Below are 144,179 nucleotides of genomic sequence, written 5' to 3'. Positions count from 1 at the left end.
TGTGAATGTATAGAAAAATTAAATTCTCTTTTAAAGTGCATGCCTCTTTGCAAGTAAATGTCACATTACAATAAAACTCAGACTTCAAGATTTTTTTCAGAGGAAAAACACTTAATCAGTTACAGCTCCAAACTGGCGTGTAATTAGTTGCTTTTCTAGGTCAACAAGCAGTAGTCAACTGTATATAAATGAAAATAAAAGCAAAGCATATCAATAAAACAATTCTGAAATGGCAGATCACGAGGAATGAGATGAATTTTGGGGGAAAAAAATCAGCTGGAAATTACAAATGACAGAAATACCGATATGTAATGTTGATTTAGTGTTGGTTTAGACTTTACTTAAAACTTCATTTCTGTTGAACAAACAAGTGAGTTCAGATTGGTGCATTTGGATATGTTTTAAAGCCTTCCTAACTTAATTTTATTAGAAACTCTAAACAAGTAGGGCTTTTTATTATCTAGTTTGCCGTTATCCATGCTTGCTCTCTACCTTGTTTGTGCACCCTTTCCGAAATTTTTATTGTGTTATATATACACTATGTACAATGCATTATACATACAACTCAAATCTTGTATCATTGGAAGCCATTGATTACGCTTCACCGGCTTATGACCTGTTCTTGAAGTACATAGCAATCCAATTCCCATGCCAGCCTTAGAAAATATTTGTTGATTAGTATGTGTGCAGACAACCGAGTGCCCTTCCTTGCTTTCCTGGCTTTTTATATTGCTTTTTATAAGCAATTTATTGAAGGGTAAGGATTTTTCCTGTCTTCTTTTTCCCACTGGGCAATATTGGAGCAGCTTCTCGAAGTCAGTCATTGTCACTGAAGAAGGATAACTCTGGTCACTTTATGGCACCCGAATGAGTGAAATAATAAGAGGTTTGGGGGCTTTCTTTGTGTGATTTGCTGAGTTTTTTAAGGCTGCGTTTCTGAACGAGACAGTCCCAAAGAATACTGCACTGGTAAACTGACTGTACTAAGCAAAATTATTGGGAAAACTACGGCCTAGTAGCTAAATTGGCTGGGATCTCGTTTCATTTCCTTTGTATTCCTGTAGACCTCTACCCTCAGGAACTGAGCTGTGGGTTTTACTTGGGAGAGCAGAAGGAAACGGGATGTCGTATTCTCTTGTCCTTAAGGCGTGAAGGGAGTTCATCTGCAAATTGTTTGGTTTAAAACTTTGAGTCCTGCTGCAAGACGTTTGGAAGTGGGGAAAAAGCCCTGTAGAGTGTGTCTTCCTTCCATTGCTTCCTGAGCGCCTTCATTAGCAGCCTTGTAAAATCCTGTGTGTTATCAGATTTCATTTATCTGCATTAAGGATGACCCCATCATGTTTGTCCATTGTCTGCTTGCTCATACGTTAGCTCACAGCTGTCAAACAAGTAATAGGTGGAGGTCCAGTGGGCTGGTACTTCCTGCTCACTTCCAGATGTACTGATAAAAGAGGCTTTGCTCGGCTGTCTCTCGGGGTTTGAGGGGCTCTCAGGCTAAGGCTGAAGGGTTGGGTTTCTCCCTCGCCCTATCTTAAACGCACAGAGACCCATCTCGCAACATCAACAGCGTGGAAGCAAAACTCCAAAAGCCAGAAATACAAACTTGTTTCAATACGCGTTTTCAGGCAGAGTTTCTCGTCCTTTCTTGAGTCTTAACAAAAAAATACTAATCATGCCCTCTTGTTGTTTGATGAAGCGTGTAATCAGAAGCGATATATGTAATTCTGAGTGACAAAAGCAAGACAGCTACTGCCTTAGGATATTTCGTTACTTCAAAATGTCGCCTTCTATTCTTATGCACATCCTCATGGCTGAGTAAGAAAAGTAAATTGAGCACTACCTATTCTATTCTACTCTACGAGGTTTGTCTCCTTGATAATAACATAAGGCTGAAATCTGGTGTGTTGCTTTAGAAAATTTTGTCAACACAGATGATTATTTAAGATTCAGAAATGATTTAATAGACAAAATCTGCCATTAATTACAGAGGCAACTGAATGATAATGGGAAACAAAAGATACTTTTGTATACATTGACTTGATTCAAATCCTCAACTAATTTAAAAGTTCCAGATTCAGAAAATGCTGTATCAGTTTTGACATTGAAATTGGACATATTTAGTATGATATCTGTCTAAGTAGCCTGTGCTGTAGTAGAAAATAATTTTAAAATAATCTTGGCTCTGGAATATTGTACTGGAACTTGGCAGCTCTCTCTGGCTATTGTGACGCTTGAATTGAGCAGCTCAATCCCCACTAGGGTGTTGACCAACTTTATCCATAAATAAATTGAGAAATTATAGGTAATTATAAATGCACACAGTTGGCTCTATATATCTGTAAAACTTCTACAGCGTTTGAAAGTCTATTGTCAAATTCTTTTTCTGGGAATTAGAGGGTGGGGTGTTTAGTGCTTCAAAAATAAATAAATAAGAAAGGGAAAGGGTGTGTTGTTCCTTGATCGATTCCAAGCCCAATTTGGTAAGCTGAGATTTTTATAAACTCGGATTTTTGTAATGGACTGACTGGCTGAGGATAGTTATGGGGAAATGTTAAATCCTTAATGCTTGACTGGAAATTTCCCCCAAAGATATTGATCTTCCAAGGTGTAATGTGCCTTCTACTAGATAGATGTGTATCAGTGGTAATAATATTTGGGACAGTCCCTCGTAAAATTTTCCATATAGCAGAAGTAGAAAGAGGAGAACTGCTGTTGACCTTTTCAGGGCACATCCATGACCAGCTATCTACATTTTGGAAAAGTACACAAATCAAGAAAATAAAGGGTTACTTGATGCAAAGTGATGGTTGCCATTATTGATGCTTATTGCAGCAACGAAGGCATTCTGCCCAACTCTGTCCTGGAACGTCAACGTTGTCAGTACCTCCATGTGAAATGGAGAGACTCCGTTGGGCTCGCTGGGGAGCCTGTTGCTGAAAACCATCTGAAGAGGAGAGAGAAAGCAAATGATGGCCCGGGAGGTAAAAAGGCAAGGAGGGGAGGGAGAATCTGGGGGGGTAGGCACAGATCAGAAGTAGGGGTATTGTCCAAGCCTAAAAGTGAGGAAAAATTGTCATGGAAAATAAAGTTTTTATTGAACATAAAATTGGTTTTGACTAGATATAAATTGTGAAATATTTTAAGCATTGACTTCCTTACTTGATCAAAATTTATTTTTGACTAGTAGTATTTTAGCTCAGTTAAGGATCTAGGATTTGGTCTATGGTTTAAAATAGACATAGATATATCTGGTAGTGGGATTCTTTTCTTAATAAATCTGTTGAAACAGAAGATACTGAAATTGCCTTTCTGGTGGTCAATGCCAGGGTGAATCTTTTCACATTTTTGTGCTGTAAAGACAAAACCTTATTCAAAGACAAAGGCTTTTTTTGCAGCATGTTACTTCCTTCTGAGTAGCAGAAAGTATTTAAAAAGCATGTATTGACTTAGAAAAACTTGTCTGAGATTAGCAGCCTGCTGTGCTGTTCACTTTTTTTTTTCGTTGTAGCTGAAATGTCAGATACACATACGAATGCAAGTCTGAGCTGGCAGAACAGTAGTATTCAGCACGAAATAGAAGTTTTTGGAAAACATTTGATGCATTGATTTTGTGGGTTTAGAACTAAGGAAAAGTGGTCCTCAAGACTTTCACAAACATTCTTCCTACATTTTCAGCAGTATGAGTATAAATCGAAGACGTATTTCTGCTTTTCTTTCTTTCTTTTTTTTTTTTAGATAATTTTTTAAATGACAGGTGGTCTCAGTCTACTTGACAGATAAGTATGCAGGTATCGTCCAAAATGAAACCTGTGGTAGTTTATCAGGGCAAAAGGAAACAGCTAAAAACTTACTAGGTTGTTGAACGTTCTAGATCCTCCTTGTGAAAACAGATGTTACCAAATACTAATCAGCTCCATCCCTTACGTGGCTGATGACAAATGATGAAAAATAGCTGGACCTACTCTGGACCCACTTTCCATCAAGTTTTCTTCAGGGGAAAATTAAAAACCAAATGTCCTTAAATACATCCAGTCAATTACTGATAGATATCAGATATTGCGTAGTAACTAGACTCTATGTAATGGAAAAAATAATTAAATCTTTAGAACAGAATTAAATGTATTTAAATGTGCAATGGGATTATGTTTGTAGCAGTCAGTTTCCTGTGTCCTTGTGGCACTGGTCGGTGTAACTAGACTCTGTAGCATGGAGTACTATCTAAAGAGGGTTGCTCTTTAACATTTTGTAGGGAGAATTTGAAGAAAATCTTGTGACTGTTTTAAAGATGTGGAGAAAAATACAAAATGCAAATGTTTCATTTAATTTATTCTTGTGATAAACCAGTAGTCTTTTTCATTCTGAAATCATAGAATCATAGAATGCTTAGATTTGGAAAAGACCTTAAAGATCACCCAGTTCCAACCCCCTGCCCTGGGCAGGGCCACCTCCCCCCAGCCCAGGTTGCTCCCAGCCCCGTCCAACCTGGCCTTGAACCCCTCCAGGGATGGGGCAGCCACAGCTTCTCGGGGCACCCTGCGCCAGGGGCTCACCGCCCGCACAGGAGAGAATTTCCCCCTAATATAAAATCTAAATCTCCCCTCTTTCAGTTTAAAACCATTACCCCATTTCCACTTTAGAAGTCAGATGAAGTTAGAAAATAAAGAAAGAAAAGGAGAAAAATTTTAAATGAATCAGAACAAAAATTGCAATGCAATGTTACATCTTGGATTAAGCTAAATATTTCAGGTGGATTAAAAGACACTTCTCCTCCCTGTGTCATTTAGACATATCCTTTTTAGAGCTGAAAGACGTTTTTCATTAATGTCAAACCTACCAGCCAGGAGCTGCTGGTGCTGTGATTTTGAGAGTTTTGGTAGAGAATAAAAGACTGTAATATAGTTCCATTCATTCCTCTTTGAGACATCACAGAAGATGGTTTATAAGCAGTTACTTTGCTACTTCCAAGAGCCACAATATCAGAAATGTTCAGAACAACAGACAAAATTTCTTTTAGTCTTTGCCTTTTTTAACCTTTTCTTTCCAATTACTTACAGCAGATCTGTGGGTGGATATGGGTTACCATTGCCGTGGGTTGTCATTAGTATTTCTAAAGTTTGTTTTGGTTTCTTTTATTTCCTCTTCAGCTAGAATTGTCGCCTTCCTTTACGTTTGGCAGATTACAAGCCCTGGACTAAGGCCATCTGGCTTAGTCGCAACCCAGATATGGTTGGCAAGGAAGAATCTTTTGAGCAAATGTCAAAATCTGTACCTGCTCCCCCAGCTGAGAGAGTCTGCCCGCAAGCTGGTCAAACGGCCTTACAGCAGTTCAAACCTTTTCAGTGTTATTTTCTCCTTACTTAAGGTACAGGTGTTATGGTGATTTTTATCTCCTGATTAATAAGTGGCTGAAAGTGATATTTCAGCCTTAGGTCAGTTCTCTGACAGCTCATTGCCAATAAGTGACTTAATTTGCTTTAGGAAGAAGAAGATAGAACTTATTTTACTTTAGAGCAGAGAGGCCGATCTCTTATTTGTCAGCTTAAAGATGATGGCAACAGAGTTGATGCTTGTTTATGAAAGTATCTTTAGGCACAGAGGAGTTACAGACAAAGGCTTCAGGGACCAAACCACAAGTCCAGAGCAGGGGAAGAGAAGAGATGTTTTCTGGCGGAGCTATGAAGAAAGCCAAGGACAGGTGTGAAGTACAACTGGAGTCTCCTCTCTTGGGAAGAGAGCTCCAACTGTCCTGGACTTTCATATTCAGTCTTATTGTGCAATGCCTTACAGGGTAAAATACAAGCTTTTAGTTTTTGTCAACATACGTGACACCAGGTTCTGCTTACCTAAAACGGTGCATTTGGACTGAATTCCTGAAAGAGCTTGACACATGCCTGCATAGAAGAGGGGGAGGCGTTGGATTACCTAGGTATGTCGTAACACCCTTGCTTAATGTTGGCTTCCAAATGTGAAAAGAAAAAAAAAAAATAGGAAAAAACCTGGTTCTTTTTATCTTTGCTCATGTGAGAAGGATCATGGTAGTCTAATGGGCAGTGGCAAGGCGTTACTCCTTTACTAACTGTCCTCGTGTGGAATTCTGGTGCTACGCCAACCAGCTGTCAATCCCTAACCTAATATTTAATGATGATAGCTGTCTCCAAGCTGGCTTAGGTAAAGCAACCCTGAAAAATTCACAGGCTACATCTTCTGACTAAAAAAAAAAAAGTAACCAAGAGAAACCTGTCCCCCTGTGGTTGGGACAAGACAAAGACCAGCAGCCAATTCATCTGATCTCTGCACTGCGCAATCTCACTTTGAGGGCCTCAAGACTTAGTTGACTACCACATTTTTCATTATTCTTTTTCATTTATAAAAATAAATCTGTTGCTGTATGTTAAAATGCTGCGGCGTTTCTCTAGCTAAGCCTGTGAATGCTTTTACAACCCAAGAAGACAGTAACTCACTTCAGCAGAAGCTTAATGGGCCATCAAACAGAACTTGGGCATTGTGAAATGTATGTGATATTTAGATAAAATAAGAAATAACTGAGTAAATGGCATCCTTGAGGGAATTAAGGTAAGGCCTTGGGAAGAGAGCTGTGCTCCTGTATTCATGAGGTTAGCACTAGTGTTGATTTGTGTTTGTATTGATATTTTGTTTTAATGGTTTATTGCTGCTGCTTTATTGAGTTCGTTTTCAGTAAGCTTGGTTTAAGTGTTATTCATGTAGTACTTGATTGCAATAGTACTTTTTAGGTTTTGAATTTTTTATTTTTCTTGTTTTCTATGAAACTCTCGTAAGCCCTAGAGAAACTTTTCTCAGCAGCGTTCACATGCCCAGAAGGTCAAATACACTCCCCACTGATATATTTTCAGGCTTTATTTCCAAATTAATACTTAGCTTTGCACAATAGCGCTCACGAAGTGCATGTAAAAACATGTTCTAGCAGGTACTTAGCAAGTCTTTACAGATGATCCATCTTTGAGCAATGCAGTCAAACGATTTTAAAAAAAAATGACATCAGGGAAAAAATAGGTTCTATAGTAAAGGCAGAGAAACAATAACATCTTCGGTTGCCAGCATATATTTATACTGGGTGGGCTATTGGCACGAGTAATCCTGAACTCTTTTATTAAGTGCATTTTTCCTGTAAATTCCCTGTAGCGTGTTATATTTTGGTTGATGCTGTACCTAACCTGTCTCTAAGGCAACCAGGCTTGCTTTTTAACTTCTAAGAGGGAAAATCCTAAGACACGCGTACGGATATGCTAGAAAAAGAGACATCTGTAAGGAATTTAAACACGACCCACAGAGTTTTCATTCCTATCCCTCTGTCTGATTCTCCTTGCTTATACACAGGGCCCATTCTTGTAGATCTGACTCGGACGAACATACCGGTCAGACGAGTGAAGGCTTTATCAAATGACTCAATAGAAAGGTATGCACGGGGTGGAAGGTGATATGGAGTAGTTATTTTAAATACCTACACCAGGGAACCGAAAGCTCTCAGAATTTGACGGAGATCACTAAGAGATGGAATCAAGAGAGAGCAAGTATTACCTAGAGAAAATGTAATGGTGTTACTTTGGAAAAATCTGAAAGTTCGAAGGCATCAGCAAGACCCTGGTGCTAAAATGGCTTTAGGTGAACAAGTAGTGTATTGTCATTTAAGGGGCTCTTGGAGGAACGGTCAATTTATTATGCGTAAATGAATGTTTTATAAGATTTTATTTAGAATTTTACTTTTACTTTTTACTTCTAGTTTTACTTTACTGACTTTGCTCTAGCTCCTACATGAAAAGAAAGTAAGACCTGGGACATTTGTAGTAGGCATGTGCATCAGGTACCTTCTCCAGCATTTTCTATTACAAGAGAAAATTAGGGGGAAGGGATTCATGTTTTTACCTATGCTAGTGTTTGGCGTTTTTATTTTATTCATGTCATCTTCAGAAAACTTTACTAGTCTCTGGGGTAGTGGTAAATTGGAGGACGGTAAAGGTGGTAGACTGGGTGAGTTTGTCTTGAGGCAACTTTCCTGCAGCAAGGAATGCCATCAGGGAAATATTAAACTTCTCTGTTAAACAAATCTATAAATTTCTCATAGTGAATTTGCTATTGGAACTGAGAAAATCATGTGAATAATTATAGCAAAGATTAGAAAAGCCATTGAATAATGACTGGACAAATAAAGTAGTTTTCACATATTCACAGTGAAAGCTGCTGCAGTGTGGTAATTGTATTTCAGTGCAACGCAGCCTATCCTCTTTCCTGTCCCCGACGCTCATATCTGTGAGGAACTGAAGAATAGTTTAAGCAGAGAAGTTCATTTTTTTAATTCAAGTATTTTTAATAGTACACAAGGATGGACAGTCTCTCTTTAAACTTTATTTATTCCCCTTGAAAAGTTTCGTTGAAATTCAAAGACTAGACACATCTTCTGATGCAAGAAGACTCACAGAAAGGTTTTTTTTTTATTACATTTCAAGGTTAATTTATCTTTAATGAATACAATTGAAGAAAAATTGGGGCCTTAGCTGTTCTTAAAATATGCCACTGTAATACACTACCGTTGAATATTGCCAAGTTTCGGAGCTGCCAAGTGGTCTTTGTACTCATGGCTCCATGGAAAAAAATTGATTTCATGCCATTTGATGACATATAAATAGGAAGGCCTGTTTCCTTGGAGGATATAATTTTCTTTTAACTTGAGAGAATATTTAATCATCACAATATCACAAATAACTTTAAATGTTATCTTGCACTTCACGTCTGTTTCTTTGTTTTTGCCTTCTGTCTTTTTTGATTAATATGTTCTCCAGGGCTTATTGTGTGTATGCATCCCATTTATGCACGATAAAAATTGCTGCTAGGTTTCATTTTGGTTGTACAGCTGTTTTCAGTCTTTACTTCAGTTTCCTTTGATTGATTCATTGCTTTTATTTATTTGGTACCTTGCCATAAGCCAGATCTTTCTTTAACCCATATAAAATAAAAAAAAAAAGTGCTAGTATATGATTAGGATGCGGTCTTGTTCCACCCTTTTATATCATCACATAGTCTACAGACATGTTAATTTAAATAAGGATTTCCAAATGGGTATAACTGCATTTTTTTTTGTTATCATTCCATTCCTCCTACACCTCAACAACTCCCACTTCACATTTTCAATGAAAGATATTGTCTGATGATTTATAAATTATCACCTATCAACCTCTGAGCATTTGCCCTTCTTAACCTACTTCATAGTCACTTCAGACAATTCTTTTTCTCCAAATCCTTAATTTAATTAGAATTTGGATAGTAATGTAGATGAAAGAATAATTATGTGTTTAAATATTTAATATAATTTATATCCCCTGAGCCATTTTTCCTAAGCATTACTATATTTGAAACAACATTGCTGTTCCGAACTCATGTATTTTTCAGGTTTCAAACTTAAGGATGATTTTCATCCCATTTCTCAAAATGTGTTGACTTTTTGGTGTTGTTTGGTTGTGTGTTGTTTTTTTTTTTTATTTGGGTTTTTTTCTTAGGAGAATATTCCCTCATGTTGGAATATATTCTTTTAAAAAAATGTTTGGAGACCCAAAGATTCAATACTGATGGACTGCTGAAGTCAATTAATCTCTTAACTTTTGTGTATATATATATATTTAAACAAAACTAGGCAATTTAGTTATCTTTTGCTAAGAAGCAGATGCTGCTGTTTATTTCATCCTGTGATCATTTAAATGAATCATGGTAGCACAAAGTAATATCCCAATAATATTGTCAGTGTCGCGGAGGGTATACAGTTCCCAGAGATTCATACTTTAAAAAATAATAGAAAAGCCCATAGAAATAATACTTTCATTGACAACTGCCACTCCAGATTCAAACTGGTATTTCTAAAAGTCCCACTAATAACGTGTAAGGTAAAAGTTATGGTTAAGAAATTTTGCTCCCAAGTGATACATGTCAAGTCGTGTATGTTTTCAAGCCAGAAAAATTGCTATTCCTGCTGTGAGAATGGCACTAGGAGGAAAGACAGTTGGTTTGGGATTTCTCTGACCAAATATTAACATCCATAATACAGACACTGTCATCAAAATTAGTCATCTGGGTTCGTTTATAGGCAGAAGAAAGAAACAGGCATTTCTATGGCATGACTAATCTCATCCTAAAACCGGTGGGATAAAACCCACCCTTTCAGAGCTCTCCACTGTCTCTGAAGGGATGTAGAGGTGTTTGGCTCAGGTGCAGCCAAGTGGTCATTTTACTGTTCCGCAGAGTTGGAAGAGATCACCATTCGGCGACCCATACTTACAGTGTGTAACTGAAGCCAGATGTGAGTATATCCTACTCTGCGTAAATAATACACAGTCCTATTTTGCTTCTAAGAATGAAATTTAATTAGATTTTGGGTTTGCATTTTATTGCATCTTCTTGACCTGCCAGGCTTCTTGTGCAATAAAAAAACCAAGGGCATCTCTTCACAAACTTCTGTTCCTGTCTTAAAATCTGAATTACAAGTATTGCTATTATTGTAATTCTCATTCTGTGTTCCTGCTAGGTTGTGAGGTTCAGGCTTGTTTTAGCTTGCTAATACAAACTTTGGAAACGTATAAAAAATTTACATTAAAGCATCTAACTGCTTGGTGGAATACTGTTGCTCCAGAAATTTATGATCAGTGATGAAATAAAGCAATGCAGGTAAAGCTGATTGTGATGAACGCAATTACGGTCAGGTTTGCAATTTTCCCCTTTCATATTTGCGCTGTCATTGGACTTCATTTCGCTGAGATTTAGTAAATAACATAGGCTTATTCTTGAGAAAGTTGAAGAACTTCAGCTTTGTAACTTTGTGATGAAGTAAATTCCATTGGACAGACGAGACCACATCTCCCATTCCTTCACAAGCCATCCTAGGAGCAATTTCCTTAGCGGCATTGAAAATAAGCACAGGAGCGACACACCGAACAAACCCAAGACCTCGGAGCTTCCCATGGGAAATGTTGTTCTTGTTAGGTCACGCATTCGAGCTGTCTCGTGTGCATTAAATATTTGAATCCTTTCGGCACAGAGACCCATTTACCGCAGAGGGGAAGGAGACTAGTCCCGCTATAGCCCACTCATAACATATCCTCCCAACTGATAAGCTATTTCCTGGAAAAGTGCTCTAATCGGAGGCGATTGTGCAAAGATTGGTAGTTCCTACCATTTGCAACTGGTTTTGCCCTTCTTCAAGGCACAATCCCTAATCTTCAAACCTGACCACCTTTGTCTTTAGTATTGGGTTTGAACAATGCGCAGTAACAGAGCAAAGCTCTGTGTAAAGACTGTAAGGAGAAATAGTCATTTTTGGAGCAGTATTTCTGTTCAGCAATGCGTTCACTGTATGAGACAGGAGGGGATTGGAAAGAAAGTCTCGTGCAATCATACGCATACTCCCCTTTTGCAATGGCATGGATTAGCCTAGACAACTTCAAAGGAGCATTTACATACTAGATTTCAATTTTTAGGTATATTTAAATACTACATATACAAATACGCCGTGGAATGGTTGATAAGGTTGCAGTTTTCCAGTCCTTCTGATCATTCTCTCTGACGGAGAGCAAACAAAAAACCCCACCAATACATCCATGTCAAATCTGGAAGTAGTCGGGTGGTACAACTGAACTGCGACCTCGCAAATATGTGAAAATTCCGAGGCTTGCTGAATCACTGTGTCTGTTCTTCCTTTTCAATTCTAGCACTGGTTTTCCTTCTTGATAAGTATGTAAATAAATAACCTACCTCCCCTACCCAGACCTTCCGCTGTCCTGCCTTGGATATGCATTGCAATCAGAGAAAAAGATATGAAAGGCAATTTATTATTATCGAGTATCATTATCAAATTGTGCCCGGGGTTATCTAGGATTCTCCTGTTCTGCAGGGAAAAAGCCATAATTGCTCAGTATGGGGTTTATTCCACAGTCTCACAGAACACTCAGGATAAATAGAAAGAGGGTGTCCTCTCACTTCTTGAGAAGTTTGAACATCCGGAAAGCCCACGTTTGGGTGCTTGTGAGGGCAGACAGTCCTACCGCTGGGTGTCCTTAGTTCCTGCAGACAGACTCCGCCTTCCATGCCCGAGGAAATGATGTTCACTTCCTTAAAGAGAGGGTGAGAGGAAAAAGAAGGTCTTCTAGATCCTTCCATTATGCAATGGAGTAGGTCCTGTCTTGGCGCTAGAGTGGGAATTAGTGTAATAATACGTAACACTTCCTCTGCTGATGTTCTCGTGGAGATAAAATCCATGAATTTAATGAAACTCAGACTGCAATTTTATAATACAAATTACAAGAATTATGAAAAACAACAAAATAGTGACTTGGTTTCAATTCTAAAGGCAAACACACGTGAAAAAAGAAGCAGCTTCTCTTCGGAGCAGTTCCAGAACACACTAGGTGGTGCTGTAATCCCAACAGCAAGTGCTGAATATCCTTTATTTGTGCTTTCCTACTGCCAAGGTATAACTTGTTGCAATGTGCTTTTTATAAATTTCCTAATATTTTTGAAACTTTAAATACTTCCTCTGTATTTTAAGATGCTGTTGCCGATCTTTTATTTGGTAGGAACAACTCTGCATTTAAAAACAACGCTTTTATTTTTCATGGTTTGATTTTTGGTCCAGTGAAATAGTCCAGTTGATTTTGACTCTCATTGTATTTAGGACCCAGGTTTTGGACATGGGTTGGCCTTCTGTTGTATATTTTCAGGAAAATTCTGGATATCGTGCCAAAAGACTTCAAACCATGAACATTATAATTGGTGCTTGCACCGGTACAGCCACTTTACCAACATCAGTGACAGTGAATCACACTGCACATAGTCTGGAACAGGAGAACATATCAGATTTGGCTTCCCAGTACCATCCGTGTTACAGTCGTGTAGCCTTGTAGCCCCATATATACGGTGTTGCTGTTGCTAGAAAAATGCCACGGGTCTTTGTGTCAAGCTAACGGCATGAGCCTCGGGCTTATCAGGCTCTGTCTGGACCTCGTCTCGGTCTTCCTGGAAGTTTGTTTTAGCTTGTTGAGCTGTTACGGCAATTCTGCCTAATGGCAGGATGACTCGGAATTATTTGTTCTATCTTTTGCTTAGCTTTGTGCAATTTTGTGGTATGGTGCTTACTGTTGCGTATATATTTTAATAATAGGTAATAACATCATAAAGTTATTGTATGTAGAATGAACTGTGTGTGACCCTGGAATAAAATGTAGGGTAGAGGGGATGGGGGATGACAATGGAAGCTTTTTAATTTATACTGGAGGCCCCGGCGCTATAAACCACTCCATGTGGTGGGTCACTGGTCACCACAGAAATGCAGCCTTGGGACTGGTCAAAACCGGGGTTAGGGACTGCAAAGAGAACAGAGGAGAAGCATCCGATATGTTAAAACATGCTATATATAGCAAATTTGGTTGTCATGTGGAACCGTCAACCGGTGCTACAAGCAATGTGTAGAGCATGTTAGAAAGCATATCAAAGATAGTTTCAACATCAAAGAAAGAAGAAAAAAGAAAGTTTCAAAATCACACTCCTCCTACAGAAGAGGAGAAAGCAGTCATCAGCTTCCATTGCAAACCTTTGTCCTCTAACAAAAGAAGGGTGGGATAACACCAAAAAGAAGGTGTAGATACTAGGAAGTGTGTGGACTCGATTTTAACTAGTATTTTTGAAGGTTTTTTCTATAATAATATTCTTTGCTTGATTTTTCTCTCTTTTTTTCCCCCCTGTAATAAGCAGATCTGGGCTAATAATAATTCCTTGATTTGACTGTTATGATTTGAAATTTACAGAAATGAATTGTGATTTTTAACCTGTAAGGTGTTTCTTTGGCCCACGTGAACGGTGCAAGTTGTAGCCCCGCAAACTGATGGGCAGCTCAGATTACAATCTGGCTGCAACATCGCCAGCGTTTTGGCGGCACTGGGTTTTACTTGTCCCGCTTGGGGATCATTGCATGCGCAGGGGAAAGAAGATAAAGAAAATATTTGGAAGTGGCAGGATGAGAGAATGAGGCTTCAGACGTGCTGTGTATGTTTTTGGATGACGTAATGTTTAATAACCCTTCAATGGCGCTTTCTCCCTCCTCCGTAATCCACGTGTGTGTGTTAAAGCAAACGTTAGTAGGGTACCATTGGAATACTTAATGTGGCAACTTCTCTATTCATTGTTAGCAAGAAAAGTGAAAATTGAGTACAACTTTCAAGTAAAAAAGAGTCACTGAAGGAAATTATCTTGGAAATATTACCCGTATTCCTTTTTATATGTATGGCTTAAAAAATAGCATGCACTCACAGTGGTCCTATTAAAATATCAGTAACAGCTGGAAATACTCTCCAGTCATGATGTGAATTGGCAATGGTGTGGGGAGATGTGAGAGCACTCCAGTTCAACATTTAGATTAACATTTTTAGACAGTTTGAACCCATACCCTAGAAGCAAATCAAAAGAACTACATATTTTTATTAGTTCTACACAAGTCATATATTACTTTACTGTATCAGATTTTGTTTAGGTTATTTAAATAGAGTTCTTCTCTTGTCAAGTGTCCTGCATTAAACTGTAATTACATGTTGACATCCACTGAGAAGGAAAGGTTTCATCAGATGTTTATTATCACGTCAGAAGGACTTTTCTTTGGGTAGGCAAATATTGCAGAAATGACCTCAGCTTAATTAAATATAAAAATATTGAAGAACTAATAGAACATTTTTTAAAGTACTTACCATGCTTTGAGCATTGATTATTTTTAAATTCTCTAAGTTGGTTTTAACACAGAAACTGCCAACCTCCTCATCAGGAAAATCTTTGCTCCTACTTCTGCTTTTCAGTTCTCTATCTGAAAAGTTTTTTTTTATCCAGTGTGATATCTATTACCCTTATTTCATAGATTCATAGAATCATAGAATGGTTTATGTTGGAAAGGACCTTGAAGATCATCGAGTTCCAACCCCCCTGCCATAGGCAGGGACACCTCCCACCACACCAGGTTGCCCAAGGCCACATCCAGCCTGGCCTTGAACACCTCCAGGGATGGGGCCTCAACAACCTCTCTGGGCAACCTGTGCCAGTGCCGCACCACCCTCACTGGGAAAAACTTCTTCCTCATGTTCTGTCTGAACCTGCCCTCTTCCAGTTTGAAGCCATTCCCCCTCCTCCTATCGCTACATGCCCCAGTAAAAAGTCCTTCCCCAGCTCTCCTGTAGGCCCCCTTTAGGGACTGGAAGGCCGCAAGAAGATCTCCCCGGAGCCTTCTCTTCTCCAGGCTGAACAGCCCCAACTCTCTCGGCCTCTCCTCAGAGGAGAGGGGCTCCAGCCCTCAGATCATCTCCGAGGTTCTCCACTGGACACGCTCCAGTAGGTCCATGTCCTTCTTCTGTTGGGGACTGCAGAGCTGGATGCAGTACTCCAGGTGGGGTCTCATGAGAGTGGGGCAGAGGGGCAGAATCCCCTCCTTTGACCTGCTGGCCACACTTCTTTTGGTGCAGCCCAGGATACGGTTGGCCTTCTGGGCTGCGATCGCACACTGCTGGCTCATGTTGAGCTTCTCGTCAGTCAGCACCCTCAGGTCCTTCTCCTCAGGGCTGATTTATTAAATATTTATTATTTTGTCCTCAGGGCTTATTTATTAGGGTACATTTCAGTTTGCCTTTCTAATCGCATTTTTCGCCTTATTTCTTTAACTTCTGAAAAATTTTACCTTTTTTTTTTAATCTTTTAAGTGCAAAACTATACACATTTAACTCAAAAGAGGTGTCTGCACTTAAAATTGAACCAAAGTGAAGACATGAATTCCATTTTATTCATTTTTTTCCATTCTAATTGGAAAATAATCACACACCTTTGTCTTTTCTGTATCTTCAAACTCCATATTAAAAAATAAATAAATTTCCACTCAGGTGCTCTCTCTTTTTCTGACAAATTTTGTCTCAGTTGGCCTACTTCAACTCATTTTGAAAGACTAACAGGAGTTTCAAGGCTATTAAGTTCATACAGGTTCATGAAAGTAAATCTAAGTATCATGTACGGGTGATGTTTCCCAAGCGAAATGCTGTGGTATGAGGTTAGCCAGAGAAATCCTCTGGGCTTTTGAGTTGATCCATCTGTGGGAAAAGCCTTGACTCGCTAAACACCAGAGCATCTAACCAAGACAGCCCTAACCATAGGAATCTAAGTGACCTGAGTTCCACGTTTTTTGTCAGAGTTCCAGCAATTTGTCAAGGCTTATTTTTTTTTCCATTCCACAGGTGGGGGATAAATAAAATTCTGTTTTAATAAATAAATAGAAAGCAAACGTATTTCCCGGTATAATCTCTCCTATCGGCAAAGCTGCTTCTGCTTGAAACTAAAATCTGCATCTCTGAAACAAAATGTTTACTTTCTGTGTACCACAAAAACCTAAAGTCTTTCTTTTGAATCGGTCTAAAATCTGCTTCCTTAAGTGACTGTGGTGCTTCATGAGAGTTGGGGTCACGTATCTCATGCTTTCATTACATCTGTTTGCCAGGCTCCCCCTCTAGACGATAACTTCTGTGGCTCACCATGATCATGGTGAAGATGCTTCATTATAGTGACTCAGGCAAAGGGACAATTGCCGTGGCACCAAGAGCTGTAGTCTGTTAGGTGAACTTCTTCAGCATTGTTAGTTACGAGACTTTATAAAATCCTTGTACATTCTTCCCCCCCCCCCTCCCCTTTTTGTAAAGTAGAATTTATATAAAATTCCAGATTAAAAAAAAAAGAAATCCAAAATTTCAAATTTCAGGCTAATTTCAGTAGATGAGGAGAATTAGATAACTTGTAATAATTTGAGTGAGCTGGATTGTTACATCATGTAACAAAGCATGCCAGGGTAAGGAAATGCCATTTCCCCATAGGAAATTAAAACAATGAGCACCTATTTTGAGATGAGAGAGATGCTATCAGTTTATGTAGACAAAAGATCATCGTATCTCATAATTTTATGATTACACAATAAATATAATTAAAGATGGAAAAGGATCTTGTAGATAGTACTTTCTACTGGTACATTGCTAGCAGCTTAATGAAGCAACGTTCAAAAAATCTCTGTAAGTAATTTGGAAAAGTTCATATTGCATCCTTCCTTGTTCCATAACTGTTCTCCGCAAAATGTGATTTTTGCCAAAACCTTTTTGGCCTTAGTTTCTCATCCTCTATGGACTTTTCTCTCAGTTGATGTGAGGTGAAAGTTCTTTCTGTTTGCTTAAGAAGTAAAACACATCCACACTTCTGTTCCTTTGATATCCGAAGACAGGACAAGAGTTAAGCCACTATAGGGTTTTTCTCTTATGTTTTTCCTTCAAAGCAAAGGCTGAATACAGATTGTCATAAGCACATATCCCTTCAATTCAAAGGCTAAATCTGTAAGGTCCCTCAGACTTCATCCCCTCCAGTGCGTCTCCCTTTCATATTTCTTATGATACTAATATTCTGCTGGGAAAAAAAAAATAGCTTATTAATCGATACAGTGGGGTTTGGGAAGACCTAACTTGTATAGGAGTTTGGCCAAAAATTATGAAATCCTGCCTGCCAAAGGTGATGATGTTCAGCGATTGCCAATCTTCAGGAAAAATTCCTGAATGTGCTTTTGATTAGTTCATTGGCATACGTGGAGAAAAACCTGCCAAGGGTGCAATCAGGCAAAAACCAGAGAAAGTAGGTGCTGCCTGCTTTCCCCCTCTCCTGCCTGCCCCCTCCCCTCTCCCCAGGACGAATGAGACACAAACAAAGATGACTTTTGTGACTCTAAGACATAAAATATTTTGAAAATGCTCAGGTCAGTAGAAGTTTGTATTAGTTATATTCTTCTCCAGGTAAGTAGAAGTTTATATCAGTTATATTCTTCTAATACTGGCTTTTAAAACAAATAAAAACCTCAGGACCTTATTATTTACAACTCATAATTTAACAGATCAGTTCTTAGCTTGGCTAGTAACGATCCAGTTATGCAGACGTTATTATTTCCATCTCAGAATAGTCTTTAATGACCCAACCTGCTGTTTTTTGTCAAAGTGCCCAGTGACATTATGTCTTTTCAATTTACAATTAATATAAGATAGTGGTAGGATTAAAAAACTGAATTGCAGGTTTATCTCTGAGAACAAATCTGCAGTTTTATAGAAATCTGTTGAATTTAGGTTTGGGAAACTGCGTTCAGAATCCATGCCATAACAAAATTCCTAACATTTTTGCATGCTAATCACAGATATCAAGGTGCCCTAAATACATCAGCCAGCCTTATCCTCTAGCTTGCACGCATTTTGAAGATTTGGCTTCCTCATTTTAGGTCTGTATTTTACTGAAGTTGCTGAGAAACTTGCATTAGTAATGCAGGATTGTGTTAAGTTTTAGATTTTCTATTTAAATATCTTCCATTTCCTTTAGCACTTCTCAGGTTTTGGAAAACCAGAACCATTTTGAATTCTTTAAAAAAGAGGAGAATTTGGGGGACTGTTCAAATAGTCATCATGACTGCAAAATAGCAATAGATGGTCAGGCTATGTGATATTTATTGATCCTACATCTGTAAAAACTAAAAATGAACATTCAGAAGCCCTTAGTGTAGAAGTTGTACAATGTCACTTTTGGTTTATATCAGTGAAAGCGAGAACAGGCTCAAAGGAATTTATTTCTACAGAGAACATACAATGTACAGGAAACATGCACATGGACTCATTCTGTGAACAGTTTTCCTCTTTACGTTGCCTTTCAACCTAAAAGAGCTCAGGAGTTCTAAAAGTTTCACAGAGCAATTTGTAAGAGCAGCTTAGATCTGAGTTGTGGTCAATTTGCCAAATCTTTGTTTTTGTGTCATTTTGAGTGTTCTACAGTAATTTAATTTTTAAGGTGCAATCAGAGAGACAGAATTTAAAGGCTAAGCTGTTAAACTGAATTATATTCCTGTGGGAGTGATGGGGACACCTTCACTTTATAAAGAGAAATAAGAATGCTCATCCGTATATTTGGATAAATCGTGTAATATTGCTTTGAGCAAACACAAGTCTCAAATCTTTCAAGCTCTGAAGGTCAGGGAAACCACTCACATGATCAATTTAATTCCTTCTCAAAGTATGTTAATGGGGGTGAGTGTAAAGTGGAAAGAAGCAAACAAGGAAGGCATAAATATTTGCATTTACGTCTGTCGCACTGAGCTGAAACATTCAAACTCAAGGTGAATTAAAATTCTTCTGCTTATTCATGAGGATTAAGGATGGACCTTGCACAAGTTGGCCTGTCATAGTGTAGGAGCTCTACTGATTTTTCTCTGCAATTTATTCTGTCCTGTCAAGCTCTCAAACGGCGTCACCGCATCACGAACGTGGCTCATTTTTTGAAGAGTTTTCTGGTTTGTGCAATCCCACTGCAATGATAATAGCGGTGACCATTTGCTGGTTTAAAATGTAACCCTGTTAAATATCAACCAAAGGCTCCCGCCGAAGGCTGCCGTCTTCGGCTGGTGCGTGACTTGGCTGTTTACAGAAAACCGACTGGATGTTTCCGGCTGTTTACAAAGCGGCTCCAACGGTTTACTCAGCAGTGGTCTGCTTTTGACAAACTGTGAGCGCTATTTCTGACTGATTTTTTTTCTTTTTCTGTATGTGGACTTCCATGAAAAAGGGCAACAGTTTGAGTTTATTCAGGCCCACGTTTCACTTGTGAGCTGGCGTTAGAGCTTAGCTGAGAGGACAGCCTGTGTCCTTCAGCTGGAGCTGCTTCCAGAGGAATTCTCTTCTGGGCAGATATAAAGGTTTTACTTTTGGTGGTACCTACCTCAGTTTTGGATCCCCATGAAAACTTGCACACGGGTGTTTTAGATTTACTTTTAATATTTTGCTGCTTGCTTTTAGTGGGATTTAGTATTGTTAGAAGGTCCTCAGTGAATAGGGAGATGACAGCAGCACATATTTCTTGACCACTTTCACCCCATCATCCATAAGAATCAACCAGAGTAGTTTATGTCTTTTTCTTAAATTGTTTTGATGTATAATTGTATACATTTCATGATACATTTTGTTTTTTAAAAGCAGTTCTTCGCTTGACTGTACTTTTTTTTTCCCTCTTGAGTTTATTTATCACTTCACAACTCTGTTTCTTGACACCAAAGCTGATTTCTCCTGATATATTGTCTCGTACATTCCTGCAGGGAAATTGCCGCCCCCAGTGATAAACTTGTCACAGTACAGTCCATTCCACTTACAGATTAGATCATAAACACAAGTTCTGTACCTGCTCCCGCAGGATCAAATAGAAAAAACCCGGATTGTGAGGAAAAGAACTCCTTTTCCAAAACAAATATTTTGAACGACTGAATTGCAGTGTAGGAAATAGGTAACTCTTATGTACTCCATACTATGATTTTTTTTTTTTTGCTTGTTTTCACTGGATTGAAAGCTATTCTTTATATTAATTAAGGAAATAATAAAGTGAAACTCAAAGTACACCTGCATTACTTGTAGGCTATTCCATCTCTTATTTGATTTCCTGCCGAGGAAACGAGGCTCTCTGCGGTGGAGACAATAGGCTGGAATCCATAAGACCTTTATTTAAAGAAAACTAGCAGTCGTGTTAGGTCAAAACTGTAAAAAAAACATATGCAACTTTGTTGTTGTTGTGAGCAGAGCGGTTTAGATGATTCTGGTCCTTCAATGTTCTGGTTTAAAATTTTAAAAATATTTCTATACATGTGAAGATATTTTGGAACATCTCTGTTCCCAGATAGCTATTTTGGGACGCCTTTAAATGCGTGACAAAATGTAACAAATCCATAATCTTGTTTAAAAATCTTGGTCTTTATTATCCTTATAGCGTGGATCTGAGCAATATAAGCAAATTCTTTTTACGAGATAGAAAATCATTACCATAGAAGCGTAGAATAGCTCGAGTTGGAAGGGGCCCCTAACGACCATACTCATTCTTTCAGTGTGTTTGCTGTCTCAGACTGTTTCTGTGGTGATTCTTCAAATTCTCATAGCCTCTTCTTCTTACAGGGTACACAATAGAAATTAAGTCTGAAAATACAAAGGACATTAATGGCAGACATACGCAATTTTAGTATTTGTCAGTATAGGTTGTCTCAAAATTACCAGTTGTAATTACTTTAAATCATAAGTGTTATTTCATCAAAAATATGCAATGAGCGGCACACAAAATAATAATAAAATGGATTTTCTAGTGGATTTCTAGTTATGAGGTGAAATAGTTCACTGTTGCAATGGGCATGTATTGAATGCTATTCTTCAATCATCGATCTCAAATCGGGTACTACTTGATATTAATTAATAGCTTGAATAATGGAATAAAAAGAATATATAGCATATTTGCAGATAACAATGACCTAGAAGGAAGCCATAAAGCATACAGGATGAGAGGTTAGAACGGTTTTGAAAAATGGAAGAAAATATTTCAGATGTACATGATAGGAGGAGAAGTTGTACACCTAAATGAGAAAAATCACAAAGCTGGTGGAATAGGTAGGCGAAATGCAAACCTTCATATTGGTATACGGGTAAATATGAAGAGAAGTGTTACATACGAAACATGTGGGATGATAATCTTTTTGCTTTAATCTAAGTTAGAAAAATGTAAGTATGCTTTTAGAAGACATGATTCCATGAAGACAAATGGAATGACTTCAGGTTGTTCAGAATAAAAAAGGAGAAGACTAAGTTGAATGGTTTTGAATGGTATGGAAATAAATATGGGAAAACACTACTTGAAAATAATATTTTTTTCTTGTGTGCAGATTAGATAATACAGAAATCAGTTGGCTTCAAATTGCAAGAAGGACAAATAGACAAGACAGAAAATTATCAGTGGTGAGGACAGACGAATAGATTGCTTAGAGGGTTATGGAATCTCTATTGTTTATTTAAACATTGCTTTATATTTTTAAATTTTTTCTGTTTGAGAATTATGTGACTGCGGGTGATCCACACCTTAACACGTGGGAATGTACTTGAGAGTGTCTCGAGGGCACTTATAGAATCTTTCTACTACTCTGTCCTTTTTCCTGCTTGTGTTTTCAGCCTACGTAATATATCTAATCCATCATTTTACATGTGATGTTTTGTAAGTGTAAGTTGCCAGTTTAAATGGGGGGGACAGAATCGGAGATATTTTGCTCTTTTTAGGTAGAAAAAAGCCTCAAGATATTAAAAAAAAAAAGCAGGATTATTTATCACATGGAAACGAAGCAGAATATAGCTAGATATTCTTGGGTGCTCTGAATACTACGATGTCAACAGTTCACGGAGGCTTTTGTAAACATTGGATTGTAAAAATAAAGTCAGAAGCTAAAAAGTTGTATTGAAGTGCAAAGCGATGTCAGGGAGAACAACAGACTTCAAGCTAACCATAAAATCAGTGCCTGGCAGTAGCAACAAAACTTAATTTCAAGACATTTATAGCTGCTTTGAAAGGCACTCCTGGCACGATTACATTGCCGATACCCAAACGCGGCAAGTTCGAAACATTTGAGGTTGATACTCGACGGCATAGAAGTGAGAAACCGAGCACTTCTGTGTGTTTGAAAAGAATTCCCTTAGATGGCCATGGTGCTGCATATAAGAAAATAAGCAGTCAGTTTTAAAAAAGAATAAGGCAAATTGCGACTAAGCAAAAAGAGGTGTCCTCATGTTGTGGATCAGCCGTTGTGTCTAGAATATGACGGGATACACCATTTCAGTCGTACAAGCAGTTCAATGCAGAACAGCATTGCGGGTGATGTATGCAGAGTAATTCTATAATCGGTTATTAAACTAGTATTTTCTTGGACTGGACAATAGAAGAACTGGTTATTTAGAGAAGCGACACACATCTGCTCTTAGGTTCCCAGCTGAAAATAGCTAAATTCAAGTTCATTCCCAGTGATATAAAACAGTCATTATAAACTAACAGGTACATATTCATCTGAGCAGAAAGAAGAGGGGAGAGGCAAAGAGGAGAAAAACTCCATGAGACCCAAAAAATGAAATAATACAGGAGCTCTGATTGACTTTTCAAATTTTCCTGATTGGTGTACATTGTGGGAGTTTCATGCATTTCTTTGGTTTATAATAATTAAGGTAGTTTCAGTTCAACTCACAAGAAAATGTGGATGTTTGGCTTGAGAAATTGGCGGTGTATTTAACTCCTCACTAAATCTCACTTATTGATTAAAGAGGAAGCATCCTTGATTCATCAAAACCAAACTTGCAGTCCTCAGGAGCCCAAACAACGTACATACAGTTAGTGATTTGTTTAGGTGAGACTGATTCTTGCGAATAACTTGGTGTCCTTTATAAAATTTGTAATGCAAACATGCACGCATGCATTGGAGTGGAAATGTATTTTCTTAATTAGAAAGTGAGGGGAAATAATCCAAATTTGCAAAGATGCTAGTCTAGCTCAATATAAATACTGAAGGAAGTGATGAAGTATTTGTTGTGAACGATACACGTGTGTGGAGCTGTACTACGGAGCTGGGAAAAATGACCTGAACCTACCAAAATGCTGCCCTGGGAAATCAGGTCAGTCGTTCTTCTACACTGGCTTATGCTTCGTGGCCACGTAACGCTCTGTAAAAACAGTTTCAAAGTCATACAAGATCTGAAATCCCGCTTTTGAAAGTTATGTATTTGAGCGCTTTGGAACCTAAATGTCATTGAAAATGGAAGGTAACACTCAAATTTGGGCACACGTAAAAATTACGCTGTCAGCCTAGTCCCTGAAGAACAATGGGGGGTTGACATAGCTTTCGCAAGACAATAGAAGGAAATGCCTTTAAGGGAGCTGTTGAAGAAAAGCCTTTTAAAATAGCCGCTAAGTCTTTTTTGACTCTGCCTTCAATTCTGCCACAAGGTGATGGTCTCTCAGGATGTGGCTGTTAAGGTGTTGTTGAGGGGTTTTGTACATGAATGTTCAGTAAGGCTGTGGTGGAACATCAGATAAAAGGTGTGAACTAAGAATAACAGTATTTTGCGAGGAAGCATGCAGAATTACTTCTTCATGAAGTCATAGAGGTGAAGAGGGCGATTCTACTCCATTTTCCTATGAGTCTCGCTGGGAGTCAAATAAAATCAAATATTTGCCTTGAAGTTTCATTTCAGTGGAAGTCAGCCATGGGGTGAGAGATCGGGACAGAGCAACAGATGTAGTCAGTACCTGCTCCTGCGAACTCCATTATGCTGTTGGCATGAGGCTACGCCACCTGCAGATAATTCACCCACACCGCTGACACTATCTTGGTGCCGTCCGTCACAGTGTTGCAGTGTGTAGCCGAAAACATAATTTCATTTGTAGGTGAAATGATAATTTATGTAAGTTTTGAAAAGGATCTTCGATTAAGTAAAATTACAAAATGAGTCAGCTTTTATCAGAATTGAACAGCATTTCTCATCAGTCTGCGTGTAGTCAGTATTGCCACATCCGACCTTTTGACCATGGTTTTGTAACTCCTTCATCCCCTCTACTGGGAAATAAAGAATCCCACACACAAAAAAAATGCCAAAAAAACTCTTCCCAGGAAAAAACTTTCTACAATACATGAGAAAACACTCCACTGTTCACCAAGTAGAGCTTTTTACCATAAACTCCACATTGGGCATACATGATTTTTCCCTTTCAGATGCAGACTGGAATATATGGAAGCCTTGTATGATACGGCTTTCAAGAAAAGCAGGAGTGAGGAAGGGAAGCTCTCAATAATAATCTCACTTACTGTCTTTAAGAAACAGGGCTGACAAAGGTCTCACCTTTTTTAGTCAGTAGTCTACGTACAAGCAAATATTTGAGAGATTTTTCGGGTTTAATTTCTCCTTTTTGATTAGCTATTTGAGATTTCTTTGCTCCTCCAAGAGCAGACTGCTACAAGCCAAGGAAGGGAACTTAACATATTTGTTACAGTTTAGGAAGCACATGAAGTTTCACTTACCGCAAATAAATAAGGTCCATGGAACTATGTCCTTTTTGGCCAGTCCTGCAAGGATAATAATTGCCATCTTGGACATTAAGAGGCTGGAAGAAGGTGACTCAGTAGTGGAAACTCTTTTCAGAATGTCTGCAAGCTTCATCAGGTGCATTTTATGTAGAGATTGCTCATAAGCAGGATCGCAATTTCTGTGAAACCAGCCTGTTGGGTGAGTTCATGTGTGACTATCGGTATTTTGAATAGCTCCATGGGGTGAAAATGGGAGGGGAAGTAAGATCTCTGACGGCATATGCAACATCTTTATTTTCTGGCCTGTGAAACTCTCTTCTAGACTTACTTCTAGATAATAATTCGAAAGAGTGCTTTACCTGAAAGAAATGAACGTCAAACTTTGTATAGCTTTGGTTATGATAGTAGTTTGGATGTTTAATTTCATTAACCGCGTTTTAGACCACATTCCCTATTTGCTGCTTTATCTGAAAGGATGGTGGTTCCTCCGGAAGGATGAATGTCTTCTCAGTCCCTCCTTTGAAATGTATTTTGCGAGTCGTCTTGGCTAAATGTACTGCTCCTTTTCTTGCAATGACAGCATCCTTTGAGGTAATTCTTCCTCCCCGCTCTTCTCATTTTATTCACTTTCAAAAACAAAAGGGCTGCTGCTGGGATTTTTATATTCTTCTTGGGGCTTTTCCAACATCTATCACAGTACGTATGAGGTGTGCGGAAAAGCCAAGACGGCGCATATTTTGGTGAAGCAGCAGCATACAACATAGCTCCTATTTCCCTTTTAAAATAAATTTCACTTTAAATATAAACGAAATTTTAAGGGTAAGAGTCTGCCTCAGAAGAGATTTGCTTAAATACATACATTAGCGATTTGGTTCTGTAGTTGTCTTCAGAAGACTTTTAATTAAACAAATGCTTATTAGCTTATCCTACCAGCTTAGCAGCTGTCAGAATATGTAATTTTAAAGGTCCGCACTTGGGTAGCTATCTCCTAAATAAGGAGGGGGAAGAAAAGAGGGGCAAAGATCGGTGCTTGGGCGGTTTGCCTTGCTCTGAATGGAAAGAAAAACCCAAACAAACCATAAAGTCTTAACAATCACTTTACTTTCATCATGTCTTAAAAGGTTTGTGCAAAGCCTTTCCCCTTTACGGAGCCAAGCAGGATTTGTCCCCTTTACGATGATTGCCTCGGAGCAGTTAAAATGCAGGAAAATGAGTTTAGCAGCTGGCAAAATTAGTGCAACTCCAGGGACTAATAAAAAGAAAAACTGCGATGTTGACACATCAGATAACATCCTTGGGATGTGGGACAACACCTAACCTGCGTTTTGTCTGACCCGCTCCATGCGTGCGTGGCAGCCCTTGAGTACAGTAATTAACTTGAAGAGGGACATTAGGCTGAGGTTTCAAATTGCATGTGCTACTTAAAGGGGAATAAACACTTTGCTGCCAGCCTGGGGGAGCCGAACATAATCTGAATTTGTGGAGAGCTGCATTACAGTATTGGCGCATGCGTAAATGCCCCTTACAAAATGTGTGTGCCTCTGTCATTTCTTCAGGGTGTGACTGTGTACATGTCTAATAATGGTCACTTTTATAAAATATTTAATGGGTCTATGAGTGACAAAAGCCAATAGATGTATATCTGATGTATAGCAAGAAATGGTAAGAATTACTATGTGTTCTTCAAAAATATTTCCAGATGTTAAAACAAACAATAAAAATACCAGTAGGAAAAAATAAGTATGAAAAAAAAAGAAAAATGGTGTTTTAAGAAAATGTCATTTCCAAAGTACTGGTTTAATTACCTTGAACAAAATAAGTCAAGGACTTGAATGTGCAGAAAAGGCTTGCAAGATAAAATGCAAAAGAAAAAAAAACCTGCGTCACTCATGTAGGGAAGGTCTCCAGGCTTATCTGGATGAACGGTGACCTGAGAAAGAATCTCTTCCCTCCTGCCCTACAGACAGCATGAAAGAGAGCTGTATCTTGGAGGTCAGAGAAAGTAGGAAGGGGTTAGAATTGCCAGAAGTCAAGCTGGAGCGACCTTTGCAAGGAAATTAAAACAAACAAAAGGATTCTTTAGCTGTACAAATAAGATGAGAACAAGATCCATTTGCACGAGGTAACCTGTATTGGCCCTAATTAAGAGTAGTATTTTGATTCGCTTTTAAATAGTGATACAAAAGATCTGCAAAAGCCAGATGGCTCATGGTTATGAACAAGTGGCAATGGAAATCACCTCCTTCATGGTGCTGACAAAGCTCAGAACGTGACATACTCCAAATGAATTACTGGAGGGAATTGGATGGGCGCTTTCAAGAGTTTTGACATTTCAGGTCTGGTAGCAAGTATTAAGAAAACGGGATGAGGGGTAAAGGAAAAGGGGAAAAAAAAAAAAAAGGTAGAAAACCAGAATAAGGTACAATTTAAGTTCATCAAAGATATGTCTTCCTAAGCTAATGTAACCTTCGATAACTTCTAATTCAGGTAACACAATTAGGTATTTTCTTATCTCCCTCACTAAGGCTGTTCAAGCATAAGGCGTGAGCCTTCTGTTCCGACTGCGGCCATTGTGGGTTGTGGTTTGTATTAAACACTCTTAACTCGTCGTGGGGTAGTAGGGTGTTTCATGGTTGTTTTGTGCTGGGGTAGCAAGAGTCGTCATTCTGTGGAATCCCAAGCTTCTTTTTGCTGGGTCACTTTGATTCTGGGGTGAAACCTGATGGCAGAGGGAGTTCCACTCCAGGGAACTTCCTTTTTCCTTGTATAGGGATGCTACATAAACTCCTTGGATTGTCTCTCATCAGAAGACATGCTCTATGTAAAGTTTACTACTGTAACCCGAGAGTCGTAGATGTCATCTACCTTGACTTTAGCAAGGCTTTTCACACTGTCTCCCACAACATTCTCATTAGGAAGCTGAGGAAGTATGGGCTAGATGAGGTGACAGTGAGGTGGATTGAGAGTTGGCTGTGGGACAGAACTCAGAGGGTTGTGATCAGCGGCACAGAGTCTAGTTGGAGGCCTGTAACCAGTGGTGTCCCCCAGGGGTCAATACTTGGTCCAATTTTGTTTAATATATTCATTAATGACCTGAATGAGGGGACAGAGTGTATCCTCAGCAAGTTCGCTGATGATACCAAACTGGGTGGGGTGGCTGACACCCCAGAGGGCCGTGCTGCCATCCAGTGTGACCTGGACAGACTGGAGAGCTGGGCAGAGAAGAACCTAATGAGGTTCAACAAAAGCAAGTGCAAGGTCCTGCACCTGGGGAGGAAGAACGTAAAGCACCAGTACAGGTTAGGGGCGGACCTGCTGGGAAGTAGCTCTGAGGAGAAGGATCTGGGGGTCCTGGTAGATAGTAAATTATTCATGAGTCAGCAATGTGCCCTTGTTGCCAAAAGGCCAATGGAATCCTGGGCTGCATAGGGAAGAGTGTGGCCAGTAGGTCGAGGGAGGTCATTCTCCCCCTCTACTCTGCACTGGTGAGGCCACCCAGTTCAAGAGGGACAGGAAAGTGCTGGAGCGAGTCCAGCGAAGGGCAACTAAGATGATGAAGGGCTTGGAGCATCTGCCTTATGAGGAAAGGCTGAGAGCGCTGGGACTCTTTAGCCTGGAGAAGAGAAGGCTGAGGGGAGACCTTATTATGGCGTACAAGTATCTAAAGGGTGGGTTGAAGGAGGATGGAGCCAGGCTCTTGTCAATGGTTCCCAGGGACAGGGCGAGGGGCAATGGGCACAAGTTAGAACATAGGAAGTTCCGTTCAAATACACGGAAAAACTTCTTTACGGTTCGGGTGACGGAGCACGGGCACAGGCTGCCCAGGGAGGTGGTGGAGTCCCCTTCTCCGGAGATTTTCCAGACCCACCCGGATGCAGTCCTGAGTGATGTGCTCCGGGCAATCCTGCTTTGGCAGGGGAGTTGGACTAGGTGATCTCTAGAGGTCCCTTCCAACTCTGAAAATTCCGTGATTCCGTGAACCCAATGCCTCCTGAATGTACTTCTTAGACTACTGATGGGATGCAAAATAATGGTAACCGGCTGCTGGCTTGCCTGCTGAACCCGCCTGCCTTCCAGCATTCTCATCTGTGCGACTGAAAGCTGATCTCCGGCCCTCGGAATACGGGAGCTGCACCGCTACCGCTTTTAAAACAAGAGCTAGTCCATGAGGCCCGGAGGGGGGTTAAAGGCTGTGTTATGAATGCGTTATAAACACTGGTTGTTAATGGAAAATACTGCACCGACTACACGGTGAGAAACTCTTGCTGTCCAGGGAGCTTGGAGAAAATCTACTTCCCAAAGGCAGAATTCACCTCCTGTTTCAAGTGGCATTGTGGGAAAAAGCCAACAGCTCTGAACCACTATTTCTTTTTCACAAGCAACTGGAGAGAAATTTTATTAGACTCTTTTTCCCAAGAGATATTAGCTACTGTTGGCCGACGGTATTCAAAGAAAGGAGAGGACCAAGGACTGGCCAACAAAAGTTTTCACAGCATCGTAACCGAGGGCTGGGATGCCTCCGTCTTTTTCTTTTTCTTTTTTTTTTTTTTTTTCTTTTTCTTTTTCCTCTTCCTTAGGATGGTTCATATTGCACGTCTCCTAAAAATCTTGCCTTCTCTGAAAGCACCTTTTTGCCATTTTCAGGTAGCCTGAGGGAGGCCAGTCGGTAACGAAGCAATCCCTTGGTTGGTTTGTTTGCCTTGATGCTTTCGCTAGAGAATAATCTATGCTACCGGATAGGTATACAATTACCTGCCCTGCAGTATTAAATCGAAAATAGATGGATTTTAAAATGACTGGAGCACATAATTCTGTAAACTCAGATGTTTTCCTTACTCATACATCTTAAAAGTGCATTCAGTAGCGATGAAAGGCTTATGGGTATAGCACTGCTCCTGCAAACCTCTTGCATCATCTTGACAAGTAAAAGCAACCTCTGGATGATAATTTGGCCTATTTCCATTTTTTAAAAGGATCTGTATTGACACCATAACCAGGCTAAATGTGCTGGTAGACTTAGTCAGATTCTTCTTTGTGGACATTTTCTGAACCGTGGTTTCCCCTGCCGCGCAGGCTGTACCATAATCTTCTCTCTGAAAGATATTATATTAAACCCTGTCGTAAATCTAATTGCTTTTTGACATTTTTGGGTAGGAAGAGCTTCGCGTTACACATATAATTGCTGTGAAGTTTTCAGTAGAGGAGTTTGGTTTGTCTGCATTCAAACAGATATTTGCGCTGCCTCCGGTGATTTCATACCGGGAAAGCCCTGGGGGTGCAGGAGTTTCTGTGCAGGCTGTCCTAAAATTGTGGCAACCCACATACTACCTGCACGTCCACACGGGAGCACCATATAAAGGAAAGAAACCTCCTGGATGTCACTAACAGTGCCTGTCTTCCCAGCACCACCCAAAATTACATCTCTAGCCACGGTAGAGAGATGTACTTTTTCCTCCTCAAGTAAATTGGACAGTAAATGTGGGTTTTTGGGGAGGGTTAACCCTCCCCATCGTTGATGATTCTTGTATGTCTTAGCCATAAGAATGCCCGTGGGTCCTATGGCACTCCCTGCCATGGCATTTCAGAGATGGGAAAAGATCTTACACTGCCGCCAAACCTCTCTGTGCTCTGCTGCTTAAGCCAACTTTTTCCCAAGTTCTGCAGGAGTCTGCTCCGGAGGCCGCTGTGTGCAGGGCAGGGGAGGCAGAAGGGGTACACCTGCGATGCCGTTTCGGGTGGGACTCTCCAAAGGTCTCCACCTGCGATGGAGAAACTGACTCTCATGACTTTTTAGTGGCTTCCTGTGGCATGCCCTTCCTAGTCCCTTTTATAGAGGAACATTAGATTAGGTTAGAACAGATTAGAATAGATTAGTTTAGATTAGATTAGATTAGATTAGATTAGATTAGATTAGATTAGATTAGATTACATTAGATTAGATTAGATTAGATTAGATTAGATTAGATTAGATTAGATTAGATTAGATTAGATTAGAAGTAGTTCAGCCAGCTCTGGCTAGACAAACAAATAACACCGATGCGCGGAGCAGGTGAAGCAGTGGAAGCGCTGGTGGGACTTTGCAGGGAGGGTCTGCAACGATTGGAAAACCTGTAAAGCAGGTTTGCAATGTCCTGAATTCTAGTCTGTGTCTGTACGCATGCGGCGTATATTGGTATATGGGGTGAAAAGAGTGTTATCTTTTCTCTCTGAAGTCAAACTCTCCAAAATTATCCCCGATTTTATTAAACACAGCTGCAACATACACTACATAGAATCAGAGGATCATAGAATGGTTTGGGTTGGAAGGGACCTTAAAGATTATCTTGTTCAAAGCCCCCTGCCCTGGGCAGGCTGAAAGCATGATGAACTTTTACCTTTGAGAATATTCTACCATAGTCTGTCACGTTTCTTTGTCGCTCTTCTACTGATTTATCTGGAGAACACAATTTGCAGATTTCTAACTGTGGCGATTAATTGTTGGGATATCTTTATCGAGATGTTTCTCAACATCTGAGGAATTACGTTCAAGATTGTCTTTTATTTAGGAGAAGTTACGGATAAGATGGAAGAGATGGAAGTTCTGACTCTGAGGCAAAGCCTATTGGTTGGGTGGTTTTGGTCTCTATTGTACTCACGCTTGGATTAGGTTATTTTAGTAGTCTTCTCGTAAATATGAATCAGCTCTTTCTGTGAATGCCTCTTTGCCACTGACAGATTCTTGAAAGGTGGTTATAGGTAATTCTTTCTTTAAGAAATATTTAGTTTGGATGATATCTTCAGAAACAAAAAAAAAAAGAGAGAGAAAATTGCATTGTATTAAGTGTTTTCATTCCAAATGTAATTTTCATTTCAGAAGAGAAAATTGTCTGGAGATTGTGCAAAATGCAATGATTACTGATATATGGAAGATTTTTTTTGTGTGTTTTCACACTCCTCACAGGTTTAAGGAAATGAAATTCATTCACGTTTGGCGTATCATATGCATAATCCCATAGAGTTCAAAGTCTTGTTTTACACTTCAGCACTGGGAATCGGGATTTCCCAACACAATGCAGTCACAAAAAATGAATTAGCACTGACGCACAGCTCATGACCTCCTTGGCGCCAAGGGGCTACATTTAGCCAATTTCCTGCAAGGATATAGTTCAAGGAAAGTTTCTCACCGTTGCCTAATGTAATTTGTACGATCACATCAACTTTTTCTTTTAACTTATATAGGAGTGACTTTTTTAAAAAATCCATTTTTAATGGTTACTTGAATACCATTCCCCCGTTGAAAATAAGATTTCATTCCATTGCCTTTGTATCTGCCCTGTTTGACGGTTAAGTCCCACGTTTTGTTATTTCAGCAGACTTCAAACGTGTAATAAATAAATTTCCACTGGGTTGGCACTTCCTTTTTGCTTCCTGATGTAGGGATTGATTGTTCTTTGCAAGTCTCTCGGGATTTTATGAGCTTTCTCAGAATGACTGACTTGACCACAAATTCAACCATCATAATTTTCAGAAACCGTTCACACAGAAAAGCCAATAGAGGCAATTTTTAGAACAATGGCAACGGCTGCATATTGTATGGGATCAAATGCCTTCTCAGGTGTAACAGGAGATACAAACAATGATGGAATTGGCTCAAAATATTCTTCGTCATGGGATTTGAGTCAGTTGGAGGGAAAGCTGTTAAAATGAAAAGCTGTACGAGCGAATATTCTTAGAATAAGGGTTTCTCACAAGGGGTGTCTTTATGTATGCATAAAAAGAATAACGTGGTTGCATAGACTGCAATTTGAAAGCTTAGCAAGTACTATGGAGGTGAAACAATATTAAAATACTTACTGAAACCAGCTTAGGGTAACAACATAGCAAAATTTTAGTCGTAAATCTAAATTAGCTAAATAATGTAATCGAATAGTTAAATATATCAAACAAAAAAGAAAAGATTCTGAAGCACTAAAAATGGTTAAATAAGAAAGCAAAAGTTCAGGGTTTAATTCAGGTGGCTAAAGATAGATAGATCAATAGATGGATTGATAGATAGATCGATAGATACCTGTCCAGTGGCATTTCAGATGTCCAAGTGAATCCTGGTATCCTGTGGGCCTTGCATTTATACCTGCCAGCCCTGAACTATCTGCCAGATACGCTTGGTGTCTAAAAGGGCAAGAAATACCTCTGTTTAGTCTCAGAAATCACCTTCTTATATTCTACCAACTATTCAATAGTATTAGTGTAGACATATATCAGAGATTTAATTAACTGGTCAGTAATAAATTATTGTCTCTTATTTAATGAAACAGGATGAATAAAATCAGTTCTTCTTGATAGTTCAACAGAATCACTAATGATCTGAGATTTAATTTATCCTTCTTTCTCAAGTACTTTTGGCTACAGCTAGGTATAATTTCTCTTCTGTGCCAAACTGGCACTGCCACTGGAAGGTGTCTGTGTCCAATATAGGATTTTTTTCTGACGGAAACTGTAGGGCTAACTGAAAAAAGGAAGGTTTTTATAGTGAAATACTGCTTTGAGTTTCGCTGAGATTTATGTAGAAAATAGAATCTTCCACCCTGAAGAAGCCCCAGATAGAGATATGGGATAAATGGGATAATGGCACAAATACTTTCCTAACTCTGGAGGGATTTTCTACTTAGCGTAGTCGGTAGTTGGATATTGAGTTGGTATTGAACATTACATTTTAAATTGCCTCACTAGTAGCTGATCTTTTGTGAAAAAACAATGATTAGGTGCTCAAAACCTGTTCCCTTTGGCTTTCGGACCAAGGGAGGTGAGGGGAGTGGTTTTGAGTCCCGGCCTTCCCGTTCATGCTTGCTTACAGACATCGACTATGACCATAAAACACACCGAGGTGCTGGCTGCTTTTGGCAGATGTACCCCTGGTAGGCTCCTTTCCCCAAAACATTGAAACACAAGGGAATTCGGATGCTACCAGTCACTAAAAGGAGTTATTTCATTCAATTTACTGGGAAGGGAAGCGACAAGAGAGCCTTGTGGATTTTTCCCTGGGGGTCTGTCTTCACGTGGTTCACCTGCCTAGCACTCACCACTTCTTTCCTGCCCTACATCATTGTATTTGTTAGAGATACTACAAATAAAGTATGAGGTGCAAGTTGTCCTTATAAAGCTCTGCGCTCAAGTACTGCAGTCAATTTTCATAGAGTCATAGAAAAAATTAGTCGGAGGCCCCTGGAGCTCATCTAATCTAATCCAACCCGCTCAAAGCAGCAGCAGCTCCAGGTTGCTCAGTTCCTTCTCCAGCTGAGTTTTGAAAACTTCTAATGAACTTCGTTGTGAAATGCTTTTTCCCTTTTACCTAGTCAGAGTTTCCCTTGCTGTGACTTGTGATGACTGCGTCTTGTCCTCTCCGTGGACCTGCAAGAAGAGCCTGACTCTGTCCTCTGCACAGTCACCCGCTAGGCAGTGGCAGAGAGCGGTCAGACACCCCCCTTAGCCTTCTGTGGGGAGAAGAAGCCCAGCCTCCTCAGCCTCTCCTTCTACACCTCGTGTACCACCACCACCTCAGTGGCCTGCTGCTTGCTTTCCCCCAGTTTGTCCAGGTTGTTGTTGAACTGGGGAGCCCAAAACTGGGCACAACGTGTCAAATACGCTCCTGCAGGTGCTCACCAGAGGGAAGTAATCTCTTGCCTTTGCCTTCTGGTTGTATCTCTTCACACAGCCCTTCATCATTGCTGCAAGGCCACTTCTCTGGACCATGTTCAACTTGTAGCCTGCCTGGACCTGCAGATCCTTTTGTACAAAGCTCCTTTTTAGACTGTCTGTCCTCAGCCTGTAGTGGTGCACGGGCTTTGTATTTTTGTGGGGTTTTGTGTTTGTACTTTATGAAGCTTCAGTCAATCCTTGTCCTTCAGCTTGTCGAGATCCCTCTGAAGGACAGTTCTACCCTACACTACATTGACTGCTGCCCCCAGTTTGGTGTCATTCCTGAACTTTATCAGTAATGTTCTGCTCTGTTCCATCAGCCAAGCTGTTGGTGAAAGTGTTCAAGAATATTTGCCTGAGAACTGTTGACCCCTGAGGAACGCCACTGGTAATCACCATCCACCCAGACTTCAAACTCTTAACAACCAGTCTTCAAACTTGGCAGTTGATCTGGCAAGCTGAGTTTTTTCACCTGGGTCAGCTACAAGGATGCTATGGGCCACTGTGTCAAAAATCTTGTTAAAATGAAGGTAAATGACACCCACTGCTCTCCCATTGTCACCAAAGCCAGTCATCTGATGACAGAAGAAAATCTGGTGAGTCAGGCGCACTTTGCCTTTGGTAAAGCCATTCAGGTCACCTAAGAAGCATAGACTTGTGCGTGGTTCGTAACGAGCTTTTATTTTCAGACAACATGGAAAAAAGTTTTTGTTTTGAGTCTGATAGACTGGCCTCCTGTTAGGACAATGTGGGACAGGGAAAAACGTCATTATTTATAAAACAGAGAAAGACAAGCTGACTTTACCTGATAATACCAAAAATGTCTCTAGAGTTAGTGGACTGAGTATTCTAGAGTGGAATGGTGAAAATGAATAAATTCTGTAATCTCATATAACTAAATTTTTGGCTAGCTGACTTGGATTCCCTGTCCATTTTTTTAAAATGTTTTAACCAATTAGAATGTTTCTCTGGAGCCAACTTGGCACATATCTGGGTTGGACTGTTATTGCCCTATCAGATCCTATTGCCAGATTTTTTAAGAAGTCAATGTTTGCCAATACTATGAAGCAGAAAATGAGATTGCACAGTTATTTCCTATTCCAAATATAGGCTAAAACTGGATTAACTATTTAAACACAGTAATTGTTGGAAAATATGTTTTGTAATGGTGAATGATGCATAATTAGCATTCCTAGACTGACTATTAAAAAATTTCCTGGAAAGCATTTTAAGTGATGCAGAAGTAAGTGTCAAATACGTATTAAATTTATGCTTCAAGAAAAAAAGATTTTGTATCATAAACACACAAAATTTAACAGACTGGCTTTTTATTTTTAAATAGAAGGATTATTATCATTACTTTATATATTCTATATGGATTAGAAGCTAAGTGGTCATTCTACAGGTATAGAATGCATATTGTATTTTCCATGCCAAGCAACCTAACTCCTGTTAGAAGCAGTAACAAAATAAGTCTGTAATCTCTGTTTATTAATTCCTAATTTGTATTTGAATCAGTTATTGTTGGAGTGGTCCATATGTTACCTTTGGGAGTCTTGGGTTTTAAGGTAAGCTTCCCTGCCCCTAACTGAGGGCTTCCCCAAGCAGAAAGTGGTGGCAGAGGCTGCACAAGGCTGAGGTCACCCCTGATGAAGGTTTGGACCAAGGCTGAGGTCACCCTTGGTGCAGGTCTGGACCTGCTGCTCCGGGGCACTGGAGGAGCAGTTGTGTCCTCCAGCTTCTGCATCACCTTCAGGGCTCTGGTTTTTCTCAGCTCCTTCAGGAACCTGGTGACTTACAGCTCCTGGCGATGTGAAGATTTGGGTATATGACTCATGGATTAGTGTGTTGCATTTGAAAAATTAAGATGTAGACTTCCTTTGATCAAATGTCAAAAAAATGCTGTTGGCACAGCCATTAACTTGGGAATAGGTGGTTACTTGACTGCTGTGCAAACGCTGTACGAATGAACGGAGTATAACATCACGTAACTTTCCCATGTTCCTACCACAGAAAAAAAACGTGGAGGGCTTTGATCCAAAGTAATCATGTTTCCTGTTTTCATCCACCAGTTGTACAGTTTTACCCTGTTGTGTGGGAGGACGGCTGGAATGATATATCCTGTAGAAGCAACTACCATACAAGTTTGTACTTGGGAAGTATATGAGCTCAGAAATATTTGTACAGACTGCCATTTGCTGAAAAGAACTGAAACTACTTATTAATTTGTCAATGTATCTCTATTCTACATAATCAAGATAATTCAGCCATTTTAATGAGAATTTTATGCCCAATGGCATAACTTTCAGTCTTCAGTTGTAACGAGCATGCGACTAGTACCTACAATTAAATTGGAAGTTCAGCAGAGCGCTTTTTCTCATCCAGCTGCACAAATTCAGAAATTCGCTATTAAGAGACCAGAACTGAGAGTTTGATGTCTGTCGCTCAATAACTAAGCCAAAGTGGGAGAAGCTGTATGTAGAGTAGGATGAAGATTGATACTTTCGTTATCACAGCCTTTCAAAGAGGAGGTGAGCCTAGTTAGAGGAGATGCTAAATATCCGTCCTGAAATGTAAGTATCTGAAGTTCTGAATCACAGCTCAATTTTGAGACTGTGCTGCTTTATTAGGAGAAAAACATTGTGATGCTACATTTGGGCCCTCTTTGTGACAGCTTACCCCTATGGAAGACAGAAGAAGTAACGACGAGGTTGCGTGCCATGACACTGGCTGTGGTATGATGGGCAAACAGCAATCAGCCTCAGTTTTGGGAGAGGAGAGATTATCTGGAACAGGGAATTGGCCAACGACTAAAGAGACAACGGTGGGACTTAAACCACTGTACAGTGATCGTGTATGAAATGAAGCGCTGAAGCTAAAAGGTGAGAGAAAGTTGGAGAGACTTTACATGACATTTTAGAGAAAATTAACTTCTGGTAATACCAGATAAAATAGACTTTCTTACCAAAAGCTAAGCATACAGTTCTCTTACTGGTTATATAATAGCAGGTAAATAAATACGTCTTCTCTAAATCATTCGTAATATGTACGGGGGGAAGATGATGCATCACGGGCAAAAGGGGGGACACGCTTGAAAAGGTTTGGGAATTGCTGCAGTATCAGAGCTACTGATAATCTCCAAGACCTAGTACAGGGCTCACTTCTCTGCTCCAGGTAAAGTCATCTTTAATGTAAGGAAATTATTATATTTGGAGATATTTTCTGTTCCTGGTAATCTTTTTTTTTTTTTTTTCTCCTATCTGTAATTGTAGTTTATTTAACAAAATAAGAAGCAGTCCAAAAGAAGTTTTTCCTCAGATTTCTCCTCATTTTAAAACTCAGATCTCTGATATTGTTTTACCCTATTTATCTATATGTACATATATATGTGTATATACATATATATATTTACACTCCGTTTATACATACTTATACATGTATCATATCTATAGAGATATATTACACAAGCTTCCCTAGTTATCTAAATACATATTTGGTCTCTTCTTTGGTTATCTAAATATGTAACTGTAGGAATTTATCAGGTGTCGTTCAAGATACTTGGAAGACCTGTCATATTCCATACTTTAAAGGGAACGTTAATTTTCCTTTTATTTTGTTTAAACAGTAAGAACAAAAAATATAGCATACTTTTTGGGGACCACTCAAAATAATATGATTTTTTAGCCACAGATCAAGAGAAGCATTGAGCATCTTTTTGTTTGACCTGGATGCAGGTACCTAAATTCCACTTATGAACCATTTCCCATTTAAAGCATGTCAGAAGCTAAGACCAGCTTGTGTGTGCAGATTCACTGAAATCATTGATTTTAACCAAAAGCAGTTGGAAGGGGACAAGATGGTTTTATTACTGAACTGGGCCTGTTATGCACAATTTTTCTCACTGTCTTCCCTGTTGTTCAAACCAACAATTCCCCCTTTCTCAAGAACTGGACCGTGATGTGGATTTTGTTGGATGTGGGTACCTTCTTGCAGCCAGTTGGGATTGTGTAGGAAACTAGTCAGGCGTTTGAGTTAGGCACTGAAGGTAAACTGTCTGTACGGTTTTGCAATAAAGGGAGGACTTGGCCTCTTGGTAGGGTGTGTATCGTAGACTCATAGAATCATGGAATGGTTTAGGTTGGAAAGGACCTTGAAGATCATCTCGTTCCAACCCCCTGCCATAGGCAGGGACACCTCCCACCATCCCAGGCTGCCCAAGGCCACCTCCAGCCTGGCCTTGAACACCTCCAGGGATGGGGCCTCAACAACCTCTCTGGGCAACCTGGGCCAGTGCCGCACCACCCTCACAGGGAAAAACTTCTTCCTCATGTTCAATCTGAACCTGCCCTCTTCCAGTTTAAAGCCATTCCCCTTTGGCCTATCACTACATGCCCCGGTAAAGAGTCCTTCCCCAGCTCTCCTGTAGGCCCCCTTTAGGGACTGGAAGGCCGCAATAAGATCTCCCCAGAGCCTTCTCTTCTCCAGGCTGAACAGCCCCAACTCTCTCGGCCTCTCCTCAGAGGAGAGGGGCTCCTGCCCTCGCATCATCCTCGTGGCTCTCCTCTGGACACGCTCCAGCAGGTCCATGTCCTCCTTATGTTGGGGACTGCAGAGCTGGATGCAGTACTCCAGGTGGGGTCTCACGAGAGTGGAGCAGAGGGGCAGAATCACCTCCTTTGACCTGCTGGCCACACTTCTTCTGATGCAGCCCAGGATACAATTGGCCTCCTTGGGTTTTGAGATTCCATTTGGAATGGGTGCAGGAACCAAACTGTGCCAGAAAGGAGACTGTTGCTCTGCTCTTGTGAAGATATCACTGTTCCTCACAGAAAGAGTAGCTGTGGGAAAAGAACAGAAATGCAACTTTTCAGTTGGCCAGAGGCTGTATTGCTAATGTTGTAGGGGATCAGACTATATATAAATTGTATATAATAGATGAGCTAGATATGATATTCAGTGAGACTACCTGTCTCACTAGTGCTGGCTACCAGATCTTAATAACTGGTTGTGCAGCGCTTCAAGCATTTTTAATTTCCACCAAAGTTTGCAGTGAAATAGAAGATATGTCTTGTTTGCGTCTTGTCATGGGAATTACTCTACTGTTTATGGACTGTTTAGAAAAGAGATCAGGCCAATGCTGGTCTGAAGAGGCTTATGCAAGAGCAAAAAGCCACTTCTATTGTTTTTGTTTTTCAATGCCTCTGTCATTACATTTTTTTATTTCTTTTCATTTGTTGAAAATTTATGAAATATATGAATAGTACTGGAACCATGATTTTGTTGAGTAATATGAAAATCTCGCAGTGTTCTCTGTCTTTTTTGCAGTTAAGCACCCTAGAGAATATGTGTAAGACTGTATTTTCTATGTTTTATTTTGACATAAGAGAGAGATTATATCTCTGTTAGGAATGCATAATATTTGGCAGAACCTGAAAACAAAACAGGATTAATCAGAATTCTCATTAAAGAAAAAAATAGCTTTTGCGGTACTATTTTTCCAAGTGCATTAAGGGTGTATTTGATGTTCCCATACACTGTGTGTCTCAGTAGCTGGAAGGATCCAGATGAATAACTTGCTCGGCTTATGAAAATGTTTTCTACTCAGCAGATGACAATTTAGGTCGATGATTGTTTTCTTTGGTGTAAAGACAAAATAAAACATATGCAGTGCAAGTAATAAATAGGCAAAACATAACATTCTCAAAGGGGAAAACCATACTTCCAGGGCTTTAGAGGTGGGATGGATCAGCTCTCATCAATTCCAGAATATTGTTTTTGACTTTGAAAGACAATTACATTTTTCTTCATTTCAGCTAAGATAAATTTGGACATATGAGTGCTAAATATCAATGCACGTGTGGAATTTTGAAGATAGGCAAGTAGAATGTGCTATCTGATCGCTGCAACGATGGCTTTTTACTGCAAGATAATATCAAATTAAATAGCTTTCTCATTTAGCAGATAGCTTCATCAGAAACACTGCAAATAAGGCTTTAACTAGATTCATGGACCGTATGTAGATCTCTCATATCTTAAACAAACTCAGGTTAAGTATTTTTGAAGCCCACTAAGTGAATTGCAAGCTCCTGTGACCCCAACTCTCCCCCCTTCCCCGAGAATCCTGTATTTTCTTCTTTAGTATTCAAAGTGTGTGATAAGAAGTAAAAAGATGAGAAGCAAAAAGATGAGAATGGATTTTCAATCTTTTAGTCACATAGAATCACAGAATGGTTTGGGTCAGAAAGGACCTCGAAGATCACCCAGTTCCCATCCCCCTACCCTGGGCAGGGCCACCTCCCCCCAGCCCAGGTTGCTCCCAGCCCCGTCCAACCCGGCCTTGAACACCTCCAGGGATGGGGCAGCCACAGCTTCTCGGGGCAACCTGCGCCAGGGGCTCACCACCCGCACAGGAAAGAATTTCTTCCCAATATCTCATGTCAACCTCCCCTCCTTCAGTTTGAAGCCATTCCCCCTCATCCTATCACTACCTGCCCTTGTAAAAAGTCCCTCTCCAGCCTTGTACATCTGGAGAAATGAGTTAAACATCACCTCAAAACATCCCACCAGAATGACTGGTGTCAATGATACGGTATTGCAGATAAACATTGTGTGTTTCATTCTTCCACACCAAGCACCACCACAAAATGTTCTCCTGGTTCATATGAGCATGCATAAATCTTTGTGGAAGTTATTTCAAGGAAGCTTCTTCTGTAACATTAGCAGTAGATGCGGTGCTCACCACGCGAATTGGCCAAGATGTCCACAAAAAGGCAGCTGTACCACCGAATCCGGCAGTGGTTTGTGGCTGTTTTCCTGCGGGGTGTGCAATTAGAAGCAGGACTCACGGGGAGGTCATCGGGATCCACCAAAGACAAAAAGGTGTCACTATACTAATGTCGAATCTGCTGACTCAGCCTGACTTTCGCCCCAAGTTTATACTATGAAATTACTGACAATCTTGGGGATGAACACTTGACTGACTTCACCTGTATAAATAATGCAGTATTTTGCCTTTTAGATCTCTGATTTTCCTGGATGGATTGAAGGAAAAAAAATCAGACTTTTATTACTTACATAAGAGGAATTACTACTGTCTTATTGACCTCTTTAATAGATTTTAAACCACTGAAGTTGAAGTAAAGAGGCTTTTTTGTTAAAAATGTTTTTCTTTTCTGAATTCTTTCATAAAGCATGAAGAAGATAGCTCAGGGAATAGAAATTTATTGCTTTCAATGAAGTATAAAAAGTATTAAACAATCACACCGACAGTTAGCATCGTAAACCAAGAAATGCTCTAAAAGAAGCGAATGCAGAGCAGGCAAGGCTGAAGAAGGCAGATGGGAATTTAAGTATAAACAAGTTCTGGCTGTGTCAGTTTAGCCTACAAATTAACGAAACCACAGCCAAAATACAAAAAGATGTGGAGGGCTTTTTTGTACATTGTAGAGCAATTGCAACAGACAAAAGTAAGACTTTCTTAGTCGAAGAACACGAAACTTGTCATACCCTAGATAAGGGAAGCACGGCACAAGCGAGGAAGGGGAATCAGTCACGTGAACCAGATGAAGAGGATTTATTCCCATACCTGTCAAGTCTCCAGAACTACAAACTAATAGCAAGTGACAACATCCAGGACAGTTTAGTCCTTTCTCTGTAACATCTGCCGGAGTGTTACAAGAACGTGATAGTCAATTAAATAGTACTGGAACCCGGACCTTCCATTTTTAAAATCAACAACAAGAGTTTAGAATACTATCTTCTCCATTTCTCACCCAAATTTTATTTACTTATTTCATACAAAGTATAACAACTCAAAGAGAAGGGAGGGAGAGAAACTTTTCCATGTGTTTCGGGCATAAAGATGTTGTCAGTACTTTCTGAATTTAGCCGGATTTTACTTCAGAGGGTAAATAGTGACGTCATCAGTTCATGTGCCTCGATGGAGTTCAGGCATATAGTTATGCTGCACTGTAGGCATTTGCAGAAGTGTACCTTCAGGTTAGGGAAACTTACTCTGGAATCTTGTCTCCTATGAACTGGGGACAAATGAATGAGGATTTTTAGGGTCCAAGTTTAGGATTTAGGTACCGCTCACAGTGATTACACAGTCAATGGTGGATCTAATCCCTTGGATATTTTCCCTGTCTGTGTCCTTTGGTTTTCCTCTTTACAGATTCTTCAGTGATAAATAAGGAAAATTTAAGCGCTGACGCATGACTATTCGTAAGACTGAATTAGTTTTTGGTATGGCATTTCACTGCGTTGCAAACTCCCACAGCAGGAACAATATAGTTAAGAGACCACAATTTGGTCTAAAATATCTATTTTAAAGCTTCCTGAACCTTATATAAAACAGTTTTGCTGTCAGTGGGGGTTGTTTCGAATGCAGTTAATCTTCATTATCACTTCATTAATGGTGGGATGTTTAATTTTCTCTGTATTATTTTTTTCAGTCCTTTTCCACGAGGCATGCTTTGAGCTTTGCAGTGTTGCTCGCTCTCTTGAAAAGCTGACAAGAATTCTGGTAGAGACCTGTCACTTCATTTTGTGTAAAAACAGTAATAAAAGCTGTGGATGGTGTTGTCTTGAGCTACAGAGTTCTAACAGCTATAGTTACCTATTCAGTGAAGAGTTTTCAGGTAGAATATTCGTGAGAATATGTAGTTCTTCCCTCCTCGAGCAATCCGTGTTTTAGAACAACCCGTGAAGAACAGGAGTGCTGGATGACATTTACCAGGCCTTGCTACTCTGAAGACTGATCTCAGTCTTCCAGTGATGCCATTAACATGAATAATACCATTTAAATCAGAAGAAAGACTCAGCGATGTCAGCAACAAGCCGTCTCCTGCAGATGTAATGGCTTTGACTTGCCTTTAACTGACCTCTTCTCGATGTTCTTCTTGGAGGCCAAGAGAACTATCTATTTAGTTATTTATTTAGTTTTGCTTTCCTGAGTATTGATTTTCCTTCCTGGGAGTTTGACAATCACAGAGTGGCAGGGGCTGGAAGGGACCTCTGGAGACCACCCAGTCCCACCCCCTGCCAGAGCAGGGTCACCCAGAGCAGGTTGGACAGGAACGCAACCAGGCGGGTTTTGAAGATCTCCAGAGAAGGAGACCCCACACTTCTCTGGGCAGCCTGTGCCAGGGCTCTGCCGCCCTCAAGAAGCCCCCTAATACAGACGATCTTCAGGCTAAGCTAAAAGCGGGTCCAAGAAGCTGCCCCATGTGTACGTCACAGAAGAGCCAGGACCTCAGCCGCGTCCCCGCCGTGACACCTCCCAGGGAGAGCGCGTTGGCTCAGGAACCCGCACCCAGTGTCCTGCGGGAGCCCGGCCGGTGACAGAGAGAATTGCCGAACCGGCGATGTGGAAGGTGAAGTTTTCTTAACCTGCTGGTTGTGTATGGGCTTGTTGTCCTATCGCTGTTTTAGAGTTACTAAAATAAAAATAGTTGTTTCGGAAGCATTTTTCAAAATAAACTGCAGTTAAAGAATATAAGATATACTTCCTGCGTATTTTAAAGAACAACAACAAGGAACTAACAAAGTAAAGGGAAATGTGAACCGGTCGATCTTCAGCAGCTAAAGACCTGTGATTGGAAAGATTTGTAAAATCTGAATGTTCGTAAACTTAATACAGCATAAGTCTAATGCGGTGATGTAGTGAATGAGGACATGAACCCCTAACGCTTCGATTCTCTAAAGTGTAATCTATTACTGAGTATTAACCTTTCAAGAGTAAAATCTTAATTTATTATATATATATATATATAGTTGCGGCAATATTAAAACATCTCATTGCTGCCCCGTCTGCTCTTGCAAATAAATATAGGAAAGTGCTGTCGGACAGTTTTATAGTTCCCCCACAGGGGACGCTAATATGTACTTAATATGTAGTTGAAAACTCACTCTTGTATTTTTGGAAATTACCTTTGATAAATGCTTAATCTCTACATAAAGCATATATTTGTATTTTTTTCATGAAAGTAAATTAGTACTACATCTTCTTCTAGTGGATGTAAATGCCTTGATTTAGCCTCAGAAAAATATTTCCGTGTTTGCTTTTTTAAAATTCACTTGGATTTTGCTGGAGTTTAATTCCAGATAAGCTCCCAGACAGCGTGTCTCCTCGTAAGTCTAGCTGTTTTAATTTTTTTTTTTTTTTTTTTTTTTTCTGAAAACAATACAAGTCCAAGGTATTTTAGTGCTTCGGTAAACAGGTTATTTGCTGTATTTTAAAATAAGCACCTCTTAAACGGTTTATTAAAAACCGACTGGAGGAACTGAAACCGATATAGAACCTGCCCCGACCTTAACCCACGGACCGAGGGTTTGGGGGCTCGGTAGCTCTCTGCACCCCGACCCCTGGGCACGTTCACCTTACGAGGGCAACCCGAGCTTACAGATACTGCCCGTGCTTACCAGTGGCGTTATCCTTCTGGGAAGGATGCCGTGAGCAGACCTCACCCATCTTCCGCGAGACGCAAAGCCGAGAGGGGGGTACGCCTGCGCTCGGGGAGCGCACGGACCTCCGGGGCTTTGCGGAGTGTGGGAGAAGTCTCCTCACCCGCCCCCAAGTCCCACGGTAGACTGCAGAGAGAGCACCCGGTGGAGTTAAAGTTTGTGTTTTGTACAGGGAGGGCGATATCGTGAACTCTCTTTTTTTGTTGTTTCAAGTGTAATCTGCTAGGGCGTTTTCTGCATCTGTTGTTTGTATTTGCAAGTTTGCTTTGGGAGGCTCTCAACTGAAATAATAATAATAATAATAATAATAATAATAATAATAATAACAATAATAACAATAATAATAATAACAACAACAACAACAACAATAACAACAACACCACCACCACCAATAATAATAATCTTTATATTAATTAATTATTTTTATTATTATTTATTTATTAATCTTAAAAGTATTTTGTTTAATTAATTAATTATTTAAAAATAGTTTATTATTATTATTTATTATTATTATCATAGAATCATAGAATCATAATAATAATTATTATTTATTTATCAATCTTAAAAGTATTTTATTTATTTAATTATTTTCAAATAGCTTATTATCATAGAATCATAGAATCATAGAATCATCATCATCATTATTATTATTTATTAATCTTAAAAGTGTTTTATTTATTTAATTAATTATTTTCAAATAGCTTATTATTATTAATTATTATTATTATCATAGAATCATAGAATCATCATCATTATTATTACTATTTGCTTGGTCAAGTGGGATTTACACACTCAAAATGTGTAATTTCAGACTTCTTAGCACTGGTTCTTTCATATATATATATATATATATATCGTTAAGAGTATCACCAGACAACTAAAACCAGAATAATCGCCATGTTGGCATGATTATTTAAAGTAGAGAGAGGTACCAGAGAGGAAAGCAATGCCGTTTTTAGTGCGAGAGTGGATATAAAAGGGAAATGGAAGGGTCAGAGTTAACAGTGACGTGTGAGAAAGGCTGAAAGAGAAATAGAGATATTCTTATAGGGAGACTGAGATATGGTCCAGAAATCGCAGAGAAGTAATTTAAGTCGAGGAAGGGGGCAAAGGGGAAGAGTTCAGTGACCACATACGGCTGATTAGAAATGCAGAGGATGGATGAAGAGTTTGCTGAAACTCAGCTGAAAGGTGAGCGTCTGCCAGGAACGGGCACAGTACCCTGACCCGGGACAAAGATCTGAATCTACGAGATGTTATTTTCATGACAGGGGTTTTGCTGAGAAGAAAAGGGAATAAATGGTAATATACCACTTTCAGAGATTTCCATAGCGGTTTGCCAACAAGTAGCAATGCTTATGCAGAAGAGCAAAGCACTGTGGTTTAAGCTGGGGGCTTTAGGTTTTGGGTTGTTTTTTTTTTGGTTTTTTTGTTTGTTTGTTTGTTTGTTTGTTTGTTTGTTTTTTGTTCTGGAATGTGCTATGTTTTGTAATTCAATACATTCTCAAGCTGAAGTAAGGTCCCCTGATTCATTGCTTCAGACTATAGACACAGTATACATTTTTAGAATGACAAATCACCGCGATTTTAGAAACTGTGCTATTGTACAATGGGTGACCTCTTAATGCTTGCTACTGCTCAGATTCCATTGCAACCTTTGGACGTGAAAAATCCAGATAAAATGAGTCCAGATATGCCATTCTGTAAAAATGGTTTGGTCTATCCAGAGCTTATGCTATTCTATAAAAATGGTTTGTTCTGTCCAGAGCTTTTAAGAACTCTAGTGTAATCCGGAGTCTTAAACCTGCATTAAACTGGCCTAATTTTATTAGTCCTTCATATTTATTATATTAAAAAAAATTAATACCTGGTCCATTTGCTCATCACTCAATCGGAAGGTTGTCCTGTTTTCTTCACCAGAGGTTTTATCTGAAATGGGAAAGAAAAAGAGAAAGAGAACAAAAAGGAAGCGATTAAATAAATTATCAACTATTCTTTTCCTTTTTTCGATACAGTAAAAATCTTATAATACTAAAAGTTATTACTATATCACATTGGCCAAATTACAAAAGCTCTGAAAATTCTGAGTTGATCGCCTTTAAACTTTTCTACTTGCGGGCAACCTTTTGTACCTCCAAATAATGCAAAATTAAATAACATCTAATGAACTAAATAGTCATTAAAGAATATATTCTTAAATTAAATAATATTCACAAGAATACATCCCGTTCCTCAGGACAATGTGCTGATGCGCTTACTGCCTGCATAAATTATTCCATGCCTAGCTTTTTGGCCCAAGTGTGACGGCTTGTCGCAATTCCAGAAAATCAGAGAGAAAGAGAGATGTTAGAATTCCCGGGCATCTGGCGTTGTCACCGAGGTCTGAAGATGGAAAAGGAGACTACTGAAAGCAATGCTAACACTAAGCCTCTGGGGATGATATGGCACATATGCGAGATTTCATGCTGGTCTTTCAAATAGAACTCAAGAGAACTGATTGACTGTCCCGTTCAACGGGAATTAGACAAACACGTCGGCAGAGTAACAACGCTCACGCTGGAAATAGCATCTCCTGCTGTTAATACAGGTGGAGAGGGGTTGCTCTGTGTAATTGATGGTCTCCATGCAGTAAAGTATTGAAAGACTACAGCAACTGCTGTAAACTCCTGATGAAATGCAAGCATAAGTCTGTTTACTATTAAATGTGATTTACTGCAGCTACACTCTGCCTCTCCCCGTCCCCCCCCCCCATAAATTTTGTGGAAGGTACAGGGGTTTTACACAAATAACAATATAAGCTTTTTCTTCTGAGTTAGTGCAGAATAACTTGTATATAGAATTATCACCTATATTTTTGGATCTTATTTTAAGGTGTATATTCTCTCTTTTATATATTTTGAGAATACCAAGCTAAGATTTGAAATGAAGATGAAAATTGCAAGGGGACTATAATCAAAGAACACTTAAAAACTGGAAATGGTGTGAATCTATCGGCTGCTTTATGTAATAGAAGCAAGGAAGACCTGCTATGCAGATTACGCCATCGGTCTGTATTTCTCCGCAGATAAACACTTGCTTCAATATAGGTGATTTTGTGACAGTACTGAGAGAAACAGAATCACATTTTCTGATGCAGAATGGGAAATCTGTAGCCTATGCTAATGATAATAATTGTGATATTTAGTGTGTTCGTGTGTATAATGCATTTTTTTAAAAAAAACCCACACACTATTTTCAGGTAAAGCAGAATTGGAGAGCCCGATTCCCAGGAAATGCTATCAGCTGCTTGCGTGTGTTATTCTACTCATCTGCACACCTCTGAGAACACTCCCTGTGCTCAGACATCAACCCGAGCTGTGGCGACGCGTAGAAGTCACCTCTCTGCTTCCTTTAAATCGTAGTTTCACTTCAGGATTTCCTAACTCGTGTCCAAAAGTCTCGATATGGGGCAAGTTAAGAAATGGAAAAAAAAAAATAAAAATGCATTCGAGAAAGTCATTCTTATTGAACGCTGATGTTTGGGATAAAGTTGGAGTTTCCCGTTCAGTGCTCTCATTTTCCATCCCCCTGCCCTGCCGTGCCCTCGTGGGTTTTACGATTTTGCAGTGTCGCGCGCTCAGCAGAAATCCAAATATCAGCTTAGCCAGAACGGTTTTATTAGCTCTGTTTTCCTGCACTCCATTCGGATCGTTTAGAGATGTTAAGTGGAGCATTGCTTGGTTTATTATTTTTTTTTTTTGCACAGTTTTGTAACACGCGCGTTTTATAACCTGCACAGAATTACTTGTTGGAATGCAGTTTTGCTCTGTCTCCGCTTGTGCCCTCCTCCTTTTTAACCACAAGTACATATTTTATCTGTTAGCTACTGGCTTACTTAGCCTCTGCTCCTAGTTTCAGATTTGGTTTGTCCTTCCCCCGCTGCCTCTCTTCTGCATCGGCCTTGGAGAGAAACGAAAAAGCTTATTTTGGGAGCTTCACCGACAGGTTGTTTACTCAGTCTTCATTAAAGTTTGCCTTTTAATTGATTTCTTAAGATACATTATGCTTCCATCAAGCAGCTGACATATATACGTGGATGCCCGGATCGTCAGTAATACTGAATGGTTTGACGATTAACCTCTTGGTATGAGATTGACATTGCCAGTTTAGACACTGTTGATTTGCGTAACTACTGATCCAACCCACGGGAACGGGGTGGTGTTACGCTGCCGTAACGTTGTATTTCAACGTAAAACTGTCATTCGGATTTCTACCTGCATTTGAGTGCTGAGGCAGTACAGCAATAGAGACATTCCTCGGTATTTGTATGCCTCAACTTCATCCTGCTGTCCCGTTTGGAGAAAGCAGAGCTGGCCTCTTAGGAAGACCACGGAGGACACCAGACGTGGAGCGGTATCTGGGAACTCTCAAACTGCCTCTCGTCCTGCCTACTTGTTAGACTGGCTCCACGTGGACTGAGTCATTGAAAGTAGCTTTCACTCCGTTTTAGGAACTCTGATACCTAAATATGCCAGAATCTAGAAAAGCAAACCCCCCACACCGACCCTCTAGGAAATAATCAGAAATAATACTATTTCATTAATACCTCTTTTAAGAACAGCGCTTAGAACCAGCACTTCAGACTCATGACATGGAAAATTGGTTTTGCAGATCTGCCCATCCCTGTTACAAAAATCTCGCTTTGCAGCTTTTCTTTGTTCCCCTTCTGCACCCAATAAGATTTCTATAATTTAACGACTTCCTTCCAGCTTCTGAAATATTTTAATTTTGTATAGATTGTTCTTTGCGCATTGCTCTTCCCATGCAAGTTAAAGATCTTACCTTGTTTCAGAGTTGTAGATGTTTGATTTCGCATTCTCTTTATTAAAGAGAAGTCCCGACAATTTTTTATGTCAATCCATACCAGACTGGTGGAAGTCCTTTCATGTCTCCCTGGGAATATCAATTGTATTTTTTTCCTTCAAAGTGTTTTTGCACACACAGACATTGTTGATGGAGACATCTGATTGACTATACGAAAGAGTAAAGTGCATCAAAGCATTCTGAATTATTTCGTTGTAAATTTTACACTGTAGCCTGTAATACTAAATAAAAAGCATAGCTGGCTTTTCCGCTTTCATACTAAAAACCTTCAACAGACATTATTTTATATTATTCCTTAGGAATCCTAACAAGAAATAAAATAAAAGGTGAATATATTGGAATATGAGTAGTTGCTGCAGTCCTTTTTACGTAGTCCTTATCCTTGGGCAACGTATAGGCTCTCCAATGTTTTCATTAGTTATTAATTATACTTGCTTTGCTAATTTAATTCTAGAGACAGAAATACCACTGGTCCCGAAACAGTTAGTATAACTCTGTCATTTGAAATAGACATATAACAGGTATGAGAAAATGTCTGTCGCCGTCTTTTCATAAAAGTGCGTTCTCTTAACCGCTTCCGCCCCCCTTTTAAGACCTTTGGCAATAAAGCTAAATTGCGGTTCCTTTGTACAGACAGATGATTAAACATTCTCACCATTCTATAATACAATTTCCATTTTATTTTAAACATACTTTGCATGATATAAAAATATTGATCACAGTGAGCTTTAACAATTGTTACTGCTATAAACAGAAATGCTGCACAATGGTTTTAGTGGAAATAAATTATATAGTCATTATCTCTTTAAAAAAAAAAAAAATCACGAGAAGAAAAACCTAGGCTGTTTGGTCATTGGCAGAAAATAAGTCCTTATTGAGTTCTTTACAAAACACGAACCCCAGTTATTTTCTACATTTGCTTTCCGCATCTTGAGAAAAGCACAATGCGTCTGTCTCTGAAAGCCCCACAGGGTCTCTGGTGAACATTTAATTCCAAATATTAGCAAAGTTTCCGTCGTTCCTTTGTTCTCATGGAAAAATGTACACCGAAATAGCGAGTAGTGCTCTCTTCGCTAATTCATGAGTGGTCTTTTCCAATATGTGGGTACACAGCGGCACACTTCTTCACTAAAATAAAATCCAGCATCGCAGCGTTTCGTTCGGACTGTACACGGCGGTCTGTAACAACTAAAGAAATGAAAAAAAGCGGGCATTAATGAAACATGATCATTTATATTAACCTGGAGTAGAAATCTCTGTACATTTAGACTCCAATTTCTCGACGGGATATTTAATTCCTACAAATACAGATCTTTTAACTTTTGTTGATGTTCTTGCAACTACTTTGAATTGGACCATTCTTCACAAAAGACAATGAAAGAATAAGAATAATGAATCTTTCAAGAGAAAAGATTCTATTGCGACAGACACTCATGGATATTTTTAACGCATTGCCTGGTTGCGGTCACATTCTAATCTTGAGTGGTACCTTCTTAAATTTAATTTTGAAAATGCGGTGATATTTTTCTCTACTTAAATCAGCTTGTTATGACCTACTGCGTGCTGCCAGTTTGAGGTGGCAATGCAGAACCAGGTGATGAGCAAATTTACCATTTTCTTACCCAGGACTGTTTCTCGCCTTATTCACCGCTGCAATAAGCCCGAGAGAAATTTCTCTGCCTATGTTACACTGTCACTCAGATCTGGAAAAAGAGAATGTATTTCCTTCAAGCTGCAAACTCCTATCGCCGCTCCCTGAGGCCAGTGGGGGTGTACCTACACTTCACATTACTTCTCTCCATGCAATAGATCAGAGCCTGCATCTTGTAGAATCAGAGAATCACTGAGGTTGGAAAGGACCTTTAAGATCACCAAGTCCAACCATTACCCTCCCCTGACAAAACCACTTCTAAACCATGTCCCCAAGTACCACCTCTACCCTTTTTTTTAAACACCTCCAGGGATGGTGACCCCACCCCCTCCCTGGGCAGCCTCTTCCAATGGTTAATAACCATTTCAGGGAAAAAGTGTTTCTTAATATCCAATCTAAACCTCCCCTGACATAACTCGAACCCATTTCCTCTCGTCCTATCACCTGTCACCAGGGAGAAGAGGTCGGCCCCCACCTCTCTACCCCCTCCTTTCAGGTACTTGTAGAGGGAGATAAGGTCTCCCCTCAGTCTCCTCTTCTCCAGGCTGAACACCCCCAGGGCCCTCAGTCGTTCCTCATCAGATTTGTCCTCCAGACCCCTCACCACCTTTGTAGCCCTTCTCTGGACATGCACCAACACCTCAATGTCCTTGTTGTAGTGAAGGGCCCAAAACTGAACGCAGTACTCGAGGTGGGGCCTCACCAGTGCCAAGTACAGGGGGATGATCACTGCCCCAGTCCTGCTCACCACACCATTCCTGACACAGGCCAGGATGCTGTTGGCCTTCTTGGCCACCTGGGAACACTGCTGGCTCATCTCCAGCTGGCTGTCCACCAACACCCCCAGGTCCTTTTCTGCCGGGCAGCTTTCCAGACACTCTGCCCCAAGCCCATAGTGCTGCATGGGGTTGGTGTGACCCAAGTGCAGGACTCGACACTTGGCCTTGTTGAACCTCATACCATTGGCCTCGGCCCATTGGTCCAGCCTGGCCAGATGCCTCTGCAGAGCCAACCTACCCTCAAGCAGACCAACACGCCTGCCTAGCTTAGTGTCGTCTGCGAACTTACTGACAGTGCATTCGATCCCCTCATCCAGATCGTTGATAAAGATATTAAAGAGAACCGGCCCAGCACCGAGCCCTGGGGGACACCACTTGTGACTGGACACCAACTGGATTTAACTCCATTCACCACCACTCTCTGGGCACGGCCATCCAGCCAGTTTTTTACCCAGCGAAGAGTACACCTGTCCAGGCCATGTTTATGATAAATCTTAAAGGATAAAGAACAGAAATATTCCCTACTTGATTAAAATAAGTGTAACAGACATAAAGCATTAAACCACAGGTCAAATTTACCTAAAATACAGCAGAATTTTTCTTCACAGATTACTTGACAGAAAAATAGAGGTTACACAAGATAATATCTGTGTTTGTCCCTGAACTCTTCCTTTTCCTACTTTATTTTTCTATTAAAACAAGAACTTGACCTAAAATAACCTTATAATAACAATGCTAAATACTTTCTGGTGTATAATGGAGACAAAGTACAAGTCTGCTTTTTTTTTTTCCAGACCCTGGCAATGAGTCAACAGACAAAAGTATATGTTTTGAATTTCAACACAGTATTTAAATAATGTGTGCCTGTTTATGAAACACTGATATTATGATCTATTACTATAATTCCTACTTACTTCAGTTCAAAGCTGCTACAGTACACCATAGCAAGGCAATGTCACCACGCTCTGCCTGAGGCAACTCTTGTTTTGGGCTTATGGCTACTCTTATTATTGTTGCAGATAAGTTAATATGTTGTGTGCTTGTTTTGGATACCCAAAGTTCCCACTTTGCAATAATTTGTTTATGATATGAGGTCTGGATTACAGTTACATTAATTCGAGCCAGCTAGTTCAACCAATGAACCTGGCTATGAGGAAAGCAATAAGGAATGAGGAAGACTGCAAACATGACATTTATTAACTAGTCACATCTTGTTTGGTGTTTTCAATGTCATTAATCACAGATTATTTCACCAGTGTGGCCTCTGTAATTAAGGGAGTAACAGTATTTTGTGCCACTTACTTAATATAGATATTTGAGCTCAGAGTAGCAGCTCATGGGACTCTCTCAAAGTCCTACTGACCTCTTGCCCAATAAAGTTTGGAAACAGTGGAAAAAGGCAACAAAAATCACAGTGTCACTTGAGAAAGAAAGCAAGTGAACTTTACTGGCTTGCACGTTTGCCAAAGGATCTAATACCCTGAGCAAATGGGCAACCAGCAGTAGGTTGTTCCAAGAAAAAGGCACTCCATGGAGACGCAATGGATCAAACACTGACCTCACTCGCCTTTTTGCCTCTTCCTGCCATGAAAGTCAGACTATTTCATGTACTGAACGACCGTAGAATGAAATAAGAGAAAGATGGGGGGGGGGAAGACAAAGCTAAACTCTTCCACCCACCTATGACATTGCACAAAATGAAAAGCAGCCAGGTAATCGTTGCACACGAGGTGTTGAGTTGTGCCTCCTAGTGAACTGCGAACTTCAACTCAACTTACAGTTGAGAATGCCATAAAGCATCTCTCCCACGTGAGTTTGCGTCTAGCAGCGGTCAAGGTCAGGTTACTGCAATTTTATCCTTATCAGGAACACTCCAACGGAGCAAGAAAGCCCCTCTCCTCCTCTAAAACGCTTTGCAGCGGAGGTGCCTAGTTATCTGGCCCGGCCAAAACTGACCAAAATACATTTCTGAGGTGATAGCGCAGGGTGAATAGTGGCAGAGGCATTGTAACTATATAAATGTGGTTTCCTTAGGAAACTCTGCTGAACAATAGAGCAGGTCTTTCAAAAGATTAAGGCTGAATGTTGTTTATGGAGTGTTTCCATGTGACAGATGTCTGTGTCGATGAGGCCAACCTGAGCACGCCGGAGCTAAGAGAGATGTGCAGCCAATGTACATAGCGCTGGGTGAGTCAGTGGCAACTTTCTCTTTATGGTCAGTAATTGTGATTTTTGCCACCAAATGCTCAGGTTTGAGATTTTGGAGAGTGTAACATCTGCAGAGATCAAACTGAAGTAGGAATGCTACTTTTAGTGGTGGTAACAGCATGATCACCTTAAAAGCCAATATGCTTTATGGTGTTTTGTTGTTTTATTTTCTTTTCTTTTTTTTCTTCCTGTCCTGTTCTTTGTAAATGACTTTTTATTCGTGTCCTCTGGAGCAGGGTCTGACATCAGAGGTAGAGGCATTTTAGGTAGAGTGCATAAACATGCAGGTGCCTCAAAACCAGAACCTACAAGGGCTCTCTGTCAGCACGGGGAGCTGCCGAGGACACGGCTATGGGGGTCTGCTCGTGTCGAGGTCTCCGGCACCTCGCACAGTTGCAGAGGGGCACCTCCATTTACGTGGTCTCGTAGCAGCACGGCATCTTTCTTTCAAAAGACAAACAGGACGTTGCAGGGTTTTTCTTCCTTTTACAGAAAGCTTGTGGACATGCCAGATATGCGAGAAACCTGTGCCAAGTGCTTTCTGAAAAAGGAGGAGAGATCGCATCCTCTCTTTTCCTTGACAGTGCCGCTATCTACAGGGCTATTGGTTGTGGGGCTGTAGAGTAACACCATATCCAAATCTTTCTCTTTCTCCACGCAAAGACGAACTGCTTAGGAGAGAACCAGCTAAAAGCATCCTACATCACAGTGTCGTTGGAAGTGAGAAAGGGATTCCAACTCTTTATCGCACCCAACCGCAACACTGTCTCAACTCACTCAACCACAACTCAATTTCCTCCTTCAAATATTAAGTCTTTAAATCAATGGAGGTGGCATCAGGTATCTATTATGGCATTTCTTAGCCTTTCAAATGCCTGAATTTTCCAGTTGTGAATGTTCTTTTAAAATACACACGGTTGATGTGTGTAGCACTGCTGGAAGTGCACACTGGAGTCGCGCTGAGGCTTTGTAATGTGCTTAAAGCTCATGTAATCAGGCTGCTTTTTTTTTTTCCTCTGCAAACATAAAATTGAAATACAACCCAATAATAGAGAAGAAACTATTTCTTATATTTGTATTAGCTCTTCTATTCCACTCAAAAGGCCAAACATAGGAAAACACATCATGTCAGTCATTATTAATCTTTCCCTCTGTTTTAGAGAGCTCAACACAGGTCTCATTCCTCATATTAGACTTTTTTTTTATTCAAGATGAACTAATGTATATATATCTGGCAATATATTTATTACTAATTACATGTTATATTAAAAAATATACTCTAAGGTTTACTTTTGATAAGTAAGACATTTAAACATCCCAATTTTTCTGACCAAAGACATATAAATGTCCTAATTTTCTATTTTCCATTTCCAGTGCCCAAACATTTCTGGAATTGTTATTTGTCATCGGTATAATAGAAAGATTCCCATATATTAATAAATAAGTGATCTTTCTGCTCCAAATGGCATTGCTTCTGTTTTAACAAATTCACTTTACAGGAAAACTTTCCTCAAAATATATAAAAAGCAAAAATAATATTGCTTGTTTCTCAGAACTTGAAGTCATTCACATATTTATATATAGACTGCTACCGCTATGGGTGTAGCAGTCGTGGCAGGAAAAGCCCCCGTGACAGATAAAAAATTGCAGAGGTTTTTTCCTGACCACATTCCATTTTAAATGATGAACGTGGGTGGTCAGTTTTATAGTTATATATGTCTACTTTTCACAAAAATCACCCAGAGCTATAAGACTTTTTATGCACTCATAAATCTTCAATAACAGTTCAGTGAAATGACGGATATGCAAAAATTTAGGAAGTGAAAAGGAATGATGGTATCTCCAGAACTAACCCATGAAATCTAATTAGGAATATTTGAGTTATTCCAATTGCAATAGTCAGTTCTTGGGAAAAAAAAGAGTGGGGTTTTAAGTAGCACAGAAAATGGGGAGCTTGAACTTACAGCTCATTCTCATCAAAAGAAAAAAAATCATACGAAGTAGTAGTAAGAGTACAAGAAACTAAACATGCTTTAAAATACTTCTTCTGCCTTGCAGTTTCCTCTTAGAGAGGACAGAGGTCACACAAGAGAAAAACGAATTGAAGAGTTTTGCTGCTCACTTAAGGCGACAAAGCAATCCAACAAAGCAGCTAATGACACAACCCAAAATTTTATGCCTTAAACACAATGAAAGGGCTAAAGATCGAGTTTTTACCTGCACGTCTGGTGATGGAACCTTTTTCCTTTCAAGAAGCATTTATTGGGAGACTCTATACATTCACAGATGCACTTTGCAGGGTTTAGCGGCTGATGTTTCGGACAGGTCTTTTTACATACACACTGGCACTTGTCTTCGTCAAATTCCTTGTTGGGCCCACAGGAAGCGGGGAGAAGTTTGTTTTTGCACAGGCACTGACATGATGATCTGTCTAATTCCTTGTGAGGTCCACAGCTCGAGGGCCGCACGCCTCCTTTGCAGACGCATTGGCAGGTTTCTTCATCCAGCTCTTTGTTTGGTCCGCAAATATGGAATCCTTCAGACGCATCTGAAAATACAGCAGAGAACTTGCACAATTATCAGAATTTTTTCTCTACCCATCCCCTATTTTTAAGTGAAGAAACGTTGTTGAATTCATACCTTTCAAGGTGTTTTAAGAACAAACATATGTCGAAAGACCACCATAAGCAGTACTAATATTGATAAAGAAAAAGATTCAGCTATTTACTTTTCATGTTTTTAATTTCCCCTTTAGGTAAATCAAAACACGGAACTACATTTAATCATTTAAGCAAAACTGCTTACCGGAATCTCCAAGGTGAGAAGAGAAACCGAAATCATGCTGTGCCAAACATCTGCAAATTTGATTATTCCAGATATGATTTTTTGGACAGGTCTTGTTTGCCACATGACACCTGTGGAATGAAATGTACTGTTGATTTACTACCGTAAGAACTCAAGAAAAAAAAATAATCAATTTTAGGTGCTAATTGCTTTTGTTTCCCTCCGTTACAAAACCCTTTTGAAGAGCTTCAGCTCATTCATAACCTTATTTTTAACTCCTATCAAATCTGTCACTTTTTAAGGTTCTCCCCACTACAGGAATCTTCAACCATTCGTTGAAGATACGTTGTCACATTTCAAGTTTTAGCTCCAACTTCTAGAAACTGATATTTGTACTTTCCTAATGTAGTTTGGAAACAGAGTTAACCCTTGAATGTAAGCCTCACATAGAAAATAGACCAGTATAAAAAATATTTGCGTGCCAAATACCGCATAGGTGAAAACAGGCATGATTTTCTACATTTATTTTTGCAGTACAAAAACGTTTTCACACATATAGGCATCAAAAGAGAGATGCTAATAGTTTCTGAATGATTGCTGTAGACCAAACTCTAATTTCTGAAACAAAGTCAGATTATCCTTTCCCCTTTATGTGACAGTTATGTGACATTAACCGGCTCCTTCTCATCAGCCACTCAAATCCTGGACAGCGTTCCTCAATCTAAAGATTTGGATTGCAGCAGTGATGCCTCTTCACTTTAGAAATGAAAGACAATAAACAATTTAACAATTTAATGCTCTTTACCTGTTGGAGTTTTGCAGCCAAGGTAGTGGTACCAAAGAAAGCCAAAAATCCTAACAGCAGCGGGTCTCTTGTTAAAGAGGGCCTGAACTCAACCAGCAGGTGCCCCACAGACACAATAGTTGTCTATTATTCGATCTTCCTCCCTTGCTATTTCTTTATCACCACAGGTGACACCTTCTAACAAATCATGTCTAACTTCCTGTGTCCGGGCCGTGTCATTTAGTCATGGTTTCTGTAGGACTTCTAAACCCCTCATGTGTTACGGTAGCACCATCCATTACCCAATTTAAGCCCTTGACATTCCCCTGAGCACCATTACTCGCACATTCCAAAATGTACACCACTGCCCTCCAGCACGTCCAGCGACTCTCTGCTTGTAGAGACTGCTGTGCTGGAACATCACCCTCCATCACCCTCCATCCTCCCTCTTTTCTCAAGCCGGTGTTTCCCGATTTCATTCCGCTAATGAGCTCGCTCTTGCTCCCTCACTTGGCACGTGGGTCCTTTTGCCTCCTCATGATTCTGCTTGAGAAATGCTACGGATAATTTATTGTATTCTGTTTAAAAAAAACCAACCCAACAACTCACACCTGGAGCAGCCTGGGTCTAGCCAGGAGTGTTTAAAACCAACTGCAGAAGGAAGCCAGGGTGGCAGTATGAAGAAAACACCAAGCGCACATGAACCCATGAGAAGACAATGTTGATACAAAACCCAAGTTTCCAGAACTTGAAGAGCACAATATATATTTCAGCGTCGGGGTTGGAGACACCCAGCAAAAGGAACTGGAACTGTTTGTTTACAAACTCTACTCTGGTTGCTAGTGGAGAAATGTATGGGTGGGTATGGCTGAAATTTTAAAATGACTTATTGTAACATTTTAGGAAAGTTCAGGAAGGATAGGGAAAAAACCCTCAGAGGTAAAACCACTCTGCAAAAAAAATTTATTACCTCTTTCCAAATCACTGTCAATTCAACTATAAAAAAAATAAAAATGACAAAAATCAGCATGCTAACTTTTTGCCTGTCAGTGCCAGGACTGATAATGCACAAGAGGGGGAAACATTTAATGTGTACACCATAATATCCAAACCACCTCTAAAATAACGCTTATCAGCTCTGAAGCGCCCACCTACAAACCATGGGACAAAAGGGGCATCATAGAGATTTGGATCTGAACGGCGTATATTGGAGACCCCTCTGCTCCCCCCGCCCCCAATAGCTAAACTTCTAAAATAAAGAGCGACAATTTTCTCACTCAGTTTCACGTCTCGGTGAAATTCTATATAAACAGAGAAGAGTACAACTTAAGCCACCATTAATCCAGGAGGTGTTCTGAAACGCTGGTTAGCATGAACTGACATGCCGCAGCTCCGCAAGTACGTAGAGGTAGCTACTGCTTTTTAGAAGGAAAAGAAGGAAAAAAAAGCGCGAGAACAAGTAAAGACCAAGACCTTAATTCTCAGGATGAAGTTGTGCAGAAAACGTATTTTATATAAAAAAAATACGCCTTTTTTTTTTTTTTTCTATTTTCTTGTAAAATCCATAGATTTTAAACTCAAAGAGAGTACCCGACAGGAGAGAAAGCCTGTACATAATCTGATGCAGTACTCCTCTGTCGGACCTTTGTTGAAGCACGATCCCTTACGGACAGGGCAGGCAGCTACTGGGGAGTGCTGGTCAAAGTCCAGTAGCTCTGCGCTTACTTCCCTCTAACTGCAGCAGCTGTTTCCTGGCTACAATAAACTCTTGCAATGGTCGTTACAACTGCTCGTCATCTGGAAGCACTGAGAAGCTGCCAACAGTCAGCATAATTTGACTTTATTATTGACTCCTGGGTTTTGATTTTTTAAAATCTGTTAATTATTCAGCTACTTAAGCCATTAATAGATATATTTCCTACTATTTTTCTAGTCTACTGCTTACGATCTGTGTTTTGACAGCCAAATTCAATAATTTGAATTCAAATAGAATATAATGTGTGCTTAGCTGGAGCATGTCAGAAAACATCAAGAATTTAACGGAATGAAAGCAGAGAAGATGGCCTAGCTTACATCTCTGGGCATTTTGCACTACTCGCTCATCCTATAAAAAATGTCTACAGTTAATTCCAGTTCAGCTTCTAGTCATTGGTTTTCCATAAAGCAACTGTTAGCCTGTTACATATTTTTGTCCTGCTAAACGTTTATACATCATGAAATCATCACTCAAGTTCTCTAGAACAAAGGGAAGGAGTTCTTCAAGTGTTTTAGTACCGATTGCTTTGGTGCCTGATGTCCTCTGTGACTTTTTGCATTCAAAACCACCGTAGAAATCAATACGCTAATTCTGTGGACTGTCAATTAACCCTTTATTTCCCCTTCCCATTCTCTTTTATTTTCACTTCTGGAATATGAAGATATCCAAAAAAGATTTGTACTCAAAGATTCCCTCAAAACAGCCTTTTTTTAAACACCTTTTAAAATACGAAATTACAGTTTGAGAGAAATATCGTCTACTCCTTATTTGCAAAAGTATTTTTGGACAGCTTTTATGACTACTTTTTTAAAAAAAAAAAAGTATATTTCATTGATGTTTCCTTTAAGCCTCAATTGCATTGTAACTCCTTCCATGAAACAAACCCCACGCACAACATTATTCTTCATTTTTAAACGACCCCGCCCCAGTTTATCCACTGGGTAAAAAGGTAAAGTTACTTTAGTAACACTCTCTCCACGTGAATCGATTATTAGCGCCTTTGCAAAACGCATTCTGCTACTACTAACGCGTGGAAGTTCACCGACTGGAACTGCAAAAGCTTCCAGCAATATTTTCCATCTAATTATGTAGGCTTGCTCATAATGCGAAAGGAAAGAGGATTCTCCTACTCACTGAGTTTGTGTCGCTGGCAAGGAGCGCCTGATGATGGAATGAACCTGTCTGTAGACGTCCAGCTTCGACATGCACCGGCACGACGTGTGATTGGCAAAACTGACGGTTACCGGTTTGGGGCCATGGGAGAGAGGCACCGTGATCTCAAACAGCTGTGAAAGGGAGAGCGAAGGAAAGAGAACGGGTTTGACAGATCAGGAACACTTCAAAGAAAAATAATATAAGGACATACAGAAAAAGCTATAAAGAATTTAAGTTTGGGTTTTTGTTCTCTGCCATCATTCTTTGGCAGATTCAATTATACCGCTAATTAATCATTATGTGAAAAATGAATACAATAGCTGCATTATGACAATTCACATTTTTAGCGTTAAACTCTGTTACGTGCCTGTTTGCATACTATAACATTTAAACTAACATTGTTAGAAGAGGGAAATGTACAAAGGACTCGTTTGTCTAGAGGAAATGACTTTAAATTGGCAGCCGTCTAAAAAACCTAAAACGTAACATTTGGAAAGTGCTTCAAAAAGTTGGAAAACAAGAAGCATTTGAAAAAGGGGTAAGCTACAACCTAATACCTCAGCTGCGCAGCTACAAAAGCTTGTGTAAAACAGCGAGATGTTGGACTTAGATCAAAACATTTTTGGATGAACAAGTTTTGAATTGCAGCACACGGTATCTTTGACTTTCCAGTATTCGTACCAGTGCAAAATATACGGTTACCCTAACAGAATGCATCTTGAGCGATTAAATTGTTTTGGGGCATATTAACAAATATTCACTATTAATAAAAAAATCAGGTATGTGAATGAATAAAACCCTAATTTCAGTGGGGAATGTAGCCCAGCTGGTGGAAGAGGACAACTTCAGCGATACCTTGTGGAAAAACCAAACACGTGGTAACAGACAAACAGGGAGACTCATTTCAGTACTCGATCCAGGACACGTACGTTACCAAATTAAGAAGGTTTCACTGTAAGATTTAAATCTCAATAGTCTTCTGAAAAGTTAGGACAAATACTTTAGGTCGAAATCTTAAAAACTATTTTTTGGTATTTATTTTTTAATACGATAATAGTGCACTGTTGCTTTTTAGGCGTTTAGTCACTTTTCCAAATATATTTAAGAATATTTCTGCATCTTCTAGGGACTTTACTACCTTTAAGAACATGGTCATTGGTTATTATTCCAGTTTCAGTTGATGAGACTGCATAACCAGACAGGTATAAAGGCAGCATGCAAACGTAACGAAAATGCGGGTAATTTTAAATGATGCAAAATATGAAGTACATCTACAGAACGTCCTGAAAACAGCACCTTGCACCCAAGTTTGGAAGCGAGCCTGGGTACCGGCAAGCCCACGGGTGCAGCGGGGTGGGATATATTCACCCAGTGCCTACAGGGTAAAAGAGCGCCTGTGCAGCCGACAATAAAGCTCGTACTATTGATATATCTAAATTATGCAACTTAAACCTAAACTGTAAAAAGCATCATCAACTCTTACAGATAGTATCTATTTTAGAAAACAAATTTTTACATCATTTAGTGACTGGATCTTTAAAAAAGGTTTAACACTGGGAGTGTCATCATACAAGAACTGAAATGGCAAAAGTATTATATTTGCATTTAATTCTGTTACAGAAGATTACAACGCAATTATTTTTGCTGCAAAAAGTATCGCACCCCTTATATTACTTTTAAATGTGGGTTTGTTTTTTTCCCCCCACTAGGATCTAGAAATGCAAACTGGTTTTACTGGGTTTACTTCCGTAGAAGGAAAACCAAACCAGAAAACAGTTTCCTGCATCTTCCAAATATTGATGAAAAAACCTATCCATCTAGGCAGCTACCATGGAAAGAGTTGCTCTTGTTAGAGACACTTCTAGCCAAAGCATATTAACATTTGGATTCTTGCTCCAGCTACAAGATAAATAACACTTCTTAAAATTTTGGTCTTGAGTCATCAATAAGATAAGGGCACAAGTCCATGTCTAGTTTAAAGTTTGCTATCAATAAAATGAATACCTAAACCAGTGTCTGCTTCTCTCAAACATAATTATCACCAGACATACCTCCGGGGTTTGCACTAAGTTCAACACAGACTTCTGGAAACAGACTTTATAATCAACTTTTTATTATACTTATAATCATTCTTGGCTTCCAAACCAATATTGGCTCCATTAACCCTGATCTTTTATAAAAGTTCCTTTAAATTAATCACAAAAGGCATTCGTACCAAGATGCCTCATCCAAAACCAGCAGAAATCATAACACAGAGCTATCATCTTCGTACTAATATTTTATATGAAAATAGCTTTATCTACTTATTAATTTATTCCTAAAATATCCACCTGTTTGAAGGCCATTGTAGGTTTTGTTATATCTAACTAGGAAACTGGAGAGGAGGAAGGTGGTGTTGTAGAGAAAGAGACAGAAAGGACTATGTTTATGAAAAATAGCTTCCATTTCTGAATTCAGTACACAATTGAGAAAATATATGCTGAGTTCTTTGAGTATCTGTGTTTTTTTAAATACTGACCTTTAATCAGATGACAAAACTCACCTACATAAGTCTTTTGTCTTTTTTTGAACAAGTTGAGCTTTCAAAAGGACAGCACAACTGTTGAGACCTCTGAAAATCGTGACAGTTAAGAGTCTACAGATGCGAAAGCCTTTGCTATATTAAATATCTTGTAAGAATACTGATTCTTAAAAGATGTATATGAATTCAGGGGCAGAAGAAAGAGTGTGGACTTAATTACAATACTACACATGTAAAGAGAATCTTCTGTTTTCTCTGCTCTCTTAGGACAGCATGAACTCGCTTTTCCCAAGCTGAAGTAAAAACCCACTATAGGTAGAGCTGAAACTGGGGAGAAGCACGATTCTTTGCATGGAGCAAACTGCAGCTGACTAGAAAAAAGGGCACGTTCTCTTCTTCCTCTCTTCTTGGAGCAGATCGGTTGGCCGCGCTGCCGAGCGCGGCAGACTCCGGACCGCTGGAGATGGCAGCGTAGGACTATTGCTGCAACTCCAAACCCCCTGAAAGAGGTCCCCATCAGCCCAACTGTCCTCCTGCTCCGCTTCAGGAGTGCTCTGAGAGAAGTTCCACTGAAACGCCTGAGACATACCAATTGTGAGCGGAAACGATGGCGAACACTAATTACCTTAATCTCCATCTATCCTTCCATTTAAACTGCAAAAGGTATCAGTTTAGAAGTGAATATTTGAACAACTCTTCCCATCGACACTTCAGTGGTGCAATGCAAAAACAGCCCAGTTGAACAGCGTAAAGGTAGACTGGCTTCCTTCACCTCCAGTTTGTTCAACTAAATTCTCTTAAGAGCGATGTATTTTACATCACCCTCTGGTAGGTACCGTTTATACATAAAGTAAAAAAACCACAAAGCCAGCTATTTATGTTAGGGATTATATTACATTACGTTGTATTATATTAAGTATCACATTTCTAGTCCTCACTTTTGGAAAGTGCTTAAAATGATACATGAACTAGCATTTTGAAAAAGAATATAAACCAGATCTTTTTTCCTTAATGGAAATGATGCAAGTGGAATACTGGGGTTGGAATTATCCATTTATTCTTCCTACGCTTTTCATTTGCCTGCACATGCTATTAGGATACCGTATTCTGATGCAGACTGAAAAAGGAGCTATTTATTATTCTTTTCTGAGAATGAAACTACCTCAATAAGAGATTTCACAAGAAATAAATTATTGAAAAGTAGTCCGTTCCAGAAAATGTACTTAATATTCAGAATAATCCTGTTTCAATAATCCCTGGCATTTTGAAATAAGATCTGTTCTCAAGAAGAGCTACATTCCGCTCTCAGCAGTGGTAGCAGCACCTCTAAATCCGCTGAAGCTATTTAAGCGTAAGTGAATAAACTCTCAATATACATAAGCTGGGTTTGAATTACCATCCTAAGAAATCATGTTAAGTTAGGTAAGATCTGACCTTCTGGAATGCTTTCTGATTTTCTTAGTATCTCTAATTTATTTCTTGCTCATCTTCATCCAACAGAACAATGAGCTCAACATCTGTTGTCACTACAGGGCATGTTTGGCAACACGTAAGAGCCAAATGTTAGTACCCAGAAAGGGTATTTCTATGCGAAACGAACCATAACATCTGTGTGTGAGGCTGGGTCTTGACTCCCTTCTTTTCTGGCACCATTGCTGGTTGCGGGTACCACTGCTGGTATCCACATGGCCCATACAGGTACCTCTTCTTGGAGATCAGATGGCTTACGCTTCTGTCCTAGCCCTCATTCAGCTTTCCTGTATTTCTAGAGGCCCAAATCTTCTCTCCCTTCCCAACTTCAAATTGTAGTAAAAATTGGACTAATTCATACAGGCAATAAGGAGAAGACATTTCCTTCAGGTCTGTTCAAGGGCCAAGGCCTAAAGACAGACATTCAGGACCAAAGACTGCAAAGAACAAGCTTCGGTCCCCAGAAGAACCCGAGATCACACACTAGCAGGGATTAGGGCAGTTTTTCTCATTGGAGAGCTTTTATTGCTCTCAGTTTTGAAAAAAAAATGCAGTATTTATAGTGCCTTAGACAGCAAATCAAAGTACATTAAATGCGCATTGCCAGATTTAGACTCAACCGCCCATGCTGTCCTGCGCATCTGTGCTACCTACACCGCACTGAGGTTATTAGGAAACCAGTGGAAAACAACCACCAAAGCAATATTGACAGCACAACTAAAGAATATTATATATAACGAAGCTAAACAACAGAAAAAAACCCGCACAACATTACAGTCAAAGATTTGTCCTAACCTCTTCCTTATGAGCTAATATCGTAAACAGAAGTCAGTAACATACCATTAATCTCAGCGGATAACACCTGTTAATGAAAGCTCCACGTAACTGAAGAACAGTTGAAAAACACACATAGGAAAAGCATTTCACAAGAACTTAACGCATGCCACTCAGCCAGTCTAAGGCTGTTTTGTCACAGAAACCCAGCTTGCAGCTCTTCCATTTGTCAGCATTTCTAATATCTCTTTTCAAAGCACTGTGTTCAGCCCTTCTCTCCGTAGGTCTCCCTCCAATATGACCATTCTCCATGCCAACCTCGCCTCATTTCAGCCCAGCCAAAGCTCCTCTTTCAGCCAGCCAGCCCACAAAGCTTCATTTCTCTTCCCTCTTTTTGGGCTCTTTGGCATAATTTTTGGCATTCTGGCACACGCACATCTTGTCCCAGCTACTTTTGGATCAGCCAGGTTCCTTCCATCTCAACGTGATAAAGGTGGGCGTATCAATGACAGGCTCTCCCTAGAAGATGGGATTTGGGTGCCTAGATCTGAAACTGCATCAGACTTTTGTTCAGTTCCAAGTTATAAAGTGTTTGGGTGACAAATATATCCACATCTCCTAACAATTCCATTTGCTTCCTAGGTCTCTAGGAGGTATGCAGACAGTTTCAAAGGTAACAAAACACACATTCCTAATACAAACGAGTGTCATATCCTTTACCTAAAATAAGGGAACATGATTTTTTTTTTTTTCAGAGGAATAAAAAGAATCCAAATTTTTGTTTTGTTGATAAAGCCATACACTCTTCTCTCTCACTCTGGTCTAAGAAGAAGCAGAACTACGGCTTTTGCTGAAGTTTCAAAGCAAAAAGCTAAAAAGTAAAACAACACATCAAGCTGAGTCAGGTGTCTGGCAGAGAAAATTTTAATCCCTATTGAAAAAGAACAGCAAAGTTAGGCTGAGAATGACGTTAGCGTTTATAACGGAGTATATTGGATAATCTCACTATTTGGCTGCTTAAACTAGAGTTGTTTATCATTGAACAAGATCCCGTGTGAATATAAATGCTTTCTGCCCATTTTCTGTCTCATGAAAAAATTCAAGACCCTTGTACAGTAAATGGCTTAAATAGAAACTTTGTGCGAAAACCATGACAGCCATTGGTACTATATGGATTTTTTTAATAAAGTTTTGATTGCACGACATCTTTTTTTTTTATTATTTTTCAAGGAGATGTACTTTATGTAGTTCCCACTGACCATTATCAAGAGGACTTTATATCTGTCTTACAACCTAGCCAAATTTGAAATATTCATCTTCAGGAATGAAGGAAGGTCATTTTTCTTCATACATTTGGATTACGCAATCTGTAATAAGGTTTATTTTAGCCTTAATATTAACCTTTGTTCTACCGCACCAGCCAAAATTAAAAGGCAGCATAACCTACAGACCCAAACATCAGCTTCTATGCTTGTATTTTCTGCCTCCCAGTACAGACAGGTATATAATTAAAGAACTTTTCAGACTGAATCAAAGGTAAGTGAATAATTAGATCACTTTTACAATCATGTGTGCCACTACAAACATTTTTTTCCCCTGGGTTTTCATTCTTTTACACATCATTTTTTAAATCTTGAGGATCAGTGGATATGCTCTGTACTGTACTTCTCAGGTGAGAAGTACAGAAAGAGGACACCGGGCAAAGGTGCCTCTGAACTGCTCTACCCAACCAGACCTGGCCTTCGGCACTCCGCAACCTGCAACTACTGTGGTGCTAAGTGCACCAGACCCCCTTCCTCCCAACCTTGTTATTTCTTCAGCCATCCTTGCAAGAGCTCCCAGACCGGAGCTGCGTGGTCCCACAGACCACCCTGTAGAAGGCTCTTTTCAGTTCCCACACTGGCAGCGCTCTTCCTTTAGCCATTTATAGAGCTGGAGTGGAAAACAGAAACAAGGGTGGGAACACAGACTGGTCCACAACCTACAGCTTAGCATGATTTTAAACTTTAAAAAAAAAATAATGTAACAACAGACAGGAATCTCTGAATACGTGACCAAAAGCGCTATCAGAATTCCTGTAAAAAAAAAATAAATAAAAAAAATCCTATATATTCTTCCTCACCGCTCCTTAGGTAGGCATGTATTTTGGATTCACTGCATCGATAGCTCCTTCTATAGACTAGAAGGACTTCATGCCATGCTTTCCAGAAAAAAACTCTTGATTTACATACAAAGTATTTCTTTGCTTCAGTGGCTAAATTAATTTATTCAGCACTATCATCAGACATGCTAATACCCATTGTAACAGCACACATCAAATTATGATGATCATCACTGACTTCTGAAATATAAAATAATGAAAACTCTTATATTCATACCAGGATGAGGGAAGTTTATCATTCTAGATACTTTTCAAATAGAGGATTTATGTATGATTTTTTTTTTTCCAAGATTTACATTAACTATTCTTCTGATGGACTATGGTTTATTTTGGCAAGTTTCCCTTAAACTGATTGATTCTCAGTTTCCATCACTTGTGATCTTTGCACTTCCTAAAGTGTCAGTAAGGTTGGCCAAATGTAACCAGTGTACCAGAGCACAATATGTCTAAAGAGATTTTTAAGCTAAGGATATGACTGATATAAAACCCCTAAACATCTCTATACTGGAAAGAATGAAAATAAGCTATGTGAAAAATGGTACATCATCATTATTTACTTTACTATCTATCTTTTTCAATAAAAAACAAAACAAAACAAAACAAAACCCAACCGTTATTTCAAGGCTTATGTGTGACACAACAGGTAACTTATCTGATATAATATATTCCATATCTGTTTAATGTGCTTGGGTTCCTCATTCTATCTTTTTCTATTTTAATCGCTTTTTTTCCCCCCGAAATTTTAACAAAAAACATTTGGAATTTATACTGATATATCTCCCACTATTAATAGTACCTACTATATCAGAGAATCCTAGAATGGCTTGGGTTGGAAGGGACCTTAAAGATCATCTAGTTCCAACCCGCTACACTATATCATTACAATCATCACTGTAACATAGAAAAAATGCATGGGAAAAGGCCTAAATGGTAAAGTTCAAAAAGACTGAAAATTCTTGTGACATATGTATCTCCAAATTGTGTAAAGGAACACCACGTACATCTCAAATATGGCAAACAATTTCAAGCTGTTAGCTTGTTTCCTGTGAGAACAGCTCCTCTAAATCTTATTTCAAACTGCTTAGAAAGATGTTTTCCCTTGAGGGACTGTTAGTGTAACCATGAAACATGAAGATTTAGGACCTTCACATCAAATGATCTGAAAGAAGCCAAAAACCTGTCCATCCTGCCAGGCAAGAGGAAGAATGGAGTGGGATGGGATGGCTCTTTGACATCTGCTCACTGCTTCCCTTCAACCTATAAGCAAGTACCTACAGGTAGGGCATTAAAAACTACAGCTGAGGGACAGGCTGTCGCTGCACCAGGTAGTTCCAATCTCTGCAACTGCAGTTGAATTACTCATGTCATGGAAACAGAGAACAGCCCTTTGAGTAATAATGAATTAGCGAATAAACCAACACAACCACACCACAAAACCAAAACCCAACCGGCCACCCTCCCCACAGACCTTCATCAGACAAGCCACCACTTAAAGCTGGGCTGGTGCGGTGTCATGTGTGAAGGAGAAGGAAAAGATCTACTGCATCTTATGAATTAGCCTAGGGTGTCCTCACATGTTTTCACAGACCTTGCACCACATATTAATTAAGAAATTGTCTCATATTATAGAATCATAGAATCATAGAACGGTTTAGGTTGGAAGGGACCTTGAAGATCATCGAGTTCCAACCCCCCTGCCATGGGCAGGGACACCTCCCACCAGACCAGGTTGCCCAAGGCCACCTCCAGCCTGGCCTTGAACACCTCCAGGGATGGGGCCTCAACAGCCTCTCTGGGCAACCTGTTCCAGTGCTGCACCACCCTCACAGTGAAAAACTTCTTCCTAAATATCCCAATCATGACTGCATAAACACCCCTTAGCAACTACAGAAACAGTTTTTGTGGAAAAAAATGGTATTAAAAGCAAAGCAGAACACTTTTCTGTTTGTCTCTTAATAAAGTTGAGTAGCTAGAAAGGAGGAGCCCAGCCCGAACTAGAGAACTACTACCCTCTCTCTGGACCACCACAGTGTTCCACAAGCCAATCTGGGAACATCTGACCTAGCCCGTTCTCCTGCCAGTCAATGATTTGCGCCCCATAAAAGTAACTTCTATGCTTAGCTCTTTTCTTTTTCATTTATTTTCATGAAAGCTGATATCAGCTTTCTTTAGATTTTAATGCCTGGAACCACAGAGCTTGCCCTCACAGTAAGACCTCCAACTGAAACTTTAATTTCCCATTGAGCACTTTTTTTTTGCAGGGTGAACAGTATGAAGTTATCATCTTACGCATTTTATGCACCAAAAATAAAGCTAAAAAAAAATGGTGACTTATGAAAAAAAAAAGGCAAAAGATGCCTGGTTACTAACCATTTCTTCTCATTTCATTCAGGAAATAAAAGGAAAACAGTAGTGAAAATAGGTGTGTAGGGTACCTGAATTCCACAGAAGGGTCTTGAATCCAATACTTTTTTCTTCCTAATTCTCATCTGATATAGGGTAAGCTGTGGTCACATAACTTTAAAAAGATTTGAGATGATGACAGATGAAGAGATATAGCTATAGCTCTCTTCCTTTATAAGGGTATTTTTAAAACTGCATTCTGTCAAGGACCAGATAAAACTGGAAAGCAGAAGCAAGATAGAAAACTCGGAGATTAAATCGCTTGCTTTTATAGCATAGGTAAGAAAACAAAACAATGCTATTGCCTCTTTCTTCTTTCTGGTAAATCCTTTAACATTTTCCTTTTCAGAGTCTCTCAAATCTTTGACTACTCCTGTATCATATCATCACCAACGACATCAAGAACTTAAAAAAGAAACTCGATACTAGTCTAAAGATTTTCTACTAGGCAAAACCAAAATTATTTCACTCAATAGATATGAATAGATAAATAGAATGGGATTATTTACCCCAAACTGACACGGTGCTCAAAGACCAGGAAATCTGTGCTAAATGCAACAACTCTCTCTGTAACTAGATCATCCTTCAGTCAAGTAAGCTCAATTTCATAAATACATTAAAAAAAAAAAAAGAGGTCGTATTTCTTGGTTTACAACATGAAAATTATATTTGCATCTTTCAAGCAACTGGAATTAAGACAGCTCTTTGGGGGAATAACTATGAGCTTGAATAAGTGTTGTAGTTTTCCTTGTTTAAGCTATTTAAGTCGTGTTATTCCTGGGCTGTGTGGCTGTCTACCACTACTTTAAATTTAGGATCGAAAATTCTTGGTAGAATATACCATTTCAGATAGACAGTAGTGGTTTAAGAAATTTGGACAGAAAAAAAAAAAATTTTTTTTTTTTTTTTTTCTGTGTTCTTTACATCCCCTTTTCCTAATCCCCTCGCAGGAAGGCTCAGAGCACTAAGAAGCTTCACGTTAAAGGAATGACATTTCCACGGGCCAGGATTTTACAGTTGGCTCTGCAGTTGGGTACCATCCTCATAAACATGTACTGCATCTTCAGCTAGACGAATCTAGTCGAAAAAGGAAGCAGGATTTACACTAAAATTAGTTTTCTTCCAAGTAGCAGAAAGAGGAGCTAAAAAGCGGAAAAGCCCACAACCAACAAAAAACCTACCGAATACTGTACCGCAAGCAAAATACCCTGGAAAACATTTTGAAGTATGACTATTTTTACACTTTTTTTTTTTTTTTTGAGGGAAATGTTGTAAGATAATTGCGATAATCCTTACAGCTACTTAAAACAGAATAGCGCACGTATGCTTTTCCTTTAGAGGCAGCTCACAGGCATCGTCTCAGCACGCTCCTACCTCATCACCAGCCCTGAACTTCAAGAATAAAAACCGCACATACACCTGAGGAAGATGCACCAAAACAAAAGCAATAGGTACACGATACTAACATCTCTTAATACAGTACAGTTCAGTTCCTAAAAGGCTTTATTTGCAACACGTATCCTGTCTGCACATGTCCTTTAACAGTCTTCACTTAACAGAATTATGGGCTACTTTTCCAGAGAGTGCTTGCCTCGTACAGCAGGCAAATAGTAGATGCAAAAAAAAAAAAAAAAAAAAAAAAAGGATAGAATTAAGCTTCATGGATAATCTCAAAACTGAGAACGGGACATCATAATTTTTCATTTTTCATAAAGAAGAGAAAAGAAAAATACATTTGGGGGAATAGAGTGTTAACCATTTTCTTCCCGGTGGTAGTCTCTTTAGCTGTTTTTCTTGTGTATTCTGGAATTGATTTTTTTTCCATCCCCATAGCAGCAATAAGAAGGTTTAAAATACGCACGATCACAAACGGATTTGCAAGGAGCACTGTAATAAGAGTGAGAACTTACCGTCTTGCTGATGTAATTTGTGCTGATATTCATACACTGGAGTCCTTCGCTATTGCAGCAACCTCCACATCTGTAGATGGATACACATGGGGGTTTAAAGAAGGTGTTTGTAGTTGCTCCAAACTCTTTTCCCACATCCACACACACTTCACGTGGCATGCACTGAGTTTTTCTCCATTCAGTATCAATACCTGCCAAGTTATAGGGAATTTCATTTGTTATAAAGTAACTGTTTAAAAACAATACTCTCTTGCAGGAAGATCGTAGGATTTTGTTTTTAAAGTTTTGAACCAGATTATGTATTGCTGGAGTCACACCCTTTATTCAGTGAAACACACATCTCTCTGTGTTAACTTCCAGCTAATTTTTCTTCTTCGTAGAGATGCGACATGTTGTCATGGAGCAGAAGAAAAGTCGCAGTGGAGCTAAGGCAACCTAACAAGGTTGGGCAGATCTTACGACATAGAATCATAGAATGGTGTGGGTTGGAAGCTTCCTTCCAACCCACACCATTCTATGATTCTGTGATTCTACAGTCCACCCCCCTGCCCTGGGCAGGGACACCTCCCCCCAGCCCAGGTTGCTCCAAGCCCTGTCCAACCTGGCCTTGAACACCTCCAGGGATGGGGCAGCCACAGCTCCTCTGGGCAACCTGCACCAGGGGCTCACCACCCTCATTGTAAAAGATGTCTTCCTTATATGTAGTCTAAATCTTCCCTATTTTAGTTTAAAGCCATTACCCCTTGTCCTATCGCTACAGGCCCTGCTGAAAAGTTCGTCCCCATCTTTCCTGTAGCCCCTTTAGGCACTGGAAGGGGCTCTAAGGTCTCCCCGGAGCCTTCTCTTCTCCAGGCTGAACCCCCCCACCTCTCTCAGCCTGTCCTCCCAGCAGAGGGGCTCCAGCCCTCGGAACACCTTTGTGGCCTCCTCTGAACAAGTCCATGTCCTTCTTATGTTGGGGGCCCCAGAGCTGGCGGGAGGGCCTCCCCAGAGGGGAGCAGAGGGGCAGACTCCCCTCCCTCGTCCTGCTGGCCAGCAGATAAAGCTGTACATGTCCTTTCTCCTATGCCTGGGGTGAGTCTCACTTTGAGTGAAGTCTGAAGAAGTAGTGCGCATCTCCACAAAGTAATTTTAACCGGTCCAACGCAGTTCTTCACTTGGATACTATTTACTAAAAACATTAAATTTGATGCCTACACACTTAACATGAAATCAATTTGAATGTATGTTTACTTTATAATGTATAGTATAATGTAACCCAAAAGGTTATTATTCAGTAATTATATACACCATATGATTTAATCTGGAAGGTGATATTTGTGCCCAGATTATCCACACAAATTTGGGCAAACACTTAATATCGTGTTCTACAGCCTTTTGCCAAATACCATCTCACACTGAAAGCCGTGAAGCCGTGAGGCTTGCAGCGATACAGGCCCCTTTATTCTCTCTTGGCACTACTTTTTGGTAGCACATTCAGCAAAACCGGAAATTTCACCTAATGTGCATCTTGAAGTCTCCATTAAGGTACATGGTTTCCACTATCGTGTCAAAAAATACACCTCCTGCTATAAATCCTGCGCTTCTCTGGCTGCGAGCACTTGCTTAAACTGTAAGCTAACATATTTTTATCTGAATAACTACGGGGTATCCATCTATTTCTTTGAAAGCCGTTTTTTTCTGGTTTGAGCGTAACGTCACGACAACTGCCCACTCGTAACAGGAAAAAGCCACAAGTGGACTATTCGGCGTCCTAAAGCGAGAACGCGTAAGAGAAGAAAGCATTACCAGCCGTGACGTAATTGCAGAAAATGAGCGGGAACACTTCAGTGAATCCACCCGTTAGTGCCCTCTTTGCTTTCTGCAAAACCGTTACGGCCTCTACAAAGCAGGATTCCTCACAGCTGCAGACAAACACGTAACGTCCTATATCTACCGAGCTGAGACAGCAGTCTATACCGTTCTTACAACGGATGCACCAAAAATACAGCTGCGGAGCCATTTATTTCATTATGGAAGGCTGAGCATCAAAGATTTTATGTTACAGATGTGACATCAAATCAAATTGCTGAGGTTGGTTTACGGACCATGCTTAGCTTTTGAAATACGGAGAAGCCTGCGGATTTTAATTTATTGTGTGTTAGAAGGTGTTTTGTCCCCTGTACTTACTTTTCAGGATCTCTGCATTATAGTGTGCTGCGGCAAATTTCAGGGAATCATCTGATCTCGTGTCAAAGGTGGAGTGTTCCCTGTTGTGTTGCCAACCTCCTTTCCTCAATTGACATTTGAACATTTTCCAGTATTCTGGGTAAAGTACTGTCATGAGTTCATCCACACTGGACACAGACCGCAACTGCTCTTCCAGGTCTTTGCTTGCATGAGCCTGTCAAAGTAACACGCAAGATTAATTACTTTCTCTATTACGCGAGGTTTGCTGGAAACTAGCCTGAAAAACAACTCAAACATTGCAAAATAAAGCTGCGCTCAAAGGGGTCCTCATCACAACAACTGCTTTTGTCAGCCAATGACAACTGTACTATATCGACGAATATTGAACTGTTTCGCTTCTGCCGCTACTTCGTTATCATACTTGTAGTTCAAAACTTCGGCGTGAGAAAAGAGCTATAGAATTAAGCCTATAAAAGTACCATTTGCAGATTGAAAAAAAAAAAAAGTGCATTTTGATCCTGGAAAGAAAAGTTTTCATGATAACATTTTGAACGCTTAAACCCCCAAATATTTAAATCATGTTTATGTTATTTAATTTTACATACTCTTAAAGTAAAACCAAATTTTTGCTCATTTTCCCTTAGTCCAGGAAAATTCAAACACCCAGAAATGCAAAAATGGTGAAATTAGAAAAAAGACGACAATCGTTCACGTTATTTTGTACCTTTTAAGGGAAAATCTTAATAAGCAAATTCTATTATAAAACACTAATCCTTAAATCAATAGGAGTCAAGCACTTTGGTACCTTTTAGAATCTGAACTGCACACTCCCTCACCGCTAAGAGTTTCAGCAGAAACTCTTCAGGACTCTAAGCACCACACTCCTTAACTTCTTGTTTCAAGAGTAGCCTCAAAAACCCGTAAATTGCGCTTTCTTATCTGCTGGCTCTTACACAAACTCACTGCAATTCCATTTTCCTAAACTACTCGGATTTACACTCTAATTTCTCTCTCATCTGGAAGACGTGCCTGGAGGATGCAACAACATATTGCATCAAAGGACTGCTGGTATTCCCTGCCCACCCCCTCTCATCCATGAATCGTTGACTTCCCAAAGGGAAGGGCAGAAAGGAGAAGGAAAAGCAGCGAAGGACCTTTCGCCACCTTCTCAGCCTAGGTGGCCCTTAGATGGCAGTATGAGCCACAAAATATAGAGGTACACTTCGTAACAAGTGTCTAGCGACTGGCTGCAGGCTCTACCACAGAACTGCTGCCCTGGGCCAAGAAACGCCAGGCTGTAACAGCGTAAAACTCTGCCTAAAACCAGGAAAAATGAAACTATAGAAACTGAAATGTAAGGTTTCTCATCGAAGTCCACTATTAACACAAAAAACCTGAATTCTTTCAATTAAGCTAATTTGAACACTACGCAAGTAAAACGACAGGTTCTGAAATAGCTCACCCGAACCAGAACTGCTCCGTGTCTCACAACCAACCGAGAGGGTATGAAACGGCACGCGATCTCGCATCCTTACCAGGTACCAAACCCAGGAGCGACGCCTTGGTAAGGCAGAGTCACAGACCTCATTTCTGCAGCCACAGAAGCCAAAGCTAATACAGATTTCAAAGTCATTCTATACATCCAAGTGTTATGGAGTGAAAAATAACGTTTTCACTAAAGCCTTGCTAACCGTGGTGTCACAACAGGCTATGTCCTGGGAGATTTCAACAATCAAGCTATCAGTCTCAGAAATGCGCTCATTCAGGACTTCATCTCTTTCCTCGCCTCCGTAGGAAGGGTCAACTCTGACCCAAGCCACCCAGCAAGGAGTATCTTGGGACCTTGCCTTCAAATTTCTTGGCACCACGGAGCATCTCGCTGCCCACCAGCCCCGCTCTCCTCGCAGGACACCACACAGGTTCTCCATCAGTGGGTCACGGACAAAAATCCAAGCTGAACAACCAACTCGTCCCCTGCCACGCGATGGGAATACGCGTGGCACGGGAGGTCACGGCACGGAGGTGGCGCACGGATCCTGTCCCAAGGCCAGGCCATTATGTAAAAGGCACAGGAATGGAAATTGTGTTTAGTCACCCCGTAGCTGATCCTAGGAGGTCCCAGCAGATCATGGGGGTGACAAGGGAAGAGAATCCAACCAAAGGTTCAACAACCTTTGATGAATCCCTTAAAAGCCCACTGTAGACAAGATGTTGGCTATTGCTGTTTCAGATATTCGAGGTACAGGCCTAGATCATCAGAAAAATAAGTACTGAAACTCAAAAGTACTTAATTGACGAGAAGCCAGGGTATGGAGTGAGAAAGAGGTTATATTTTTTAGAAAGGGTGTGTGTTGATGAAATCCTCTCTGATCAGGAAATCAAGTCAGATCTTTCCAGCTGGACAGAAAATTTGGTGTACACATATAAAATATGTATGAATATAAGGCAAAACATGAAGAAATTAGTTGCTTTAATAAAGTACTGTATCAAATTTAATAAAGTATCGTTCTGAAATGCATTTCTTCCTGGATATTCCATGGGCCAGAGTGCCACGCGAAGGATAGAGAATACTGCCTACAACATGAAGTAATCACTTAATGTGAACAAAAGGAGAACAATTTCTGGAGCAGATATATAACATCTTTTTTTTTTTTTAAAAAATGAATCATCATTACTGCAGCAGAATTATCTTCTGCTTTGTTTAATAAAGCCATTTCCTTGTAAAGATGGCTTCAATTTAAACTTACAAATACACTGTGGGAAACCAACTCCATCACTAGAGGGCTTTTGTTCTCTCCCATCTGCTGATTTAGCAAGAAAGGGAGAAGGAAATCCACACTACAGTATATGCAGTGCCCAGGGTTAGGGGAGGAAAAAAAAGAAGAATAGAAAATAGATGTTGATTTTCCAATATGTTTCCAATATTACCTTGACGCACAGATCAATGATCTCTTCCTGCTATATCCACTGTAAGTCTGTGCAAGGCATGCATTTTTGAACTGCAGCGAATTCCTCTCATCTGTGACAAAGTGTTTAAAGGAGCATACGTGTGAGGAGCCTGTGGAGTGATTGAGTTTTGTGCAACAGTCAAACTTTATTGTTGACATGAACATCAAACTAAATCCTAAGTTCTGGTGGATTACAAAAGTGTGTCCTGCATACAATAAAAGCATCCTATCATTCAGGATTGTTAAAAAGAGTTTCTAAATTTTTAAGAGAGGAATGTACCTGCTTCTGTAAATATGATAGCTGTCTGGCAACATTTTTTATTTTGTCCAATTTTTGGTTAATTTCACAAAAATATACTGACTCCGTCCCTACCGTTTTATTCCAAATTCTTTGTTTTTTTCTTAATTGTGCATTGACTTTTAGTGTAGGACACTGAAAAAAAAAAAAAAAATCAAAACCTCAAAATCATTTTGCAATGGAAATCCAAACTTCAACACCTATTTAACATTTATACTTAGACACAAAGTAAGCGACATCAACAAAAATGTAATACAAATCAGAGCAGCTCTAATTTTTCACTAATCTTATGCAAGCCCAGATAAGTGAAGTTTGGAAAGAAATACTGCTTGTAGATGTAATTACTGTCACCAAGCCAGTTATTGCCAAATGTAATCTTACATTAAAAAAAAAGAGAAAAAAAATACTAAATAATTGATCTATTGTCTGAAAGCAATATAATGTTAACAAATGTTTTGATAAGAGTAATTCTGCAACTTTTAGGACTAAAGTAAGCCTTTTGATAAACGCAGACAGTCCACTGGTTTTCATAGGGATCAGCTGCAGGGCACTCCATGTGGAATCCTGGACCAACCGCTTAAAGCTTTCCTGGCAGCGCATTCTGGGACCCGTGTTCTTCGTGGAGAAGGAAGCAGGAAAGCAGCGCCATCATGGCCTGCAGAGGAAGGAGTTTTCCCTGTCCCGTGTTTTCTATTTTCCTTGCTCTTTTAAGTTAAAGAGTTGGGTTTTGTTGTTTTTTTGTTGGGTTTTTTTTTTTTTTACACCACCACTCACTTCATAAGGATTTATTGTTGTCCTTTCGTTGGCCATTCCACTGTTTTTCTCATTTTTACATATTATCAATGTTGTCTTGCATGATGACCTAAAGATGCTAGAAGCTATACTTTGGAGAAAGATGGTGACTAAACCTTTGACAAGCCAATCTCTACAAGAGGATAGATGATATTGAGCAAAATAACAAGTTAAAAATACAAGAATGAATGGAGAATACAGTAAAGCCAAGCTTGCGCCGTTTTACTTTGTCCACATCATTTCCCGAGGAACGGGGGAAATGGCAAATACACACATAAATAAAGTAATAAAACTTGGTGACAAGCTCTCTCACACTATTATTTATCTAACTTAGGAACATTTTATTCCGTCAAAGTATGTTTTTCACAATGTGGGTTTCCGCTGCGTGCTATGTCCAGTTTTTCATAAAATTATAGCTTGCAGGAGGAGAGGCAGGATACCAAATAGGCTCTATACCCATTAACGAAATCAAATCTATAATAGATTTTCCATGCATTACATTATTTGTCTTCCACATGTCCCCAGTGTCTGTCCCTATTATTAATAACAAAGGTCAGAACACTTAATATTTGGCAGCATGCTTGACACATAATTGATGGTGCAATGTGCTATAACAGTACTTTACGCATCTGCTCCGATTATAGTTGTCAGCTCAGTTCGTTCTCAAGGACTTTGTTGACAATTCTTAATAGGAAAATGCTGTCCATAAAATCCTCCATTTTAACATGTTTGTATATTGTATTTATTGACTGACTGAAACGCATTAAAAATCAAGTAGTTAAATTCTAACGTTGAAACAAACTGTGCGAGCAAATGGAAATATTGCAAAAGAAAAGTATGTACAAACACTTCACTTGCATAATATTTTATTGCAGTTTTCATGTATTCCAGCATTAGTCTTTTTGGAAGTTGATGCTTTGATGCTAGTAAAAAAAAAAAAAAAAGAAAATGTCCTAATTAATTATCTTAGCCACAGTTAATAAATTCAGCTATATTATCTACCTAAACAATCACATTAGAATAGCCCTGATTTTTCTCTCATATGCACCAATTTGTCACTAGTAAAACTGAAAGACTGTCTGCAGTTGTAAACTTTGAAGTTACCATTCCATACCGCAACAAAGCGGTGCCTTACAGAAGTGAAACGGTAACAGCGAACAGAGTTTTTTTATTTCACGTTACTTTAAATAAGTAGTAAGACCCCTGCAGTTAATTTGAACTAAATCAAAACATCATGAGAACAGCAGAGAGATTAGAATCCGTCTCTGTTCCAAAGAGCGTACCGAGCACGTCAGACAAACATAACGAGTAAGAATGAAAGTATAAAATAAATAAAATGGTCTGAACTATATTATGCTTTAAGTGATCTCGATTCATGCTGGCATTTCAAATACCAAGAATAACACCAGGCAAAGAAAACAAATAAATGGTGGGTGGGGGGAGGAATGTACAAAGAGGATCTACAAGGTGAAAAAAAATGAGTTTGAGGAAAGAATTTGTTAAAAAGGAAGAAAAAATACATTGGCTATGAGGATAAGCTTAAGACTACAGAAGTTTCACTTCTATATTCCACAACACATTTTTTTTCTGTTGTCTGGAACATTTTTTGGGAGGAAGATGCATAAACTGCTAGAAAATCATCCTAAGCTTATGTTATTTAATATTGCTCTCCTGGTTATGAGTACTAGCATTTAAGCTGAGGTAGGTAATGTAAAATTTCCATCTTAAGGGAAATCCAATTTTTATGCAAAGCAGCATTTTTCAGGCAATATTTTATTTAGATATTCTTAGAAAATGCTGAGAAACATATCTAAGATTATAGATCGGCGCAAAGGCACATATGTTTGGTCCTTCATTCAAACATTTAGCAGCTGCCGAGGGTCTGACACGCACTTCTTGGCTGCGGCTTATTCCTCAAGTACCTGCATTCCTCAACGGTTCTCAACGTTCCCTAATAAAACGCCTGCACTTTCATACATTCAATGGGAATTACTTATGAAAATACCCTTTTTTGACCTGAATCTGATTTCCCTGGGAAGCAGAGAGAGAGGAAAAAAAAAATCCTTGCTCCCTTTCTAGAGCAACTCCCTGCTCTGCTGCCGGGTGTCCGCAGAAGCTTGTCTTCGGTGGCCAATTCTCCCAGGTTTCTATGAGCCTGGGCAATTAAAACATTGCTGTGGGTGACATGGTATCCGACACCACCGGAGATGGTAATGCCACAATGCCATAGAAGAAATCTATATGGCCTAGACATGCATACGTGTGCGCGTAGAAAAGGGAAAAGGTGTCGCTAAATACCGTTCCTGACCACGATGGAGATCCGGCTTGAGAAAGAGGTTGGTCGCACCTTAGCCAGACCCTGAACATCTATGACCTTTCTTGAAGCAACTTCACAACTTGATGACAGTAACAGAAAGGGGTTTGTTCTCAGGCACTTGAGCCCCATCTCTGAAATTTGCATCATTCCACAGCAGTAGTCTTCGACTTGCGGCCCTAAAACCCTGCAGCCTATTTCTGAGAACACAGCAAGTCATAATTGCCGAAGAAATGGTGAAAGTCAAGCCCTTTATCAATAGACTCGATTCACTATTCAGGAGCTTGCGCTAGATGAGCCTACAAATTAAAGGTCAAAGGCTGCACAGCAGTCACGGAAATTTGCGGGATAACCATTCGCTGTTTAAGTGCAGCTGCATCTGGATTCTTTAATTGATTCCCAGACTCGGGCCGGAGCTTCCAGCTAGCACTACAAATAGATTGGGAATCAATAAGGGTTTGGATTATTGCTGCCGAAAGGCTTACGTCTGATTAAATCTTGGGAGACGCCAGGCGGTGCGATCTGTACCAGCTGAGATTCGTGTCTTAGGTTTCTTGGTCATCCTCTGGTACAGTGAGCAGCGGTGACAAAGGCGGGGACCCTCGTGACTGGGCGCACGACCAGGAGAAAGAGGGAACCATTTGTAAGTAAAAACCACTTGTAAAGTAAAAATAAAAGACAACACTGTGAAAGCGAAGCACGCGATTCTGAAATTTCTCGGCTCCATTTCTTAAATACTTAGAAATTGAACTCAAACAAAAATTCTGGTTATAAGATCTTACTCTCTCGGAAAAACTTAACTGCCAGTTAAGCAATTTTTTAAAAAATGACTTGAATATTGCTATTTTTTTAAAAATACCCTGAAACCTTTTGTTTTCCTTCCAACAGTCAGACGCATCTCATTAAAATCAGTACCCAAGAATAAACTACCACGCCTTCAGAAGAAGATTGTTTATTTTCAGTCTTTACTGAGCTTTCATTGTATTATCATTACTTTTATTAGCAACCGCCTTTAGCTTTGTCAGTAAAAGCAAACAAATACGGAGACATTGAGGTGTTGGAGTGTGTCCAGAGAAGGGCTACAAAGGTGGTGAGGGGTCTGGAGCACAAATCTGATGAGGAACGACTGAGGGACCTGGAGAAGAGGAGGCTGAGGGGAGACCTTATCACCCTCTACAACTACCTGAAAGGAGGCTGTAGAGAGGTGGGGGCTGACCTCTTCTCCCTGGTGACACGCGATGGGACGAGAGGAAATGGGTTCGAGTTATGTCAGGGGAGGTTTAGATTGAATATTATGAAACACTTTTTCACGGAAAGGGTTATTAACCATTGGAAGAGGCTGCCCAGGGAGGAGGAGGGTTCGCCATCCCTGGAGGTGTTTAAAAAAGGTTAGAGGTGGTACCTGGGGACATGGTTTAGAAGTGGTTTTGTCAGGGGAGGGTAATGGTTGGACTTGGTGATCTTAAAGGTCCCTTCCAACCTCAGCGATTCTATGATTCTATGCGAAGGCAGCCGAGACCCTAATTACCCAGTGAGAATTAAGAGTTCTGGCCAGGTATCAAGTGATGGGCTTCAAAAAGGCAGTAGGTACAGTTGTAATGTAATGTTTTCTATTCTACAGGGTCAGTAATACATACAAAAATGTTTCATTAAGAGCTGCGATAAGAAATTGCACATTCTTAAGAGCATTTCTGAGTTGTGCAGAACACATACACTACAGTCTACGGGGTGTTCTCACTGTGATAAGAGTATTTAGTTTTCAGTTCAACTCTCTTGTTTATTCTTGAATTTTTAACAATGTGGCTGTTTATGGGACAGAAGGATTACAAGAACATGCCACCTCTTATCATCATTGTATAACTTCTCCTGCTGCTGAGGAACTTTCCTTTTCACCAAATTTTTAAATCCCTATTTGAAGCCCTGAGCCAATGTAATTAATCCATGGTCTAAATATTTAGCAACAGGTCACAGAAATTTCTTGAATTAATTATACTTTTTAAACAGTTCATAAAATAAATAATTTCACAGGCCATGAAATGAGATCAATTAGATTTCAAAGAAAAAGTTGAACTGTATTCCTAAACAAATGTCTTAATCTAACAGGACAGGATTTCTGTATTATTAAACAAGCCTCGCACAGTTTACAGATCTGTACAGAAATATTAATTAGAAGACCACCTACCTTGTCACACTGCCTATTTCAACAAATATTCCAGCTATAAACACAATACACTACTTAAAACTCAACACAAAGCTAAAGAATAAGGAGGAAGTTATAACACAGCAATTCCAGTTGCGAAATCAATAAATCATAACAAACAAACTTTGTATAAATGAAAAAGGAAACATAAAGGCTCTTAGAAACCTGGGCATTTTATTAAATTTTAGAGTTTCTAAGTGGATGCCATTGATGTTTCATTATTATCTGATTATTTTATGTAGCATCACGTTTCTTCAGTTCATTTTACACAAGCCATTAGAAAAAGTCTATTTGGTAACTCGAAGTAACACGCCAGACGCGCACATCGCCCAGCCAAGCCTTTGGTAACGCAGGTATTCCATGGTGAGATTTCATTAATAAACAAAATACCAGAAGCAGCTTTCGGTTTTGCTGTGAAAGCATTACCCAACTCTTTTATGTAGATGTTCTTTGCTAACGTAGGCGAAAGACAGAGATGATCTGAATTTCGTCAGACCTGCTGCCCACTGCCCACTTGTGCCCCCCCTCATAATCTGCGTTGGAAATGTGTTCCATCCTAAACTCTGTGCAGAACATTCTTTGGATCACCGTTTGACATCTGCTGTAGAGAAGTCACACAGAAACAAAACCACCTGGTTTAGACATTGAGCCGGTAATACTTTTTTCCATGCCCTTTGATGCTGCAGGAAAAAATAGCCAGACAACAGAGAAAAGCACTATCCAATCTTAATCCCAAAATTCCAAATGGATTAGAACTGTACAAAGAGAAGAAGATTTATTTTCAAGCCTTTGAGCACAACATTACGTTATAAAGCGTTTTAAAACCGAAAGACAATAACAAAACCCTTCGCCCACACACAAAGCCTTAACGTTCCATTAAGAGCAAATTATTGAAATCCAAGAAAATACGGCTAACGCGTCGATATCTGAGAACTACGGAATAGCGTGGCATGGAAGAACAGCGGTTTATTCTCGCTGCGTTTGACCAGCCCCTACCGGCTGCACCGCTCTCGGCAGCTGAGGTTTTCCTCTGGACAGAAAGGGGGACACGGTGTAAGGCACACCTCTGCTTTCCCCAACGGGGACAACCTCATCGCAAACTGCGGGAGAAAAGACGAGGAGCTCTGCGGGAGCTCTCACCTCCCTTACGAAGAACGGGGAGGGAAAAATAGAGAACAACAGGTTTTTCTGATGACAAAAAGAGAAGCAATGCTTGTGGATCGCTGGCGGAGAAAGCCGATTGTGCCATGTAAAACCTGAGAGGTATTAAGGGATTTGTCAGCAAGGCATGAGAGATGGGGGAGAGGCAAAAGAATCCTTGAGAACGGCAAATCCAAGAACGAGATTGAGACTCCGTCACAACTCCCTTTCATGCAAACCGAATCGGGAGAAATATACGTTGCCCATTATTTTTGGCTTAAATTATTCTGAATAGTGTATTGTACTGTACTGTTACTTAAAAAGGGTCAGGGAACATCGTCGGTATTAAACTAGACCCTGATTCGTACTGACAGGACCCAGAGTAATCCAATGCCGAACTTCTGTGTTATCAGAGGACTTTTTGAAGAAGGCTTGGCTGCAGAATGTAGTTTTTGCAAGAACAGATTGACAAAAGCGTGCCCTCAGCTATCGACTCCCACCGCGTCGCAGGAACACGCATAATCTCTGATGGTAGGTATAATATAACATCTCGAAATCCATGATAGTGCCATGAGCTGAAACTTGTCCTATAGCACCTTGCTGAGTTGCCTGCATTCTTACCCCGGCACAGAAACTAATGAAAAAGAAAATGGATTCATAGGGATTATATACGTTAAAGGGGGGCATACAGAGAGCAGGAAAAAAAAAAAGGAACAGAGGTTCTAGTTGTTCAAAGTCTGCGGAACGATGTAAAGAAGATGTTTAAAATAAGGCGAAGCACATGCATAAGCCTTACTGTTATACTGAAATATCTTCTCATCTTCAGCTTTTTATCTGCTCTTCGAAGTTAACAATTATTTTATGAAAAAAAAAAAAAAAAGGGGGGGGGGGCTTGTATCACTGCATTTTGTACCGGACAGAAGAACCTTAAGTGAACAAATCCAGGTATGAGGTTTACGAGGGGAAAATGAGGGTGAGGGAGGAAAGAGATAAAGGAGGAAGAGTTGGTTGGTACCAGGACAGGGCAAGCTAAGAGCCAGGCTCAGCGCACCCTCAGATCCGATTCTGCAGAAGCGAAGCATCTCGAGATGCCAGATCCTACTAGAAAAGGAAGACGCGATTAAATCAAAGTAAAGGGCTGTAGCCTTTCTGAATAAAACAGATCCTAGCACATTAGTTACCTTCCTCAAAATGAAAGGTTCCAGGGTTTTTTGAGACTTTAGCAGAAGAAAGTGTCGAAGCAGGAGAATTTATGCAGAAGAGCAATTTCAAATTCTCAAGCACTACCCGCAACCCTTAAGGAAGCGCTTTTTCAAGCACACGAAACCACTGTCCCAAGTCCACCTGCAGAGATCATTTATAATGATTTGCATATAAAACCATGATGGAGTTAGGTGAACACAAAATTAACGTAGCAGAAGGGTTCCTTTGCCATTTCTCCCCAGCAGCTCAGTGTGAGCACCCTGAAGCGCGCGCACATCTTCGCAGGATCGCAGTCCTGGAAATTGGAATTTTGGGCATACGGTTGTTAATACCAAGAGCCCATTGCAGTGGCGGAGGTTACCATCTACAGGACCAGACCACGAAACAATTTCTGTCTGTTCCTGTGCACGTTTCCAGCATTTCTTTTACCGAGAACTGCAATTTCCACAACGCTTTGAGACAGCAGCTCTTTTCAAACAAAGTAGATTGAGACCCGGGGAACGCGTGTCCCGTTAGAGTAACTGCCAACGAGAATGACATTTCTGGTCTGCTGAATTAAATCTTGTTTCAAAAGCGTTTTGTTTATTTTCAGTTTTATTTGAACTAGGATGGCAAAAGAGGGAAAAAATGTAAATGAATGAACTTTAAGAACATTTTGTTTCATATTGAAATAGTTTTTAAACAATCTGGAGAGCAGTTATTAATGTAGCTATATAAACACGTACGGCAGATGCTGTTATATATTGTTACAAATTTACTTGGAGGTTATTTCTGACATCGCACACAAGAACCTCCCTCCCAGTTCCGAAAAGGCACATAGCTGTCACCCTGTGTTATTAGGGACAAAACTAGAACGACATTCCCGTTTTCCCTGAGAAGGAAAGGAACAAAGAATGCAGAACTTTGCTGTTCCGAAAGACTCAGATTTTAAAAGTGTAGCCTTAACGTGTCTCTCTGCAATTATTCACATTCACCATTTGCAGCAATCGGAACTTGAACTACGGCGCAATTGTATTTTTTCTGCGATGTCATTAAAACTGACTGTGCCTTTAAACCCCTGTGCCCAGATGCTACGGGTACAGCTAATCGCAGGCACAAAGGCCCAGTCAAGGTCAGGCTGCAAGTTTGTCTCTAATTGCCCGGTTATACATTCCTTGCGCCCCCAAATCTTCTACCCACTTCAATGGGATTTTTGTTTAGTGAGGATTACAGGATTTCGCCTGCTAGCTTAAGCATTGCATCTATACATCCCCGCGTGCCGCCTGTTTCAGTCCCTACGGTCACAGTCTCTGTAGTTCTACTAACCCTAAATATCACGTTGAGCTTTTAAAGTCTTTCACCCTCCCAAAGCCTTAAATCTCAGTTTCCTTTTGTTACACTTGCCTTTCTTATGCTCTTCCATGGTCAACATTATTGGACTTGGAAAATTAGTTACCTGGCAGCCAACGTTTGTCGCCGCTGCTATATTTTTCATGTCGAACATGCTAATTTGCCTTTAAAACCTATTGACCTCACTACCGTATTAGTCATTCTGCTAAAACACAAAGACAGTATTTTTCCTACCCCGAAGTCTTTTTCTTAAATTCTTGGTTACATTTCAGCTCCTTATTAAAACTGTCTGGTGATTTTTAGATGATCTGACCAATGCCCATAATAGCTTTTGTTGACTTATCTGAACATTTTTGCCCGTCACAGCATGTTTGTATCATGAATTCTCAACTCCAATTTTTTTTTTTTTTTTTTAGATGTTTACATCAGGTCACCTGCAGTCCTTCCTTAAGTTTACCCCACAACGTATGTTCATAAAGCATTTTTTCATCATTATGCAAACACTGCGAGCTCGACAAAGTGCATGTTATCATTTTTTACCAAACCGGCTGCGTGACTCGAAGGCAAAGGGTGTTTTTGTGTCGTCAGTTCAGGCCTGTTGGGCTCTTCCCCATCCAAACCGAATATATGAGGAAACCCAGACACAGCTGGCAAGACGGTTCACTTCAGGGCCCGCTGCTCGCAGCGCAAACACAAACCGCCCCAAGTTCATCTCCAGCGTGTCCCCGCTGGGCTGGCACCCACGAAACCTCCTCCCGCCTCCCCAAGCACCCAACACCGCACTGTGCTCTGCAGACGCCCTTCCAGGGGGCTGAAACACACACTCGGACTATTTAAAAAACAAAATATACTCAAAAAAAAAAAAAAACCCAACCAAAAAATCCCTCCGAACTGAAGGACCCTCCAAAACGACAAAAAAAAAAAAAGTAACGATGCCTCAGAGAGGGTGTAGGGGGACCGGGGGGACTCATGTGAACTGCGATGACAAGCACGCGTGGTCAGCCTGCTCCGGGCAGCATCCAGCGCTGGTCCCTGTCTCCATCAGTGACCCAGACAGTGGGATGGAGTGCGCCCTCAGCAGCTCTGCAGACGACACCAAGCTGAGTGGTGCGGCTAATACGCCTGAGGGATGGGATGCCATCCAGAGGGACCTGCACAGGCTGGAGAAGTGGGTCCATGTGAACCTCGTGAGGTTCAATGAGGTCAAACACACGGTCCTGCACCGGGGTCGGGGCAAACCCCGGTATCAATACAGGCTGGGGGGTGAGGCCCATGCTGTCTATACTAAAGTAATGTTCTCAGTGATATCTTTTCCACTGTTGTAGCAGAACACTTTGATATTAACGTATAAAAATTAAAAAAACCCTGCATTCGAGAAATACATGGGCTTCCTCTACTCCACTCTCGTGAGACCCCACCTGGAGTACTGCATCCAGCTCTGGAATCCCCAACAGAAGAAGGACATGGACCTGCTGGAGCGTGTCCAGAGGAGAGCCATGAGGGTGATCCAAGGGCTGGAGCACCTCTCCTATGAGGAGAGGCTGAGAGAGTTGGGGCTGTTCAGCCTGGAGAAGAGAAGGCTCCGGGGAGATCTTATTGCGGCCTTCCAGTCCCTAAAGGGGGCCTACAGGAGAGCTGGGGAGGGACTTCTTACTGGGGCATGTAGCGATAGGACAAGGGGGAATGGCTTTAAACTGGAAGAGGGCAGGTTCAGATTGAACATTAGGAAGAAGTTTTTCCCTGTGAGGGTGGTGCGGCACTGGCACAGGTTGCCCAGAGAGGGTGTTGAGGCCCCATCCCTGGAGGTGTCCAAGGCCAGGCTGGAGGTGGCCTTGGGCAACCTGGTCTGGTGGGAGGTGTCCCTGCCTGTGGCAGGGGGGTTGGAACTTGATGATCTTCAAGGTCCTTTCCAACCTAAACCATTCTATGATTCTGTGATTCTATGATTCCATAATGCATTGTCAAGAAGAAACTTAACTATCTGTTCTATCAGTTAGAAGGATGAACTCGTGAGCCCTGAACATTTTAATAGTTATGTTAAACATCTAGATGGTACAGCAAAATTTTTCTAATTCTTAAATGCTTTAAAAAAATTATGCCCGATAACATCTCCTATAGATTTTGTTTCTACCCAGGCCAGTGGTCTTCAGCTTCCGCTGGCCTTTGGGCAACATGAAATGTTTCTGTTGGCCTCAGTTTTCATTTCTGATTTGTGAGCAACACATAAACGGTGCACCACAGCCTGAGCAGCTGTGCAACTGTGAATTATAGCATTTTAAAAGACTAGAAAAATATATCATATCCCCTTACCTATGTTTTGGTTTTATGGTTAAACGTACAACTATAGATATTTTCCATCCTCTGGTGTACATGCATTTCAGTATAATTTCATTGCCATTTGAACAAGATCTTGTGAGCAGTAGATGAAAGATGAAGAATTGGTTACATGAGAATCAGAAGCATTAACTGAAGTGACACACTGGGTAAAGTATATTCATTTAGTTAAAAAGCCACCAGTTAGTTGCAAGTAACAGGAGATGTGTAATCGCTGCTCAAGTTTCGTAGCTTCTCTGCTATCACTACGCGAGTGATCAGAATACTCTTTAACGGGGTCCCCTTTCAAGGTTACATTATGTTCCAATACAGCGTGAAAGCGTCACTGCCAATCGAGGTACGCACCGGTATTTTTCATGCCTGAAAAGCACGTGCTAGTCAGGAGATTTTATCAGCTATTTACTTTAAATGCAAAAGGGCACTTTTAACTCCTACTGATAAATAACTTCTAATTCTCTTTCAGTATCACGGTATTCGGTCCCATCAATAAGGGAGGCTTAAGAACCGATAACAAGAACCGGCAGATTGATTCCGTGCAAATCCTTGCGGAAATTTAAATGAAAGAATCATAGAATCATAGAATCATAGAATCAGTGAGGTTGGAAGGGACCTTTAAGATCATCAAGTCCAACCATTAACCTACCCTGATAAAAACACCACCACTTCTAAACCATGTCCCTAAGCACCTCATCTACCCTTTTCTTAAACACCTCCAGGGATGGTGAATCCACCACCTCTCTGGGCAGCTTATTCCAATGTTTAATAACCCTTTCAGTGAAAAGAAAAGAAGTATTATCTCACTATTCTGTCTGGAAGCCATGTGGAGCACACGCACAGAGGGTACAACTCAGAACTGGACAATCCAATTTTTGGAAGGTGACGAGCCCTGCCAAGTAAGCGCACATTTTTAAACTGAACTTAAAACTGTATCTTTTCTGTGAATTGAACTTCTTGTGCGGCTTATTTTGACCTCCTTTCAGTAAAGCCTGCACTAAGCCATGGTAGTTTGCTGCCTGAAGACAGGACGGAAAATACTTTCCCTCTGAAGTGTCCAGATATATCTTTTCCATTCTCAGCCTTTTTCAGATCTTTAACAAACACCTGTCATTTAAGGATGGACTGCTGTTTTCTGCAACCATAGGTGGTTGGCTTCCTGAGCTTAATCCCAACATTCCCTCAGAGCATTCATGAGACAAATGAGCACCAGGAGATTCAGAGCATCATGAGATGCCTAAAACTCCTCTCAACAGTCTTTAAGACCAAACGACACGTGCGTTAAAATCTGTCTCTTGGCACTGGCTGTCTGCCCAACGATGCTATTTGTGCCACAGACACCAGTGCTGCCAAACTCAGCACCTTTCTTAGGGATAAACACTCTCGGAGGGAGTTCTGGAGAGCGTATGGACATTCCCTGTATGAACAGACACATTTCATGATACTCCCCATTTACAAAATTCGTATTCAAAATGGTAACCTCAGGGAATACATGGGAACGGGAGCATACTATAAGTCTTCATTTCCTACAGCTTTGCCCAGCGCCAATACTCGCTAAAGCCCCGTCTCAAATCTTTAAGATAGCTGTGTCAGGCAAAAATCACTGCCAGGCAGAATTACACCGATTTATTAATACACCCAAACTCGAAGCAACAGAATTTCTGGGAAAAACAAACAAAAAAGCACCCTGTAACTGACTATACCAATATTCCCGATAAAACGCTTGATATCTGTTAATAAAAATAAGCTAGAAGTTACCCTTGTTAGCAAATCCTGAATCAGGAGGTACAGCACAGTACAGAGGTTTGCCTTTATATTCGAAGTGACTGCCTCAGTATTCATACTTAAATCAGGTCTTCAGAAAGCATGAGCCAGCCTAGATAGAAACAGATGTCAGAAAGCACCTACCCAGACTGAAAATAAGGCACATATTATCCTAAGTAAATAGCTTGCTTACCATTTTCTTCCAAATTTTAAATAGACATGCAGTACAGTCAAATCCAGCAATAGCATAAATGGCACAAATGAATTCATAGTCAAGTGTGTGCTCTTTCATCATTTCAGATTTATCGCAGATATATTAGTGAGTCACATTTTCATGATTTCAGATATATTAGTGGGTCACATGGAAACATTTTTGACGTGTAAAGGACAGACAATGTGTGGGAAGAGTTAAAGAACTGGGAAATAGAATTTTCATTAAAAATGTCTCCCAAATGTAGTTAAAATAGGCAAATGCAGCCTAAACCCTGAAATTTGAGGGGCTATTGCTTATTTTTATTCATGTACCCAACTGCCTTACAGAAGGATGTATTTTGCAAATAGAAGAAAATATTTAGCGCCTCTGGAAAAACAAGTGGCACAAAGACACAGATTTAGAAGTCAGACTCTTACCACATAGCCAATGTTTGCAGCTTATACTAAAAGTCCAGATTCTGGGACTCACGCAGTTACAAAAAAATCATGGTTTTAATATATACTTAACATCCCCTGATAGTGCGCAACACTTTTAGAAACCGAACCTTAAAGGAATAGAACCACCCAGAAAAATAGAAAATTAATTACATTTTCGCATCTTCCGTTTTATACCTGACTCCCAATCTCTAGATATTTCAATACAGCAGTAATGCGCTAAGCATCAAGAATTCAATACTCCAGACGAAAGTCGAGAGAACAGGCGCCCCTCAACACATGAGTAACGGAACTCAATATTGAAGACTGCAATCTCTGTAAGGGGAAATTTTTTTTATTATCAGTTATTCTTTTAGAGAATAAGTGTTGGTAAAGTTTATTACAGGAATACATTCTTTCTCCTGATATGCATATGTTTATAAAAAATGAACATACAGAATATAATGCCAGTTATTAATTATATTGAGTTAAGTTGTCTGCATTCGAAGGACAGGTGTTACGAACAGATTGAGAAAGCTAATATCTGGAAAATTTCATCCCATGAAGGAGTTACTTTATCCTGAAAGACAGGTGAACTTTACCACAGACACAATTCACACAGACAAACTATAATTTGTCAACAAATGAAAAAACAACACCGATTCATATTTCATTTCTAAAGAAATGACAAAAACTGGAGAAGCCTCCCACTCTGTCTCTCGCATTGGTTTTGAGTGTGTGTTACAGGACTCCTTCCAAGAAATCTCCCCTCCTACTCCTCAATTCCCCTGGATCCTCAATTTTAACATCTATTTCTTTGGGATTTCATCTTCTTTCCTTCAATATTGACTCGAGAGTAGTGTTTCACCTTCTGATCTCATCCCCTTGGATATCATCAGGGAAACCAGAACTCCTATAACAGTACTGAAAGGATTCATGGCAGTAGAATAGTAATCTCCTTATCAAGCCTAAATACAAAAACTGGAAACTGAAGAACAGTAACTCAATTTTACAGCAACATTCAAGGTTTTGACATTCTTTTGACATTTTTGACATCTGCACATTCCCCACTGGAATGCGGGGATTTAACTTGATGGTTTCTAAAGGTGGGAGTGCATTGTGTTTCTCCCCGTGTGCCCCCCCGCCCCCTCCATTACCGAATAATAGTTTGGACAAACAGCTAACTTTAACAAAACATTAAAGTTGTAAAAACATGGTGTATTTGTATGCTATAAACATAGAGCATGTTCCACGAAACTATTATTGGAGTTTAGCAGAAAGGTCTGAACAGAAGCAGGTCTTGGGGGGTAAGATTTTTTCCTTTTGTTCTTGTTTTGTTTGTTTGCTTAACGCTGGCTGGCACTGGTTACTTTCTGTTCCTCCTAAAATGACAGAATTATTCAGGTTGGGAAGGTCCTCCAATGGCCATCTAGTCCAATCTCCTGATCAAACCTCCAAAGACAAAAAATTCACAGCCTCTCTGGGAAACTTGTTCTGATGCTTAATTACCCCCATAGAATTATTTTTTTACCCCCTTATATCATAGAATCATAGAATGGTTTAGGTTGGAAAGGACCTTGAAGTTCCAACCCCCCTGCCATAGGTAGGGACACCTCCCACCAGACCAGGTTGCCCAAGGCCACCTCCAGCCTGGCCTTGGACACCTCCAGGGATGGGGCCTCAACAACCTCTCTGGGCAACCTGGGCCAGGGCCTCACCACCCTCACAGGTGGAAAACTTCTTCCTAATGTTCAATCTGATCCTGCCCTCTTCCGGTTTAAAGCCATTCCCCCTCGTCCTATCGCTACATGCCCCAGTAAAACGTCCTTCCCCAGCTCTCCTGTAGGCCCCCTTTAGGGACTGGAAGGCCGCAATAAGATCTCCCTGGAGATCACCCTTCTCCAGGCTGAACAGCCCCAACTCTTTCAGCCTCTCCTCAGATGAGAGGTGCTCCAGCCCTCGCATCACCCTCGTGGCTCTCCTCTGGACACGCTCCAGCAGGTCCATGTCCTTCTGGAATGTCTCCTGTTTTAACTTTCAACTGTTGTCTTTTGTTCTAACCCTGTGCACCTCAGTGAAGAGCCTGGCTCCCTCTTCTTAGTAACCTCAAGTTTTGGAAGACCACTATTAGGTCCAGTCCTCTCAGACTCTTCTCATAGGGTCCTAGCCCATCTCGCTGGCCCACTACTAGACTCAGTCAAGCTTATTGACATCTTTCTTGTATTTTTATTTTCTTTTTTTCCCCAAAAACCAGACACAGTATTCCACATGTGGTTGAACAAGTATCAAACAGAGGAGGGTGACCCCCGTGCTCAATTTACTGGCTGTGGTCCTTTCAATAGCGCCCGGGAAGCTGTCAGCCTGCATTGCTGGTGGGGCACAACGCTGGCTCACGTTCAGCATACCTTCCACCACGACCCCCAAGTCCTTTTCTGCAGAGCTGCTCCCCAACCAGTCAGCCCCAGACTCTACGACTGCAAGGAGCTCTTCCACCCCCAGGTTAAAGACTTCACATTTGTCTTTATTGAATTTAATCAGATCCATGTCAGCCCATTTCTCCAGTGCACCTAGGCCCTTCTGAACGGCAACCCTGCCCTGAAGTCTGTCAGCTACACTGCCTCCACGCCTCCAGTTTGGTGTCATCCGGAAACCTTATGAGGGAGCGCTCTGTCTCACCACAATGTGCCCTCTCCTCCCTCTGTTACTGACAATGACATAAAACAGGACAGACCCCAGGAGAGGCCCCTGAGAAAAGGTAACTGGCCTCCAAACAGAGTATGAACCGTGAACTGCACTCTGGAACTCAAGCTTCCACCCAATCAGACCGTAACATCCGAACTTGAATACAAGAATACTGTGGGAGACAGCCTTGCTGAACTCAGGGTAGATGAAATCCACGTCTCTGCCCTCATCCACACAGATCTAGTAATTTCACCATAGATGGTGATCAGATCAGTCAAGCATGATTTGCCCTTGCTATAACCATGCTGCCTCCAAAAGGATCCCGTTTACCAGGTCCCTGAATAAACCGAAGCTTGCTCTATCGAAGACCAGGCTGTAAACTCTGCTACCCGCCTTCCTCGCTCCCCTGGGGATGTTTCACGGTTGCTACAAGCCAAGGCTGCCACTAGTTATTACATCCTTGGCCAGTTCTTTGTTCGTGAGGACGGCGTCCCCCAGGTATACTGCATCTATATTAGAGTCCCTTGACAGTCTCCAGAAACTTCCTGGATTGCTTCTATGTGCTGTCCTTCCAGCAGGTGTCAGGGAGGCCAAAGTCTCCCCTAAGAACAAGGGTCTCTGAGTTGCTTAAATAACTTTGTCCTCTTCCTCATACTGACCAAATGATCTGTACCATACGCTCACCACAAGGTCACCCATAGCAGCCCCTCCTCTGATCCTAATCCACCAGCAACCCGTCCGCTCAAACTGCTTCTTCATGGACAGGGAAACCCCCGTCCCTGTGTTCCCTGCCTGTCTTCCTACATCCATCCGGCACAGTTGTTCCACCGATGCCTCCTCCTGACCGACTCCTCCGTTGTGTGCATCTCTGTGCAGGCAATTCTTCCCTGACAGTCTATAAACCAGAAGATTTATGTTTTGCTTTGGAGATCTGCCTCAGATGTGACCATCTGCCGATAGTACTTTTCTGTCTGTCATCCAAATTTTGGATTCTTTTCTCCCAACAGTTTTTTTTTTTTTTTTTTTTCCTTCTCTCTAAAATCTGTTTCTAGCTCTCTCCGTTCCAGGAAGAAAACTAAAAAATTAAAGTGTGTACAGACAATCTGACAAAGTAGCAGTTTGCCTGTCAGCTATCACACTTGCAAATTAGCATTGCTACTTTTGGGAGAGCTGCACTGTGGTAAACTGAAATGATGAAAACGCTGTAGAAGTCTACGCGTTAGCATGTTCAATCAGTACCCTATCTGCAGGCAACGGGAGGAAAGGCTGTTAGCCAAACAAGGCTGAAATCTCTTCCAACACAGTGATTTTAAAGACTGGAACTGCAAATGGAAAATAATATCTGGGACTGAGTGAACAGCCACGTAGGTGCAGCTTTCCTGCACTGGTACTCCAACTACCTCATGTAAAAGTTACCCGAGGGCCGCCTGCAGTGCCAAAATTGCCCAACATCATCGTTTTGCCTGGGACACACTCTGGAGCGGGACACGGGGTCCCTAGCTGGGGGTGCTGTTGACTCTCTTGAGGGACAAGATGACTTGCAGAGGGATCTAGATAGATCGGAGCACTGGGCAATGATCAGTGGGATGAAATTTAACAAGTCCAAGAGCCGGGTGCTGTACCTGGGATGGAGTCACACCGGCCACAAGTATAAATTGGGAGAGGGGTGGCTGGAGACCAGCGCTGCAGAAAGGGCCCCGGGGGTGCTGGTGGGCAGCAGCTCAGTAGGCCCAGCAGTGTGCCCAGGCAGCCAAGAGGGCAACCCACATCCTGGGGGGCATCAGCACAGCAATTCCAGAAGGATGTGAAGGTGTTCGGATGTGTCCAGAGGAGGGCAACAAAGCTGGTGAAGGCTGGAAGGCATGCCCTATGAGAAGCAGCTAAGGACTTTGGGTCTGTCTTGCTTGGAGAGGAGGAGGCTGAAGGGTGACCTCATGGCTCTCTACAGCTTCCTGAGGAGGGGATATGGAGAGGGAGGTGCTGAGATCCATAAGGATGCCCGGGAATGGTTCAAAGCTGCACCAAAGGAGGTTTAGACTGGACATTAGGAAGCATTTCTCTACTGAGAGGGTGGTCAAACCCTGGAACAGGCTTCCTAGAGAGGTGGCCAATGCCCCGAGTCTGTCGGTGTTTAAGAGGCATTTGGACAACCCCCCTAATAATTTGCGTTAACACTTGTTCAGCCCTGGAGCAGTCAGGCAGCTGGACTAGATGATCGCTGTAGGTCCTTTCCAACTGAAATATTCTGTTCTGTTCTAGTATCTGGAAGTGACCCATGTTGTCCCTTTGAAGCTCAACTGCACGCTGAAAAGCAAGTCTGAAACCACGCTCCAAGGAAGAAGGTGTCGGGAAAGGTGACCGCTTCATTCCCACAGGAAAGCAGAAAGGGTGGCCGCTTTCAGCCTTAAAAAGAGGCACAGAATGGCGTGCAACACTTATGCTACTGTGGTTCAAGGCTTAGATCTATTGAATACAAAGCCATAGAGCCCAAAACATGTCCTAAACCAGAAAAATCAGCACAACTTTGGTTCTCCTGGGAATATCGCCCAGCGAGACATGGGAACACTGAGCAGCAGTGAGGATCACCAGCCTCACGTCTTGAACGACTGTTCCACTGCCTCGGCCAAGCCTGCAGGAAAGCTTTAGAGAAGGATGAGAAGAGAGTCTCACTGCGGGCGACTATCTATAAAAAAAGTTACGCTGTTTCTCTCCCGGCAAGTCAACTGGCTGATGGTAACGTAATACTTCCTTAGTGAGTGGAGGTCACTAAGAACCTGAGATGTTATTGACCCCTACCATTAGCTTGGAGAGTCTGAGAGGAGCAACAGGCTCACATCTCAACATGCTGAAAAAAACCCAACGTTAATGTTGACTACTGAATTGAAAAACATATCGAACAACTCCCATCGGTGGGTTATTGCTATAATGCTGTAAAAATTGCAGATCACGCGTAAACAAAATACTCTCCATCCAAATCTCCAGTTGTGAAGCCACTTCCATCCAGACTTAATACTGAGCACATTTTTTTTTCCCAATTAAACCAAGGAGATAATCCCCAAGGTTAAAGTAAAGCGATATACAGCTCTGTAGGGCTGGGGTACGTATTAGCCATTATTTTAAATTTTTTTTTGGAACAAAGCTGTTCTGAAACGCAAGAAAACTTTGTCTGGTGACTATTCCTATATTTACAGACTCTTAAGCAAGGCCATTTAACTGATGAGTGTAATTTCCTATATATTGCTTGGTTAGAGAAAGTTTTTTATAAGCTCAATCACTGTAAAAGGCAGAGAAAAACCAACCAAAGATGCAGAAGCAATAGAGCTATGTTCCCCGGCACCCCATAAAGACTTTTTTTTTTTTTTAATTCAGACCAAAGCAGGTTGTGCAATATTACTACAGCTCTAGACTAAAATCAGAATTATTTCTACAGATAAGTTCTGCTTGGTTTTAAACTCTGGAAAGAAAAGGCAGCCCAACGCCCTTTGCTAGAAGCAAATCAAAAAACCCCGTCAAAATATACTCGAAGGAGCCATTCTGACTTTACAGCTGTCGTGACCACAGCTACACTGATTTTAGTGGAGTTCAGACTATTTACGGTAGCTGAAGATCTGGTCTTCCAATTTAAATTCTGTCTTGACTTTGAGTAATTCCGTTGAGGTCACCAGAACAGGGTTACTCGGGACATAAATTTGCCCCAAGGGCTTTTGTTGCCTAAGCTATATTTATATTACATTAATGTATAAACAGAAAATGCCTAACAAGTTCCACTAAAGCAATTCATGTAATTAGTTTGTAACTTGTGCTGAGGTCTCTCAAGGGTTACTAAGGGTCAAATTAGGGAAACTTATTTCTGAAAAGCGTAAGTCCTGAAATAATACAGCTGCAGCTTCCATTTCAGAGGGGTAGAACCTCTGCCTCATGACTTTGAATAATTTTTTTCAAGAGTAAATGGATTAAAACGATAGAATAAAACACATCTGAAATGACGGAATATCATATTAAAGGGCAAAGGGTAGCTTTGCACGTTTTCACACGTAAAAATGCTTCAGTAAATTTCTGTTTAAACTTCGGAACGGGAGAAAGCCACAGATACCACCACCACAAAAGGAGGACTTCTTTCGATGATTCTAAACTAGGAAAAAACCAATGCAAATGCAAACAAAAAGGAAGTATCGTCCGTTTTGCCCTATCTGTAGCCTACCCTAGTTTGGGGTTGAAAACTCAGTCAAACGTGCGTCACACAAAGCCCATCCGAGCTAGCAGGATTGGGGCCTGGAAACGAAACACCAGTGGAACGGAGCACGTCGTTTTAAGGGCTCCGATGCCACTCGTCACACACATGAGGAGCGCGGCCCTGTCCTCTTTTAGAAGCAGTACTGTGCTTTCATTTTAAAAAGAAAAAAATGATGTAAAACTTGAAGGTCGAGAAGCAGCGTAAGCCATGCGTTATCTGTGAGAATGCCAGCAAGGAGAATTTTTTGGTTATTAACTAAACCTGTCTGAGAAGCCTAAAGAGCCGCTAAAATATAATTAAAATAAATTATCAAAGGTCACCGTGCACCGGTTGTTGATTTGGATAACTTTAACGGCAGATAGCAGCCGTTGATAACTCTCATTTATTGAATTTATTAACGAGCTGCAGGAATGGGCTCGTTGCATTACATGACTATGCATATTGAACAAGTGTTTTATTTCAACTTCACTTTCTCCCGTTTTACATAGCCCACAACCGTTTACACTGTGCAAACATGCAACAATTTTTTTTTTTTTTTTTAGATCCTGTTACATCACATGTGACATTTATCGACACACCTATTAGAAACAGAAAACTGAAAAGAAATAGTAAGGAAAGGCGATGTCCTTGAGGGCTAAAGAGGACAGATAAATCACGATTTTAAGACAGCTACTTGCAGTGTGTAGTTCACTAGATTTATATGTTTAGTACCTCAAACCTCTGGCTTTTCTCACGCTAAATATGTAAATCCCTTATTCAATAGTTGCTGACACAGCAGGAACTTTGAAAGTGGAGATCAAAAGGAATAAAATAGTCAAATCTGTTTGGGTGCATTTAACAATACAAAAACACGATGCTTCCATACATGGCAGGAATATCAAGTGACGTGGGCAGCCACAAACACATCAGCTTTGATGGGGAAAGACAGAAAGACATACTTCTGAAATATGGGAAGAAAAGGGAAAATGCTTTTGACAGCTCACGAAGGACCACAACCCCTGGCGATGCAGGAGCGCCTGTGATGCTGCTCTCGGGTTGCACTACAGCCTTACATAAACGTTTCTAATTTGTTTGTGTAGACATATTTCTAATTTGTAACTGTAAATAAAAAGTCCTTTGAATTCAAAGAGGCATTCAAGCAAGTCACATAGTTCACAGTGAGATACAAGGAAATATTATTGTTTCTGATTTATGGGGGAGGAACAGCTGGCACTTATTATGTCTATGTACGACATCAATCACCAGCAACACATAAACTCTGATAAATCTGCCTTATGTCCCTCCGAATACAAAGCTGTTTTTCCTTTCCTAGACCAGATTGTTAGCTTCTAGAAAGTGCTGCAGCTCTAAATCCAACCCTCTATCGTCTAATCAGTTCAGATGACTTACCAGGTGCAAATTTATCTAGTTTAGCTTTGATAAAGTTTTAGATAGGGGGGGTTATTATTTATTTATTTATTTTTATACCCCAAGCGATTTGAGTTCTGCTCAGAACACTCTTAGAGGATAAACAGCACCGGTACAACAGAGTATCAGCTGGTTTGGGGCAAAGTTGTAATTACAATATAGACCTACTGCAGCACCTGCTGTTTATAAGCAGACAGTCTACTGCAACTGGGCAGTGAGAAGAATGAAAAGAAGAAAGGCGATGGTGAGGACGTTAACTAACCACAGAAGGATGAGTAGGACATGGCCTCTCGCCATCCGACCACCCAATGTACGGGCCGTTAGTGCCGGGGAACAAACCGAGCTTTAACTTTCCAATCTGCTGGGGAAAGAATGAAGCAGAACAGATTGTCCAGCAAGCTTCTGTTATGTGCTTATCACAATTTTCGGTAGAGAAAGCCACCAGAGAGCAAACACTGCTGAATTCGACTCAAAACGCCACAGGAGGACTTAGTCCAGAATGCAAAGAAGGAAATAAGAGTTTTTGATTGATAGTCCATTAACCTTCAAAAGAAAGTTGATCTTCTACCTAATGGAGAAGAGCAACTTATTGACAGATTACGCTGAGAAGACAGAATTATATTTATTAGTCTTTCTTTTTTAAAAAAGGTCAATTGCAGTCAGGCAGCTGACACGATTCACACAGCGACAAAGCGCTTCAACTAAAATGGGGAAAGCATTCTCCTGCATGTTGATCTGGTTGCTTTAAAAATCAAATGACTTTGTCTAGCTTTCCCTAAAATACTTTCGATTTTTGACAGGAGGAACAACAGAGCTGTCGGTTGCTATCTTTGAGAAGAATAACCAAGCCGGAGGAGCGGTGGTTTCAGGAGACTGGAAAAGAAAGCCACAGACCCTATCCCAGGCTCAACTCCGGTTGCATAAACACAACAAGCGACCAAGCTGTTTGCAAGTTCTTGGGGAGTGGGAAAAGAAGAAGAATCCTTATCCCCTACCCCCAAGAGATGGTAAACATCTGATAAGGCTGTGTGTAATGCACAAATCATGTCAAATGAGCATCATTATCTTTTCCTGTTAGGACAGGGAAATGGTTCAGTCTGGGAAGGACACAGCAATAGGGATCAGATCATTGAATCATAGAATGGTTTGGGTTGGAAGGGAGCTTGAAGATCATCTAGTCCCACCCCCTGTGCCCTGGGCAGGGACACCTCCCCCCAGCCCAGGTTGCTCCCAGCCCCGTCCAACCTGGCCTTGCGCACCTCCAGGGATGGGGCAGCCACAGCTTCTCGGGGCACCCTGCGCCAGGGGCTCACCACCCTCACCCTCTGGATAGTAACAAGCAGCATTCTCACATTTTCATGTGGGGAAGAGCCACGCTTTCTCCCCTGCGACCCCGCAGCCCAGGCTCAGTGCTCCCAGCACCCTTCTCCCAACCCCGCACCGGCCCTGCGCGCCAATGCGGCCACTGGCCAGACCCAGAGAGCCTGTGCCGCTAGGTGGATCAGACACATCTTGAAACTCACTATTTCTGCAGCGTAATAAAATTTTGCGGCCCAAACCTGCTATAGCTGCACATCAAACATTTGTATAACAGCCGTTTTCGTGGTTCGGTGTTTTTTTTTTCCCTGCCCCTACCCCATGCAGGATTTCGTGAGGTCCTGTGGCCAAAGGGACCCGCTAAAAGATACCGATAAGCAAACTTGGCCCTTCCTCCAAACGTGCTGCACCGGTTAAAGACTACAAGAAACAGAAACAGTTGTCATGGAGCTGCACTTCCTCTTACAATTTTTCTTGAGAAAAAAAAAAAATCTGTGCCCTTTTTTCTGCCAGCACAGATGCCTGACCCTTGTTTTCTTGGAAAGCTTGTGACCTCAGTGTGAATTACAAGCCTCATCTTGTCTACTCTGTAATTTATTTTGACTTTAGTAAGACTTTTTCCTTGATATTCTAAGATGCAGGAAATATGGTCTAGAGGAAGTTACTACAAAGAGGGAAGCAAAACTGTTGGAAAACTGTACCCTACAGTGTTTATCAATGGTTCACTGTCAAAGCGAACACAGCAGTACTCTCGGGGCTGTGCTGTTTAACATATCCATTATGGATTTGGGTGGTGGAAGAGGGAGATGCTTACAAAATATGCAGCTGACTACTTTGCCATAGGCTGTAGAAACTTCGGAGGACGGGATCAGAATTCAAAAGGAACTTGGCCAGTAAGAGAAATACTCAAAAAAAAAAAAAAAAAAAAAGAAAGGTGATGAGATTTTTTTTAGGACACTTTCACTCTTCAGGATCTGTTTGGTTCTGTCCTTCAAGCACGAATACGCAACTGGACAAACACAAGTTGAAGAAGTTCCAACTTTATAGCCGTTCTCCAGAAAAGCCATCTATGACTCACAGGCTGAACGCAAATTAACATCGACAAGGAACAAACTGAGGGGACCACTGTTTAGTCTAAAGAAGAGGAGCTTGGGGGGAGCAAAGGGCTAAATACAAAGGAGGAGGAAATACGCCATCTTCCATATCCATATTATCCAGGACAGACAGTAACAGACTTAAATTTACAGCACAGAATATTCACATTAGATGTTAGGAAAGAGTCGTGTTGAATAATCTCCTTTTCCAGAGGTCTATACAGGAAGGTACATAAGCAACATTCCCCATTTGGCTCAGAACAGTCTTCTCTTGACTGTCCCATGCAAAGACCTATCACAGCCTTTTTGTTTGCAATGTAGAAAGCCTCTTGCTTTTCTGCCAGCCTTGTGGTAAAACTGCACCGCCACAGATGGAGCCACAGAAAGCAATCAAGACAATTTTCTCTAATGGAAGTAGAAGAGCATATCTTATTAAAAAGCGTTACAAATATCCCAAGTATATGTAACGAAATAAGGACATGTTGATTCAAAATTTCTTTTCTTCTGAGGCTTCAGCTACATGCAGTGGACCAAATACTGCTTCAAAATTTATGTGGACAGCTCAATATGGGAGTTTGATTCCATGAAAAAGTGTCCTTGTGTGTAATTAATTATATATATTAGAAGGAAAATACAGTCCCTTTAAAAATGCACAAGAAATAATCCAATAGACTGACTTTGCATTAAATGTGGTGGATACAACCAGCCAACAAAATCTCTTCCTGAAAATATATTGAGTACTGCTAAACTACTATTTTGTGCTGCAGTTCCAAAACGGCCGCACAGATGTTGTGTGGATACCTGCTCCAAACTCAGGGCTCCCTCTACCCGGTATTTTAAAAGGGCAGAGGAGAGAGAGTAAAAGGGAAACAGATCTTCTTGTGACTAATCAATCAATTCCAAATGCTTTATTTTTTTTTTTTTTTGGTAATTATGTAAAATTTATGATGCCTCTCAGACTACAAAATCCACTCCAACCATGTAACAACACATACATAAAAATGAACCTGAAAACAGACAAAAAAAAAAATGTATTTAGGCTTTAAGAAGTTAAAATACAAGGGGAGCCAGAGCCGTGAAAGGTACTTTTTCAGGCAGCAGAACACACTTACTCCGCTGTCCGTCTATCTTCTCCCTTCATGAATTCAGAGATAATCCACCCATCCCTGCACTGGGTCTACAGAAAAACGGATCTATGGCTTCACCACGAAATGACCCTCCGTTCTAACCTGCATCTCGCAGATGTTCAGCAGAAGCCAGCTCTGCCTGTAAGAAGCACTTGTATAGGGGCCTGATTTATTGACCCACTACAAGAACCTTAAGTCCTTTAGAAGGAGAAGAAAATGTACTCTTGCTACATCCATAACACACGGACCTCAACACCAACATTTCTCTCTGCCGCATACACGTAACACTGGGGATCATTCTTAAGTTAAAGCTTTGCGTTTAGAATGATGGTAGCTTATGAAACACTGAAGAAGAAATTGTGGCATGATTTTAAAAATCATTTTGCCATTTTGCTTAATAAAATAAATTATGATAAGGCAGCCTTATTCTGAAGTAGTGAAAAAATTCAAAAAAAACCCTCAGATTTCATTAGTTTGGTGAAACACAGAGTAAATTTTAACATAAAGTAATATAAAATAATACCTTGCTTTTACATAAAGTAAGGTAGTTTAGGACACAGAAAACCAGAAACCTGCACCTCCTTCTCTTAAAAACAACCCCCCCAAAAGCTTGTGCGTCTCTAAGCAATGCAGAAACCCACAAACCAGACTTGGACAAGTAGAGCTTCCAATTAAAAAGAGACCAGCTTTCAATGGAAAAGACCTTGCTATGCAAATGCAGAATCTCGGTCCAACTCCCACTGAAATCGATAATGAAGTACCCACCAGTTTTGGTGGGCGATGATCCAAACCTATACGAGGGGTGCCCGGACCTATAGAACTAGAGCTGAGACACGGTAAGCACGAGGACTGCCTCCATGACTTACCATCCTCCAAAAACCTTCAGCCTGTTGATTACGCAGAAAGCGATCAGAGGCGGAAGATGTAAGAAGAGGAAATAACAGGAGGGGTATTAACCAAACTCATTCAGCGTTGCTGCCGTTTGCAATAACTCATGCGGCTGAGTCCACAGTTAGTCATCTCCGCACGGGAGTTTACAGGAGCACTTAAAGGAGCCTTTGCTATAGACCTTCTTTGTTTAAATAAGCCCATAATGTAGTGATAATTGGTATTTACATTTAGCTTATGTGCGCGGCTGCAATTTATCTTTCCCACCTAACATCACAGCAAGGAAAAAATGTACGCAAAAACCAAATTAACCACCGTGAGTAAGACTCACGTGAGAGTTCTTACAAATGTTCTCACGTGAGAGTTCTTACAAATGAACGATTAGCAATTTGAAAACAGCCAGACTGCTAATTTTAGATTGCTAATAATCAGGAAGGCATCAGTGGGAACTCTAGAGCTTGCTTTCACTTTCCAAATAATGCTTTAAAGCAATTTAACATTTAACTACGTCAGTGCTTTAAACCATAATATCAGAAGCAGTCCAGTTGTATTTCAAGAGTTGAAAAGTGAATCAGACAGAAAACTAAATGTCACATTTAAATAAGATGTTCTTTTAAAACTATGGTTTTTTAAATCAGCAAAAGTGCTTGAAAGTTCTAAAAATTATATGGGTATGAATTAATCCCATCAAAACACACTCAGTATCACGTTACGGTTTCAATCTGAAGGAGAATTACTGAAATCAAATCATCAGGCTATTTGAGTTGCATGACAATTTGAAGTTAGAGCAAGCATCGTCCATAATAATTATGTCATAAAAAATGGCAGTATTCGGCTTTTCAGAAAGAATTCTCCCCTATAATAAACACACTGGCACTGCAGCTCTGGCTGAGGTCACATTTATATAATTGAGCTCAGATATTTGCATCTTTTAAACTACTTAATTTTAGGGACAATAACAAGGAAAATTACTATCGGCCCCCCTTTTAATACAATTCAAGTTTGATTTAAAGCATTTGCTAAAAATGACCCCCCAAAAAAATCAAAATAAAAACTCTTAAGCACATAATTTTAAATGCTCTCTGAAACAGCTCCATATTGAATCTTAACTCCCGCTAATTTCTAAATAATTTAAAAGATAAAGTTCCAAAGTCTAACCTCATTTTCTTCACATGAGAAATTCCAGCGCAAAAAAGTATCTCCCTTATGGCTTGGGTCGAAAAAATAAGTAAATACATTTTAAACCTCTGTATCAATGGCCATACTTTGTTCTTGATGACAGACCACAAATTTTTGGGGTGAACGAGGTAACGGGGAAGTGGATAAGGACCTGTTAAACGGACAGAAGAGCAACACCGCTTTGCTCTCTCTTTTTCTGTTTGGACGTAAAGCCCTTTGAGGCAGAGCTCTGCTCCTGCTCCTGCACCACGTAGAGCCACAGAAGATGAACCACATGGAAAGACCTAAATAATAGCTAACGATGTTAACACAGCTGCAGTAACACAACAATTATTGCTAAGACAGCACTAATGCATACAACAAAATTACACGCGTATCACATTTTTTCAAAAGTCACTAACGTGCATAGTTCCGCAACCCCGCCAGACGCGGCGCGGTGAGAAGCAAAATACACAAACAGAAACCTTCAACAGGCAAAAAGCTTTAAGATTTGCCAGCGCCCAGTGTTGACCCATTCAAACTATTTTCCTTTCAGGGTGCATACTCCGAGAGCTGAGCTACAGGTATTTCCCTCTCTAGTCACCGCACTCATAAAAACCTAACTGGGGAAGTTTTGGCTAAGCAGAACAGCAAGCTCTGTTAGTAAGAAAACGAATCTGAATCAAATAAAATGCGCGATCCGTCTCACCTGTTTGTGGACATTCACTTGGCACACATACTAATTTCTAAACTCCTTCCTGATATTATTGTTTTGATTTTTTCACTGAAAGTGTTATTAAACATTGGAATAAGCTGCCCAGAGAGGTGGTGGATTCACCATCCCTGGAGGTGTTTAAGAAAAGGGTAGATGAGGTGCTTAGGGACATGGTTTAGGAGTGGTGGTGTTTTTATCAGGGTAGGTTAACGGTTGGACTTGATGATCTTAAAGGTCCCTTCCAACCTCACTGATTCTATGATTCTATGATTTTGGAATAGCTGGGCAATTGTTACATAACTCACGATACGGTATTACCGAGATTGTAGAGGTGACCAAAATTACAAAAAACAAATATACGGACAGAAATCTGATAAAATATATTAACTAAAAGTGGCTTCACAAAACCCTAAGGCTAAACGAAAGGTTGCATGAGATACAGTATGGAAAGTCCATGCAGCTCTCTTGCATCCCAGTGTGCCCAGTTCTCAGCATGTCACCCAGATTTTTCTGTTTGGACTCCTGTTTGAAGATGCAAGCCACAAAGACTGCAAATCCAAATAACTCACGTTCAGCGAGAGGTGGAAAACAGCTTGACTGCCTGCACTTATAAAGTCGTGAGGAAAACAAAGGCACATGGTAAGAGATTCCGGGAGGGAATGATACCTGGAACAACAGAGACAAGTAAAGGAATGTGGTTTCATAGCAAAAACAGTATTTTGGACCACTACAGCTCAAGTTGAGGAAGAAGGAACTTCCAGCTCAGCAGCTGTTTAGAAGCAGAGAAATCTTGGTTGTCCTTCAAAGCTTTCTAAATGGTGGCGGTGAAGGACTGAAGCAGACAAGAGCACGGAGAGGCCCAGTAATAGTGTCTACAGCTCCTAATCTTTTTTGGAACCCAAAGGTCTTAGAAACCTTCATAAAACCCCAAGCTGCTCGTTGACTCAACCGCCTCCGATAGCTGAAGTGACGCGACTGTACAGCTGGGGTCTGTCAGAGGAGATGTTTAAGCGACTGCATGCCTGGGGTGTCTCAAAGTCCTCCTCTCAGAGGTAAGAGGTCCAGCAAGGTAAGATGTGGTGTTCCCCCCTATGCCGATCAAGAGAAGCCTCCGCAGATTCATCACGGCGAGACCCAAGCGCGGCAGACCCAGGAGCGGTGGATTCCCGAACAAACAAACAAACAAACAAACGAGCAAACTCCAAACGCAAACAAACAAAACCCAGATCTCCGTTACGAACCAAAAGGCCAATATTTTTAAAACCCCCTTCAGCAGAAACAATATAGGAAATAAACTTGACCTTTTTTAACACAAGATGGGAAGATTATGTAACAAGTTAAAAAAAAAAAACACCAAAACCCCATACACATGCATTCCACTTAACTTTAGGCACAGAGCGATCTCAGGTTTCCCCGTTTCTTACCCAGTGCAGAGAGAAGGGAACTTCCAGGGGCTCAGTTAGAATCTGTATGGGTTAAATTACCCTCTGAAACTGTTCCCTCTCTGTGATATCTCTCAAGACAGCTTTGGGTACTTCTACTATGGCACTCGGCTAAATGCCTATAGACGCGCGACTCCGGCCAAAACGCAACTCAGTTAACAAGCACGCCGAAGTCCTCGGGTGGGGATAGCTATTCCTTTGCTCAGAATCCTGCAAATCCCACGTTTTCCAAACATTCCTGCGTGTCTTTAGACCGCGGGGGATAAAGGTTGACATCGCTCACTTGAAGTTATTCTGTACTGCCTTTTAAAATTAGCAGATATTAAAAAGAAATCAAAGAGCTTATTATATTCTCACCTATCCCTATATAATTCCCTAATAATATTAATGCACTTCGTTCTTTAATTGACTCCTAAAAGTCACAGCGAAAGAATTTCTCGGCAGTATTTTTTATATAAGTATCGTATAAATGATATAAATATATAAACTTATATATAAATATAAGTAATTTTTATATGATCTTGAAGTACACACTTTAGTCTCACTAAAATAAGTATTTATACAAGCGCTGGGACTAATTCAAAGCCTACTAAAACCATTGTCACGTCTTTAATGAGCTGCAGAAACTCTGAATCAGATCTTGAATCTCATAACCACCGACAGAGCGCTCACGCTCTCCATCGATAGGGTCATCAGGTCAAGAAAATTCAACGACGGAAGTGTAGCTAGCAAACTCAAAGTGGGGATAAATAACTCGAAATTACAACTGCTAACAGAAAAGGGTTGAAATTACCTGTTTGCAGTTTACGTATCCGACACTACATACACAGAGATCAGAAGTATACTCCACATGCTGCACATTTACATGGGGTTTTTTTGGAACTAGAATTCCAAGCCTGTACCACAGCTGTTATTCAAAGCCTGAACATTCAAAGCGGGCTTTCAAACCAGTAGCGAGAGACCTGAATTACGAGAGCCTGGCATCGTCTTCACTGTACCTACATTGCACGACACACTTAATCGGGGCATTTATTCCCAATTCGAACAAAAAACTGCGAAGGTAGTTTGTGACGACGCATGAGTTAGCAGCAAATTAGCTCCCTGGTGCACCAGCACTGAAGCGGCTGTGGCAGCACAGAACTAAGCACGGATGAAACCCTTCCAAGAAACTTCATGCCGGCGTTCCCACGGATCCGTCCTGCCCCAGCTACGTGCCTAGAAATACCCCGATCTTAAACAGGGGGTCAAGCACAGATGTCTTTTGACAAATTCAAGAGCGGAGCTGCTTTCTACCCCTCCCTTCCCACCGGGATGCTTAACCAAAGAGCTGGTTGTTGAAAATTTCAAATGCAAAATAAAAATAGTTTCTGTGGGTCTTCACTTTCTGTAGCAATTAATATGGCTTTACAAACACACACAGATGAACTCACACATGGAACAATACAGAATAAGTTTGGGGGTGTTTTTTTTCCCCTAAGAAGAAGAGAATTACAGTGACCCTTCCTACCATGCCTATGACTTCTCCTCCAGGAGTAGCTTCTTACGTACTTCAAGTTCCTGGCTGGTGCCCACTGCTTCCCAACCAGGGAATTACTCTGACCCCGTCTGCCCTCTGGACACGACACTTCAGGAGCATTCACAGGCTGGGAAGGGGACTCGCTGGCTGAAAGGAGCATTTTCTCGAGCAGAAGTGTTTTACATGAAGTGGTACAGGTTTTTCAAGTGGAGCCTCTTAGCGAGGGAATGAAAGGAGACAAATGCCCACAGCAGAACTTCCACGCCGCGGCTATCGTGGCCTGAAATTTCCAAGCAGCTCGGATTTACTCGGCAAGCTGCTCCACAGCACTCGCCTTACAGAGGCTCACGCCACCCCTCACCCTGCTCCCACCTACGCTGCCTTTGTGCTGCGCAGAAGACAAAAAAAAAAATCTATTTTAATAGGATTTTTTGCTGACCTACATAGGAAACACCTGATGTGCACCGAAGATGTACTTAGGGAGGTTTAGGTTGGATATTTAGGAAAAATGTCTTCACCGAAAGGGTTGTCAAGCACTGGCACAGGCTGCCCAGGGAAGTGGTGGCGTGACCATCCCTGGAGGCGTTTAGAAGATGGGCAGACATGGTGCTGAGGGAGATGGTTTAGTGGTGGGTTTGGCAGTGTGAGGTTAACGGTTGGACTTGATGATCTTAAAAGCCGTTTCCAACCTAAACAATTCTATGATTCTATGACTCTAACCTCTTTTTATCCCATGCCACACCGAGCAGCACTCGATCTGGCTACACGTACCTGGCTGACAAACCAAGTCAGAGTTGCATGTTCTGCCTAACCATGCTCAGTACCCACCTGCCGTGTTTCGCTGTACTTAACTACGCTTTGCCTACCACTTCACAAAAGTAGCATGTCCTGGCACCCACTGCACCCGTACAGTTCCTTGGGACTCCAAGGGGAGGATCCCCAAGAGGAATCTCCCCAGGAAGGCGATTTACGCTGCCACTCTCCGAAGGTACTTCACACCGCCCTGAGCTTGAGTCCTGTGCAACATTCAACAGGTGCTTCCAGCTAAAAAATACTTAGTGGAGGGGGTCAGTGACCACTTTTTATGTATGGTTGACTGACCTGAATGCTTGCCTAAGAAATTTGGATCTATTATTCCAGCACAGCATCATGCTTTAACCTCAGTCAGCAGATAGGACCACACAGCCGCTCGCTCACTCTCCCCACCATGGGATGGGGGAGAGAATTGGAAGAGTAAAAGTGAGAAAACTCCTGGGTTGAGATACAGACAGGTTAATAGGTAGAGCAAAAGCTGCACACACAAGCAAAGCAAAACAAGGAATTCCTTCCCTGCTTCCCATGGGCAGGCGGATGTTCAGCCATCCCCAGGACAGCAGGGCTCCATCACACCTAACGGTGACTTGGAAAGACTAAAGCCATCACTCCCAACATCCCCCCTCTTCCTTCTTCTTCCCCAGCTTTGTTATACACTGACCATGATATCACATGGTATGGGATATCCCTGTGGTCAGTTGGGGTCAGCTGAACCAGCTGTGTCCCCTCCCAGCTCCTTGTGTCCCCTGGGCCATGGCTGGTGGGGTGGGATGAGGAGCAGAGAAGGCCTTGAGCGCCCCACGCCATCCAAACCCACCAGTGCACTCCCAACAGTGTTCCCATCCCAAACCCAAACCACAGCACTACACCGGCCGCTGGCAAGAAAGTCAATTCCATCCCAGCTCAAACCATGACACACAGTTTCTACCAGGAGTTCAAAGCCACCCAGCGAGCCTCACCAGGTGCCCAACTCAGCACGCTGTCTTGCTTGGCACGAGGCTGCTGCCCAGAGCTTAGGGATGGATATCCCGAGTGTGGTCATGCCGGCTCACAGGATCCAGCCCTTCACAGCTTGTTGCTCTTCTCCCCCCACCTTTGTTGTTGACCTTGATCCTTGATCTTTTATCCGAAAGCATAACCAAGAGTGAGAGCTTGAGATTTGTACTGGCGTGTTGGCTACACACTTTGTTTCCTTCTACGTGTGAGTCTGCATGAAAGTCTGCAGGTTGGGACAAAAATAGGGATCAAGTTCTGTTTGCACATTAGTGCAAGCCCAGAGTAACTACTGACTTACTTATAAAAAACTTCTTTAGTTTACATTTTTTAAACTCCTTAACTAATCAGAACAGTCACATATTTTTGATATGCAAAGCATATTCCAGGTTGCTCGGCATGCTTAGTTTAGGAAAAGTGGTGCATTTATATTTAATTATAAAATAAATTATCTTTATTGCCTAAATACACTGCTTGAAAGCTTAATTTCTTTTGTTAGCAATATTGCCAAACCTTATTTTAATCTTCAAACAGAGCTTCCACTGTTTTACTTAAAACTCCTGAAGGCAATCACAATTCAAACTTTCACATATGCTTCTATAAAAAACACAGCAATGACAAAAAACTCTAAAAAATGTAATACTTCTTCCAAAGCCAGAAATGTCATTTGGACTGAGGTGCCCAAAATTACTGACTGGATTTGGCTCACTGGAACAATTCCTTCTGCACGTAGCTACAACTTCCTCCCTCCTCTCCTCTTTTTCCGATGTTTCTAGATATAAAAAGGGTAAGCTGGGGCTGCAGGAATTACTCACGCAGCGTGATGCCTGTCGTAATCACAGAGTCACAGAATCCCAGGTTGGAAGGGACCTCAAGGATCATCTGGTCCAACCTTTCTTGGCACAAGCCCGATCTAGGCAAGACAGCCCAACACCCTGTCCAGCTGAATCTTACAAGTGTCCAATGGTGGGGAATCCACCGCTCCCCTGGGGAGATTATTCCAAGGGCTGATTGTTCTCAGTGTGAAAATTTTCCTCTTGTGCCCAGTTGGAACCTCCCATGGAGTAACCCGTACCCATTACCCCTCATCCTTTCCATGTGAGTCCTTGCCAAAAGGGAGTCTCCATCTTCTCTGTAGCCACCCTTGAAATACTGGAATGTGGTGATAGGGTTTCCCTTAAGCCTTCTTTTCTCAAGGCTGAACAAACCCAGTTCTCTCAGCCTTTCCTCATACAGCAGGCTTCCCAGGCCTTGGATCATCTTGGTGGCCCTTCTCTGGACCCTCTCCAGCCTGTCCACATCTCTTTGTGTAGCGGGGACCAAAACTACACACAGGATCCCAGGTGTGGCCTGACCAGTCCTAAGTAGAGTGGGATAATGACTTCTTTATCTCTGCTGGTGATGCCCTTGTTGAGGCAATCCAGCATCTCGTTGGCTTGCTTTGCTGCAGCAGCACACCGTTCACTCATCTTGAACTTGTTGTCCATAATGTTCATGGAAAGATCACAGTTCTTTTCACTTAACTAGAAATGGGCATGCCATGATGACACCTGCTCTGGTTTACTGATGCATGATGGACGAATGTCCACTCGCACAAAAGCAGCATGTGTGCTTGGAAGAGGACAAGGAAGGACACAAAGGACATGTAAGAGGCAGCGCACAGTCTCCGCCTGCGTGATGAGATATATAGCCATCACAATGGAGAGAGACACCCATACGTTACTCACTGATGAGCATGTCTTAGGATGAAGTTTGGATACATCACTTGAATAAAACAGACTTCCATTGTCAGATGATTTGACAGGAAATAACTACATTTTGGTCTTGTATGATTATAGCTCAATAATTCTCTATGTTTTCTCATGTCATGCACTAATGGGGTGACCCTATCTCAAAATTAAGAGAGGAACTGACAAGCAGATAACCCACAATGCCAAACCATTTCTGTATGAGAGCTGTAAAATAACCGTAAAATTATGAACGGCAAAACCCAAATTATTATACACTATTTCTCACAGAACAAACACTGCTTGAAATCTGAAGAAACAATCAAATACCAGGTTTAAAATAAAAATAAATAATAAATAATGTAATATAATAAAAAAAGAGCAGTCCACCTCCCCGCCACGACTCAATTGCACGGTGCAACTCAAACCCATTGCCACGGAAGACTGCGGAGGGCAGAGCTACAAACAGCCATAACAAAAGAATTCGGCAGACTTGGGGTGGGTGAGTATATAACTGGAGAATGAACTCGGTGGGCTGGAGTTACCCTCATCCGCTGCCTGATGGAAGCCGAAGGGTAAAACTGGAAAAAAGCATCTCTCCACTTCAAACGTAGTCCTTCAGTATCCACGACACAGTCAGATGAAACATTAACCCAGATGGACCTCAGCGCGGTGTTCCTTATGGTTTTTTTGCACTTGTAGCCAGACCGAAGGGGATTTTGGCGTGCCACACTACATGTGCCTGCACAAAGGTGTGCTGCTTGGAGGGTCGGGCACACCCAAGGAAGATCACCTACTCCAACCTCCTGCATGCAACTGCCATTTTCATCTCTCTCAGCACTCAATCGAACACCTTGGAAACAGAAAGGCTCTCACCTGAGAGCATCTAGACTTGACGATCAGAATAGATGCTAAAGCCACCATCTCCCTTGACAGTTTATTCCAAAGATTAGTCACTCTCACAGTTCAGAAGAAAAATCCCAAACGCCACCAATGTCTCCAACTTCAGTTTTTAATTCCTGCTATGCCTTTTTCCATGTTACATTTTCTCTTTTGCGGAGATTTCTACATGCTTTTCCCAGTCATCTTTTGACCTACAACTCTTTTAAGACTCTCACTAAGAGTTATCTTCCTCTCTCGCTTTTTATTGTTACGCTTCTCTTTCCCACAACCCAGTTTTTCAGTGCGGGTTCATCTGTAGACATCAAAATTGGAGCCAGAAGCTCAGTAGCTGTCCTACTGTCCTACCAGTGCCACACGCAGAAGGGGGCGGGAGGGTACGTCTCTGCTGCAACTCAGTGATGTTCCCTTCTACACATGGGAGGTTCTTATGCTCCTTTCTCAATGACAACACTCTAGTCAAGGATCACACAGAAATATATTTACTATGGCTCTTAAATCGTTCTTCTAGTACTACTTCCCATAATATAGTCTTCTATCTATGTAACAGGTATACTCAGTTTTAAATACTAGAAGGCAAAAACCACCTAACCTAAATCACAGTTTTGTTTCAAGTTTAAAGTTTCTTGATGAGTTTACAGTCTCTATATTTTGCTTTGCGGCACTCATGGCTTTTCACAGCCGGGACTGCCAGCATTTTACCACAGCAGGGTGAAAAAAACCCAAAAAAGTCATTAGAGGTCCTTTTAAACTGACATTCCTGCTCATTTACCTTGGTCTTGCACTAAAAACCGAAAGGGAACTCTTTGTCCGTGCTGTTGCAGATAAGAGGGACATCGGAAGCACTTCTGCAACAGTAACATATGTTTGTTTATTACTCTCCCTATCTTTATAGGTTGCCATTTTATAGGCCATATAAAACACGACTGCAATTTATTACCAAGGCCATTCCAACTAGCATGGTACGACAGTTAAGCTATCCCTTAAGTTAAAGTTTCCAGGCTTTCAAGAAGACTTTCTCCGCTAATGCTTTGTTTCTGCCAATGCTCATTTGCCAGCCATAAATATGAGGCCTGACAGGGTCAGGACGATCATGCAGAAAAATCAGGGCACCCCACTGGATTTGAAGTAAGGGTTTTCATTGACGCATTTCCACTTTCATTTCTTAGAAAGTCTGTTCGACTTTTGGCATGAAGACATGACTGGGGAATACATGGAAGTGCATTCAGTGTTCCTCATTTGTCACATCTCCGGTGAAACTACCGCTTGGAGCAATGGGGCAGAGAACTGCACTTCAAGTACACGTCGCCTGGGTTTTCTGTAGTCATGGTCTACTAAAAGCATCTTTTTTCTGTTTAAAGCAGGGAGATGAAGTTACAGTCTGGGACAAAGGGGAAAAGAGTAAGGTAACTGCGAAACACCTCACGTGTGAGAGATGTGGCTCAGGTCTCATTGCATTCAGAAAAAACATTTACAATCATAGAAACACAGAACAGTTTGGGTTGGAAAGTGACGTTTAAAGGCCATCCAGTCCAACCCCCCCTGTCACAAGCAGGGACAGCTTCAACTACATCAGGTTACTCCAAGCCCCGTCCAACCTGGCCTTGAACACCTCCAGGGATGGGGCAGCCACAGCTTCTCGGGGCACCCTGCGCCAGGGGCTCACCGCCCTCACAGGAAAGAATTTCTTCCTGGTATCTCATCTAAATCTCCCCTCTTTCAGTTTAAAACCATTACTGCTCATCCTATGTCTCCCCTCCCTGATCCAGAGTCCCTCCCCAGCTCTCCTGGAGCCCCTTTAGGCACTGGAAGGGGCTCTGAGATCTCCCCGGAGCCTTCTCTTCTCCAGGCTGAACCCCCCCCACACCTCTCCCAGCCTGTCCTCCCAGCAGAGGGGCTCCAGCCCTCCCAGCATCTTCACAACCCTCCTCTGGACTCACTTCAACAGGTCCGTGTCCTTCTGCTGTTGGGACCCCCCGAGCTCGAGGCCGCACTGCAGGGGGGCGTCCCCAGAGCGCAGCAGAGGGGCAGAATCCCCCCCCTCGCCCTGCTGGCCACGCTGCTGGGGATGCAGCCCGGGATGGGGTTGGCTTTCTGGGCTGCCAGCGCACATTGCCGGCTCATGTCCAGCTTTCCATCCACCAGTGCCCCCAAGTCCCTCTCGGCAGGGCTGCTCTCCACCCCTTCATCCCCCAGCCTGTATTGATACTGGGGGAAACCTTCTTTTATTAAAGAAGGATGAAGATGAGGGCAAGCAAGTAGCAGCAGGAGTGAAAGAGACCCCACATTTGGCACCTGAGTTCGCAGAGTGTAGACATCTGTCTCATTGGCATTGTCGCAAAGGTCTCTGAGTAGATCTAAAGATGCATTTGTGAAACAGTCACATTTACTTATGGAACAAATTATGGAAAAAGTTATAATCATGCATGTACTTCAGTCTGTGCAGATGAAGGAATAAAGACCTGGAAAACTACTTAAAAGTACGAGATTAATAAAAGGAAGGTTATGAAGTTGATCGCTTCTGTCTCGTGCGCAGCTTTCTCAACTTTTATACCATGAACTGACACACGATGCAATGCAATACTCAAGTGAGAGGAGCCAAAGTTAGCTCAACTCAGCCGAATATTCATCCTCTGCAGATAGCGTAGACCCTGCGACCGTATGGCGAGTCAGGCAGGTAACCATTAGAGAACATTTTCTAAACAAAGACACGATTTTGGCTTGAAAATACGTTTGTTCTAACTAAAACCAGTTCTCCTCCTGATAATGCACATTTTCTGCGCTCTACTATACCAGATTTCAATAGTATATTTACATATGAGTATACAGACTTCAGACCTCGACATCCATAAAGCATTAATAAACATAGGAAGCGAATATCCTGGAGTCTTAACATACACCTAGATGTTATATTCTCATCAAGACTGTAACAAACATAATAACCAGCTCCTGAAAAACAGTCTGCCAGTAGAGTTTCTCCTCCACATTTATCAGAGCTGATAAGAAAGTTTTAGGCAGTGTGTAAAAAAAGGCAGTTAACAAATAATAAAAAAAAAAAGTTATATATCCACAATTTTAAGAGTCTATTTCCATTTTTCATTTCTTTTCCCTATGATTCTGGATGTTCTAAACCATAACTGACCTATTGGAAATCAAACCACAAAATTAGAAGAGATTATTTCATGGAAAAAAATGTCAGTAATTTTACTTCAGCTATAGCCAAACTGTTTGCTGAGTTTTAAGTACACATTTAATATCTTGAAAATAATAATATATATTTAAAAGGATCTGTGTGTATATATAGATACATACAGATTTTGTGTGTGTGTCTATACATACAAGGGTGGAAACAGCATCACTGTATTCTATAGTTAGACCTAAAGCAACAGCATCCGGATACAGAACAATACGTTAAAATAAAAGTATACGACCTCAGGAAATTCCATACTAAAATTATCTCTCCTTTTATTCCACTGTATTAGCACTGAGCGGGAGTCAAGACAACAGCTGTTGTTGAGCATCAGATGCATTGACCTAATACACAGCTTATTTAAAAAAAAAAAAAAAATTAAAACCTACTTCAGACTCGGCGTAGAATATGTTATATAGTGTTCCTATCAACCTTAGGTCTGGCTCCGTGTTGCTGGAGCTGTAGGAATAACTGGACAGCAGTTCCCACCTCTTCCCCGCTGCTGCTGCTTTTCTTTATCCCTTCCACCTTCTCCTCCAGCCACTTGCTATTTAGAACTCCGCACCAACCGACGGGATTTAAACCATAAGCAAAGCTTCAGGACTTCAGCCGCCTTTCAAGCTCGGTCTGGGGACAAAAGCTTCATATACTTAAGAAAAATCCCTCAGCAGTTTCAGCCAAAAAAAAAAAAAAAAAAAAGATATGCAAAACACTGAAAGGGATTGAAAAGAGTTGTTGTGGTTACACAAGATAACACGCACACTCCGATTTCCTTTATTGCCCCCCCCCCCAAACCAGTATGCTCACTTAAAAGTGGTAACTTCTGCAACTTGAAAACCCTGAAGAAACCTTAAAACTGTGGCTGATGAGGTCGTGTCGTGTGTTGCTTATAGGTGCCTCTCCCCGTCTTTTAGTCACAAGAGTCCAGACAGCGTGACTCGGTCGCTTAACCTGTAAGCAGATAACGTGAGATAAGGCCAACCAATAATCGCCGATGTTTTCCACAGAATTACTGCCTCCTTCGAGGCGGTTTCTGCTCTACGGCTGTTTTTCCACAGGACGTTACAACGCGAAAAGACAACAGCCCCTCGCAGCTGAGGTAGCGGCACTGCTGTGATCCGAAGTTGTTGATCGACAAACGTCCCGGGCGCTGGATTGCCACCGAAACCCACCCACCTCTGCTCCTTCTGCCCTCTGCCAGTCCTCCTCGCCGCTGCACACACAGGGACACGTCACGCCAAGAGGTAAACCAGACGGAAAACGTGGTCTGATGGAGTCCTCCCCCACCCTCCCACCTTCTCCCACGCGAGTTGTCCTTCAGGGCACGTTCCCCACTCGCTTCCCCCAGTGCACATCCCCCACATCCTCCTACGGGCGCCGGGGGAGGGACAGCGCAGGGGACGAACAAGCAGGTGGGTGACAGGAAGGCTGTCTGGGCACCAAACTACACGGGTTTAAGCGGTTAACTTCAGCTGGAGCTGCTCCAACTTCCCCCACTTGTAAGACCTCGTTTCCAGCTGTTTATTCAAAGGTTTTGACAGACTTTAACCTGAACCTTGGGGTTTTGGTTTTTTTTTCCACTGAGGAACTGTCCCCACGCCTGTTTCTTGTCCACATTAAAACAGCGCAGCCTCCTCAACGGAGGTTTGTAGCATCCTAAACTGACAGGGAAGTATGACGTGGAGCGATGAGAAGAGAAAGAAAGAACAGAAGGTGCCTGAGGAACATACTTTATCATCTTCAGCAAGATCTGCCCAACAAATAAGCATTACAGCAGATGGATTTCCAGTAAAGCCTCTGGCAGATCGCTCCGCTAAAACGCAAAAGAGGTTTAAGGAAGGCCCAGCACACGTTCCCTGGAGCTGCCGGAGGCAGAGCTGTGGTCTGCGGCAGGTCACGAAGGGACAGCAGTGAGGTTTCTCCCCTCGTGCGCTCTCAGCGACGCCAGAGCAGAGAGCTGAACAGGAGAAACTCGTGTAAAGGAACAGAAGGCAGGAAAAGGCTCGGTCTGCCCTGAGAAGAAAATGGAAAGGAAAGCTGTGATCTGAAGCTAGCGAGGGAGGTAAGGAGAGAGAGGACACCGAAGAGGGACCTGGGTTGGCACTGAATTCACCATGAAGAGACAAAGAGCCAAAGGAATCGAAGAGCTGTGACAGCCTGGTGCAGCTTCACCGCCATTTATTCTCACCAGAAAGGGCAATTAAAGGTCAGGATGATGGGTATGGAGAAGGGAAGGGAAAGATGAAATCATTTCAGTTTGATAAAGAGAAGCAAGTAGCAGAGAAAGCAGCAAGGAACTGGAGATAGACTTAAAGCACAGGAGGCTTATCAGAAAGATGGGGACAGACATTTTAGCAGGGCCTGTTGTGGTAGGACAAGGGGTAATGGCTCCAAACTAAAAGAGGGGACATTCAGACTAGATAGAAGGATGAAAAGTTTTACAATGAGGGTGGTGAGCCCCCGGCCCAGGCTGCCCAGAGAAGTGGTAGGTGCCCCATCCCTGGAGGTATTCAAGACCAGGTTGGACGGAGCTTGGAGCAACCTGATGTAGTTGAAGCTGTCCCTGCCCGTGGCAGGGGAGGTTGGACTAGATGACCTTTAAAGATCACCTCCCACCCAAACCATTCTGTGATTCTATTCTATGATTCTATTTTGCTGTCAAATAAAAAGCTCTGTTTTACTCAAGAAAGAAAAGTTGGTTTGCTTAAAGACCTACATAAACACCTTCATTACTTGCAAAGGTTAAATGAAAAAGACACACTTTTATTGGAACAAACTGTTCACAGTGGCAGTCAGAGGTAACGAGGATGTATTTTCGAGGAGGTATCACACCCACAAGAGAATCACCGCAACCAGGTACGTGACTACTCCTAACCCATTTCGCTACACAGTAAGGCAAGACCAGTCACTAGAAGTGATTTACCTAAAATGTTTTACTTAACATTTAAAAGTACTCACAAGTCAACTGTTGCACAGTCCCTATAACCCAGCACAAGTCCGTGCCGCTACCAGGAGTCACCTCATCTTCCCTTGCCCATACCAGCTTTCCCAACACCAGCAGAGCGAGGAGTAAGAACTAGGGGAGCAGGGACAGGCTTCTGGCTGGAGCATCCCTTCTGTCGAATTTACGCTGCAAGTACAGCCTTATTTATCAGTGCGGTGACTTGGTACTCATATGCACTGCCTTCTCCAACTACTATGGCCGGGCTCCCAAAGGTACGACCAATTACACCTTTAGAGAGGGATTGCTTACGGCAGCATAATTATACTGGAAAATTAATTTATTGCAGATAACTCTTAAGGAGGACCCCTGCAATTTCAGTAACAACAAAAAAAAAAATTACAAAAAAAAAAAAAAAAAATCATTTATCCTTCCCAGGCACAGCTCAGGCAGAATTTGGAAGGAAATAAAGCACCCTCAAAGAGGGTGGTAGAAACTTCTCACACGATTGTGATCATCACTGAGTAGAGCCAGAGAGGTTGGGGGGGGGTTCTTGTTTGTTTTCTTTCAATTTCCTAGAAGACCTGGAAGCCAATATTGCAACCCAGCTAAAGCATTTCTGTTTCAGAGTATCAGGACGCTGGTTGCAGAATAATTCTGATTTTATGGGAAAATAACTGGCAAGCAGTGGATAAGAGTAGCTCTCCCTGAATTTCAGCCACTTTAATGATTACCAAAATGAATGTTTATTAATTCCGTTTTTCTTTCAAGGTTGCTACTCAGCTATCAGTGCAAGTGTTACAAGATAAGCAATTGATTCCACATCTTAGTAAGAGTTTGCACTTACTTTACATTCCTCAACACTGCACTAACTCATAAAGCGAAAGGGAAATTCCCGTTCTAGTGAAACCAGTTAACTAATGAACACGCTCTGCTCTGGCTCAGAATCAGCTTTCTTTTTAATAGCTTTCTCGTAAGGCAGTTGAAAAGTTAAAAAATACACAGTGATGAGAAAAATATAAGTCTTTACAAGAGCACGTGTCAAACAGTCTGGAAGTTCAGGGCTGTGGGACAATGCACGTAACACAGTGCTTGAGGAATTCATTGTGCATGTTATTTATGGAAGGAAAGAAAACATAATCAAAGGTAAATACAGTTTTCACAGTTGTAATTAAGAACATGTAGAATAAAAGCAGAATTCAATAGAGGTTAGCACAAATATGAAACAAATATTTAGAAGAAAAAAACAGATGATTATCCAGAAGAACTTCAATTTTATTCATGATGTCACTTGTTAGATAATACCTCTAAGATAATAATAAGGATTTAAACATATATGCCTTGGTGGAACCCTTAGCAAGATGCAGAGACTCCTCAGACAGAGCAGCACATGGTACATCTCTAGTGAGGCAGAGAAAAGATGTTCCAACACCACGAAGAAGAAGGAACAATGAATGCAAGGAGAAAAAAAGAATCCAAACCCTCAATGACTTAATTTTCTTCCTGAGAAGACAGAAGTTTCTAAGGGGGAGATGCTGGATGTCTGCTAAAGCTCACATTGTATTATCCTTATCTGAAGAGTTTCCCTTAATTCCCTTATCTTCTCCCTCCTCCTGGAAGAGGAGGAAGGGGAATTAAGGGGAAATTTGTGACCCAGCTGTTTAGGACCCCCAAGCTGGGGTTGGACTAGATGATCTCCAGAGGTCCCTTCCAACCCTAACCATTCTGTGATTCTGTGACCCAACACCACCACCTTCCTCTAAATATTCCCATACTTTTCCATGGAGTAGGGCATCTACAGCAAGACAGGATCTCCTGGTTTACCCCTTTACTCGGCACTGCACTTTTGTTCACCAAGTGGCATTTGGAAGATGGAATTTCCTACAAACAAATTCATAATAAGGGTTCCAGGCACCATGAGCATCTCAAAAGAGATTCTGACACTGACCTATATGGAAAATACAGCCTAACGCTGGCAAAACCACAGGCAGACAGCAAGCGAAGAGCCACCATGCACGTAATCAAGGTCTAAAGATGGAAATAAAATCAGCCTCTTAATGAATGGGGTGGGAGAAATCTGACATTGGACCCAGTCCCTGTGACTGGCCAAAATATAAAAAAGAATTAAATGACACATTTATGTTTCTTGTTTAGTTTGGTCTTTGAAAATTTTGGGACTTATATCCCAAATCCCCAAACAAATCACAGCAAGTTTTATTTTATAAGTGCTGAAAATAACTCCTGTGCCTGTGTAACACACAAGATTCAAAGAGAAGAGAAGTAGAGAATATTAACCCTAGAATAATTCTTTACAGATATTGCAGGTCGCCAAAATCAAAGAAGCTCCACTGCACCCAAGCTGGCACCACACCTCAGGATCTACTGACTGCTCCTGGTGTCTTCAGTATGAAACTAGACAAATCCATGGACAAGGTGTCCAACAGATAGAGAAGGGAAGAGGCAGGGGCATGTCTTCAATACCTTCAGTCCAACAAAGGTGGGTGTCAGGAGGGTATGAGGGGAGGGAACTGCTGAAACCAGCCAAGCCCGAACGTTCTCCTCAAACAGCATGAGACTGACCGAGGCCAAACACTTGTCTAAGCAGACCAGTCTGCCCCAGTGGGGTATTTCTTACAGTGTTATACTTTAGCCTAGGCTTGACGTGTATCTAAAAATTTGCAAGCGTGAGTAGGTTCCTGATGGAATTTACTTCATCATACGCACCTAGTTAGTGCACGTAACCAACCTGTCACAAATCTTGCCCGACAGTAACATCTTACTGGTATACTATCTTATTGTTATACCTTATACAGGTATGAACAAACTTTGCTGACGTATTTCACAGACTACTTTGAGAGCACGTCTCATCTCTTAAAAAAAAATATATCATTAAGGACATTAAATATAGAGCATATGGTTTCTAACTCAGGAGATAGCTAGTCCCATTAAACCTCTCACTGTGCGCATGTGGCAGGCAGAAAAACACATTCAAACCGTAACGAATGCATAGGTTAAATAATCACACATCATCTTGAAAGGGGCTCCTAAGAGCAGCTTTATATATGAATTTTGAAGAAGTAGTAATAACTATGAAATGCCTTCCCCCAGTTCAGCATAAATACGACGCATTTTAATCATACTCTCATCTGACACGTTACAAAATACTCGCCAATCAAGACCCACTTTTAAAATAAATATGTAAGTGGAATTACTAGCAAAGAGGACAAAACATCATCGTGTCCCTTCACACATCCGTGATGTCCCACACCCGGAATCCTGCGTGCGCTCCTGGCTCTCCCCTCTCCTTGTTCTGCAGTCTTAAAGAGAATTAAGAAAGGTATGAAGTGGGACGATCAAAGGTAAGGGACCACTTCATTCCAAAAAACAGGTTACACAAGAGAAGGATCTTTAGCCCAAAAAAGAACGATGGAGAGGAGGACTCAATGAAGCCACAGGCGGCATGGACAGAATTGTTCCCTGCCTCGTCCAGGACAAGGACTGGGGAAGTGTCATGCGTAATTAACAGGTGTCAGGCTCAAGATGAACAAAAGGAATGGTTCTTTCATTTTGGGGGCTTGTTGGTTTTTGGTTTTTAACATTTATTACTGTATATCTTAAACATCCACTCAAAGCCAAACTTCTCGATATGGAAAGGTGCTGATGTCAAAAGCTTCTGTGAGCTCAATGAGCACCTGGATAACACGTAGGAGAAAAGTCAACTGAAAGCTGACTTAAAGAAATAAATCTGAAATAAAAGAAAAGAATCCCTCCCACCCCCCTCACCACTGAAGGCAAAGAAGGCCACAAGCTGCCCTGCTGCCAGCAGCCTGTAAGCACCTAGTGACACTTCCCATTTCTTATGCTCAGGAGGAGGTTGTCAAGTAGGTCCTGTAACTTGGTGGGGCCTTGGATGGTAAGGGCGTAAATAAAAAGGGGAGAAGCCCGGCCAAAAAAACTCACTAAGAGGTCCTGGAAGAGCCAGAAGAGCAGCTGTAGCCACGTGCACGTTGCCACAGCTGCCCTCTCACTACAAAAACCATGATGAGCCTGGGGACCCTGTGAACATCCCACGTCTGCTGTTGGGTTTTCCAACTGAAGTCCCCAGCTGGCCAAGGAACAAGCTACAGGTACACGCTCGCACACTAGAATCCCAGACTGGTGAGGGTTGGAAGGGCCCTCTGGAGCTCCCCCAGTGCCACCCCCCGCCAGAGCAGGGGCACCTCCAGCAGTGGCACAGGACACGTCCAGGTGGGTTTGGAATGGCTCCAGAGGGGGAGACTCCCCCCCCTTCTCTGGGCAGCTGTGCCAGTGTTCTGCCGCCCCCACAGGAGAGAAGTCCCTCCTCAGGTTGAGATGGAACTTCCTACATTCAAGTTTGTGCCCGTTCCCTCCTGTCCTGTCACTGGGCACCACTGAACAAAGACTGTTCTCATCCCCCCGACACCCTCCCTTGAAGGATTTATAAGTATTGATAAGATCCCCCCTCAGTCTTCTTTTCTCCAGACTAAAAAGCCCCGAGTCCCTCAGCCTCTCCTCATAAGAGAGATGCTCCAGTCCCCTCATCATCTTCGTAGCTCTTTGCTGGACCCTCTCCAGCAGATCCCTGTCTTTCTTGACCCGGGGAGCCCACAGCTGGACACAGCACTCCAGATGTGACCTCACCAGGGCAGAGTAGAGGGGGAGGATGACCTCCCTCAACCTCCTGGCCACACTCTTCTTGATGCACCCCAGGAGATCATTGGCCTTCTTGGCCACCAGGGCACATTGCTGGCTCACGGTCATCCTGTTGGCCACCAGGACTCCCAGGTCCCTTTCCACAGAGCTGCTCTCCAGGGTTTCGGGGCTTCTCCTGAATATGGTCTGTGAGACCCAAGGGTGAAGAAACAGAGCAAGCAGAGCAGAAATCTCCCAAGCCATTTTCATGGGATGGTTTCAGGACAAATCAGCTGGATGGCACACAACAAGTTCACCACAGGGGAATCAAGCAGGGCAGCTCACGGGACAGAGGATAAAAAAGAAACTTTTGGGGACTAAGGACTGAGTGGGCATTGTCTTCCTGCAGGGAGAGACATGCCCACGGCCAACAGGCAGCCTTCACCTGGAAAGACCTGGGGAGAGGAGGGTGTGGGAGGGAAGGTGTGACAGGTTGCTCCTCACCATGTGCCGTGCGTGTGGTTCCCAACAAGAACATCACTCTCCAAGTCACCCTCTGCACACCAGTGGGGCACACCGCGCGTGTTTAGCAGTGGTCGTCCAACAAGGTTGTCCATGTTGGATACTGCTGAGAATGGCATATAGGGCTAACCAGGGATTTCGTCTGACCAGGTACAGCCGTTCTTCCGCTCTCATGTGACTTCAACACTCAAAATAAATACCAGAAGCGAACTAAACATGGAATAAAGCATCTACTTGCAGGCTCAAGGGGAAAATACACATCATCCATCTATCATAAGAGATGAGGATTTGAAAATTTCATTAATTTTCTGAAACCGTTAGGTAAGATATTCAAAGAGTTCCGTTACTACAAAGAGCCTTTTTATGGTATTAATCCAGATTAGTAATGACTGTTCAGTTTAGAGTTTGCCTAATTCTTTAGTTCTACCTGATGCAATAGAACAGCATAATTCTTCCTTCCTTTGAAGCGTGATCCTGCCCTCTGAAAATCCTTCACTGCTCCTTCCCCTACTTCCTCCTCCAACATCACGGTTCACTGTGCCTTTACTGCCTTATCAGCCCGTCCACAGATACTTTGGAAAGGAAAGTACTCAGAACTCCTCAAACAGCTCTGTATTCCATTTGGTTTTAGCGATTTGACCACCTGCTGGCCCAGCCTGGAGGGAAAAAAAAAAAAAAAAAGCAGCAGGGTTCTCATTGATCTTAAAGATCCTCGTCATTTTCCCAGTTGATGATCAGAGAAATAGGCAGGTCTTCCGGGATAAGAAAAATAAAAGCATTTTTTCACACATCACTTTCCACACCTTTTCGTTGTACAGGCCACGTTTACTCTGACTTGAGCACCACAGTCTTGGAGGGAACCATAACTGCAGAGACGGCCCTAAATCAATCAATTTACCACTCGAAGGCAGCCCGATCTCAGTCTGAGTCCAGACGGTTCATCAAACCCACCTCCCTCAGCACAGACACAGTGAATCCCCTCCTAAGCGGGTTCCAAACCATCTCATGTGCCCACCACCATTAACCTGGCATTCCTGGCAGGAGATAGAAATTGCACTGCCTGGCTACGGGGCTCTGCTGAGCCATGAGAGGAGCCCAGACCTTTCTGAACTGCATGTTCACCACAGTACATTCTTATGCACTTGTGGTCAACGGCTCGATGTCCAAGTGGTGACCACTGACGAGTGGTGCTCCTCAGGGTTTGGCACTGGAACCGGTGCTGTTTAGCATCTTTGTTGGCGACATGGACAGCGGGATCGAGTGCAGCCTCGGCAAGTTTGCCAAGACCAAGTTGGGTGGTACGGTCAACACGCTGGAGGAAAGGGATGCCATCCAGAGGGACCTGGACAGCCTTGAGAACTGGGCCTGTGCAAACCTCATGAGGTTCACTCTGAGGGCGGTGAGCCCCTGACACAGGTTGCCCCGAGAAGCTGTGGCTGCCCCATCCCTGGAGGTGTTCAAGGCCAGGCTGGACAGGGCTTGGAGCGACCTGGCTGGGGGGAGGTGTCCCTGCCCAGGGCAGGGGGGTTGGAACTGGGTGATCTTCAAGGTCCTTTCCAACCCAAACGGTTCTATGATTCTTTGTCTTGGGGTGCACCTGGGAACACCAGGCAGAAGGCACAAACTCACCACCGCTAACACTCCACCGAGCCAGCAAGGAGACCCTCGGGCAATTTGATTTTGAGCCCAACCTCTTGGCTTCTGCCGCCTGGCAGTTTTGATGAAACGTCCATGAAAGACCATGAAACTTTATAAAGCAGTCAGGCCAATACCTACCTGCCATATTTGGTCATATCAGTGGCATATTTAGTGGATGTTAACGTTCTCCTGAAAGCTGTGCCCTGTGGGCTGCACAAGCGTGTTCTTCGTATTTTTAAATGAACCAACATTTTGCTCTTCTCTAGCCAGCCAGAAACACTCGACTGGAAAGGCACAATAATTGTCCATCGCTATCTTCTCTCCTAGAAAAAACACTTCTCCATGTTTACTGAAGCTACCGTGATTCAGCAGTGCAAGCCTGCCGATTATTAACAGGATTGTCTCGTTTCCTCTAAATCACAGAATATTTCAATAATAATGATATAAAGGAAAAATAAAATATCTTTACATCAAAGAGATATTGAAATCTTAACATGAGTGCCTTGACAGCCATGAATAAAAAGAAAGGAAGTAAATGGTCATGTTTCTCCCAGCAGCACTTTGCCTGTTACGCAAGATTTTCTGGGGAGCGGGTGGGGTGAAGAGGAAGTCGTACGCTCTGCTTTAATTGGGAAACATCTGTCCCTAGGCGAGGGACAAACGTCAATCAGGCGCTACCTCGCAAGTTTAGTTCTTAAGTTTCCTTAGACAGTTAATCACACTGCTAATCCGACCATTTACAGAGATGCTATAAAAACGATTCATACAGTCTCCAACAAGAGTCTTGGTACTATAGCACTTACAGGCAACCTGTGTTTCTGTCAAGTCTATCTGCAGCCAGTTACTGTCATAGAAATAGAATGACTGAAGTTACATAAATGTCTTTTTCTGTGTTATTTCTAAGAAGAAATAGCAGGAGTGGTGCTCTCTAAGTAATAGAGGGTGTGCCAACAAGCAGAGATTTTCTCCTCATCGGTACACCAAAGAAAGAAGGATCCTTTTAGGGGTACAAAATAACAAGCACTGGCTTACTGTGGTGAATTTTCAGAACTCCAAAGGCAACATTTTCAAAGAAACTAGGTTGATTTAAAAAAAAAAAAAAAACAAACCAAAAAAAAAACCAAAAACCAAACTCAAAATGACATCCAAGACTTGTGACAAGAAATGCTCTCCCTTTTTTCCCTAAAGAACAAATAAACCCCAAGCATTGCTGAGATCCCCTCTCAGCCTTCTCTTCTCCCTGGGGCTCTTCTCAATGGCCCCGGGGCTCTCAGCCTTTCCTCAGCAGAGAGGTGCTCCAATTCCCTCACCGTCTTTGCAACCCTCTGCTGGACCCTCTCCAGCAGTTCCCTGTCCTTCTTGAACTGGGGAGCCCAGAACTGGACACAGCGCTCCAGATGTGGCCTCACCAGTGCAGAGTAGAAGAGGGGGATGACCTCCCTCGACTTGCTAGCCATATTCTTTTTAATGCACCCCAGGCCTTCTTGGCCACAAGGGCACACTGCTGGCTCATGGGCCACTTGACTGGTCTTCTCATGATTGTGTATATGGGTCCCATACTTGCAGGGCAACGAGCATTCGCCACCTATTTAGAAAGAGGTGAACGGCTCGTACTTGAATCACGTTTTTATTTACATTTCATATTACGTTCCATTGCCTACACAAACATGAGTAAGCAGACAGCAGCTGAGATGTGAAGCGTCACTTGGCTCTAAATACCGTGACTGATCCAGCAAGTACGTTCTGGACAGCTGGAGCAGTCCACCACAAATACCTTTGGTCTGCTGAATTCTGCAATCAAAGAAAGCTGAAGATCAGCTCGGGTAGTTTTGCTTCTTCTGAATGATCCGTAGTAGGATATCTACTGACAATCTTTACAAGTCTCAGAAATTTTCACACATGCATATGTGGGGTTGGGGGGTTGCTACGGATCTTCTTGGGGAAAAAAAACCAAGGAAACAGCCAAAAGCTATAGCTGTTTTCAGAAGAAATCCCTTCTGCTGAATTCCTCTCGTCTGTCAACGGAGCACAATTCTTGGGGAAGAAAAGTCAGAGAGTTAAACCACTTTACGGTGTAAAGGATTTTGTTCTAGATGACATCCGATTCCTGAAATGACTTATTTCACAACACTGCCCCAAGCAGGTAGGAGTAACACAGGGCTTCCACACCTGGGCTACCAGAGACAAACACCCGTGTCCCTGCTCCCCAGCAGCCATCCCGTGCCTCCAAGAATTGTCCCATTCTTTGCCTGTATTTTCTCTTGTCCAGGACAAAAAGTCCTGCTCTCGTCAGTGAGGAACGGGGCGCAAAACACCTCCAACAGGTTTTAAGCAGCATCCTCGAGGTCAGGCTGTTTCAAAATTGTCACCGAGTAGCTGAAGCCATTACGTGAACATTATGGAGCACTGCAGGGTTCAGGGTGACAGCAGTGTCAGGTAATTAATGTCATTAACTTCCCCAAGCAATCAGTTTTCATTGAAGTTAACCACAATCAGCATCCCAAAAGTTTCCTGCAGAAGATGTATTGCATCTAGGAAGATAACATATTCACCCTCAAACAGAATTCACCCATATTCAGCAAAGACAATATGGACAAAACATACCAACTACTGCTTTTTTTTTTTTTTTTTTCCCCCCTTCAGTTATCAGGAGGTGTTTGTCCTGTGCTTTCTCCACCTCCCCCAAAGAACATTGTTCCTCTTGGTTAGTTTGCTAAACAGGAGCATCTTACCAAAACATTCATTCACTCCACTGGCAGTTGCAGTCTCTAAATATTCGTAAGGAGTTACAGCCATCTCAGACAAGTCAGGAAACGTGAAAAGAAAAAAACAAATTACTAGAGAGCTAGAGGGATTGATTTATAATGATTGCAATGGAAGAGTGGAAGAATAAACGACGTACAGTTTAGCTATTCCTTAACTCAATTCTGAAATGCAACAAAGCAGGGGAAAAATACAGTAACACATAAATATTATGCCATCAGAAAAACTTCTGGTGACAGATGAACACAAACCAAGGAAAACAAGTTGACAAATTCATATACAATAGGAATTCAAACAAGCGCTCCTCCCAAGCCATCCATGTTTTAAATTAAAATTCTGTTGCAATTTATGCAGCCATTAGTGCCTTTGAAGCAGATACACATATACACGGAGGGGAACTCGGTACTACAGATCACTCAGGTTAGAAGCAAGGAGGAATTGGGGGGGGGGGGGAGAGGAAGGTATCGAGCGTTTATAATAGATAATGAAACCAATCATACCCTATCCTACTCCCTAAACAAAATTCAACACCTTGCCAAACATAAAACTCCTAAGAAGCAACTTAGACTTTGAAAGAGCTTACACCTTTCAAGTAACAATCTTGCTTGGAATTTCTTATAATTCACTCTGCAAACAGCTGTGGCACATTTTTTACATTAAACAGGGATACTGAATTTGATAGGGCACCAGTCTGCCTTCAGCTGGCTTCCCTTTGTTCTGAGCATTTTGTTTTAATGAATCACTGACCACATTCGAGAAAGCAGCGGCTGAACACGAGGTTCTAAGACAGACGTCCTATCCCGGACACGGGGTAGCAATGGGAGAGGATTATTACCACCGCTCTCACCCACAACAGCCTGAAGAGCAACTCCTGGTTTATTTTTACCGAAATAAGCGGACGCACACCCTTGAAGAACATGCAAGAGTCTAAACTCGCGCTGAACCTAAGCGAGCATAAAAATACTATTTTTTTAGGGATGTTTCCATAAGCCTCCACACACTGCGGTTAGCGAAAGTGATGCCCAAAGCTTTGCGAGACCCTTCGGAAGCGCGGCAGCAGCGATCCCCCGAAATCCCTCACACAAGTGCGCTTACCCGAGGCACCCAGGAGCGCACGTACCGACACCACGAACCAGAAAGCGCCGTCAGCTCTCGGAGCTTAATATTGCGCTCGACTCGCACAAAAGCCGAAGGTTTAACAACTGTGTTTGCAGAAGCGTCGCTTGGTCTTCGTAACAGGTCCTGTTATGTTACCTATGTTCATCCTGTTGTATCCGATATAAGTTGTGCTTCTAAAAAAAAAGAGAGGAACTTTGTGTGTCTGTCTGAAAAAAAAAAGAGAGAGTGGCTACCCACGCACGAAAAGGAAAGTCGCGGCAGACAAAACAGCAAGAGCAGAAAAAAAAATAACATCCTCCCTGCTGCCCGCTCAATTTAGCGCCGGTTGAGTACTGGGAGGGAGGTTTACGCTTGTTTCCAGGGGGGGAAAACCCAGTCCCATCTCTCACCGGGGCACGGCGCGGCCCACCGCCGAGCAAGGCACGCTTCATAAACCTGGAGCTGCCCATAAAGCTGACAGGATGAGGGGGAATGGCTTCAAACTGGAAGAGGGGAGATTTAGATGAGAGATTGGGAGGAAATGTTTCCCTGTAGGGGCGGTGAGCCCCCGGCGCAGGGTGCCCCGAGAAGCTGTGGCTGCCCCATCCCTGGAGGGGTTCAAGGCCGGGTTGGACGGGGCTGGGAGCAACCTGGGCTGGGGGGAGGTGGCCCTGCCCAGGGCAGGGGGTGGCACTGGGTGATCTTCAAGGTCCCTTCCAACCTAAACCATTCCATGATTCTGTTGTCACCCTGGTACCATTAATGCAGTCTCGGTACATGCTACTGTCACACCTTTATTTTAATAAACTAAGAAGTTTAATCCGTGCCTATAACGCCCCTCCGGTTCATTTTAGAACTTTCAACAAAGAAACAATAAAGAATTCTTCTATTCCTTTATTAAAATACTTTGACCTCTGGGGTAGAGAGTGTATACTCATTGCATGTTCCCAATTCAAAACTACGTGAAGAACAGGAGCTAAGCCCTAAAGGCACTGTAAGAGTTATTAAAATATTCACAGACGGTAGAAGGAGCTGAAGTTTCGAGTCACCGGTGTTGCCCAACTCCTCACCCCCTCCTTGCCACAGCCGCTCCGAGCATCCCCGCTCCCCCCCAGCCGGCGGCCGCTCCGGGGGCAGGAGGGGGCGATTCCCCACTCCCATCTTAAGCGCAGAGAAAACCGAATACCCAGTTACCTTCCCCAGACGGGGAGAGGGAGCCCAGTGCGGCTGCCGGGGGGGGGTCACCTCATCAGGGTGCAGGAAACCCCAAAAAAGGTGATTTCGGATTTCATTCCCACCCCACCGAGCAGAGAGTTCAGCTGAAACCTATTAATCCGGGCCCTGTAAGCTCGTTAAATAATGAACTTTACCCCTAGGCTGGAAAAGAAGGGGGGGGGGGGGGGGCAGCGTTGCACAAGCTTATCAGTGCCCGCTTGCTGCCAAACATGCCCTCGCAAGAGCTGCACGTGAGGAACTGCCACTATTTATACCCGTCGCGCTGCCAGGGCGCCGCACATCTCCGGGGCAGGATTAGGGCACAGCGCTCACCTGCACCGAACCACAACGCCCGCGGTTTTTCTGCCCGGCTTCTCCTCCTACGGTAGAGGACCCTCAACTTCATCCACGCTTTTTTAAATATTTCTAAAGCCCAAGTTCTTAAAACGGGCGTAAAGGAAAAGAAGAATATTGCGTAAATTGACCCAAAAGGCAGTATGACCCGCACTTTGGCATCGGTTTAATATTCATCAGCACGGCATAGGGACGGCAAGTAAAACCAGAGGGAGCACGGCATCTCCGAACACAAGCTACGGTGGCCGCGCCATTTTTCAGCCCAGTTAAGAAAGTTCGAGCACATGACTTTTTACTGACAGTATAGTCATACTTCCCTTGAAACAATTACTTACAGTTTACTTATTTAATCCTTTCATAATTACTCCAGACACCCATCTCGACGTTCTCTCAGGGCAGGAACACACGCTCGCTCAAGGGGCTCCAGCAAAAGCAACAGACTCGCAACTACAGACTCCCAACGTGACTAAGCCCGTTGGGATCCAGAGCCGTCCTCTCCCTCTCTCTCCCCACCACTCACCAGTCGTCAGGCACGGGAACGTTTTTCTGTTAACGTAATCGCTTAACGCGTGCCGTTCCCGCTCGCTCCCCACTCTCTCGACCTCTCTCCCTTTGGTTCCCTGACAGTTCCCCTTTTTCCAGCAGGCAGCACTCGCACCTCTACACAGCGCGGCGGACGCTGCCAAAGACTCGGAGGTTCCTTCCACAAACGGAGCGATTGTCCCCAACACGTGCGCGGGGACGTACAGCCTCGCTCCGCAGAACCTCCTCGCTATCAGCTGTTCTGCCTCAGCAGTTGGAGCAGACGAAGCGGGCACCGTGCTCCAGTTCGGATTCTTTCTACCTTTTTCGGCATTCCGAGGCTCAAACACCCGTTTCACCCAGTAAATAACTGCCTTACAGTCACGGGCTGGAAAGAGTTGAGGTATTTTTAGCCTTCGCTAAGTTTTGCAATTATTTTCTTTTTTTTTTTTTTTTTTATAAATCGTATAAGTGATAAGAGTGACCAGCTGCACCGATTCTGCTTTCCTATTTTTAAATACTCACATTTGAAAAATATCTGATAAACATTTAAACAGTGTGATCCCTGGTAGCACGCCAGCGTTCAGAAGGCTGCAACGTGAGCATTCATCTGTTATTCAAACGTTTTAAAAGAGACTACAGAATGCTCAATATTTGAAGAGAGACTACAGCATACCCAGTAACCTTTTCCATGCAGAATATTATTTGAAAAGCATGAACTCTGTGAACAACATACGGTCTACAACAGTTCGAATACCCGAAATGAGTACAGCTAGTGCACGCTATCAAAACTTGCCTTCCAATGCAGTTGCAGTAACATCTCCCAAACTTTGAGTCAGTAAAACCAACAGAAGAGGGAAAAGAATAATTATCAGACCATCAGCTTAACGTTTAATGCAGCCGCATCCCTCCCCGCCCCTCACTGAAATGAATAATCAATGAGCTGGGTCACGACTGCTTTCGAGCAGTGTGTCAGAAATCTCCGAAACAAGGAGAGGAGGGCAAGAGCTGTTATAAGCTCAGACATCAAAGGTCTTCCTAATAACGCCCCACGCTCATACAACCACGCACGACGCATCCTTTCTGTGCGCCAGCACACCGGGAACCGCAACGCCACCAGTACCAAAGGTACCTGGATTCTACGTTACGAAACTTCCCAGGCAACCAAAAATTAGCACAGGTCTGTAAGTATTTCTGACCGGATTCTCAGAATTTAAGCCCAACCTTCAGCCTGTGCCTGGGCAGAAGGAAAGTGTCCAGCCTCCAGTGTCACCCGCCAGCTCCCGTCACCAGCCACGCCAAGGGACATTTCAACGCATGGCAGGTCTCGGGGTGGGCTGTCACCGTGTCCCCCCGCTCCGTCCTGCGCACAGCCGCTCCCCGGAGCCTCCCCGGCCCCTGCCCACTGCAGCACCCCGGAGCGGGCCGGGCCCGGTACATCTCCCCCCCCCCCGCCAAATCCCCCCATCCCACCTCCAGCGCCGGCATCGGTCGCAACCGGCGGGTCGCTGCCCTCTCCCAGCTCCGCTCCAACCGGCGGGACCGGGAGCGGGGATGGGGAGCAGGGACGGGGATGGGGAGAGAGGATGGGGATGGGAATGGGGATCAGAAGCGGGATGGGGAGTGAGATGAGGAATGGGGATGAAGATGGGGAGCGGGGATGGGGGGATGAGGAGAGGAGATGGGGGGATGAGGAGCGGGGATGGGGGGATGAGGAGAGGGGATGGGGAGCGGGAGCGCTCCCCGCCGGGCAGCCCCCGCCCGGCGGCGGGATCAGAGCGGAGCGGAGCGGAGCGAGGGGCAGCGCCGGCGGCACCAAGGGTGGTCTTACCTTCGCCTCCCCCGCGTCGGGTTCCTCCTCGTAGTAGCCCTGGCCGGACTGGTCGGCGGCGGCGGCGGGGGGCTGCCGGGGTCCCAGCAGCACGGCGCCGGCAGCCAGGCAGCAACCCAGCGAGAGCAGCTCCAGCAAGTGCATCCTGCAGGGCTGGCAGGGCGCAGCGGGGCGGCGGGAGGAATGCAGGCGGAATTAGGAGGCTCCTTCTCGTCCTCTTACCCCCCCCACACACCACCCCCCCCCCTCTTCCTTCCCTCCCCTGGCAATATCCAAGGCAGTAAAATCCGCGGGATGGAGATGATGCGGCGGCGGCGGCTCCCGGACGCCTGCAGGGAAGTTCCCAACTTCGCCAATTCTCACCCAAAGTTATCCGGAGTTTGCCAGGTAAAAAAAAAAAAAAAAAAACCCAACCAAAAAAAAAAAAAACAACACCACCAGGAAACCGGACATCCGAGGCCGCGCTCACTCGGGAGAAAGGGAGGTGGGAAGCGCAGAGAGGAGGAGGAGAAGGAGGAGGAGGAGGAGGAGGAGGAGGAGGAGGAGGGAAGGGGAGGAGGGAGAGCGGGCGGCCGCCGGGGAGCTCCCTTCGCCCTCCCGCGGGGGACGGGCCGAGGGGCGCCGCTCCGGAGCTCTCCCCGTCCGTCTGTCTGTCCGTCCGTCCGTCCGCCGCGGAGCTCCCGCTCCCTCTCCCCGCTCCCTCCGGCGCCTGTCAGCGGGAGCGCGGCGGCGGCGGGGGCCGCGCATGGCGAAAGCGCCCTCTGCCTGCGCGGCGAGAGGGGCCGGCGGCCGCCTTCCTCCTCCTCCTCCTCCTCCTCCTCCTTCTTTTCCTCCTCCCTCCTCCTTCTCCTCCTCCTGCCGGCGGCGCCCCGCGGAACGGATCGACCCGCACCCCTAAACAAACCAGCGTAGGTACTGTCTTCCAGTTACACTGGGATTAAAAGTAAAAAAAAAAAAAAAAAAAAAAAAAAAATCAAACAGTAAACCCAAACCAGATTGCACGTCGCTAACAAAGCGACTCAATTTTCTAACTCGTCTGCTCCAATCTCAGCTGGGCAAAAAGTTCTATTCCCCATCCTATTATTTTTGCACGATGTGAACAGCATTATCGGCCGTCCTTTAAAATAGCTAGAAAGCTTTTTCCAGTTGTTCTGCATCACTTTTATACAGGTTTTGGTAACAAGATTGCGTGGGAACGAACGTGGGGGCAGATCCTTGGCTGGATGCTGGCAGTCTGCTCATGTTACACCGCTCTTACTCCTCGGGAATCCCATCCAAGGAAGGACGTTCTGGGGGTAAATAATTCTGGATAAAGGTGTCTCTAGCGGGCCTTTAAGTACCTCCTGTTCCTTTTGATTTATTTCTTATCAGGATGGTACTTCAGTTTGCTGCTACACAAATAAATTATTTGGATCCTAGGAAGTAATCGCTTCCTTAGCAGACAGAATGAAATCCAAAGTGTAAATAGAGCTACAATTTAGAAGTTTTTATAGTTACTGGAAAGTTATCCCAGCACTAACAATTTTTGAACATCTTCACAACACACCAAAGCAACGAAGCAAAGACGGTGGTAGAGGTTAAGCGGAACAGCTGTGCAGATATAAAATAGTGTACATAAATTAAGAAGCCTATTGTTCTTCAGTGGACCCTTACAGCGCTGCAGATCAAAGCACAGGATTAGAGCCTAAAGAGAGCATAGTCCAAGATGCAGAACCCATCCAAATAGAAATGCAGCATTACTGGTTTGAGTTTAAACACGTTATGATCTCTCAGAAACATCACAGACCGGTGTAGAAAACAAGTTCCTTTGCAGCACGTTAATAAAACCCGCCTGACAGCTCATGCACAGAGAATATTATTTCAATAACTGAGTGCCACGCAAGGAGCGCCTCCCCGTAACTAAATCACAAACCGGGATGGAACATACCGCTCCCGCTGTGCCATCATAATATCAGCTGGCATCATTATTTGTTTCGCCAGTTCCCCAGCGCTCTCATTCTGCCCCCCCGCTTCATCGAACATCCATCACGGGATCAAAGGCTTTTATGCAAGAGAGCATTTCCACCAACTGCTCCGTATAGCAAGTTTGGAGTGTCATAATTGAAAGCTGTTAATCACAGCCACACTGCCTCAGGTCACAGTCTACCCATAAGGTTTTGAAAGCAGAGTAGTTGAAATCTATGATACTGTGTTAGCTCCTGTTTACAAACAAATAAATATTGCAGTGGGTCGGGGTGACTAACATTTTCCTCAATTCAGGCTGTATTTCTTTCCACACTATTTTTAAAAGATCGCTAATTTAAAGGTCTAGTGATTAAAAAAACTATTCTCCTTTCCCTACCACCTAATGATTACCATTCCTCCTCTTGGCTTCAAATTAAGCAGAAATCTGTCTACAAGACGATTAATTTAAAGTTCTAAGTGGCACTCAGTACACCGGCAGTGAACTGACCTTCCAAATAACAAATGACTAAAGAGTAGCGTAGAGATACAGGTCTGGGTCTTGCCACATTATGTTTCAATGGCAACAATAGCTTTTGATGTCACCTGTAAGATGCCTTCAAATGAATTCTCTTGATGTTGTTTTAAAATTGTGTTAAAAAAAAATCCAGACACCATTGTGTTGTTCAGGTTGGTGTAACGTACATCTGTCAAGCACAGTCCTCTCCTGCGTCTAGACAAACCTGCCATGTTCACAGAATCATCGAATCACAGAATGGTTTGAGTTGGAAGGGACCTTGAAGACCATCTCGTTCCAACCCCCCTGCCCTGGGCAGGGACACCTCCCCCCAGCCCAGGGTGCTCCCAGCCCCGTCCAACCTGGCCTTGAACACCTCCAGGGATGGGGCAGCCACAGCTTCTTGGGGCAACCTGCGCCAGGGGCTCACCACCCTCACAGTAAGGAATTTCTTCCCAATATCTCATCTAAATCTCCCCTCTTTCAGTTTAAAACCATTCCCCCTTGTCCTATGTCTCCCCTCCCTGATCCAGAGTCCCTCCATAGCTTTCCTTGAGCCCCTTTAGGCACTGGAAGGGGCTCTGAGGTCTCCCCGGAGCCTTCTCTTCTCCAGGCTGAACCCCCCCAACTCTCTCAGCCTGTCCTCCCAGCAGACAGGCTCCAGCCCTCCCAGCATCTTCGTGGCCTCCTCTGGACTCACTTCAACAGGTCCATGTCTTTCCTATGTTGGGGACTCCAGAGCAGAGCAGAGGGGCAGAATCCTCTCCCTCGCTCTACTGGCCACACTTCTGATGCAGCCCAGGCCACGGTTGGCCTTCTGGGCTGCAATCGTGCATTGATGGCTCATGTTGAGGTTCTTGTCAATCAGGTCCTTCTCCTCAGGGCTGCTCTCGATCATCCCCCATACATTCTGCTTCTGGAAGATGATGTGTTTCAGTACACGGATCCTATCTCCATTCGCCAGCAGTATAAAAAGTGAGAGGAACCACTATAAGAAACATGAGCTGAGACTGGGGAATAGAAAAGTGTCAACAGCAGCAACAAAATTCACCAGCATGCTATTGTAATTTGGAGTATTTGCCTATTGTAGAGTTAAATGTTAATGTTAAATGTTTTCTTTTCACAGAATGTCATTTCCGTTCTCCCTATATTTTAAATTTTGTGGTTCATTCAAAGCAATCTCCTTTGTGTTCTCCTCTTAAATAGACACATAGAGGCATGTGCAAGAGTTAAAATGACAGGTAGCACGGTTTGCTTTTGTTTCAACATGAATAAGTCATACTAGTGAGTTTCAGTGGAATTTATATTTAATCATCGAATCATAGAATGGTTTAGGTTGGAAGGGACCTTGAAGATCATCGAGTTCCACCCCCCTGCCATAGGCAGGGACACCTCCCACCAGACCAGGTTGCCCAAGGCCACCTCCAGCCTGGCCTTGAACATCTCCAGGGATGGGGCCTCAACAGCCTCTCTGGGCAACCTGGGCCAGTGCTGCACCACCCTCACAGGGAAAAACTTCTTCCTAATGTATATCCTATATCCTTCCTAATGTATATCTCAAAGACAGAAAGCATTGTTCCCCAAGCGGAGCAACTCAAAAGAGTGTGGAAGTGCCATTCTGGAGTCATTCCAAAAGCTGACGGTGCTATAGGAAGCTTCAGCCCTTAGTTCCTCTACAGACAGGACTCCCCCGTGTTTCCTCTAAAGCTTAAAAGCGCGGGGAAACAATCTAGGTATTGATCAGTGTCTTAAATATCAAAATCCTATGTAAATACTGTAAATGAGCCTGATACGTATAGGGAAAAAAAGACAGACAGACAGACAAGGCATTTCAGGATCAGTGCCAAACTCCTAGAACAGCTGCTCCCTAATGCAGTTTCTGCCAATTGAATCTTTCAATCCCGAGTTTTATTACGCTTTTCTTATCGTACTGCTTATCCGCGTTGAGTAACCAGTTCTACGGAAGGGAACACGCAGCTACTGAAAAAGGATGGTGCGGTGGATTTCAGGCTGTAGTCCACTTCTCTCCTCAAACACTCTTCTATATATAAACCAGGTGTGATTTAATGGGGACATTTAGGATTGCGGCAGTTTTACTGCTTGCGGGCATAACAGCCTTCCTCATCCCTCACACGCAGCTTTACAAACTTATCTTTTTCTGTACAGGCCCTCATTTAGTACTTTTTTTACATGATCCTAGAAAAGGGTCCAAGCGTGGTGGCTTGAAGATCATCACAAGCCACTGAAATCTTTTCCTTGACTTTGATCAAGTGTCCTCACTGTAAAACTTAACCCGTGGGAAACTGTTCTACGCCAAACCTCCAGCCGGGGATCATGAAACGTAGCTTTTATCCATGCATTTTCTCTAAAAATATTGCCAGGACGAGTAACTTCGGTTCAATGAGAAAGACATCACCGCTGCACAATCATTTTCTGCAACGCTTGACCGAGCAACCTGCCCCTTTTTTTTTATTATCTAGAAATTTCTCTTTCATTTGTTATAGAAGTTGGTCCCTCTTGAAGATTAATTAACAAGACAAGAATGCTTAGTCTTCAGCTCTTTGACACTAGTTGATATTCAGGGATTACAGGATTATTGGGATTTCTTTGTTCTCAGGGATTCTCTTTCTAGACTGTTACAATCGCGAGGATTGGCATCCAACGTTAGAATTTCTCTCTGCTACAGAGCGGGCGAGGGCAATAGCGTAACCCCCTCGCACCCCTTGCTAGAATAAAGGGTTAGTGTGGTGCAAAACTGGACAGCACAAGGCAGCGTCTCCAGAAAAGTGTTTGAATTCCCCCACGCAAATCACATTTCTCTAAAGCTGCCCTAAATTTTGACGGGAGAGAGCCCTCGCACGTATTTTATTCAGCTGTCTTACATTAGGATCTTTCTTTGCCATAGTTTGTCTTCCCTCTCCTGATGCAAGGTCTCACCCCAGAACAGGTACGCAGGGAATATTGGTTTAACGTCCCATAAACTAATTACTCTCTTCGCGTAGCGATCATGTTCATTGTTATAACCTCTGACGATAAACAATAAAATGACTGATTGTAAATTTACGCTGCCTCTTAACTGAAAGCTGTGCACAATCTAAACTGTGTATAACTGAAGCCATGTCACTATATAAACAAATTCGGGTTCAACAAAACATATTAGAACTTAACTGCATACGACCACTACACGTACCAGCTCTTCCCATAGTACGTACCTTCCTGCAGCAGTCTTCCAAGTCTCAATCTACCAGATAAGGAATGTATTCAGAATCGTTTAGGGTTTTTTTTTCCCCCAATTATACTTATAAAATTTTGGAACGTATCAGAACAAAACAGTCCTAAATCAATTCAAGAGACATTTTTAAATAATTGCTGAAACAATGGCAGAAATGATTCTATGAAATATTTTTTTTTCTGTAAATAGATGCACTTTCCACTAACTTTGTTCTTATATATCTCTTCTCCGCTCACATATATTCTGCTGCAACCCCCCCCCCTGCTACCACCACCCCTTTTCTTCAGTGCTTCAAACCACCTGTTTAATATTTTGGCTGTTCTGGAAATTAAGAATATGCTGAACTCTTCCAATGCAAATTGCCAAAGTATTAAAACTTAAAAAAAAAATCTCAAACCGTAGTGAGACAAATTCATTTCCGAGCCCAGAAGAGTGTAATGTATTATTACTGATTATGATCCTCATTTTTCCTTATTTAAAAGGTTTTCATTATTAAAGTGAACTTTCTCCTGCTCTTTTTATAACTCTTTACATGCTTGAACACTTACCCTTCTTTACTTATTGGTTTAAGCTAAATAGGATCAGTTTTGCCAAGATTTCTGTATAGATTTTTCTTTTCTAAAGTTCTGCTAATCCATATAACTGTCATTTGAATAACCTTTTGTTGATCCGGGGGTTCTTTGAGAAATGATGCCCAACACTGAAAAAGGGTTCTTCAAAACTGACCTGTGTTGAGCAGAACAAAAAGCCCCAACCCGTTCCCCGGCAGGTACATTCCTACATGGCATGCTCCCGTTCAGCTTGCAATCCGCTGTAGCTCTTGGATGTTTTGTGAGAATTTTCTATCCAGCCCGATGTTCCCTTTCCTGCAGTTGTAGCTCTGACCTGGCCTCCCTAGCTCCATCTCCTCTGTAAATGCAACAGAGGAAAGGTGTTTTCTGCCCATGCTGCCCTTGATTCCATGTGGTCAGCAGAAGCATTGTCAGTGACCTATCACGCGGTTTGGTTGAAGGTCGAAACTGCCCTCCCGAGGACCAGGACGGCAGGGTTTGTGTCAGCCCATCTGACCAATTCCTTTCTTCCTAGGAAGAAATTTTTCACATTGAGAGTGGTGAGCCCCTGGCACAGGTTGCCCCGAGAAGCTGTGGCTGCCCCATCCCTGGAGGTGTTCAAGGCCAGGTTGGACGGGGCTGGGAGCACCCTGGGCTGGGGGGAGGTGGCCCTGCCCAGGGCAGGGGGGTTGGAACAAGATGATCTTCAAGGTCCCTTCCAACCCAAACCATTCTATGATCCTATGATTCAGAAACCAAACATACCAAAATACGGGGACACTCGGATCTGAGAATCTTGCTTAGGCCCATCTTCATTTTTCACATAGTTGAAAACAGTTGGAGATTAGTTCAAAAATGATGGAAGAGAGGTTTGTGGTTTCAGTTGGGTTTTGGGGTTTGGTTTCTTGGTTTTGGTGTTGTTTTTTTTCCTTGACACACCAGGCAGTGAACTTCTGGAAACCTGTTGTTATGAGAAGCTGGAGGCAGACAACTGTGAGGTTTAAAAATGGATCAGACAAATAATGGACATCAGGACAATAAATTGATGCAAAAAAAAAAAAAAAAGCAGGGGGGGAATGGGACCAGGTGGGAGTAGCAAAGTACAACGTTGTGTACTTAATTCAATGAGGAAAGGCTGAGAGCGCTGGGACTCTTTAGCCTGGAGAAGAGAAGGCTGAGGGGAGACCTTATTATGGCGTACAAGTATCTAAAGGGTGGGCTGAAGGAGGATGGAGCCAGGCTCTTTTCAATGGTTCCCAGTGACAGGACGAGGGGCAATGGGCACAAGTTAGAACAGAGGAAGTTCTGTTCAAATACACGGAAACACTTCTTTACGGTGAGGGTGACAGAGCACTGGCACAGGCTGCCCAGGGAGGTGGTGGAGTCCCCTTCTCTGGAGGTTTTCAAGACCCGCCTGGATGCAGTCCTGAGTGATGTGCTCTGGGCAATCCTGCTTTGGCAGGGGAGTTGGACTGGATGATCTCTAGAGGTCCCTTCCAACTCTGAAGACTCCGTGATTCCGTGAGTGCAGATGCTGGAGGAAACGGACTGCAGCAGCAGTCTTGTGTGCTCTCCCAAAACAGCACGTTCAACTGCAACTGTTGGAGACACAAAACTGGATAAACAGTCTAGACAGATGGTTTGTCTGAGCCAATAGGACATTTCTTGTATTTTGAGGGAAACTGAATCAATTTCTCATTCAGGTCCAAACCACAAAGTAACTTTCTTCATGTCTTTTAGTCTCATGTTCAGACCACATATACTTAGTCATAACAAAAATACTTATTTTTACACATCATTATTGCACCAGAAATCAGTCCAACAGATTGGATTTGCTGTGTACTTCCTTCCAACCCTATCTGTAAAATATTCTTTATAATCTACAATGAAATGAATAAATAGTGCCGTTGCTATCACCATTGAAACTAGATTTAATCATTCCATCTTAAAAAGAAAAAACCTAAACCAAATCCCATGTATCTGCTTTTTTGGATACATATCACAGAAAAAACAGTAAAGCAGCAGATTTTTTTTTTTATTTTATTTATGTATTTTAAAAAAAATTGATAAGACAAAGCAAAACAAGAAACCTACATAGCAATTTTTGGTCAGGCAGTTACCATCACTGATAGTTTGAACTGGCACCATGCTTAACTTGGTTACTAAGAAGGTTTTGTTCTCTGCTAAACAATTGCTTAATAAAAACCATAACATGTTGCCTTCAAAAAGTTTTGTGCTGAATCAAGAGTGTTATTGTTGTTATCAGACCTAAGGCTACAGCCTGGGCACAAAACCAGAAGGATGCGGAACCACCATCCGTAAGAATTCAAAATTCAGTCTCTAACAACATTTTCATTTCCCAAAAGCTGCTAAAAAAAAAAAAAAAAAAAAAGACAAAAAATAACAACGAATTAAGGAACAAAGGTGCATTGATATGCAGATTGCATCAGAGGCCACAACCAATTCCTTCTTTCTCCATCTGGCCAGGAAGTTCCATTTTCCGCAGCGCTCAACGCTGGGTGGCACGGATCCTAGTTCCCTGTGACATAGGGAAGGCCGTGCTAATTTCCCCCCTTATCATTCATTAATTTATTCAATAAGAGACACTCTTAGACCAGTTCTTGGCTTTTCCTTCCTTTCAGCAACAACCGGTTCACCTCTCTCCGTTGGGCAGTCTCTCGACGTTCAACCCTTCGGGCCAGGCGCGGCGGCTGACGCACGCAAGGTGGGACCAGAGCGTCACTGGGCAAAGCAGCCTTTGTACAGCACATCTTCTGGTCGCTTATCTCTTTGTAACTTGAACTTAAGCAGCTACAACTGATCCAAAAAAGCGGGTAGCGTGCTGGGCCGAAGCTATTTTTAAAATTCCTATCCCGTCACAAACCTACAGCCATACTCCACAGGGACACTTCAGCTAATCTGTCCCAGCGTAAAACTCTGAAGTGCAAAGGGGAGAGCAACAGAGCATTTTCAGCAGCAGGTTCCAGCTGTGGAACTCAACCTAATCTTCCCTATTGATAATGAATATAAGCCCGAGTGTATTCAGAACTAAAAGCAACCCCAGCTTCTTAGTAAGACTCCCTGCAGCGATGGCATCTTCCCAGGGTAACCGGCTGATCCGGATAGAGAAGTAGGAGGTAGAGATGCAAGCATATTAAAAAAAAAAAAAAAAGAAAAAAGCAAAAAGCTAAAATTTGCAGATATTTTATTAAAAAAAACACCATAGGTTCCAAAATGTGGATTATTACATTAAGATACTTTTCAGAGATGCACAGAAGTCACCTTGTTTACTCTTTGCTGCTTTAAAATTTTGAGTGGTCAAAAAGCCAGCTTTGCCATCACCTTTCTTAGGAGCCAGGTTTTGTTTTTCCTCTCTAGTAACCCTGGTAGGTTAGTCATAATTGTGTTCTAGTCCCTCTCACAGAATGGTAAGGATTGGAAGGGACCTCTGGAGACCACCCAGTCCCACCCCCTGCCAGAGCAGGGTCACCCAGAGCAGGTTGGACAGGAACGCATCCAGGCGGGTTTTGAAGATCTCCAGAGAAGGAGACTCCGCACCTCTCTGGACAGCCTGTGCCAGGGCTATGGCACCCTCCAAACAAAGAAGTTTTTCCTCATGCTCAGATGGAATTTCCCATGTTGCAGTTTGTGCCCGTTGCCTCTTGTCCTGTCGCTGGGCACCACTGGAAAGAGTCTGGCCCTGTCCTCTTGCTACCCGCCCTGTAGGGATTGATCAGCATTGATGAGATCCCCTCTCAGCCTTC

The 144,179-nt window shown here is 42.0% G+C and overlaps 1 protein-coding gene and 1 long non-coding RNA gene across 2 annotated transcripts; one reads left to right on the top strand and one right to left on the bottom strand.

Moving 5' to 3' along the window:
* Window positions 1-50,652: 50,652 nt before the first annotated feature.
* On the bottom strand, window positions 50,653-134,318 carry LOC309671411 (vascular endothelial growth factor C-like; the record flags this gene model as incomplete). Its single annotated transcript, XM_082482643.1, has 7 exons — window positions 50,653-51,154; window positions 56,822-57,152; window positions 57,410-57,519; window positions 61,063-61,214; window positions 72,323-72,513; window positions 74,492-74,705; window positions 134,175-134,318. The coding sequence occupies 7 exons, from the start codon at window positions 134,316-134,318 to the stop codon at window positions 51,040-51,042; spliced, it is 1,257 nt and encodes a 418-aa protein (XP_082338769.1). The 3' UTR covers window positions 50,653-51,039.
* LOC309671412 lies at window positions 133,396-134,525 on the top strand. Its single transcript, XR_014269133.1, has 3 exons — window positions 133,396-133,471; window positions 133,554-133,667; window positions 134,452-134,525. It is a non-coding gene; the product is annotated as an uncharacterized lncRNA (long non-coding RNA).
* Window positions 134,526-144,179: the final 9,654 nt, after the last annotated feature.

The sequence above is a fragment of the Vanellus vanellus genome (assembly GCF_965231255.1).
Source record: "Vanellus vanellus genome assembly, chromosome: 4".
Taxonomy (NCBI): Eukaryota; Metazoa; Chordata; class Aves; order Charadriiformes; family Charadriidae; genus Vanellus; species Vanellus vanellus.
Note: the sequence above shows the minus strand (reverse complement) of the source record. Positions and strands in the feature narration are given on the sequence as shown.